The sequence below is a fragment of the Ovis aries genome, chromosome 3, assembly GCF_016772045.2.
Source record: "Ovis aries strain OAR_USU_Benz2616 breed Rambouillet chromosome 3, ARS-UI_Ramb_v3.0, whole genome shotgun sequence".
NCBI classification, from domain to species: Eukaryota; Metazoa; Chordata; class Mammalia; order Artiodactyla; family Bovidae; genus Ovis; species Ovis aries.
This window is the reverse complement of record NC_056056.1, coordinates 218,505,156-218,647,766: the sequence shown is the minus strand read 5'-3', so window position 1 is coordinate 218,647,766 and position 142,611 is coordinate 218,505,156. Positions and strand designations below refer to the sequence as shown.

Here is a 142,611-nt window from a genome sequence, read left to right as displayed (position 1 = left end):
CTCCTGTTCCAGACAATAGCAGGACAGACAGGGAGGTCAGGAACTGAAGAAGGTCCATATCCAAGACTCTGGAGCTAAGAGAGCAACCCAGTGAAAGAAGGTGAGATCCAGAGCTTAGTGTTATATAAAACAGAAAGTGAACTGAAAAGCAACTTCCCCTGACGTGACACAGCCTCCAAATACCGGAAAGCCAGCTTTCGGAATCCCTGAAGCCCCAGTCCCTAGCCCAGGGCCAGGGACAAAGAGACACATGGTGAAGACATGGGATAATGGGAGGAAGAAAGATAAATGTCAGCACAGCAAGGATGCTCAGAGAATAGGTCTGGAACCCTGCGCTGGAGCCCTGGCTGTGCCTGACTTCAGGACCTAAAGAAGGCAAACTGCTCAGCCTCTCTGAGCTTCATCTTCCTCACTGCAAAATGAGGATAAGGAGGTCATCTCCCTGTTGCAGAGACAGAGACCTGGGTGAGGCACTGTGCCTGAGGAAGGAGGGTCAACATCATTCCCCCTCAGTTCTCCCTCCCTGGCCTTCCAGGAGGCCCAGGCAGTCAAAACGTGAAACTTGTAGGCTTTCCTGCTTTTCCTGACTTACGTCATCAGAAAGGAAGAAGGGGTGCGGGGTGGGAAGGGACGCAAGGCAGTTCTGGGGTAAGACGGCTGTTACTCTCCTAGGAACCACAGGCACCACAAGCAAAACCTGTTCCTATCTAGGCAACATTCCCCAACTATTTACTGAGTGACTTTCATGTTCCGGAGCCAGAATACAGCAGGAACAACATTCCCTGCACAATGGCACTTCTATCTCTAGTAGGGTTAAGAGACAACCAACAAAGTTGTAAAACAAGCACAGAAGGATAAGAGGGAGTCAGCAAAGTGTGATATTAAAAACAGCAGTCAGAGGAAGCATCTACAACGTGGAGATAAATGCACAGAAAAATGCGGTGACTGCCCAAATCACTTATATATCACTCACAGATTTTCCAGTTAAACTAAGAGTCTTAATGAACAGGCTATCTCACAGCTGGCCACTGTTCTACCGGGACACCTGCCCCAGGGGAGAGATGCTCAGTTATTGATAGTGACCTCTCACAGAGGTCAACCGGAGAACCAACTCTATCCCGTGCAGATCAGACAACTGAAGCCCAGAGAATGTGAGGAAATAGTTCAAGCTCACCCAGAGCCCTACGTTCCACCGTCATACTCCAGACTTAAGGGAACCAAACCCTGGTTAAGGCGAAACTTGGGAGTCAGAGAATATCAGATGGCCGGTAATGACTGAAGCGGGGAAGAAGTGGGAAATCAGAGAGGTGAGCTGGTGGTGGATTCTGAGCGGGCCACTCGGGCTTGCAGACCAAGGATGCCATCCGTGCCTCTAGAGCTCCTAGAGGGGAGTCTTTCCAATGAGGTCCGCGAATCTCACACCCCACCCCCTGCAGCCAGTTTTGGGCCCTCGGTCCCTCCCCCCGCCCTCCAAAGGGGTCTGCTTGCCTACGGCCCTCGCCCTACCTACCGGGCTAGGCGGGCCGGGGGCCAGAAGTCAGGCAGCAACCGACTCGAGGGTCTACTAGCGACCAGCGGAGCCGTGGATTCTCATAGTATGCCCGCTGGTAGCAGCACAAGGACCGCCGATTACTGGCCCCGCCCACCGTGCCACTCCTGACCAACGAGCGCAGGCCGCGACGGCCGCTCCTTGACCTCACTTCCGGCCCCGCCCAGTAGGCGGAGGCACCTGCCCGGCCTGAGGTCCGTGGGATTCCGGTCCCGCCCACCTTGCCGGTTAGCTGGCGCACTTGTCGCGTGTTAAGATCGGTTTGGAGAAAACAGCCTGACTGACGCCGTGATCCCTTCCGGACGGTCTTTCTAGCGCCCTCCCTGAAACTGTTATGTCAGCTGAGTGTTTTTCAAACTGCATTTGTCAAAATCAGTTTAGTGGGTCGTGACTAACCCCTTTTTCTAAGTAATGTGCAATGCAGAGGTGGGACATCCCCTGCTCGCCGCTTCAATCCACGAAAATTCTAAACGAAGCTCGTTGGTTCTTCCCTGGTCTATGATTTTGTACAGCATCAGTACAGACCCGAGGAGAGCTCCGAAACCGTGTACAACCCGGTATCCTCGTCTTTTGAAGTAAAACGCTGACTCTAGCGTTAATGATTGGGAAAGGTGAAGATGTAGAAACAAATAGCTGTTGGGCTGCTAAGTCACTTCAGTCGTGTCCGACTCTGTGCGACCCCATAGACAGCAGCCCACCAGGCTCCCCCGTCCCTGGGATTCTCCAGGCAAGAACACGAGTGGGTTGCCATTTCCTTCTCCGATGCATGAAAGTGAAAAGTGAAAGTGAAGTCGCTCAGTCGTGACCGACTCTTAGCGACCCCATGGACTGCAGCCTACCAGGCTCTTCTGTCCATGGGATTTTCCAGGCAAAAGTACTGGAGTGGGGTGCCATTGCCTTCTGGAACTGGTAACAGTTTAGACTATAATTCTGCCACATAGCAGAATCACCGAACTCTTAGTTCCCTGGAAGATATAAAGGTCTGACACATTTCTAAATTGTTTTTATAGGAAGCAGACCACCACCCCCACCCCACCAAATGAAAACTGCTGCCCACAAGAACCACAGGCCATTGACTAGCTGAAACCAGAAAACTGATGATACCTGAAACTTCATCTTGATGCCAACCCATCTGAGAACTGTCCATGGATCATGCCCCGCCCCTTGAAGACTATAAAATTCCTCACTACCCCCCTCCAGGGTGAATCACAGTCTTGAGGGCATTAGCCCAGTGTGGCCCTTTTTGCCTGGCAAAACAACAAAAGCTACTCTTTTCTACTTCACCCAAAACACTGTCTCCGAGTTTCTATTACTATTTGGCACCAATGAACAGTGGCTGAGTTTCCATGAGAGCCCTGGTGAACAGTCAGTAATGGAGCTGTCACTCTGGGTGAGCTGAGCGCAGAACAGGAGTGGGAAGTTGTGGAGAGCAGACACTGGAAGAACTGCACACATAGGTGCACAAATACACGCTCCAAGGAGAGCCAGGAGTGAAAGGCACACAGGGGACCTGCTTCAGCCAGGAAGGAGATGAGCTGGAACAGCTTTCTTTAGTTAGGAAGGCTGAGAAAGTTCTGACCTGCTCACTTTCCTTGCCTGGAAATTATACCTCTTTCCACTTTGACTTGAGGTAAAGCAGCAGATAAACTGATCCCAGAGCACCTGGATCACAGCAGCACCAAACATGTGGCCTCTCTCTGCCTCTCCTGCCCCAGAAATAGCCTGACTGACGTCTTCAACTGAGGCGACCAGCCGGTTTAACAAGAACAAGTCCGCCCCCTCTCTCCCTGAGGAGGCCACCCATCCTGGCTGAGGAACCAGATGGAGGGAGCCCAGGTAAGTGCAAAGTGACATATTTTTGGAGAGCCCACACAGGCATCTGAGTGTTTCACTTTATTTCCTGATTCTGTTCCAGTAACGGAGTAAATGGCCCCAGATGAACGGCTGCAGTTGTCATACATTTCCCCCAAACCATTGTGCCCTGACTTTGTCTTCTCCGGGTCTCAGTTCTCTCTGCTTCTAGGCATCCGGCCGGAGGGTCAGTCTCTGATGTGCGACAGGGATACAGACACCCCTCCCAGGCAGCTGGCAACAACCATGAGAGGAGAACAGCAAAGAGGTGGGGCCAACCATGGGAGAACCATGCTTCTCGTGCCCAAAAGGGCAAAAGTAGACAAGAGCAGAGGTGCTCCTGAGAACAATGGGATGGACTCTAAATTTGGGACCTGAATACCTGAGCTCAGTAATCACTATACATCAAGGAGGGAACTGTTCCATGGAAAGGGGAAGGAGAGTCCGTGAAGAGGCACCCCCACCCCAACCCCAGCACATGCAACTCCAGACCAAGTGTCTCTGGAGCACCGGAGTAACCCCTCAGAGGGTGGGTGACCACTGCCACAACCTCTGGCTTTCTCAGCGACCTGCCAGACACCCAGCACCCTCCCCCATATTACACTCAGGGCAGCATCTGTGCCAACTGGGCTTGGGCAACTTTCTCCAAAGCTCCTGGGGAAGGGGTCACTCCTCTGAGTTTGGTGATATGACTTTGGAGATGGTAAAATCTGGAGTCAAATCCTGATGCTATCAGTGTGGATCTGGGCATGTCATTTAACATCTCTGATCCAAGTTACTACTGTATTAACACCCCTCGCTATTGTGAGGATTCGATACAGTGCATGTAACATGACTGGTCCTTGGTAGGAACTTAACAAACAGAACAAGTCATTGTCACTGCTCCCACTGTTAATTATTCTCACTGACCCCTGCTTGCCTTAAGAGGACAGGACTGTAGACAGAGCGCCTCTCTGCTCGGAAGCATGATGCCACGGCCTCCCGTGGCCTGGGTGACCATGTACAGGCCAAAGCTCCAAGATGAGAGAAAGGATACAGCATGTCCTGTAGGGCTGGTTGGGCCAGGGAGGCCCTGGGGGAGAGACTCTCCAAGGAGGCCTGCAGGGTCTGGGCCACACTGTGGTCAGTCAGGAGGCCCATGCTCTGGACCTGGAGAAAAAATAGGGTAAGAAAGACAGGCTTTCTCAGTGCCCACTCCACACAGGCCCTCTCTGCCCTCCACCCCCTGCACTCCTGACCTCCCACTGGCTGTTGTGTTTAGAGCTCCCCCTTCCCACCCTGCCCCAAGAGAAGATGGTATAGAGGGTTTGGCCTCCCAGTGGCTAAATGGCATCCCCTCCCAACTCACCTGCAGGAAGAAGCCATGCAGAGCCTGGAGTGTGGAGCCAGGGAGGGTAGAGAGGTCGGTTGAAGCTGCGCCTTGCAGAACGTGACCCACCTCCTGAGAGAGGATGCTGCTGCTCTGGAACCGCACAAACTGGGCCAGGGAGAGAAGCCAAGCATGCAGTGACTCGGCATCTCCTCCATTCACAAATATTTCCTGTGTCCCTGCCATGCCCAGCACTGGGCTGGGGACACAGATTTGAAGCACACGGAACTCTGCCTTCAAGAAGCTCAGCACTGGTACGCACAGGTAGGGTTGTGTCTTGGGACAGTGAAGTCACGAGGACTGCGAGGCGGAGAGCTGGCCCTGCTGGCCCTGCAGCCCTGCCTCTCACACTGGACTGCGTGTGGCCCATCCCCGCCCGCCACCCTGTGCTCGTACACCTGCTGCTCTCACCTCAGTGCCCGTGATACTTTCCCTTCTCCTTATCAATTAATCCTCCAAGGCTCGGCCAAAGTGTTACCTTCACTACTGAGTGGTTTCTTAACTTTATTAAAGATATATAGGCATTAACTCTCCCTCCCTATGCTAAAGCCTTTGAGTGCGTGGATCACAACTAGCTGCGGAAAATTGTTAAAGAGATGGAATACCAGATCACCTTAACCTGCCTCCTGAGAAATCTGTATGCAGGTCAAGAAGCAAGAGTTAGAACAGGACATGGAACAACAGATTGGTTCTAAATTGGGTAAGGAGTGCATCAAGGCTGTATACTGTCACCCTGTCTATTTATTTAACTTATACGCAGAGTACATCATGAGAAATGCCAGGCTGGATGAAGCACAAGCTGGAATCAAGATTGCTGGGAGAAATATCAATAACCTCAGATATGCAGATGATACCAACCTTATGGCAGAAAGCAAAGAGGAACAAAAGAGCCTCTTAATGAAAGTGAAAGAGGAGAGTGAAAAAGCTGGTTTAAAACCCAACATTCAAAAAACTAAGATCATGGCATCCGGTCCCATCACTTCATGGCAAATAGATAAGGAAACAATGGAAACAGTGACAGACTTTATTTTCTTGGTCTCCAAAATCACTGCAGATGGTGACTGCAGCCATGAAATTAAATGACACTTGCTCCTTGGAAGAAAAGCTATGACCAACCTAGATAGCATATTCAAAAGCAGAGACATTACTTTGCCAACAAAGGTCTGTCTAGTCAAAGCTCTGGTTTTTCCAGTAGTCATATATGGATGTGAGAGTTGGACCATAAATGTTAAGCGCCGAAGAATGATGATTTTGAACGGTGGTGTTGGAGAAGACTCTTGAGAGTCCCTTGGACTGCAAGGAGATCCAACCAGTCCATCCTAAAGGAGATCAATCCTGAATATTCATTGGAAAGGACTTATACTGAAGCTGAAGCTCCAGTACTTTGGGCACCTGATGCGAAGAACTGACTCATTGGAAAAGACCCTGATGCTGGGAAAGATTGAAGGCAGGAGGAAAAGGGGACAACAGAGGACAAGATGGTTGGACGGCATCACTGACTCAATGGACATGAGTTTGAGCAAGCTCTGGGAGATGGTGAAGAACAGGGAAGACTGGCATACTGCTGTCCATGGGGTAGCAAAGAATCAGGCACAACTGAGTGACTGACAACAACAGGTATTAACTGTCCCTCCCGGCTCTGGCAGAAACACTTACTCTTTTGTTGGGACTTCCCTGTTGGCTCACTGATAAGAATCTGCCTGCCAACGCAGGGGACACAGGTTCAATCACTGGTCTGGGAAGAGTCCACACGCCGCGGAGCAACTAAGCCTGTGTGCCACAGCTACTGAGCCACCACTCTAGAGCCCCCGAGACGCAACTATTGAATCCTGTGTGCCTAGAGCCTGTGCTGTCCTCTGCAACAAGAGAAGTCACCGCCATGAGAAGCCCATGCACTACAAGGAAGGGTAGCCCCGCTCGCTGCAACTAGAGTAAGCCCAGCAGCAATGAAGACCCAGCGCAACAGCAACAAAAAATTTACTTTTCTCTGGGTTCCTACACCAACCATTGAGTTACTCATTGATCTGTTTCACTATCATTCACAGGCTCACTGCCTTATTGTTTATTCAGTAGACACCTACTGTGTTCTAGGCACTTAGCATTATCTTCTACTCTTCCATTAATAACAACATATTTTAAGTCTTAGGTTCCTTGTCTATCTCCTTCTCTAGACTGAGGGACCCTTAAGAAAGAACAGTTGGCTCACTGACATCTTTGGTAGCTAGCACAGGATCTGGCATGTGGTGGGCAGGCTCTGGTAAATGTTTCATTAATGCGTGAATAAGAAAGAATGCCCAGGTCTTCTGGGCTAAGATGTGGGCAATTAGAAGAATCCTCTAAGCAGGTTTCTTATAGGGTGAAGGCCCACCCAGCCCCTCTATGCTTCTTGGAGGATGACATTCTTCAGACCACAAGACATCCATTCTATACTTACCAGGGTCATAAGTCTCAAGATTTCAGGTTTGAAGAAGGAATTCTCTCCAGCTTCCAAGAGAGTAAACATCAAAAACCGATTCCAGGGCTGGCAGGCCACATGGAGGGCTATAGGAAACACCAGTTACAGCGTTGTTAATGCTGCTTTTCCAAAGGCCATGGAACACTGATAAAGAAAACTTTCTCCTATTGGCTCAAAACCGGGTTGCTCCACTAGAGGCAGGGCACTGGCCAAGCTGACTCCAGGGGATTCTTTTTCTCCTGGGCTTCTATCCACCCATGCTGCCTGGCACAGGGAGACCATATATCCCATTATATGTGGGAGGAGCTCTGCCATGCAAGAGCTATGTGGGGCAATTGCTTGACATCCCTGAACCTCAGTGTCCTCATCTGTATGATGGACATAGCAGTGCCCTTGCAGTATTGCTAAAAAGAATTAAACAAGATGAATGTGAATCACGGAGCTCCCTGGTGGCCTGGTGGTTAGGATTTTGGGCTTTCAGTGCCATGACTCAGGTTCAATCCCTGGTTAGGGAATTGACATCCCACAAGCCAAAAAAAAAGAAGAGTGTGAATCACAGAACAGAGAATGGGAGTTTGGGGTAGGAGGGTGTCACGGCAGGTGCTGGCTCCCTCCAACCGCCCCCATGGGAACATCAGAGAAGGGTGAGGGTTTGTACCGACATGTGGGCTCCGGGCATGCACGTAGTCAAGCAAGGCCTCCAGGCAGCCGACACAGGCATGGGACAACAGAGGGTCCTTCTGCAAAAAACCAACAAAACCCAAAGACGTACACATCAGATTTTGCTATCAATGGATTTTGCTGCCAATCAAGAAAAAACATTTGGTTTTTAAAACAATTGGATTTCAGGATTTCAGATTGGGGATTGCGGCTCTGTAGAAAATCAAGACATTTGTTGGTTTCATCTCTCACTCACACACACATCACAGTGTGTATACTGATGATTTACCAGCATTTGACAGACTGTTTTGTTCCAGAGAAGAGTGGGCCCTGGGGCCCCTCAAGCGATTCCCAAATTACAGATGCTGTAAGAGCCACGCAGTTTATCTAAGTCAGCGTGGGTAGGTTTTTTCTTAAAGCAAAACCTTTTACCAAACAAAATTTTATGCTCTAATAAGCACATGAAAAGACCTTATCATCATTAGTCATTAAGGAAATGCAAATTAAAATCACCCTGAGATAACACCACATGCTCACCAATAGCCGTGACTGACAATAAATACTAAGTATTAGCAAAAATGTGAAGCAACTAGAACTCTCGTGCACTCCTGATGGGAAGGCAAAATGGTGCAGCGGCTTTGGAAAATAGTTTGATGGTTTCTTATAGACATATGCTTACCATATGTTGTAGGCAGAATTTTAAGATGGTCCCATGACCTTTGCTCCCAGATGTTACTCCTGTGATTAGGTTACATTATATGGCAAAAGGGAGATTGTTTGGGTTGGTCCAATCTGATCACACCAGTTCTCTAAAAGCAGAGTTTTCTTTGGCTAGTGGCAGAAGAAGAACCAGAGAGACTGGAAGGGTGAGAAGGACTCAACATGCATTGGCTGGTTAGAGGATGGAGGGGCCATGTAAGACAGAATAGGGGCAACCTTCAAGAGATGGAAGAGCACCCCCCACACCAAACTGAGAAAGAAGTGTTTCTTTCCTTGATCTCTCAGATAAGCACCCAGCCTGAGCAATAACTTGATTTCAGCCTTGTGAGACTCTTAAGTGAAGAACCTGGTTAAGCCCACCCAGACTTCCAACATAAAGAACTGTCAGATAACTAGTGGGTGCTGTGTTAAGCTATTACATTTATGGTGTGTAGATACGCAGCAACAGAAAACTAATATGTCATTTGACCCAGCAATCCCACTCCTAGATATTTTACCTGAGAGAAGTAAAAATGGATATTCACCCAGAGACTTGTACTTCAGTCTTTATTCATAACAACTAAAAGTCTGGAAGTCCCAAACAGCTATCAGTGTTATGTTAGTCGCTCAGTCATGTCCAACTCTTTGTGGCCCCGTGGACTGCAGCCCGCTAGGCTCCTCCATCCGTGGAATTTTCCAGGCAAGAATACTGAAGTAGGTTGCTATTTCCTTCTCCAGGGGATCTTCCCGACCCAGAGATTGAGCCCAGGTCACCCACACTGCAGCCAGACTCTACCAAGTGAGCCACCAGGGAAGCAGTAGGTAAATGGATAAACAAACTGTAGTATAGCCACATAGTAGGCCACTACTCACCAATATATAGAAATGAAGTACTGATACACACAACAGCATGAATGGATCTCAAAAGCATTAAGCTAAGTTGAAGCAGACAGACACACAAGGCAACATAATTCATTTACATGGAGTTCTAGAAATGGTGCAACTATAGTGCCGGAAAGCAGATCAGTGTTTGCCAAGGGTCGGGGATGGGGAGGGGACTGATTACAAAGCAATACACGGGGGCTTTTTGTGGTGCTGGAAACCCATACCATGATTGTGGTGGTGTTCACAAAACTGCGAACTGTAAGACTTCCCTGGTGGCTCAGACGGTAAAGTGTCTGTCTACAATGCGGGAAACCCAGGTTCGAGCCCTGGGTTGGGACGATCCCCTGGAGAGGGAAATGGCAATCCACTCCAGTACTATTGCCTGGAAAATCCCATGGACAGAGAAGCCTGGTAGGCTACAGTCTGTGGGGTCGCAAAGAGTCGGACACGACTGAGCAACTACACTTCACTTCACTTCACAAAACTGTATCTACTTGTCAAAACTCATCTAATTACACTTAAATCAGTGAATTTTACTACATGTAAGTTATATCTCAATAAGACTGATTTTTTTTTAAGGTAACAAACCCAACAAAAAAAAATCCTATGTTCACCTCATACTATCCTTTGGAACACAGCAACCTGGAGGTTAAGTTATGAGGCAGATCTGGGTTTGAATACTTGCTTGGCTACTTACCATCTGCAGGATCCTGGCCAAGGTTACTTAATTTTGCTAAGTGGAGATAAAAAGATTACTTGGGTTGCTAAGAGGATTTGATGAGATATGGGTACAGAGTATTTTAACGAGTGCTAAGCACTGAGTTAGCACAAAAAAGTGGTGAATATCTTAATGAAATGCATAACAGGGGAAACATTCTCCCTAACAACCCCTAAGTCTAGGCCTTGTGTCCTTTCTCCTTCTCCAATCAAAAATTAACTCTTAACCAGTTAAGAGTTGGGCACTTCCAACTTCTTCCCAGGTACTCAAGATTAGCGACTTTTTGCCTGTCCAGGATCCATTCCTCCTTCTTCTGAGAACAATTTTATTTTGCAGAAACACTCCTCTCTTATGTTCAGTCCGTGTGAGTTACGGATAGTTGACCATAATGCCCCATCCTTCATGAGAGGCACAAGCCAGGCCAATCAGAGCACCCCTTATTTCAAGCAGAGTGACTAGCACATTACCAAGCCAGGCTCATGAGACTCAATTCTGGGGGCTACTGAGAAATAGAAACTTTCTTTCTGCCAGAAGGATATAGGCCAAGAGTTGTTCTAGGTTATCCTGCCATCCCATGAGAAGAAAGCTGAGAGAAATGCAGAGCCAGGAGACAGAGAGACAGGAGACAGTGATGACACTGTCTGAGCCTCTGGGATCCCAGATGTGCCTAAAGCCAGTTTTGGCCCCTGGACTTCTCAGCTATGAGACAATTTGAGTTTTGTTTCTGTCACTGTAACTTTAAAACCAATCAATCTACTCTCCAGGCCTTGGTGGGAATACCAGGATCTTGACAGGCAGTTACCCCTTCCTGCCGTCATCCTGGGAGAGGCAGGCTCCACTGCCAGGGTCCCACTTGGCAAGGGCCTTACCTGCACCAGGAGGTTCTGCAGTCCGATGACCAGGGACAGCACTTGTGATGTTCCCAGCGGAGCTAGGACAGTGTCCTCAGGGGCTGGCGGTGACTGGGCCCCTGAGGGCAGCAGGGCAACCAGGGCAGAGGAGAAGTTTTGTTGCAGAGCTGTCCGCAGGAAGCGTAAGATGGCAGCTGAAAGCAGGCAACTCCTTACACCCAGTTCCTGTCTCATTCCCCACCTCCCTGTGCCCAGCTCTGTTCCAGGGGGAAGACCATGGAGATATAGTGGGGTGACCACAGGCTGGTCTCAGGGGGTGGTCCCATCTCAGGATCTAGGGGAAAGGTCTCTCTTCTCCCTGCTGGAGGCCCTTGCCCCACACCTGACAGCAGTGCAGCCTTTCTCTTCAGGACGCTGAGGGCCTTCAGTACTTGGTCCAGTTCCACGGACAACGTCTGATGAACCTGGCAGAGCATGGGGTAAAGGCATAACCCCCACTTTCTGGGAGCCTGCGGAGAAAATAACCTGCCACAGTATCTCGCGTACCTTCATACACATACCCAGAAGGACAGAGAAGGCCACACAGGGTCTTGTGAACCTCATCTGGATTCAGGAGCTTGAGGAGGAAAATCAAACCCAGACCTGGAGAACCCTGCTTCTCCCAAATTTCCCCCATCCTCAGAGAGCATCTACACCACGGAGGAACTGATCCCGGCCTTATCTGTAGGTCCGTCTCTATCTCAGCCCATCATCCACCTAACTCAGACCTGGAGTCAGATGGCCCAGATTCAAAATCCTGGCTCTGCCACTTGCCAGCTGAGTGGCTGTGGACAAGTCACTACCCTGCACCTCTCTCAGCCTGTCTTACGTCCTTCACCTGTGAAACAGGAACAGTACCACCAGCTTTCACTCCTGCCAGAGCCATTGTGAAGAACAGCTGAGGATCAGCACTGTGAATGCGCTCTTTGACGTCAAAGCAGTGACCAAACTGAGGGATTAGTTTAGGCAACAGGTTCAAAGCTGTGAGTGTGCTCTGCTCTCCTTACCCAGAACATGAGCTGCCTTAAGGCAGCTTCTCCTCCACTTGGATCTATCACAGTTTTGCACAAAGTAATTCCTCAAAAATGCTTGTTGGCTGGTGGAATTGGCAGGTTCTAGGCAGAAGAACCAACTTGTATAAAGATATTGAGATGCCATACTAATCTGTTAGTAGAGGAAGCTGTGTGCAAGTTCTGTGCTATCTGCTCAATTTTTTGGTAAATCTAAAACTGTCCAAAAAATAACAGCTACTAAAAATCAACCAGAAACAAACAAAACAAGGTATGGAGATGTGAAAGAGCACAGTGAACTGGGAGAAGAGCAAGCACGTGCTCTGAAGAGGAGGGCAGAATGACAGGAAGTAAGGCTGCAGAGGGGCCTAGTAGGAAGGGTCTCAGCAGCCATGAAGAGAAGAGAAAGGTGCTGAAGGAGAGTGGGCAGAGGGGATGTGTGGATAGATGGTGCCGTGGGGATAGAAAGGCAGTGGGAAGGAGAGGCTGGGGCCAGCAGATTGTCAACAGGCCACCTTGGTGGTGAGGATAAATGATCAGGCCTGAGTGAGGGCAGAGGGGAGGACTTGGAGGAGAGGCAATTAGGTGATTGGCTGGGTGTGAGCTGAGGGCCAGGGAAGCACTGATGACATGGTGCAGGCTTCCATCCAGGCAGGTAGCGGGGGTGGGCCCAACAGAGAAAAGCAGGAGAGGCTCCTGTCCCAAGTTGACCCCACTGGAAGCTACCTGAGGATCTGCTATACTGTAGATCTGCCGGTTTACTGAGAGTCTAGAAGCCAAGATTTTAAAACTCACTTCAATTCTATACCAGTGAGTGAGTGTCTGGCATTAGGTTGGCACAGAGCTGGGCACAGTGAGAGGATACCTCAAGGGCTAGGCAATGGTTTACGTCCACCAGGAGTAGCCAGCCTTAGGGGAAACACTCAAAGTGGAGCAGCCCACAGAGGAGCCCATGCAGGGCCCTAGGATGCCAAGGTCAAACAAGGGGGAGGGGCCGAGAGGACAGGAGGTGCGCTGTGGATAAGCCCACGCGCGTCCGTTCCCCGCATCACCTTCTCTAACAGTCACATGACAGCTCCCATGTGTATGGCACGTCACAGCTTAGCACCTACCACTCCAGGATCATGGGTTGGATTCTGCCTTCCTATTCAGCTGGACAATCCACTCCCCACACCCTGCCACTGCGATACCTCGCCACTCTTCAAATACATAAATCATGTCTTGTGCAACTTCAGGCCTGTGCTCATCTCATTCTCTTTGCCTAGCATGCTCTCCCCCTTGCCTGGCACAGAATACTTACCTTTCAAGCCTTTTCTTAAAGATTACAACACAAGTTCCCCAAGTGTGGGGTGTATACAGTATTCATTTTTTATTCCTCTGTTCCTAAAGTACCTCCTGGAATGGAGGTGATCCATGTGTGCTAAATGGATTGATGTAAATCAACCTGACAACAGCCTTGCATGTTACTCTCTTGTAGGCAAGGAAACTGAAGCTCAAAGAGGTAAATACTTCACTAAGGTTACATAGGTAATAAGCCACAGAGCTGAGACCAGAACTCGGATCTTCATCGTTCCTTTGAGCGACACCCATGCCCCAAAGCTACAGGGGTTAGAGACTAACCTGAAGACTGCCTTTGTGCTGCTGGGCAGAGAAGGAGGCAGTGAGAAGCCAGGCGGAGCAGAGGAGCCCGGTCCTGGGAGAGCCCTCCTCAGCCCAGGTCAGGGCCAGCATCTTCTCCAGAAGCTCTATCAGGGCCGTGCTACTCAGAAGCACTGCAGCGGCTGCAGAGGGTTGGGAAGAGCAGGTAGTGCTCAATTAGTACCCAGAAGGTGCCCCACATATGCTCTGTGAATGAACAAAAGGGTCACCTGGAGGCTCCCAGCTTCGTTTCGGAGCCAAAGGTTATCAGAACCAGAAAGGACGTTATGACCATCCATTCCAGCCACACACACACCCTGATTTATTTAAGATGGAAGAACAGGGCAGCAAGAGCCACAGACACTGCCCAGCACCCTCCCTTCCTCTTCACTGTGCCAGCCTGGGCCCCAGTACCTCTTCTCTGACTGCCCAGCGTGGTCTGGTGAAGGCTGCAGTACAGGAAGTTGAAGGAGGGCTGCAGGATGTCCGAGTCAGCGGGGCTGCATGTCCCACACAGCTTGCTCACTGCAAGAGATCAGAGTCCTCGGGAGCCCCAGCACTTAGCACTCACACTTCTTACAGCTAATGGCCCTCAACTGGCTAATTTCAGATGTCAGTCTTAGGGATCAGGAACAAACCTGGTGTCCCTGATGTTACTGCCAATGGAAAGAAGTAGTGACAAACCCCAAAACATGTTCACACTCTCCATAGGAACAACATCAGGCAAGCAGCCCACCGGTGCGTGTACGAACAGACTGCACAAGTTTAGGAGATCAAAAGGCAGCCTCTGACAGCCCTTGTGCCAACCAGACTCCAGGTTGCAGAGTCTGCAGAGGTTACGTAGGCCAACTTGCCACCATCAGCAGAAAGACGATCAAATCTCTGAATTCTTCCAGCAACAGGCACTCACCACCTTCCCAGAGGAGGTCTGTAGCTATCGATGTGCAGTTCCCTAAACTTGCCACATTCTCTCTCTCATACCACCTCCATCTAGCTAACACCTTTCCTCCGATTCAGCAATCAAGATTCAGCTCAAAGGTCACCTCCCTCATGAATTCTCCCTTAATCTCTCAAGGTAAGATTAAACACCTCCTCGTACTCCACCTGCCTCATCAGAGCAGTTACAACACTGTGGGGTAGACATCTACAGAGCACAACCGTTTCCTCCTGGGCATTACCAGTCCTTGCTCCCCTGCCCCTACCATCCTAGATATAAACCTACCTAAGTCTCCATTCACTTTTTTGGCAGCCATATCACACTTGACTTTACATGGCTCATGATCAATCAGACAACCAGGCCCCTCCCAACCACAGCCCCACCCATGAACCACAGTCCTCTACCCTCAATGCTCTCCAATAAAACTATTCAGGGTTATATGTAAACACATACTCATTTCACAAATATGCTTCAGTCTGCTATGTCTCCCTGTTAGAGGCCCTGTTGACAGCTATTTCTGTCACACACAAACCTCCCTCCTGGCTGAGTGCCACCTGATAAGATAGGCAGGCAATGACCAGCACCAGGCCAGGCTGGACACTGATCTTCTCATGAGGAGATCTGGGCTCCAGGCAGGGAAAAACCATACTACCCTGTGGCCAGAGGACACGACACTCCACAGGGACTGGAGACACACCTTTTTTCCTAATAATTTCAAGCTTTCCTCAACAAATCTTCCTGAGGGTGCTGCCTATGAACTGGTGGCTGCATCAGTGAGCAGTAAAAGATCCTAATAAGGTTTGGGGTATGGGGAGAGGAAAGGCCTAGAGATCTGTGAACTGGATCATCAGATCCTGAGTCAGCTGAAGGGTGAGGTGGAGAACAGCTTGTGCCAGGAAAAATAAAGGATACATAGACAGTACCCACTGAAGGCCTACTCTGTGCCAAGTACCTTGTGGCATTCTACACTTAAAGTTACTTCTTACATCAACCCTAAATCAGTACACACTGTTATCTTACTTATGAGGAACCAAAGGCTCACAAAGGCTAGAGGCTGCCCAAGGTTCCATAACTAGTGACTAAGCTGAGAACAAAATCAGGCCTTCTTGATTCTGGAGCTTGTCACAGTGACTTGTTTTGGTTTTTGTTTTCCAAACATCCCCAGAGGATGAGCAGAAGATCTGGAGGGTCCTTTATCAAGAAGCCCATAGGCGATCAGCCAGTCAGAGAACTGTGCGTGAGTTGATCACATACCCTGCTACCCTCCTCCCTCACGTTGCCTTTAAAAATGCTTTGTTGAAATCCTTCAAGGAGTCTGGGTTTGTCGGGGGCATGAGTCCCCATTCTTGCATGGCCCTGCAATAAACCTCTCTCTGCTCAAAAAAGAGAGAGAAGCCCACAGGAATAGACTGACCCACCAGCTTCTTCCAAAAGGTGAAAGGGTGGAGGAAAGGAGCAAGGCCAGTGCTATGAGGGTCGACCCACAGCCCACCCAGCCCTGAGCCCTCAGGCACTGTTCCAGAGCACCTTGGTGAAGCAGGTTCATGGCCATGCTGTCCAGTTCTTGCTCTGACTCATTCCTCAGCTGCACTAAGGAGAGAAGGTTCAACAGCAAAGGCAGGTTCCCAGAGGCTGTTAGGAACAAGGAGAGCTGGTCAGGGGCAATGACAGACAGATCACCACCACCACCCAACCAGCAGTAAATAGTTCATTGGGATTTACCCCTATTTCCTGTCTTCTTTATTTGGAAGAGGGGCAACTGACAGACTGAGTGCCAACTCTGGGTTGGGTAAGAGAATTCATTATTTCACTTAATCCTCTTTAAAATCATGGGAAGCAGGGACTGTCATTTCTATTTTACAGTTAAAAAAACTGAGGCCCAAAGAGGCTAAATGACATCTCCCAGGTCTCACGGCCACTGGCAGGGCCAGGACTTGAACCCAAATCTGAATCCAAGGTTCAAAGTCTTTCCACTATGGGTTTCCAAGAAATCTCATGATTCTTAAACGCTATTAACACTTAGCTGTGGCTTCTCCTTCCCTGAAAAGGAAGGATTCAGCTCCTCCAGATCCCCTTAACAGAAGATATTAAGAAGAGGTGGCACAGAGAAGAGAATACACAGAAGAACTATACATCAAGATCTTTACGACCCAGATAATCACGATCGTGTGATCGCTCATCTAGAGCCAGACATCTTGGAATGTGAAGTCAAGTGGGCCTTAGGAAGCATCACAATGAACAAAGCTAGTGGAGGTGATGGAATTCCAGTTGAGCTATTTCAAATCCTAAAAGATCATGCTGTGAAAGTGCTGCACTCAATATGTCAGCACATTTGGAAAACTCAGCAGTGGTCACAGGACAGGAAAAGGTCAGTTTTCATTCCAATCCCAAAGAAAGGCAATGCCAAAGAATGCTCAAACTATCGCACAATTGCATTCATCTCACACACTAATGAAGTAATGTTCAAAATTCTCCAAGCCAGGCTTTAGCAATACGTGAACTTCCAGATGTTCAAGCTGGTTTTAGAAAAGCCAGAGGAACCAGAGATCAAATAGCCAACATCTGCTGGATCACTGAAAAAGCAAGAACGTTCCAGAAAAACATCTATTTCTGCTTTACTGACTATGCCAAAGCCTTTGACTGTGTGAATCAAAATAAACTGTGGAAAATTCTTCAAGAGATGGGCATACCAGACCACCTGACCTGCCTCTTGAGAAACCTGTATGCAGGTCAGGAAGCAACAGTTCGAACTGGACATGGAACAACGGACTGGTTCCAAATAGGAAAAGGAGTGTGTCAAGGCTGTATATTGTCACCCTGCTTATTTAACTTATATGCAGAGTATATCATGAGAAACACTGGGCTGGAAGAAGCACAAGCTGGAATCAAGATTGCCGGGAGAAATATCAATAACCTCAGATATGCAGATGACACCAATCTTATGGCAGAAAGTGAAGAACTAAAGAGCCTCTTGATGAAAGTGAAAGAGGAGACTGAAAAAAATTGGCTTAAAGTTCAACATTCAGAAAACTAAGATCATGGCATCTGGTCCCATCACTTCATGGCAAATAGATGGGGAAACAGTAGCTGACTTTACTTTTTTGGGCTCCAAAATCACTGCAGATGGTGACTGCAGCCATGAAATTAAAAGACGCTTAATCCTTGGAAGGAAAGTTATGACCAACCTAGACAGCATATTAAAAAGCAGAGACATTACTTTGTCAACAAAAGTCCACCTAGTCAAGGCTATGGTTTTTCCAGTTGTCATATGGATGTGAGAGTTGGACTATAAATAAAGCTGGGTGCAGAAGAATTGATGCTTTTGAACTGTGGTGTTGGAGAAGGCTCTTGAGAGTCCCTTGGACTTCAAAGAGATCCAACCAGTCCATCCTAAAGGAGATGAGTCCTGGGTGTTCATTGGAAGGACTGATGTTGAAGCTGAAAATCCAACGCCTCATTGGGCCACCTGACGCGAAGAGCTGAGTCATTTGGAAAAGATCCTGATGCTGGGAAAGATTGAGGACAGGAGGAGAAGGGGACAACAGAGGATGAGATGGTTGGATGGCATCACCAACTCAACAGACATGAGTTTGGGTAAACTCCAGGAGTTGGTGATCGACAGGGAGGCCTGGCGTGCTGCGGTTCATGGGGTCGCAAAGAGCGGACATGACTGAGCGACTGAACTGAACTGAATTGAGATCCCCTTAAACATGCCTCCAAACCCCCGTCCTCAATAGAACTGGACCAAGTGAGCCATAGTTCTCCACCCACTTCTTCTTAATTGCTTGAAAATTTTAAAGTTCAGCTCTCTAAGAGTAGGAAAAAAACAGACTAATCCTAGCCTTTCACACTATACCAAATATCAAGCTTCTGTGACTCCAGGGAGTCCCATTCTAGATTTGGAAACCATCCTTTTAGATCTCACCAGGAGCTCCAATCCATCACAGATCCACCCCCTCCCTTGCCCCTGCTGGCTGTTGCTGCCTCCCTCACCTCCCCAACATTCACCGCTTCTTTCTTCCCAACTGGGGGCTGCCATTCTTGTGACAAATAGCTCTGAGCACATGCTGTGCAGGGTGGGGATAGGCATGCATGCATCAAACACACCCACCCATGCATACATGAAACATAAGCACACTCAAACCACAGACACACACACATACACACACACAAGTACGTTGAACACCCACTCTCCCACAAGAGAAGGAGATAAAAGTTTCTCGCTTGATGCCCCACTGGCCTGACTTTTCTTTTGCAGAGAAAACTCTGATTCTCTCTCCCAGAGCAGATCTCATCACAGTAGAGATGCCCACTCCTGAGTGACCTTCCTTCAGGTCTAAACATGCCTCCAGCAGCTACAGGCTGACCTCCTGAGGGGGAGGACCCATGCTCCATCAGCAGATGCTGTAGGATCATCAGGAAGTGGCCTCGGATGAGACCGCCCACTTGGACATCTTCATTCCTCCTCAGAAAGGTCTTCAGTACGATCAGTACCCTGCGGGCTATGTCCACGGGACTGGAACAAATGAGGTCCTGAGCAGGAGAGAAGGAAGCCAGAGCTGAGAGGGCATTATAGCTGGGTACAGTTGAGCAGTGAAGAGGGGCTGGAGAAGAGCCCCAAATGATGCTGTCACAGAACTGGGGAAGGAAGCACTCACTCAGGACCTACCATGCATCATCCTGTCAAACAAGTCCATCCTAAACGGGAAAAAACAGGCTCAGAGAGACTGTGTGATGTGCCAAAGCTCACACAAACTAGTAAGTGGCAGTTAGGATCTGAATCCCTGGTGGCTCAGATGGTAAAGAATCTGCCTACAATACAGAAGACCCTGGGTCAGGAAGATCCCCTGGAGAGGGAATGGCTACCCACTTCAGTATCATTGCCTGGAGAACCCCATGGACAGAGGAGCTTGACAGGCTACAGTCCCAAGGGTAGGACTTGGATCACAAAGAATCAGACAGGACTGAGTGACTAACACACTCCCAACTCCAAGCCCAGAGCTCTTTCTACTTTCCAGGATGCCCCTCTCTTGCACATGGAAGTACAAGGGCCAGGAAGAGGTTATTTCAGAAGCAGGGACCTGAGTGTGCCTTAAGGGAGAAGGGGGTGGGGGTGGAGATGTCACAGGGCAAGGACAGGATGGGTTAGGACAGATTCAGGACACAGGAAGAGAAGCAAGGACCAGATCAGGCCCTGTCTCCACCATGGCATCTGGCTATTTCTGCCCCAAGGAGTAAAGGCCTTGGTTTCAGAAGGCTGGAAAGAACATTGCTTTTTATTTGCTTTCAGAGTTAATAAGTATATGTTAAAGGGGAAGTCAGCAGAAGCTACACCAGAGACTATCCCATTGAGAGTTGCTGGCATCTGCCAGCTCAAACAGGCCAATTCCTTTGGACAAGGCGGGGGGGGGGGGAGGTGCTGGGTGCCACGAAACCAGTGTCACACACAGACTCCTAGCTCCTGACACACAGAACCATGATTCCAGGCAACTGGCCAGACAAGCCCAGATGTGCTGGTCACTGGGTAGCACAGGGGCGTCTGTGCTTAGTTCTCTAAAAACCCCCACAGCTGCCAGAGAAACAACTATAATACTGACGAAATAATTCATATTTTATGGCACAATGAGAAACATTTGAACATACAATTTTCTTTGCTAGCTTGGGCCTCTTCCTCCCCTTTTATAGTGTATTGTGCATCTGAATTAACCAGACCTCCTTAGGAGATAACATTCTTTCTCAATCTCATCAAGGGTCACAACTCGTAAGTCTTTAGGGGATAACTTCCTTCCTAACTCTGCAAGGGACCATGATGACCTGTGATCCACTACTACCTTTGTATGTATACATTTAAATTGTGTAAACGATCAATAATATGTCATTTAACCATTTGTCTCAAAAACTTAAATCACTGTGCCCTGACCTCTTATGGGCAGAACAGTCCTCAGAGCTTTTTATTTTACTTTCTTAATTTATTTTTTTGGCCACACCACATGGTTTGCAAGATCTTAGTTCCTGGACCCGGCATGGAACCTGTGCTCCCTATAGCAGAAGCACTGAGTCCTAACTACTGGACTGCCAGGGAATTCCCCTCAGAGATTTCTGAAAGACTGTCTACCAGGTTATAATTCTCAGGTTGGCTCAAATAAATTTGCCATTTCCTTCTGAGATAGACTGTTGATTAATTTTTATTGACAACATCAATAGCAATCACTCAATCAGGACCTAATAATGTCAAGTATTGTTCTGTGTTTAAACTGTAGTTACATGCTTGTTTATACATTATCTGTATCTTCATGATAATTTTTCCTAGTAGGTGTTACTCCAGTTATTCAAATCAGCAAACTGAGGCAGATTAACTAGTTTGCCTGTCAAGAAAGCAGGGGCATTATAAATTCTATAGCCACTATGATTTAAGGAAGGGCAGGGATGAGGTTGACTTCATCTTTGTTACCTTATAGGGACTTGGTTGGGAAGATCCCCTGGAATAGGAAACGGCAACCCACTCCAGTATTATTGCCTAGAAAATTCCATGGACAGAGGAGCTTGTTGGGCTACAGTCCATGGGGTTGCAAAGAGTTGGACGCAGCACTTACAGACACATACACACAGAGACTCAGAAAACATCTTTGGCAGGAGAGGCTCTCAGAATAAAAAGGCTAAAGGGAATCTCAGTTCATTTCCATCAACCGTTTTACTTTATAGAGTGTGAGGCTGAAGCCAGATGAGGTGTGATTTGTCTGAGGTCACAGGACCCACAGCCAAACTAGTTTCCTAGTTCTGCTCCTTCACCAGCACACGGCTGCCTGACTGCCAAAGCCGGTCTCTTAGAAACATAAGTTAGTGAATGTTCAAAGTGCCAAACGAAGGGGGCACTGTGATGAATGCCAGGGGAAGGGGTGCACCCCACCCGTAGGGTCAGTGAGGAGGCTCTGGGTGGAGCATGGCCCCCTCTGAAGCCTCTCCTGTCCAGAGTCGTCCAGAACTCTGGGACTGGGCCGACCAGAGAGACATGGCCCAAGCAGGGAACAAACAGAGCTTCTATGACATCACTGTTTTTTACATATAAACAACCCACGTGAAAGACCACCCGTTGGTAAGAGTAGCAATTAACAGCTTTGTTTTCAGCTGTTAATTACCCATATCAGAAACAGAAATTGTACCAACACTTATTTTTAGACTCTTTCCCCTCCTGCAGCTAGAAGCTGGGAAGCAATGGTAGGAATTATACACATGAACAAACAACAAAGTTGTTCCTTGCTCTTCTTTCTTAACTCTGATGTTTCTAGGATCTAATTTAGTAAAAACTCATTATTTAGGCTCCGGTCATGGCCATGACCTTTGTTAGCTATATGACCTTCAGAATTCAGTAAGTCTTCCTTTTTTAAAAAACTGTTTATTTATTTGGCTGTATCATGTCTTTGTTGTGGCTTAGTTGTCAGGTGGAATGTGGGATTTTAGTTGCTCAAGTAGGGTTCAAACCTGCATCCCTTGCATTGGAAGGCAGATTCTTAACTAATGTACTACAAGGGAAGGCCCTCAATAAGCCCTTCTGAGATTAAGATTCTTTATCTGGTTCAGAGTCAGTAAGGAATCAGTGAATGATAGTCTACCTTGTACAGCATACCATGAGTGCTCCTATGTATTCTTTCATTTATCCCCATGTTATCTCCATTTTAGACATAAGGAAACCAAAGCTCAGAGAAGACTTCTTTCAGTTGTTAGGGGTTTGTTGTATCTGAGTCCCTCACTGGCCCATGGGCCAGGAACTAGGTCTAATTCTTCCCTGTGCTCAAACAAACAGCTCTCCCATTAGGTGAAACCCTAAGTCAGGGTTGGTTTCCCTCTTGTCCTGAGATTTAGCTCAGTTTACTGGAAAAAACAATACGGAATCAAAATTTGGGTTTTAATCTTAGCTCTTGTGACCTTGGGCAAATCTCTCTAAAACTATTTCTTATTCTGTTTAAAAAGAAAAAAATAAGATACTATGATTAGTATCGTCCTCAGAAGATCTGAATTTTTTCTTTTTTGAAAGACTTAGATCTATTCAGATCCCTAACTCAACAGGTCAGCAAAGGTTTATAAATACTTATGTGTGAGGAACTGACCCTGAATACTTTATCTGGCAAAGAAAATCCAGCATCTTAGCTCTGTCCATTGCTACTCTGTGTCCCATCTTGTTTTCTTTCCTTATGCACTAATGGTTTTTAACCCGTTCCTTATTCCCTTTTCTTCCTCATCCAAGGAAGAATTTGAGCCAAAGCATGAATGTGGGCCCTATCAAATCAACTGCATACAAGCAGCTTCCTTATCTAACTGATGAACCTGACAAATTATAGGAATGTCTTACTTCACACAAAAAAATCACTGGAATATGCAATAAACTCCTGATTAAAAAAAATTCTGGGTATGCCCAAAGAAGAGTGTTGCACATGTAACATTATCTTGAGAGTTATGACAGGAAAGAGGCTGAGTCCCTTTGCCAATCAGACATCTGCCACTACATGCCCCAAGGGGTCCCCTGTGACATCAAACCCTTGCTAACAGAATATACTTAAGACAGGGAGGCGAGAGGGAATGGTGACAAAGGTCAGCATTTCAGAGGTATATCCCCTGAGGGTTAGAGGGGCACGTATCTCTCAGTGAGCAGACATCCATCAGACTTAGGAAAGGGTAAGGATTTACCAGGCACCTGCCAGCTGAAAAGACCTCCTACTAGCATGGAAACACTGATAAGTCCAGAGGTGGGTAGAAGCAGCTGTGAGTGCCTCCTGACCTCAGGAAACCAGCTCAGGAAACCAGAGAGAGAGGGCCCACCACCTCTGACTGTAAAAATGAGCAAGTGGTCACCTACTAGCAAAATGAGTAGGATGCTGGGGCTGCTCCTGAGTATGTGAAACAGGGCTGCTACGCTGGCGGGAAGGGTGGGCTGCCCAGCAGACGGGACACCGTCCAGCTCCTCACAGCTGCTCTCTTCCCAGGAGAACCAAAGTTCCAGGACACGGTGCCCAAACCTCCTCATCAGCTCTGGATGCAGCAGGAATAACCTGAGCAGGAGCGGATGGTGGGTGTAGACTCGGTGCAGGTCTGGGGTGTCCTCTAGGAATTTTCTGATGGCGCCAACCACAGCCTGGAGGCAAAGAATAAAGAGGCTAAATACACCTTGCAGAGGCCCCAAGAGACTCCAATCCCCAACAAATAGAGACAGCCAAGATGTAACTGGGAAAAAATGTACTGGCTTCTCAGGGTCCAGGTTATTTTCACTGGCACCCTCCAGCAAAAAAAGCATCCTCACTGTGCTTACCTTGTAACAGTGGCCCTCAACTCGGGGTGATTTCACTCCCCAAGGGACAGTAAAAATGTCTCGACTGTCTAGATTGTTGATTGTCTTGATTGGGGGAGTGCTAGTGGCATCTAGTGTGAGAGAGCAGGAATCCTGCTAAATATCCTGCAATGTACCAAACAGCCTCCCACAGAAAAGACTGTGCAAAATGTCACCAGTGCTGTGGCTGAGAAACCCCCACTCCATAATGACACTTAGCACAGTGTGCCACAACTGTCAGCGTGTATGTGTCTACCTACCACACTAGACTTCAGCTGTCTGAGGGCAGGGACTGCGGCAGATTAATTTGTGCCCTGGCACAAGGCCTGGCACAGAGACAGCAAAGAGGAGGTGTGTTAAACCATTTATTAAACCTCTCTCTTCCAAAATAACTCAAAATAATATACACATATAAGAAAGCTCAAATTCCTGAGCACGTTACTCTCATGATTTTACGCTTCATAGTTTTAACTCTTCACTTGGGTCTTTCATCCGTTTTGAGTTCATTTCTGTGTATGATATGAGCTAAGGGTCGAGCTCCGTTCTGTTGCATGTAGATATGCAACTGATTCCAACACTATTTATTTACTTATTTTTTTAATTTTTATTTTTACTTTATTTTACTTTACAATACTGTATTGGTTTTGCCATACATTGACATGAATCCACCATGGGTGTACATGCCTTCCCAAACATGAATCCCCCTTCCACCTCCCTCCCCATAACATCTCTCTGGGTCATCCCTGTGCACCAGCCCAAAGCATGCTGTATCCTGCATCGGACATAGATTGGCGATTCATTTCTTACCATTTATTAAAAAGGCAGTTTTTCCTTTGCTGAATTGTCTTTGTTGTTCTTATAAAAAATATACGGGTTTATTTTCGGGGTTTTTGTTTGTTTTCATTTTTGACCTGAGGGACCTTAATTCTCCCACTAGGGATGGAACCCAGGTCCCGACAGTGAATGTGCTGAGTTCTAACCACTGAACAGACAGGGAATTCCCTATGGGTTTATTTTTGGACTCTCAACTCTATTCGGTTGATCTGGATGTCTCTCCTAGACATATTTAGAACCACACTATCTTGATTACTCTATCTTTGTAGTAAGTTTGAAATGAAGAAGTGTGAGTCCTCCAAACCTGATCTTCTTTTTCAAAATTATTTTGGCTATTTTGGGTCCCTTGCATTTCCAAATAAATTTTCGGATCAGCTCATCCATTTTGAGACAAGAAAAGAAAAACAAGGCAACTAGAATTTTGATGAAGCTTATGTTGAATCTATAGAACAATTTGAGGAGTATTGCCATTTAAACACTATTAAGTCTTTTTTCCTAGTTTTCAGTTCAGTTCAGTCGCTCAGTCTTGTCTGACTCTTTGAGACTTCATGAATTGCAGCACACCAGGCCTCCCTGTCCATCACCAACTCCTGGAGTTTACCCAAACTCATGTTCATCGAGTCAGTGATGCCATCCAGCCATCTCATCCTCTGTCGTCCCCTTCTCCTCCTGCCCCCAATCCCTCCCAGCATCAGAGTCTTTTCCAATGAGTCAATTCTTCGCATGAGGTGGCCAAAGTATTGGAGTTTCAGCCCCAGCATCAGTCCTTTCAAAGAAGACCCAGGACTGATCTCCTTCAGAATGGACTGGTTGGATCTCCTTGCAGTCCAAGGAACTCTCAAGAGCCTTCTCCAACACCACAGTTCAAAAGCATCAATTCTTCAGTGCTCAGCTTTCTTCACAGTCCAACTCTCACATCCATACATGACTACTATAAAAACCATAGTCTTGACTAGACGGACCTTTGTTGGCAAAGTAATGTCTCTGCTTTTCATATGCTGGTCATAACTTTCCTTCCAAGGAGTAAGCGTCTTTTAATTTCATGGCTGCAGTCACCATCTGCAGTGATTTTGGAGCCCCCAAAAATAAAGTCTGACACTGTTTCCACTGTTTCCCCATCTACTTCCCATGAAGATGCCATGATCTTCATTTTCTGAATGTTGAGCTTTAAGCCAACTTTTTCACTCTCCTCTTTCACTTTCATCAAGAGGCTTTTAGTTCCTCTTCACTTTCTGCCATAAGGGTGGTGTCATCTGCATATCTGAGGCTATTGATATTTCTCCCGGCAATCTTGATTCCAGCTTGTGCTTCTTCCAGCCCAGCGTTTCTCATGATGTACTCTGCATATAAGTTAAATAAGCAGGGTGACAATATACAGCCTTGACGTACTCCGTTTCCTATTTGGAACCAGTCTGTTGCTCCATGTTCAGTTCTAACTGTTGCTTCCTGATCTGCATATAGGTTTCTCAAGAGGCAGGTTAGGTGGTCTGGTATTCCCATCTCTTTCAGAATTTTCCACAGCTAATTGTGATCCACACAGTCAAAAGCTTTGGCATAGTCAATAAAGCAGAAATAGATGTTTTTCTGGAACTCTCTTGCTTTTTCCATGATCCAGCGGATGTTGGCAATTTGATCTCTGGTTCTTCTGCCTTTTCTAAAATCAGCTTGGACATCAGGAAGTTCACGGTTCATGTATTGCTGAAGCCTGGCTTGGAGAATTTTGAGCATTACTTTACTAGCATGTGAGATGAGTGCAATTGTGCGGTAGTTTGAGCATTCTTTGGCATTGCCTTTCTTTGGGATTGGAATGAAAACTGACCTTTTACAGTCCTATGGCCACTGCTGAGTTTTCCAAATTTGCTGGCATATTGAGTGCAGCACTTTCACAGCATCATCTTTAAGGATTTGAAATAGTTCAACTGGAATTCCATCACCTTCACTAGCTTTGTTCGTAGTGATGCTTTCTAAGGCCCACTTGACTTCACATTCCAGGATTGAGACATAATTAACATATAACACTGCATAAGATTAAGGTTTCCCTGATAGCTCAGGTATGGGCTTCCCTTGTGGCTCAGCTGGTAAAGAATCCTGCAATGCACAAGACCTGGGTTCGATCCCTGAGTTGGAAAGATCCCCTGGAGAAGGGAACAGCTACCCACTCCAGAATTCCAGCCTGGAGAATTCCATGGACTGTACAGTCCAGTCACAAAGAGTCGGACACGACTGAGGGACTTTGAAGTTTAAGAGATACAACATAATCATCTGATAAATGTATATATTGTGAAATGATTGCTCCAGCCTTAAGAGTTTATAAAGAAGCTGGAGGGAGAAAACCTGTAACAAATAACCTCATCAAAGTAATCCAAGACCAGCCTGGCTAACAATGATGTAGGTCCCAGCAATACATCTTGTTTCATAAACTCTTATCTGTAGACATCTCATACCTTTTTCCTCCTGCACAAACCAGAAGTGGTACTAAGAAAACAGCCTTTAACCTAATTCACCTTTATAACTTAGGTTAATTAGGACCTAATTAACTTAGGTCCACAGCGTGCAGGATCCTTCCTCTCTGACTAGGGATCAAACCCATGCCCCCTGCAGTGGAAGCATGGAGTCTTGACCACTGGACTTTGAGGGAAATCCTTAAGTCTTGATTTTCTTATCAATAAAATGAAAATAGTAACCTCTGCCTCCCAGAACTGTTGAGAGAACTGGGTAGTTACACGAGCTCTGTATGTGTCAGCGCTGTCTCCCTCTAGTCCCCTAACACACCCTATCTCTCTGTCGCCCAACATCTCTATACATAAACCAAACAGTCTTCCAAGGAACCATAATAAAGAGGAGCAGGAGAAGGAGGAAAAGCCTCAGGAGTTTTGGTCCATACCTCATCTAAGGTACCATCTTTGTCCTGGCAGGTTGCAAGCAGACAGACAGAAGCTCTGAAGACCAGGAGTGGAGGGCGTTCACCCTGGTCCTGCAGAGATAGGAGGAAGCTTTGCACAGCCATGAATAACTTCGTCTTTGAGACAAACCTGTCAACCAAGGACAGTCTGAGTGAAAAAGGCAGAGATGGCTGTCCGGCCTTGCCACAGCCTCCCTCTGCCCTTCTGTCCCAGCATGTCCACAGCCTAATGACATCTTGCACAAAGAGGGTGCTGTACATACTTAACAAAGCACTGTCACACATGCACAGCACGCAGTTCTCTGCTTTGTGCAAGGATCTGTTAGAGGACAGAGGCTCCTCACTCACACCTAGAAGGTAAAGCATCAGGCAGCTGGACAGCAGTGTTAAAAAGAAGGGTGCTACTTTGGGGTTTCAGGAGGCCCTGCTTTGACAGCCAGTTCACCCTTCTCTTCTCATATTTATCACTAAACATTTGTGTGTTCAATGGGCTCGTTTCTGGGGAAGGGAGACTTCTACACTTGTACATGCAAGGAAGATGTGGATGAGGAGACCAACTTCACTACATGTCCTTTTATGCTTTTTAAATTTTCTACCATGGGTATGTCTCACCTATCAGATTAAGACTCTGATAAACATTTTAAAATAGGTAATATTAAATGCAATGTGGTATCCTGGATTGTATCCTAGAACAGAAAAGGGACAGTACAGGAAAACTGGTGAAATCTGAATCAAGTTTAGTTAATAGTATTGTACCACCATACATATGGTCAAATGATTTTTAACAAGGGTGCCAACACCATTCAGTGGGGAAAGGACAGTCTTTTCAACAAATGGCCCTGGGAAAACTGGATTTCCACATGCAAAAGAATAAAGTTGGAATCTTACCTAACATGATAGAAAAAAATTAACTCCAAATAGAAACACACTTAAATGAAAGACTTAAACCTATAAAAAAAATTTTGGAACAAAACATAAGGCAAAAGTTTCATGACATTGAATTTGGCAATGAATTATTGGTTATGACACCAAAAACACAGGGAATAAAAGAAAAAAATAAACTGGACTTTATGAAAGTTTTAAGTTTGTGCATCCAAAACCACTATCAACAGAGTAAAAAGGCAACCCACAGAATGGTAGAAATTATTTGCAAATCTAATAAAGAACTAATATCCAGAATATATAGATAACTCCTAAAACTCAACAACAAAAACATTCAAACAATCTGAATCAAAACTAGACACAAGATTTGAATAGACATTTCTCCAAAGAAGATATACAAATGGCCAACAAGCACATGAAAATATGCTCAACAACAAATGACAACAGAAAATATAGACAAATTTCATCCCCCCAAATTTAATTAGATTTAATAAAAATTTAAATTAAAAGGCACTTGCTCCTTGGAAGAAAAGCTATGACAAAACTAGACAATATATTACAAAGCAGAGACATTACTTTGCCAACAAAGGTCTGTATAATCAAAGCTATGGTTTTTCCAGTAGTCATGTACGATTTCAAGAGTTGGACCATGAAGAAGTCTGAGTGCCAGAGAACTGATGCTTTTGAACTGTGGTGTTAGAGAAGACTCTTGAGAGTCCCTTGGACTGAAAGGAGATCAAACCAGTCAATCCTAAAGGAAATCAGCCTTGATCACTGGAACGACTGATGCTGAAGTTGAAGCTCCAGTACTTTGGGTGCCTGATGTGAAGAACTGACTCATTGGAAAAGACCCTGATGCTGGGAAAGATTGAAGGCAGGAGAGGGGATGACAGAGGATAAGATGGTTGGATGGCATCACCAACTCGATGGACATGAGTTTGAGCAAGCTCCAGGATTTCGTGATGGACAGGGAAGCCTAGGGTGCTGCAGTCCATGAGGTCAAAAAGAGTCAGACATGACTGAGCAGCCGAACTGAACAGAATCAAAACCACAATGCAAACACCACTTCATAACCACTAGGATGGCTATAATCAAAAAGATGGACAAGTCTTGACAAGGATATGGAGAAACCAGAACCCTTGCTCGAACATTGCTGGCAGGGCTGTAGCTCCTCTGGAAAACAGTTCACAAGTTCCTCAAAATGTTACCCATAGTATTACCATATGACTCCTCAATTCTAAATGTGGTGTATACAGAAAAGGAATAGAAAACAAGTACTCAAACAAACACATGTACACACATATTCACAGCATTACTATTCACAATAGCCAAAAGGTGGAAACAGCCCAAATGCCCATCAATGAATGAAGGAATAAACAAACTGTGGTGTATACACATAATGGTATTCAGCCATGAAAAAGAATGAAGTACCAATGCCTGCTGCAAACATTATGCTTACTGGATGAATCTTGAAAACATTATGCTCAGTGGAGGAGCAGGTGCAAAAGATCACATACATATGACCACATCTACCAGAAATGTTCAGAATAGATAAGTCCACAGAGACAGAATGCAGAATGCTAGTTGCCAGAAGCTTAGGAGAAGGAAAGGGGAGTGACTGCTTAAAGGATAAGAGGCTTTACTTTGGAGTCATGGAAATGTTTTGGAACTAGACAGAGACGGTTTGCACAACACTGTGAATATACTCAGTGCCACTGAGTTGTCCTCTTTAAAATGGTTAACTTAGCTATATAAACTTTACCTCAATAATTTTTTAAAAGCTTAATGAAAAATAGTACTTTGATTTTAAATTTTAATAAATTGTATAGTAATTCTTAAAACCAAAGTAAACTACTATTTTTTTGGTGCATAAACAACACCCTCAGGGATATCAAGGAATTCTCATCAGCATTCAAGGCTCTGTCCTTCACTCCTGAGACTACCTATCTCTCCAAACTGTGAGCCCCTCAGGAATACACGCCATTTCTCACTTATCTCCATTTCCCCGGTGCTCAGCACCAGACCTGGAGAGGATGCCTCTGTAAATAGTTATTGAACTGAACCTGGCTACAGATGTAGCTTCCAGAACTAACTGTCAGTCGCCAGCTCTGAGCACTGACCTGTCCTCGTGAATGTAGGCCAGGTAGAAGAGGAGCAGGATGCAGTACTGTCTCTGGCGAGCAGCTTCCTCCACGTACTGGCGATCCGACAGGAGAGCAAGGCTTTCAGGGCCCCTGCTGCTTATCTGGGGCAGCCCGTGCTGCAGGAGCTCAGACACTGCAGAGAGCTCTGGGGAGGAAACAGGCCGGAGAAAATCACACAAAGGACAGAGGAGAGCAGGTAATGGTCACATGCGTGTCTGTACATACAGAGTACTGCACAGGACACAAGGACACACACAGGACAAAAGGCAATCAGCCTCTTCTCCCTCTCTTAGTCTCTCAGGAAAGACTGAAGGTAACATGTGGAAGGACTCGGATACATTCGTCTACTTGACAATGTCCGCTGAGTGGCTATTCTAGGCCAGGCTATGACACATGGGCCCTACCTCCTGTAGCTGGCAGCTGGTGGGAAAAAAATAGATAATGAGACAGATAATTGCAGGACATATGATCAGTGCCATGTTCAAGTGTGGAAGAGAGAGTGACTCATGCCACCTGTGATGGGGAGGGCAAGCTCAAAGAGGAGGGAACCGTGAAGGGTAAACAGAAATCAGGCAGAGAAAGGAGAGAAGAGGCTTGCCAAGCCAGGAAGCAAGGTGTTCAGCAGCCTGGAGGCATAAGAGGACATCATGTTTAGCGGGCAGCAAGGAGCTCACTGTGACTGGACCATCAGTGAAAAGATGTGGAGTGCCAAGGGTTTAGGAACTGGGTGATGTAATTTGTAGGTAGGCTGGGAAAGACCTTGAACGAGGAGTAGAGAATGTGGATTTTAACCTGAGAGCAGATTCCTGCATTTCTCATGAAACCTCTGTTTCTTACAAGAAAGAACATTTGAATACCAAAAGAATATGAAAGAAAAGGACCTCAGAGCTTAAGTTTCAAATAAACTCAACTTCATGGAAAATTCACTACATTACCCTTACTTTCCAAATTTCACCACAGGCAGACCAGAGGAAATTCCACCACTGTCAAACAATGCCTGATAGACTGCTGATTGGAGATGACTGCTGAAGGCCAGGGGAGTTGAGATGTTGACGTGGGGAGTTGAGACGTTGACTTGGATTTTTGGATAGACCCTCCAGCAGGTGGTGAAGACCGGTTGGAGGATGAGAAACTGAAAGCAGGGGGCCAAGATAAAGGTCACATGAAAGGGCCCACCCTGCCGATGCAATGGGCCTACAGGCAAGTAGAGAGTGAGATGGAATGTGCCACTGAGATGTGGCAGCAATCAGGTCAGGTTTCCTAATTCTAAGTTTATTGCTTTTTCCACCAAAGCACACTATGATCATTGTGATCATAACAAAATTAATATCCTTGAGCCTCGCACACCCACCTGCCCTTTCTCCTGAAATGTAAAAGAAAGATGCAGTCTGCATGTAAGTAAGGTTGGCTGCTCTTCCTGGTGCTCTGAGATACGACAAGATATCTGGGTCTCAGGGTCTGAGGAGGCAGAAGTGGGGCTCCCCCTATTCAGACAAGAGAGAGAACTGGCCAGAAGCAGGGGACTGGTGCTGGGAAGCACAAGAGGCTGCTGTGACGTGGCTGCCACCAGGGCAGAAGTCATCACGCTATTCTCTGTGCAGGCCAGACCACACCTGGACAGGCAGAGAGCTGATCTATTACCTCACCTCCCTCCCTAGGAAGCAGCTTATAGTTCCGTCGTTCCAGGATTCCATGGTTCTTCTGGGTAGCTTTAGGCAAAGATTTCTTATTACTGTACTGACTTATGACTCAGCCAATCAGCAAGACATCCAGACACTAAGACACCACCATGGACCTCGTGAGTGGTCAAACTACAGCATCTTACCTTCTTGGGAAGGTGGTCCTGTCTTCTCTGGAGCTGAGAGGAGGCTGATGCACATGTAGTACAGGAAACTGGAACACACCTGGTTCAGGGCTGAGTGACTTAGTGAGAGGAAAGGAAGACAGAACAAGAGAGAGGACATTGCTACTCTGGCTGGGACAGCATTATCTCTGCCAGGTACTGAGGCACCACTGCTTTGTACCAGAGCCCAAGGAAATTCTAACCATGGCCCTGGTAGAGAAGGTTGAAGGTCTAGAGGTGGCTGTGAAAAGTAAATATGGAACCTGCTGCCCACAGGTGTAACTTAGTCACTTGGCCCATGTAAGTATTCACGAAAAATTTCCTGAAAAAAGTAAGTGGAGCTACTAAGCTCCAAACTAATAAAACATATAAACAAAATGTGCTCCCGGGTCAGGAAGGGGCTAGCAAATACTAGAAAAAGGGGAAACTGTTGAACCCAAAATGAGTGATTCAGGAGAATTACAAACATCCAAAACTGTGAATCTAAACCCAGGTGGATCCCTGTATTCGCTCCTGAATGTCAGTTGTTCTGTCCAGAGATACGGAAGGAGGGCTAGATACTACACTGAGGTTACCCTGAGGACTGTAGGCAGTAACAAGTGGAATCTGCCAAGCAAATGCAGAAACAGGTAGCAAGTCAGAAATGGGAAGGCTGCTCCAGAAACCTAATGAGAGAGATTGAAGCAGCAACCTCTCTACTTTATATAAGAGAGCCTCTCCTCCGGAATTGCTGGGCTCTCCTCTGGAATTTATGACCTCTTGATGGACATGGCATCAGTTACCCTGTGAGGGCCTCAGCTTCCTGGTCTATAAAATGAGGGTTAGACAAATGACCTCTAAGAGCCCTTCCAGTTTTGATGCTAAAAGCTGCCCTTCTGAGTATCACATGGAATGAGAGTCTTATCAGAACCAGATAAGTAGAAGCAAAAGAAGCCCATCCAGCTTATACCATCAGGTGCTGAGCAATTCTGACACCGTGTCAATCCCTCCACGGTCCTATAACTAAACCACACCAGTCAGAAATTTCCACTTGTCCAGTCAAGAAGGACACTTGGCCCCTTGGGACAATACATACCTCAGGCCACTGCAGAACCTAGCCTTCAGTTCCAGGGCCAGTCGTATGAAGGATGAGGCAGCTTGCGAGAATTGGGAAAAAGAGAGTGGTTTAAGCCAGGCTTGTTACAGGGATTCTCAAGTCTGAGTGGTGCTATTTTTGGAGTCACACAGACCTGGGTTCAAATATGCTCCATCGCTAACTAGTAACGTGACCTTGAGACACTAACTTACCTTCTCTGAGATTCAGTTTCGATATCTATACCTCAAAGCCTGCTGTGAAACTAAGTAAGATATATGTATATAGAAGATCTAACAAATACTTAGCTCAGAGCAAGTGCTGAATAAAAGTTCACCTTCTTTTCTGATGAACATTCCGCATTAGCTGGGGACTCTGGCCCAGTCCCCTGCATTGCCTGACTCTCCTAGTCTTCCCCCTCCCACTTCACCCTGCTTAAAAGTGACCACTGTCCTGCCCATTCCGGGCCCCTGTAAGAGCAGGATTCTAGACAAGAGCTACCACTGCCCCAGCTCGTGTTGAGGATAATCTGTATTCTATCCTAGGGCTTCTGGTAGGGAATTAACTTCTCAGAGTCTCACAGCAACTTTCTGAGACAGCAGTTTAACCCATGGCTCTGATCTGGAACCTTCTTGACTCAGATAAGTATCAATTAATTTGAGAACTGCCTTTAAAGACTTCTGATTGCTGGATGATATATCCTTCCACGCAACACTAGGCAGAGTGTGGATGTTGATTCTGAACGAATGAGTAACCCTCCACCCACAGGTTGTACTCTCTCTGAGTACCCTGAGCAACTGCCTAAGGCGCCAGCCTCCCTTCCAACTTCCACACTTGCTTGCGGCCTACCGAGCTTCTTGGAGAATTTCTCCTTCATGTGAGGGACGATGACAAAAAGGCTGTGCAGAACCGAGAGGAAAACCTCCATCACGGCTGGGTGAGTGGCCTGCTCCCAGTACCTCTGCAAAGAACCAAGAGGGAGCGCATAGTCCACTAGGACTGAACCTCTGAAGAAGAAAGAGCATTAGCAAAAATTGAATCATCTAGCAGTAACAGACTAAATTCTTTCATCTGATGGACACAAAAAAGCTCAGAGACCTGAAGTCACAAGCCTACCTCCAAGGCTTACATCTGCCACTTAATAAACTGTGCAAGAGTCACTACTGCTCTGGGCATCTACCAAAGAGTAAACCAGGAATAACCACAAGTCCTACCTCCCAGAAACAAATCACATCTCACATGTAAAAAGCACTTTCTAAACTATGCATTATAGTGATATGAATGACACTCATGTTTCTAACATATAATAATATGGTTCACAAACTTCCTTCATGTTTATTTTTCATGTGATCTTTGAACGGAATCACGAGGCAGCCTGATGTGGTAGACAGAGTAGAGAAACTTGGGTTCTATTTCAAGCTTTGCACAAGGTCGCTGTGTGCCCTGGGTCAGTCACCCCCTCCCCTTTCACTGTTTCGGTTCCTCATGTATAAATAGCCAGGGCCTCAGGGATGTGGTTCTTACAGATACTTTTCATTTGGCCTTCAAACCAAGTTTTTTTTCAACTAGAAAAGTAAGACAAGTTCATCAGAGAAAATGTATAAAATACTGAAAAGTAGAAAGCAAGAATAACACAATAATTCTATGATCTAATTCTAGATCTAGCTCTAACACTTCTTAAATCTAGGAGGAAGGCAGAGAAGGGGAAGAAACCAAAGTGAATGGCCCAACTATTATTGTTAGTGTGTGCCAATCAGGGTTGTAACCCATGGCCCCTGGGAGTTACCTCCTAAAGACCCTGGCATGCTAGCTCAAAGGCTTCTGCAAGGAACAGAGGCTTTCCTGTCATAGCCAGAGGATGCTCCCCTGCTGCCATCTACTGTTTCCAGTGGGTGTTTTGGAGGTTTCCTTTCCCAACTAACAGACTGTTCATAGGATGTCCAAAACTCAAACAGGACAAGACTCACCCAGGGTCATCTGGGCAGTCAACACTATGGACCCTGCTCTTCCTACCATCTTTGTCTCAAGTCAGCTCAAAACCAGGTCTCTTGAGAGTAGCCATCTCTGATGTTACAGAACTCACATATGCGCTACTTATTAAAGCCTAAATCACACTGACTGTTGCTCTTTCCATGCCTAGTCACTTAGTCGTGTGCAACTCTTTTGTGACCACCCCCCCGCCCCGGACCACAGCCCACCAGGCTCCTCTGTCCATGGGATTTTTTAGGCAAGAACATCAGAGTGGGTTGCCATTTTTACTAGGCAGACAAAACACATGGGTTCAAACCTCAGCACTGTCATATACTTGCTTTACAGCCATAGAAAAATCATCTTTAAATTGGGGAAAATCATAGGACCTATTTCACAGGGTTAATGGGAGGGTTAAATTAAGTTCTGAATATAAGGCATTTATCACTTCATTAACACGCGCCAAAGAATTGATGCTTTTGATCTGTGGTGCTGGAGAAGACTCTTGAGAGTCCCTTGGACTGCAAGGAGATCCAACCAGTCAATCCTAAAGGAAATCAGTCATGAATATTCACAGGAAGTTCCAATACTTTGGTCACCTGATGCGAAGAACTGACTCATTGGAAAAGATCCTGATGCTGGGAAAGATTGAGGGCAGGAGGAGAAGAGTCGGACACAACTGAGCGACCGAACTGAAGCATTACCGATTTATTATTTTATTACTACTACTTTCTACTTTTTAAGAGGCATCTATTAAATCTAAAGTGTTTGCAACAAAACACTGTACTGTGATTTTAAAACCAAAGGAAAAGTAGCTGCAAGAACAACACTGCTAAGACCCTCAGAAGGTCTCGTTCAGTGTCGAGTCACTGTCCTGTGCCTCTCAGCCTGGCTTGCTTTCACATCTTTCTCCTCCTCAAGATCCTTACTGCCCAACCCACCATCACCATGGGGATACACAGGGAGTCACAGGCACTGAGGAGAAATTCTGAGAAGGCCTCCAAAGTGTCTTCTTTCTCAGCACTGGGAGCTGTGAATGGATTCTCCTGGGCTGAAGGCTCCCTCTGGAATTCCATAGCCAACCTGAGAAATAAATATGAGTATATTTACTACTGTCTAAGCAACAAGGTCAGATTCATCCTCTTAGAGGGATTTCTGAGTTCAGGGCTCAGGGAAAGCATCCCCACCAGCAGACCTGGAGAAAACTCCGGAGGCCTCAGTGAGAGAGAACCTGGTCTTGGGCCCTACCTTCAGCTTTGAGCTCCCTGCCCTCTCTCCCATAACACGTGACACTCCACCCGACTATGTGCGTTAATATTTCCCTCGACATACCATGCTGTCTGCTGCTTCACATCTCTTTGCCTATATGTGTGGTGCTCTCTCTGTTTGGAACGCCTTCCCCAGGTTCATGACAATGTAACGGATTGCACACATATACACAAAACTGTCTCTGTTTCCAAGAGACTGTGAGCTCCTTTTGGGCAAGAGCTGATCTGAGTTATCTACTTTCACTGTTAGCATCAGGGCTGGCACACAGTAGGTACAACAAATGTTTGTTGATGAGAACTGAATTAATCCAACAAGCAGTCAGTGAATACGTGGAGCGCTAGGTTACTTGGGATGAGGCACAAAGCTGAATGAGATACAACTTCATTGCACAGTAACAAAAACCTCACCAGAAGGGAACCTTTAGAGAACTCCTCCATACTCACTCCAAACTCACACACATCCCCATTCTCCACCCCAGCTAAAGTCCTCTCACTATGCAGCAAAGCATCAGAAATCAAGCGTTGCTTCTAGAACTTCACCCTTTGTCCACTCCTCTCTGTACCCACCCTCCATGCTACTACCTCATCAGACCATAAAGAGCTCCTCACCTGCAGGCATTTCTAAATCCCTCCAGAGTGTTCAAGAGGAACTTCCCTCTTCGAAGAATGGCCCTCTCCGAATTTCTATTGGAGGCGTGGCCCTGAGGTGAGAAGGAAAGAGGGAAACTACTGGTCAAGTACATACTCTGTATTCCAGTCTTTGCTTAGAGGACTACAGACTTCTTCCTCCCACGCTGGAGTCTGGCATTCCCACACACCTAACACTTCCCAGGGGGTCTTAGGGATATCCTCAAAAATTCAGACATCTAGTAGCTCCTTTAAAAACATGGTACAAAGGAGAACCTTAACCCCTTGTCTCCCTATGAAGCACAGGACTGGTTCTTGTTCTATTATACACAGAAAGCTGTCACAGGCTAGTCGACATTAGCCTAACTGGCTGTAACACCCATATTAGTTGCTCCAAAACACACAAATTCCCCCACCGTATCATGTGCAAAGAGCTTAGTTTCCAAAGTTAATCTAGAAGACATAAAGCACACGTATTAATAGTATTTCCTCTGATATTTTAAGCCTATGGACCACTAAAAGCCAACAATTATGACACACTGCACACTCGTCAGATTCTCTGATTCTAGTGAACCCAGCCTTAAATAATTTTGTGAGCATGTTTACCCTACCCACTTGGATGATATAAAAGACAAAGTATGCAGCAGGCCCTGGGATTTACTACCCAAACTCAGGTCTTTGCTAGCTTTGGACCTAAGAGAAAAACTGCTTAACCCCTGCGGCTTTGGTTTCCTAACGAGGATAACAATTATTAAGCCTCGCAGCTCTGCAGTTACAGTAAAAAAATAACATCTAGTTGTAAGTGTGTGCATGAGAAAAAGCTACAAAGTGGCATGTAAAGATAATGCAATGTACTAATTATCCTCTAAAAAACAGAGCAGCATGATCTCCAGAAACAGCAGCTGCTGTGCACTAACCAGGGGCCTCCAGTTCAGCGGCGTCTGGGACAGATCGGCACACCGGCTCAGCATGGCTTTGACCAAGGCCTGCAGCTCCTTGTACAGCACAGGTAGCGCACTCTGATGATCCTTCCTGCACACAGGAAGACAAAGGTAGGCCTATGGTGAGGTCAGGATACCCCAAGATAGCCCCAGATTCTCAGGCAATGAGGGGGCATGTGGTGGATCCGAACTTGGGTCCAGGAACTGATCTGACAAAAATCCCAGCTCCAGCACTTGTCTGCTGCGTGACTTTATGCACATTCCTCATCCTCTCCAGCCCTCAGCTTCCTCATCTAGTAAGTGAAAGGTAACAGTACTGTCCTTATAGAATTATGCTAAGGATCAAATTGGATAATGTATGCAAAGAACTCAGGAAGTGCTTACTAGATAGGAAGTCCTTATAGATGGCAGCTATGACTATGACTGGGCTTCCCAGGTGGCACTAGTGGTAAAGAGCCCACTTGCCAATACAGGAGATGTAAGAGATGTGGATTCGGTCCCTGGGTCGGGAAGATGCCCTGGAGGAGGACATGGCAACCCACTCCAGTACTCTTGTCCGGAGAGTCCCCACGGACAGAGGAGCCTGGCGGGCTACAGTCCGTAGGGTTGCACAGAGTCAGACATGACCAAAGCGACTCAGCACTCGTGCATGCACGCACATGACTATGGTTATTGTTATTAAGGATACAGAGGGTTTTCTCACTGAAAAGGATCTCCCAATTAAAGAAGTACTACCTAGAACAGAAGGTGTATCAAGAGATGCATATGGCCACTGTTCTCAAATAATTGATAAGCTTTCTTATTTTTTCAATTAATTTAATTGGAGGATAATCATTATGCAATATCGTGATGGTTTTCACCATACACCAACATGAATCAGCCACAGGTATACATGTGTCCCCTCATCCTGAACCTTCCTCCCACCCCCCTCCCCACCCTATTCCAAGCTCTCTTAGAGAAGAAAAATCAAATCTGATTTCTGCTACCTTGATGAGGAAAATCATGATCAGTAGGTAAATGTTATCAAGGACCCAGATTTTATTTAAGGAATGAATATAAGGAAGAACTTTCTAAGAGTCAAAACGCTATAGAGGCACACAACACTGTAAATTAACTATACGTCAATAAAATTTTTTTAGAGCTGAAAAAATCTCTATAGAGGTAGACAGGAGTATCTAGGAGAAAGCGAGCTCTCTTGGAGATTATAAACAGAGACTGGAAACTATGTTTGGAGAATCAATTAATATGAGAATGTGAAACAATGTGAAAAGCAACACTTACAGTCCATTTGAACTCTCATATTTCCATAGACTCAGAGGAGGCAAAAGTCATGATTAGTCTAAATGTGAGCTCCAAGAGGCCAGGGGCCAGTTCTGCCTTTTCACTTTACCTAACAGAACTAGATGCACTGTAAATTGATGCTAAATTAAAAAAAAAAAGTTAAAGAAATGAATGACTGACTACTTGACAGAGTATAGTTTGCCGTATTGATTTCCTAGAAATGCTATAAGTTACCATAAACTGTGTTACTTAAAACAACAGAAATTCATTCTCACATTCTGAGTGCTGAAGTCTGCAGTCAAGGTGTCAGCCCCTCCAAAGGCTCTAGGGAAGAACCCTGCCTTGCTTCTTAGCTTCCGGTGGTTGCTGGCAATCCTTACCATTCCCTGGCTTATAGACGCATGATCCCAATTTCTGCCTCGGTCTTCACATGGCCCTCTATGTGTGCCTGTGTCCAAACTCCCTTCTCGTTCTAAGGGAATCAGCCACTGGATTCAGGAGCCCACACTGTATGGCCTCATCTTAACTCAACTGTATCTACAAAGGCCCTATTTCCAAACAAGGGCATACATTTTAGAGGGATGCTAATTCAACCCAACGCAGTAACTAAACCTATGTTAACCCTCATCTCTGGGCTGTTTTTGAACTCTGAGAGCAATCGATTGGGCCTTCTAATTGCTCAGTTAACTGTATATAGTGAAGGCTTGATTTCCCCTTTTCCTTCTGGAAGCTCTTTCATTTTTCCCCCCTTTTTAGACTTTATCTTTTACAACAGTTTTAGATTTACAGAAACAAATACAGAAGATAGTGCAGTGTTCCCATACTCCCCCAGGCCTACTGCAGTTTCCCCTACTGTTAACACACTGCATTAGCGCGGCACATCTGTTACAATTAGTGAACAGTATTGAATGGAAGCTCTAACTTTCTATCCTACATTGACAGCCAAGCTCTGGCTCTGCCATCTTTACGTTCTTTCAACAGTTGTCACTCCTCATTCCCTCTTCTGGTTGGGCTTCCCAGAGACCTTCCGAATCACTGCACCTCAGAGGGACCACCTCACTAAACATTCAGGAAAATTAAAGTCAAAAATAAAAGCATCTAAGGATTAATAACCCCCACCCACATGTTTTGACCAATCCTAGTCCTTCCACAAATCTATTTCTCTCATCCCTTATGTATGTATATGTTAGTATACATAATAAAATTAACATTTATAATGTTAATAATATAAGGTTATTAATCCTTTGTAACCCCTTGGACTGTAGCCCACCAGGCTCCTCTGTCCATGGGGTTCTCCAGGCAAGAATACTGGAGTGGGTAGCCATTCTCCAGGGGATCTTCCCAACCCTGGGATCAAAACTGGGTCTCCTGCACTGCAGGCAGATTCTTTACCATCTGAGCCACCAGGGAAGCCCCTGTAGCACAGCTCAAACCCTGCCTCCTGCCTGAAAGGTGCTATCAGTGTCCCATAACACTGACCTCCTGGGAGACTTGCAGCTCTGCCTGGCAACTTCTGATTGACTCTTGCTCTTACTCTAGGCCTTTGTTACCCTGTTGGTTTACTCATCTCACTCTTGTTAGGATTCATGCCCCAGTTTTAGAGATTCAAATCCAGGAAAGGACAAAAGGGGAAAAGAGACAAACTGAAGCCATTATAATATAAATGCTATTCTTTTAGTTTTTAGAAGCAATTTTATGCAAGTGACAAAGACTTAATTATGGTTACAGATGAGACTATAAATGTTAACAACCTTTACAATATAAATTAAAAGTACAATACAAAATTAAAGGTACAGCTGATATTGAGAAGTAGGAGGTAAGGAGAAAGCTAAGGAAGAGCTGGGGTGCTAATATACCTAGCTAACCAAGTAGGGTGTCAAGAGATACTGCTTCAAGTTGAGGGAACAAGAAATACAAGTTTTAAGCATATTTAAAAGCTTGAAAACAAAATATTAACTAGCAAAAACGTCAAGGAAATGTAGAGAAGGCAAAACAGCTAAGTCTTGGTCTTTCCTACTGGCACGTCAATGAAATGAAATGTTCTAAATGGACAAAGAAATTGGCTCATATTGTTTAGAGTTAGGGAAATAAGTCACCGCAACTAAAACCAAAATGAGTTAAAATTAGTTTCCTTTAGTAAGTAGGGACAGAGGACTTTTTCTTTTCATTATAAACCTTGTGCATGTTTTATTTTTTATTGCTTAAATATATTACTTTGTCAGATTTTTAAAAGGGAGAATATAGAAACAAAGTAAAATTTTCTATATAAATAAATATTGGTTTCCTTCATTAGTTTTTCCAAGATCAAGCATCTTACTAAGGAATGATTCCCCATTTTGACCCTAGGATCATTTAGTCTCACCATCCATTTTAACATCATTCACATACTGACTATCTATTAGGAGTGAGGCATATAGCAGTTAAAAAAAAACGACATGATCTCTTAATTCTTGGAGATTATGTTATATTGTGGAGAAGACACAAAACAGATGAATAAACAAGAACTTTCAAGTAGGTGCTGCAATAGCCAAATGGGTCAGTTAGGAAAGGACACTCTGAATGAGACCTCAATGATGGAAAGAGGCCAGTCATGCAAAGATTTAAGGGGAACAGCATTTTAGGCAGAAGGAAAAATTAGAAGAAAGGAAGTGGAAGCAAAGTCCAGACTAAAAAAAAAGACTGAGTTTTAAAAAGTTATATCCACAAAATAAATACAGAATAAAATCCTATTTTAAAAGACATGCAAAGAATTGGAAGGAACTCTTCCAAATTAAAATACTAAAGTAGAAGTAAAATATTCAATAGTAGAGTTGAAAAATAAAGTCAAGAAAATCTCCTGGAAACTAGCACATAATGACAAAAAGATGAAAAACTGTCAGACAAAGAAAAGAAACAAAACAAAAAAATCAGATGACCAATCCAGGATGCCCAACATCCAAATGGCAGTTTCATAAAGGCAGAACAGAGTAAGCAGAATAATGGAAAGAAATAATTCAATGAAATTTCCCTGACCTAAAGGACAAGTATCCTCTGGAAGCTACTCTGGCCTTGACAGGCCTCTGGGAACACGCAGAGGTGGAAAGTTCAGTCTGTCTGAGTCTCTCACCTCAGAAAGGCAGAAATGGCCTTCAGTGCCTCAGCAGCCACCTCCAGCACAGGGCTGCTCACTGCCTCTCGGAGGGCACGGCCAGCATCTCTGCACATGGCTGAGCTTGTGAACAGCTTGATCTCTTCTGGCTGCCTGAGAAATTGTAAATGAAGAATAAGCGTGTGGACTCCCATCACTGACCCCACCAGGAATAAATACTTCCAGTTCTTTGCTTCTCCAGTCTGGCCCCTGCAGGCTTGATGCTCCGCCACTTAGCTCACCGAGTCAGGATCTCAGCAAAGAGCAGCAGGCCCTGCTTGTGCAGCTCGGTGTTGTTCATCCTTAGGCTTTCCTGTAGGCTCCTCACCACCGACTCAATCCCTACCTCAAAATAACACAGCAGAGGCCAGGGATCAGTGCCCAGGAGTCTCCTTCCTGCCTTCCCAGGAGAGAGGAGAGGCTCTGGACAGCACACAGTTGCTGGCAGCCCTCCTGGAGCAGTCCTGACAAGTTGAGCTGATGGGGCAGGGCTGTGAGATCTTTGAGGGCAGGCCCTTGTCTGATTCACCTCTGTCTTCCCAAACCCAGCACAACCCACAGCACAGGCCCTGGCATTCAAGGTATTTTGTCAATGCCTATTGGCTGGGCTACTATACCTTCTCTACTACATACACTCCTATTTCTCCTCAAAGAATCAGCTCAGACCTCCACTCTCCAGGAAGCCTTCTCTGGTCCACTCAGGCAGAGCTACGGGCCTCCCCAGGCCTCCTCCACCTCTTGTCCAGCCCCTTGAGTATAACCCTAACCACCTTGTTTATATCTCCCTCCCCTTCCAGAGGACAGGGACCACGTTATATGTATCTCTAAATCTCTAGCTCCCAGCCTGATGACTGGCATAGCATAGGAACACAGAATATGAATAACTGAATGTGCCCAGTCTAAAAATCTAGATGTGATATAAAAAGTCACAGACAAGGAAGGTATTACCATGAAAGAAAAAGGGATAGTTTCAAAAAACTTTGAAAGGTTAAATCAAAGTTGGGGGACTAATTAGATGGGGAGATTTCTGGGGCACAGGAAAAGATTGCTCCAAGGCTGATAAGGTTGTTCTTGAGGTACAACAGGAATTCATCTCGTGGCTGATAGGAGTGTCCTTTTCTCGCTAAACATATACTTCCGCCAATTAACGGAGAGCAGAACTGTTTGGATATCACTGCTGGCCTGTGGAATCTGGTGACAAGTTGGGGCTGATGGAAATGACCAGACCAGCACATTCCTCCAAAGTATAGGCCAGCCCGCCCATCACTGCTGCTGCCACCTAACTTCAAGGTGCTGTCCACCCGAGCCAGAGCTAGTGCAGGACCCATAGTACCAACCATACACCGTGTGGCACTTGGAAAAGAAGAGTGGCTCTTCTGCCAGGAGTATCAAACAGTTGTAGCAGGACCAGACGAGCACTTCACTGGAAGAGGAGAGATGCTCAAAGAGGAACTCTGGCCAGGGAGAGAGGGAGGAAGCAATGTGAAAACTGTGTGATAATGCTCCCTTAACTAATATTATGGTTTAGATTTATTAAGCATCTCATACTTGTCACTTCATCTGTTCATATACCCTCGCCCTAAGACATGATCATTAATTCACAGATAAACCTGGAAAATGCCCTCTGGCTTATTGTCTAACTTCTTCTTTTTACAGATGGGGAAACTGAGGTCGAGAGAGAGACAGCTGGTGGTAGAAAAGGGACTAGAACCTAGGTCAAAGGGACTAGAACCTAGGTCCCCTAATTCTCAGGATGGGCAGCAACATGATGCAGAGAAAAGAGGTTTTAGAACCAGAAAGCCTTGATTTTGTATCCCTTCTCTGCCAATGCTGAGCCTTGTCAATTTAAACCAGCTGTTTCCCTTCTCTGACTTCCCTGGTGGCTCAGACGGTAAAGCATCTGCCTGCAATGCAGGAGACAGACCTGGGTTTGATCCCTGGGTCGGGAAGATCCCCTGGAGAAGGAAATGGCAACCCACTCCAGTATTCTTGCCTGGAGAATCCCACGGACGGAGGAGCCTGGTAGGCTACAGTCCATGGGGTCACAAAGAGTCGGACACGACTAGGCGACTTCACTCTCACTCTTTCCCTTCTCTAGTTCAATTTCCTTATTCATAAAACAGCAAAGATGAGGACCTAAATGTGGCAACATTTACAATGCACCTCAGGGCATATTTCCTGGCTCATCACAAACTTTCAAGACACATTAATTCCTTTTTTCCTACAGGTCTTTCTACTACCCCACACTAGATGTTTATTTCTAGATGGTTTATTCCTAGACTGGTCTAAAAGTCAGTAACAAATTGTTCAAAGTCAGTTAGAAATCTGTCAAAAGAGGATTCAGATTTCCTGAGGTGTATTTTCTAGACTCTGTCATATATAATGAATATGACACCAGCCAGTCCCTTCAGTATGCATAACAAGGAATCCCAACAGAACTGCTGCTGCCGCTGCTACATAAAAATCTGCAGTCAGAATTCTGGGGTTCTCAGAGGAGAAAGTTAGAAGGGGATTCCCACCTGGGATGTCAGCGTGGATGAAGGCCAGGGCATGCTTCGCTGGTGAGTGGACTAATACTGCAGTTATACATTGGGCACTGGCCACCTGCAGAGTCTCATCTCTGGAGAGAAGAAGCTGGAGAAACAGGCAGCGAAATGTGCCAGTCACAACACAGACAGGACCAGAGGGAGGCACCTGGGCGCCTCAGAGCAAGAGCCTGATTGTCTCTGAATCCCTCCCACACTACTGGCACCAGGTGTAATCATGATACTTAAGGAGAGCAGCTGTGGATTATGGAAAAGAGTCTCTATGAAAAGCAGTAGGCCTGAAATAGAACAAAAGGACACAGTGGCAATCCAAGAACACCAAACCTGTCCCCAAGAATGCTCTGACCTTCACTGACAAAAGTATTTTCACAGCCCTCGTCCAGTTTTGATGTCTGCAACAGGCCTGGGATGTGACAAGGCAAGGTTCTACTATTAGCCTCACTTAACAGAGTGTGCAGAAAAGAGTTAATACTGCAGACCTGAGACTGTAGCCTTAGAAAGTCCTGTCTGCAAGGTTGGTCACTCACCGAGTCTGGGAAGCTGAATTTCAGGAGGGTTCCCAATTCCCCCAGAACTGATAAGAGTGGCTCATTGTGACTAAACCATTTGTTCAAGCAATACAGTTTATGCTGCACACCTGCTTTCTTTCTGGGAATCTAGGATTTTGGTATGTGCTAGGCAGAGGATACCTATATAATCAGATAGCTCCCAATTAAAACCTTGGGCACTGAGACTCTAAAAAGCTTTCCTGCTAAACATTTCATATATGCTGTCACAGTTCATTGCTGGAGGAATAGAGTGCATCTGTTGTGACCCCACTAGGAGAGGACTCTTGGAAGCTTGTGCCTGGTTTTCCCCTAGACCTCATCCCACATACCTTTCCCTTTGCTGATTTTGCTTGGTATTCTTTTGCTGTAATAGATCACAGCTGTGGATATAACTGTACACTGAATCCCGTGAGTCCTCCTAGTGAGTCACTGAAACTAGAGTGGTCTTGGGGACCCTTAACACACAAAGGAAGGAACGAAAGCTCACTAAAGTTACCTATGCCAGGCCACACAGCTCGTAAGTGGCAAAGCTCAGGCAGACACTCAGGTCAGTTCAGTTTAGTTCAGTCACTCAGTCGTGTCCGACTCTTTGCGACCCCATGAATCGCAGCACGCCAGGCCTCCCTGTCCATCACCAACTCCTAGAGTTCACTCAGACTCATGTCCATCGAGTCCGTGATGCCATCCAGCCATCCAGCCATCTCATCCTCTGTCGTCCCCTTCTCCTCCTGCCCCCAATCCCTCCCCAGCATCAGAGTCTTTTCCAATGAGTCAACTCTTCGCATGAGGTGGCCAAAGTACTGGAGTTTCAGCTTTAGCATCATTCCATCCAAAGAAATCTCAGGGTTGATCTCCTTCATAATGGACTGGTTGGATCTCCTTGCAGTCCAAGGCACTCTCAAGAGTCTTCTCCAACACCACAGTTCAAAAGCATCAAGTTTTCAGCACTCAGCCTTCTTCACAGTCCAACTCTCACATCCATACATGACCACAGGAAAAACCATAGCCTTGACTAGATGGACCTTAGCCGGCAAAGTAATGTCTCTGCTTTTGAATATGCTATCTAGGTTAGTCATAACTTTTCTTCCAAGGAGTAAGCATCTTTTAATTTCATGGCTGCAGTCACCATCTCAGGTCAGCCACATCCAAATCTAGGAGTCTTTCCACAACTGAGATGCCTCCTTCATCAAAATTTTAAATCAGGTTACTCCTCTAATTTAAATATTTCAATGAATTTCCATTGAACTCTGAATAACATCCAAACTCCTACTAGACACCATAGCTATCAGGAGTCCCTAAAACACTTTCCATGGGGTTGCAGAGAGTCGGATATGACTGAGCAACAGAACTGAACTGAACAACACTTTCAGAAATCAAGGAAAGAGTTTAATGCAACCAGAGATTTTAAGTATAAAAGAAACTGGCCTTCTGGGGGGAAATGACAAGCAAAACATAGCACAAGACAGAGGAGAGAGTGCATGATTTTAGAGCTTCAAAGGAAAAGGACCAAGCTGCACATTTCTTGAGGACTACAAACTTAAACCCATCTCAGTTATGTTAGACTTAAAAATGGATAAACAGCCTTTCCATTTGCATGTAAAGGAGTTTCTAGATATTAATCTTTATCTTGTTCTCTTTTATATAGGAAATGACATGTATTTCAGTCATGCCTAGTGATAAAAGGCAAACCATTATTTTATGTACCACTAAGAAAGAAGAGCTATAATTAAACTATGACATACCATTAATGGTAAAATGTCTCCCAGTTTGAGAGCTGTTACAGTATTTAAACATTAGAAAAATGATATTTAACCATTAAGCAAAGCAATGATTCTTGGCTTAAAATGTATATTCCTTATTGTGTTGGGATTAGACTGACCAAAAAAACAAAAAAAAGGAAGAATGGAAGTAGAATACAGACCAGTCCTTATTTAAAATTTTGATATTTTGTTCATCATTAATTTCTTGCATTAACTTTGACTTTTTTAAAATTCTGCATTAAAATACTATTTATCTTGATTGCTGAGGTCTTCTTACTCTTTTTTTTTTGATTGCTGAGTTTTTAGCACCCCCTTAAGTTTTCCACCTAAGGCAAGTGCCTGCTCACCTCACCAAGTTCCAGACTTGCTGATTCTTGTAGTAAATAAAACACTAATCATCCAAAATGGCCAAGAGAGGAACAGTCTCCATGTATGGATGGAGCTCTAAACCAAGATTCCTGTCTCCACGAAGCTCTCTCTCCCTAGGGAGGTGCTCTCCAGTCTCCGTCCCCGCCACTCTCATGCTGCCTTGGTGTGCTCCTGCTAAGTCCAGGAGCAACATTGTAACCTGACACCACCAAGGACTCCAGGACAGCAGCAATTAAGTGAACACAGAAATTAACCCACTATGAGATTTTGTGGTTCAAAGACACAAGACTTGCTCTTGAGAGTTCAAGGGCCCTGCGTGGACCATTCCAGAGGCATCCCAGGGAGGTTAGGAGGCGCAGTTTGCTCTGGTTTTTTGATTCCTACCTTACCTAATCCTAACTGTCCCTTTCCTGTTTCTAACCAAGGTACCTTCTCCTTTCTGCAGAAGGGGTCCCACAGTCTAGTCAATGAGTGACATCCCTGGTATCAGGTGAGGATAAGCAGCTCTGCCAAGCCCTGTGCTGAGCACTGTGGACAGAGACTCAGGTCAGACTCAGGTCCTGCTCTAAAGAAGCTCCCAATTGATCAACCACAACATGGTGAGGTAGGCACTGTGAAGAGGGCACATTCTACCTAAAGGAGCCAGGGGACAGGGGAGCTCTATAGGCCTTGAAAGCTGAATCAGACCAAGGAGAGGGGAAAGGCTTTAAAGGCAAAGGGGAAGAGCATCTGCACAGGCACAGAGACAGGAGGTCCTAGCATATACAGGACCAGGGAAAAGTTGCATCTGGCTGGAGTGCTGGGCTGTGGGGTAGAAGAGAGGCAAGTAAGGCTGAAGGGATAAGCTGGGCCCAGAGAAAGAGGGCTCCATGTACCAAGCTGAGAAGCTTGAATAATCCCCAAAACGACTGAGGTGGCTTTGTTTCCACAGCTGCGTGTATTCTCCATTCTCAGACAACCCAGATGTAAAGGGGAGGATACAAACATTAAGATTCATGACTGAAAGAAAACCAACGTTGAGTCTTCCAACAGCATGTTGTTTTGGCCAGTGAGAAAGTACTTAGGAAATCCTAGGTAGAAGGATAAGGAAAAAGCCCCAGGAGATTCAGGTTCCTGGGTTACTGAAGCCAGAGACCAGGAGTCACAGGACAACTACCTTTTTGAGCACCAAAGGCAGTGGGGTCTCTCCTGGTGGCCCCTCAACACTCTCAGCACTTTCCACCAGCGCAGACTTGTTCATGAGCATGGACATAAAGAGGTCATACTTCAGCAGCTGCTTTAGCAAACCTAGACAACAAAGGGGTGGGGAAGTGAGGCAAGAGCAGCATGGGTGCAAGGACACGCCCAAGGTGGCTCCTCAGACATCTGCTACAAGTTTCTTCATCTCTCCATAGATGTTCCTAAGCATTTTATTATTTTTAACGCTACTGTAGATGGGACTGTTTTCTTAATTTATTTTTGAGATAGTTTGCTGCTACCATATAGAAATTCAACTGATTTTGTATCCTACAATTTTACTAAATTCATTTATTAGTTTTAACAGTTTTTAGTGTAGTTTCTTGGACTTCCCTGGTGGTTCAGACGGTAAAGCGTCTGCCTACAATGCGGGAGACCCGCGTTCAATCCCTCGGTTGGGAAGATCTCCTGGAGGAAGAAATGGCAACCCACTCCAGTATTCTTGCCTGGAAAATCCCATGGTCAGAGGAGCCTCGTAGGCTACAGTCCATGGGGTCACAAAGAATCACACACAACTGAGCAACTTCACTTTTCTTTCAGTGTAGTTTTTAGGGGTTTCTATCTATAAGGTAGTATCATCTGAAAACAGAGACAATTTTACTACTTCCTTCTTTTATTTCTGCCTTTTATTTCTTTTTCTTGCCTAATTGTTCTGCTAGGACTTCGAGTACTACGTTGAATAGAATCCCACCTTTTTCTTTGCAATCTCCATGACAGTGCACACCACAATTAATTCTAATTGTCCACATCTGCCCTCCACAATGGACTATGAATTTCCAGATTAGAGCATGGGTTTAATCACCTGTACAAATCCAGAAGGGGTCCTGGTTCAGAATGAACACTCTCTATGTATTGCTGAGCTATTCAAAATAGAGCTCTTGGCCCAAACTGTGAAAATAAATTGTTGTTGCCCAGACTATGCTTTTCCCTGTAGCCCCTGCTTTGAAACAGGTCTGCACCCAATCACCATAGTGCCCATTTGCTCTATCCAAAATATGAAAGCTCCCTGCTCAAAAGTGTTTGATAGATTTTGTGTATTTATGTAGGAAGTTAACAGGAGAGGTTGAAAGGGTACACTGAACCTCAAATAACAAGAGAAACTTGGACTTCACCCTGGAGGCCAAAGGAAGCCATAGATGATTTTCCAAACAGGAAACTGACGGGACACGAGCTATGCAGTATGAAGATTAATTTGGCAGCAAGTGCAGGATGCACCAGGGCAGGCAGTAAAGACCAGAGGCAAAAAAACTGCTGTCCCACTTTTCCTCTTCTTCTCCTTCCAAAGGTGACATTCTTAAGATACCACACCAACATGAGGCATCTTTCACAGTCTGTGCCTCTTATCTCCCAAATCCATGACTTCTACCCCACGCAAAGCAGCAAGCCTCCCCACCACTAATGAGTCTGCATCTCAAATCCTTAAAAAAAAAAAAAAAAAAAAATCTCAAAAAGCTTTCTCTTTTCTCTCCAGTCCCACATCTTACCCAAGCAGTTGATCTGTAGCTCCTTTGTATGGGCACCATCCATGGTGGAAAGGAAGAGAGGACACAGCTTCTCCCGGAAATGGCCCAAAAGCATCTCAGCAGCAACTGGGGAGGAGTACAGCTTCCCATAAAGGTAGCAGACAGAAGCCTGCACCCCCTCATTGGGGTACACTAAACCTCTCAACAGATGCTCCATCAGGTCACCTATCCAGAAACAACCAAGGGATCAAGGGAACCTCACAATGTCAACTGCTAGATGACATTCCAAACTACTGCCCTGAATGGGGCAGTCATGGTAGTCCCCTATAATCCCCCACAATACATGATTTCTGGGAACCTAAGAGAAAACCAAGGCATAGAGAAGTTCAGTGATTTACCCTTGGATAAATCTCTATGAGGTAACTTATTTCCTTTTACTAATAGAAAGCGCTTCTATATTCCAGAATTAATTCCTCCTCCCATCTGAAAGACTCACAGTAGATACTTAATTATTTTGTGTTAAAATAATGAATAGAAATAGCCCAAGACCAGAGTTCAGCAACACCTTTTTCCCCCAATTAGCCAATATAAAGCATATTTTGCAGATGAGGAAACTGAAGCCTATAGAAGGAAAGTAATGTCTTTCCAGGTGTACACAGTGAATGGACCTCCCAGATGGAAGTGTGATCAAAGCAGCTCTTGAGAGTGTAGAAGCAGCTCTTCCCCAGAGGTCACTCACCATGTTCCATCACAAGTTTGTCTGCCAGAGCAGGGACAGCATCTACCAACTTGCCAAGAAGGGTCAGGGTGGCCAGGCTGCCTCGCATGGAGGGCATGCTACACAGCTACAGAAAGTGAACACATTCCTTTCTGTAAGTTAGGATGAAAACAGATCTCCCATCAAAGTTCACCTTGCCCTATCCACACCAAAGCCTGTACTGCCTGTGTCTCTCACAACAGTTAGTAACCAGCCTCTTTAGCTAAGTATCAACTGCCCCTATTGGACTGGGAAACCCCAGAGGAAAGGGACCAAATCAGATTTCTCTTAGAATCCTCAGTACATAGCTCAGTACGTGTTTGTTAAACTAAATTAAAATTAGCGTATTTTGCCCCCTATGGAGCCAGAAACTGGAGGGGTGAAAGTTGGACACATCATAAAAATGGAATTCTAGTTCATTGCAAAAAATTATTATTATTATCATTATTATAGCTACTATTACTGAACATTCTATTTGTCAGGTACTATGCTTGATGCTTGAGGCTTCCCTAGTGGCTCAGGGGTAAAGAAGCCGCCTGCAATGCACAGGAGACTCGAGTTTGATCCCTGGGTTGGAAAGACCCCTGGAGGAGGGCATGGCAACCCACTCCAGGATTCTTGCCTGGAGAATCCCATGGACAGAGGAGCCTGATGGGCTATAGTCCGTCCACAGGGTTGCAGAGTCAGACATGACTGAAGCAACTGAGCATGCATGCATGCTTGATGCTTTTCAGGGAGAGTCAATAGTATTTATTTCACCTTTTCTATTGATTAGCTATAGCACCTTAAGTAAGATTCTTAACTCTTCTGATGGGAATTAGTATCAACTTTACTGGGTTGCTGAGAAGACTGAATGAGATATTGCATGTGAAGCACCAACACAGTGCCTACAGTATATAAAGGGGCATCACCATAATGATGTGTTGATATTTATAAATATAAATTTATAAATGTAATCTTATACATTAATCACATGCAGAATAATTATAATGACATGATAATTTAACTTTTTAATTAAATGTTGCTCTTAATGGTGTTAAATGAACATCTGTCTTTCTCTTGCAAAAAAAAATTATTCTGATATTATTCCTATATCTTAAACATAATGCAAAAGCTGCTTGTTTAACTGATATTTTTGACTATATTGAAAAAAGCAGGTTAAATATAACTATTCAGTGCTTACTTTAGATGCTGATAAAAACAAATGCCTTTAGTACAAAATAGTGTATACAATTTAAACCAAACAAAAATACTAAGCCAAGACATAGTGAACATATTTCCTTAATAAATTTTTGAAGGAAATCTGTTCATATTTAGGAGGATATAAAGAATGGCCATGGGATGATTATGCCAGAAAATGGACTTCACCAACATGGAGGCAGCCTTTGGGAGACTAAAAGCGAAAGGGCGGAAGCTGCAAAGAGCACTGGAGCAGAAGACCCAGGCCCCGACTCTCACTCTGCCACTGACTCAGTGACCTCAGGCAAGTCCCTTTTCCTCTCCAGATTCAATCTTCCAGTCTATCCAAAGAAGGGCTGACCCAGCTCTGACATCTGAGGATTCCAAGAGGTACTCAAGAACCCATGGATACTTACTGACCTCTTTGTGACATTCATCCAGCAGGCAATGAATGGTCTGCTCCAACTTCAGCTGAGTCGTAAGCTGGATAAGGACTGAACAGACACAATAGCATTACTTACTAGAAGACAACCCCAGGCCCAGACTTCTAATCAAAGTCATCTGCTTGTGTTAATTGGCATTAGTCTTTTCTATCTCCTCCATTCTTAACCGTTTTATCATCAATGGTTCAAAACAAGGCAATATATTACAATAATCTAGGAAGCTTTATAAAAAACAGAAACTACTGCTCAATTCCATCCCAGATCAATTAAATTAGAATTTCTAGAGAAAAGAGTCTAAGCATTTGGATATTTTTTAAGTTTCCCAGTAAGTCTATTGTGAAACCAAGGTTGAAAACTACTATCATTATATTATTTCCACTTTTTTCCTTCCTTAGAATTTGCTACTTCATATACTAAAAAAGAGTTACGAGTTAATTCTTGTGCTGATAACTGGCAATAATATTATCACTCAACCCCAAACCTATCCTTCTATACAATCATTTGTGTGCTTCTGCTGATGTCTTTGATGAGGAGTGGAGAAGAGGCTTGCTCTGCAAGTGTGGGGAAGCGGCAAACTAGATTTGGCTGCTGCTGAGGGAAGACTCTACCACTCCCAGAGTAAAGAAGCATTCTAGAACAACACTGACAGAAACAGAAAGAAGGCAGGAAGTAAACAGCAAACAGTGAGGAAGGAGCAAGTCCTTCTCCCTCTAGCTTTGAAATCTCCATCTAGTGCTCACCACCTCATGAAGTTTCCAGAGGATTCCAAGCTATGCTGGCATCTACCAGAAGCAGATGGCTTTAGGATGACAGCTCCACTCTAGAGTGGCCTTGGGAAGCCTTGGGGCTTCCCTTGTGGCTCAGCTGGTAAAGAATCCGCCTGCAACGTGGGAGACCTGGGTTTGATCCCTGGGTTGGGAAGATCCCCTGGAGAAAGGAAAGGCTACCCATTCCAGCATTCTGGCCTGGAGAATTCCAGGGAGTGTATCGTCCATGGGGTCACAGAGTCAGACACAACTGAGCAACTTTCACTTTCACTGGTAAACAATCTACCTGCCAAACAAGAGACATGGGTTCAGTCCCTGGGTCAGGATGATCCCCTGGAGGAGGAAATGGCACCCCACTCCAGTATTCTTGCCTGGATAATCCCATGGACAGAGGAGCCTGGCAGGCTATAGCCCATGGGGTCACCAAGAGTCAGACATGTCTCAGCGACTAAATAATAACAACAGGGCAGCCTTGAGGAAAATGGCAAAGGGAGATCTCCCCACCCACGCCAGTGGTTGGAACTGCAAGTGAGACGTTTGTTTATCCACATTCTCTATGCTGAGAGATAGTCAGAAGTACACACAGATCATACTGACTTGTGACAACTGCTAGCAGTTACAGCTGCTAACTCTATAGCTGTATGGTCATGGACCCAGCAGCAGCCAAGCAGCATTCCTCTCCTCAGCGGTCTGAGTTTCATATATGGGGTCCTTCCTCCAAACTTGTAAGTTTTAATAATTTCAACCTTTCCCTTTGCTTCCCTAGTCCCAAGGGTGGCAGCTGTTTTCAGAAATTGCTACCTTGGTGAAAACTTGGTTCTCTTTTTGCCTTTAGTTACCTAGTTAATAATTCTTTAAAGTTCTTTTTTCTGTTCAAATAACTTGAGTGGTTTGTGTTTCCTCACTAGACTTCTGATACAGTTCTTGTTCTTTCTGCAAGAATCCTTTCATCTCAATGCTCTTGTCTTCCTTCTTCTTGAGTCTTACAGGTAAATTGAGACACTTCCACAGCTTTAAATACCATCTATGTGCAGACAACTACCAATCACCCAACACTAATGTAAAAAAGCAGAGTTAGTACATGTCTTTGTAATAGCACTTATCAGCCGTTACTATTTACCAGCCAACCTCTCCTCCAGATTGTAAACTCTAACATAGCAGGAATTATGTCAGATATATCACTAGTATCACTAGTATCGAATACAGTACTTGACACAGAGTAGGTGCCAAGAAAAAAAATGCAGAATTAATTATTAAAAATGGAGTTTTCTTTATCTGTCTGTAAAATGGAACACTTCATCCAGGTCTCAAATAGTCAGAGCGGCAATTCAGGGTAATATTTCTGGCTTCAAATGCTGAGAACACAGAGTTTTATCTTACCTTCAATACAGAGGTCTGTTATGCTCCCATCCTCTACATTACATAACAGTCCTTGGAGCAGAAGGAAGAGGGGGATGGTTAACAGTTAAAAGAGAAACAAATCCAGAAAGGCACACTATGAATACTAAGACTAATAGCAGCTTTAAGCAATGTCCCAGCTAAATTCTATCCTCAGCACCAAACCCCAGATTTTCAATAACAGCACTCTGGCTTTAAAAGGATAAAAATAGTCAGTGTGTCACAGTATAAAAACTGTGTGTTCTGGAGTCTGTAACAGACCTGGGGTAAAATCCCAGTTCTACCAGCTGTTAGCTAAGGCCTGCCTGAGCCTTGGGGATCATTCTCTCTCCCTTAAAAGAATATTTTGGCAGTTGAAAGCCTGAAAAGCCTCTAGCAGAGAAAAGCATTCAATTTGAGTTGGCTCCCTTCCTCCTTGAAAGGGCTCATTCCCTAGGACACTATAACTGTATTAAGAGGAGGGACTTCTTAATTCATCTTATTTTATACATGAAGAAACTAAAGGTACAGAAAAGAAGTCACTCAATCAAGGTCACAGTCATATCAGCAGACTCCAGATCTGACTATTAATCCTGTTCAAAGACCAGACAGTCTAGACTTTTTAAAAGAACACATCCACCTTCACAATTTTATTAACACCTGAGCTATAGTAAAGCCAGTTACCATACAATGCATCGTGTATCTCAGGAAGGGGACCATTTCTTCACCATTATAACAAAATAATTTGTAAGTTAAACTTTTACATTCCGAACAGTGGAAACTATCATTCCAAGACCATTTCTCCAAGACCCCAAAAACAAATGTACAAGGTATACAGGCAAAATTCATTCCAGGTTTTCTTTTCAGTCTCACCGAAAAGCATGCTTATGAAGTGGATACAGACTTTCTGATCCTGAGCCACCAGCTGCACAACCAGGGAGGCATGCTTCATGAGAGCATCTCGGAAGCCCGACAGCACGTGCTTCTTGCGCACCAACTTGGGGCAGATGAAGAAAATATTCAGTAGCAACCAAATCTCAGTTGTTCTGAACCCAAACAAGTATCATTTCCAAATATAATTACAAGATTACACCAGTGGGATCATCTGAACTATGGAGTATGAAGAGGCATCATTTACACACAGGAATCCACATGTTCAAACAAAGGATGATACAAGAACTAAGGTTTCTAATACACTATATTTACAGAGTACTTTACTGTTCACAAATCACTCTTTTGTCCACTAGCTCATTTAAGCCTAATTGAATTGGTAAAGTAAGCAGGAAAAGGTACTACTATTGCTGTTTGGGAGATGAGAAAACTGAGGGTCAGAGACTTTGCCAAGGACTCAGATCTAAGTATCCAACCAGGTCTTGTCCAAGGCTCTTTCCACAGTCTATGAGAATGATACTGGGGACCCTTCATAAGTCTCACTGAAGTAGGCAGAGAAAAATGCATCCTTCCATTCATTGCAGGCATAAATCTTCACACTCAATTTGCCTCCCTATACAGGAAACTGGGTAGCAGCTGTGCAAAGTGTTCAAGACAGTAACAGAAGATAGATTAAAAAAAGGGTGTACTGAGGATAGAACATGAACATAGGTACAACTGACATTACCCCTTCAGTTGGTGAAAACTGAAGCTAAGACAAGTACGTTCAATAAAAGGTGAATTGCGTCTTTTATTGCCTCTAACCTGTACAAGTCTCTCGTTCTTGAACTTCACCAGTTCCTCCCACATGATTCATTAAGCTAGTGACCTCAATGAGTTATTCAAAAAATTTCAATGACATTCCTTCACCCGCTAGATCCAAGCCTTAGCCTGGATTCAAACTCTTCCAGGAACTGATCTCAACTGTGGCTCTCCAATATTACCTCCCTCAGCTCCCTTCAGACACATTCTAATGACCTCCCCAAACTCATCCTTGCTAATCCCACCTCCTGGAAAAAGCTCCCCCATTTCCTCTGGCCCAAATATCACCCATCTTTTCAAGTGTAATTCAAATGCTTCCTCCTCTTAAAAAAAAACTTCCTTAATTTCACTCCTTATCCCACCAAACAGCACTTACCATAAACATGTCCAGCTTCTAAATTCCCAGAAATGTGTTCTTATTTTCTCCCATACCTCACTATCTTATTCATCTCTGTATCTCTCACTCTCCAAGAATGGCAGTCTCAGAACTTTAGCCTCAGTGATATTACAGATGTTATCAGCTAGTCCAGCGGTTCTCAGAGTATAGTCTTTGGACCCAGAGTATGCCCAAAATCCTTTCATAGGATCCACAAGAAGAAAATTATTTCCATATAATACTAAGATGCTATTTGACTTTTTCAGTTATTCTACTGAGTTTACAGCAGAGTTTTTCCAAGGAGATATGTCACAACAGATAAAACGCAGAAATCCAGCCGTCCTCTATTAAATCAGATGTTAACAAAATTTGCAAAAATGTGAAACAGACATTCCTTCCATTATCTGCTGTTTTGAAAGTATTTTCATTTTGAAAATCATGTATGCCACAGAACTGTACATTTAAAAGAGTCAAAATGGTAAATGGGATGTTACCTATTTTTTGGGCAAAATAAAAAGAATTGCATTAATATGTAATGGATTTACTATTATTTTTAAATGAGTATCTTAAACTTTGTTACTTTCAACACAGTAAATAAACAAAAGCTCTGTGGGGTCCTCAACACTTTTAAAAAGTGGAACGGTATCCCCAGAGCAAAACCTTGAGGACCGCTGATCTAGCTGATTCCCCACCCACCCCATGGTAAGAATTCCCCTCCTGAGAATCTGAAAAACAAGTTATCTCCCGAACTCTACTTGGAGGCGTCCATGGACAAAAAACTCACAGGACAAGTGGGCAGACATTGAGGGAGCGGGAATGTCACGCTCCAGCCGGCTCTGCCTCTCAGAAGGTCTTCCCCTCACCCCACTCCCGCCTGCCCATAACATCCATTCCTGCTGCCACAGAGCCCAAGGCGCCCCCGCCTCACATTTCCCTCAGAGCGGAAGGGAATAAGGCCCTGCGGTGTGTGCGCCCGGCCCACAGGCTGCGCTGGAGGGAGCCTGAGCGAAGGCTGGACCCTGGAGAAGGGGAGGGTCAGCAAAGGGCGGACGGCTGAGAGGAAGGCAGAAGGAACGCTGGGAACGCGTGCCAATGAGTCTTGGAGGGCCCCGAGAGCCCTGGATTTAGTGCGGAGAGCGTAGGCCCACACGAGGCGCAGAGCCAAGGTCAGGGCCTCGTTATGAAAGAGGCTGCGGGGCGGCCTGCGGGGTAGGGTGAGGGGCGGGCCTGGGTAGGAGCCAAATTTAACCAGGCCGGGGCCCGGCTTAGTTTCCCCGGAGGTGAGTCAGGTTCAAGCGACCTGCTCCGTTGAGGGGAGGGCCTAGTTGGTGAGGGAAATGCTGGGACCCAGTTCGCACCGACACGCCGGGCTCCGGCAGCAGCTCCAGCGCGCAGGCCAGGCAGCAGCGTGGGGACACGGGCAGCAGCCAGCGCGACTCGTGCCGGTAATGGGCGCTCTCGAAGAGCAGCGCCGCCTCTTCGTCCCTGCCGGGCCCGGGGAGGCCTGCCGCCGCCTCCCTCACAGCCATCCCTCGACCGGCGTTCCACCGCGACAGCACTGTTCCCGCCTAGTTTATGCGCAAGCGCACTGGGCAGAGCTCGGCGCAGGCGCAAGAGGAGGGTAACGCGCCTGCGTAAACCGAGTACCTGGCAATTCGGGCGAGCAGCGGCACCTAAAGGCGGGTGAAGGGACTCAGGACTCGTCTTGTACGTCTAGGCTCAAAGCTGTTTGCTCTTATCAGTTCTGTTCAGTTCAGTCACTCAGTCGTGTCCGACTCTCTGCGACCCTATGGACTTCAGCACGCCAAGCCTCCCTGTCTATCACCAACTCCTGGACTTAAACTCATGTCCATCAATTCGGTGATGATGCCATCCAACCATCTCATCCTCTGTCGTCCCCTTCTCCTCCTGCCTTCAATCTTTCCCAGCATCAGGGTCTTTTCAAATGACTCAGTTCTTCACATCAGGTGGCCAAAGTATTGGAGTTTCAGCTTCAGCATCAGTCCTTCCAATGAATATTCAGGACTGATTTCCTTTAGGATGAACTGGTTGGATCTCCTTGCAGTCCAAGGCACTCTCAAGAGTCTTCTCCAACACCACAGTTCAAAAGCATCAATTCTTTGGCACTCAGATTTCTTTATACTCCAACTCTCACATCCATACATGACGACTGGAAAAACCATAGCTTTGACTAGACAGACCTTTGTTGGCAAAGTAACAGAGGAAAACAATAGAATGAGAAAGTCTAGAGATATCTTCAAGAAAATAAGAGATACCAAGGGGACATTTCATGCAAAGATGGGCTCGATAAAGGACAGAAATGGTATGGACCTAACAGAAGCAGAAGATATTAAGAAGAGGTGGCAAGAATACACAGAACTATACAAAAAAGATCTTCATGACCTAGATAATCACAATGGTGTGATCACCAACCTAGAGCCAGACATCCTGGAATGCGAAGTCAAGTGGGCCTTAGGAAGCATCACTACGAACAAAACTGGTGGATGTGATGGAATTCCAGTTGAGCTATTTCAAATCCTAAAAGATGATGTTTGCTCCTGTAACTTGCAGGAATTCGGCTTCACCACGCCGAAGGTTGAAAAGCATTTATAAAGGCGCTGTTATTAGCCTTGAAAAACAAAGGAAAGGAAACAATCTATTTGTGCTATTAAAAAATTAAATGATCTCGGTGATTTTTATCAAAAACTGTCAGCACTATCATTTTAAATTTACGTGACACTTTTCTCTCAGACAATCTAAGGTGATGCCTTTCTCTCAGAGATTCTAAGGTGATCCCCTTAAAATATCCTCTCACAGAGAGCTACACAGTACTTGCAATTTTGTGAGCCCAGAAGGAATCCTGAAGAAGAAAAATTGGTTTATTAAATATATTAAGCAAATCGGTCAATCTACAAGAATTTAATTAGCACCAAAATGCCCAGCAAGCTGTTAGCATTGGAGGGGATAAGTCAAGGTCATCTTGCTAAACTGTGCCTGGATTCCTGACTCACAGAAGCTATGAGTTAACAAATGCTTCTGTGGACTTCCCTGGTGGTCCAGTGGTTAAGACTCTCGGCTTCCAATGAAGGGGCATGGGTTCGATCCCTGCTTGGAGAACTAAGATCCTGTGTGCTGCATGGTGTGGCAAAAAAAAAAAAAAAATGTTTAATGTTGCTTTAAGCTGCTAAGTATTGGGGTATATTAGTTTTTTATGGCTACTCTAACAAATTACCACAAACTTGGTGGTTTGAAGCAACAGAAATTTATTCTCTCAGTTCTGGAGGCCATAAGTCAGGAGGACTACACAGTGCATGCTCAGTTATGTCCAACTTTTTGTGACCCTGTGGCCGTAGGCCACCAGGCTCCTCTGTCCATAGGATTCTCCAGACAAGAATACTGGAGTGGAGTGCCATTTCCTCCTCCAGGGAATCTTCCTGATCCAGGGATCGAATGCACATCTCTTATATCTCCTGCATTGCAGGTGGGGTCTTTACCACAGGCATCACCTGGGAAGCCCTAGGCACTAGCAGGCAAACAGTTCCTTGTTGTTTCCAGCTTCTAATGACTTGAGAACCAGTATTTGAGTGCCGGCGACGGAATGAAACACCAACACTGCAGATTGAGCAATAACTCCAGTAGGAGAATAGGGAGTATGGAACACTATAAAATATATAGGTTGATCCTGTTGTAGATAAGTAAGAAACCCTTTATTCAACCGTTGCTCTACAAAGTGTAATTCCTCTTTTGCTTGAGAAGTAAGAGATCGAGGACTGTTAAGAGCAGTATCACCCTCTAAAGTAGAAAATAAATGACGCAATTGATGTGTAGGAATCCCTAACATGGGACGTAACCAGTTAATATCACCCAAAAGCTTCTGAAAATCATTAAGAGTTTTCAAATTATCTTGTCTAATTTGGACTTTTTGAGGTTTTATTCTTTGTCGTTTTAAAATAGCACCTAAATATGAAATAGGAAATTTAGTTTGAATTTTTTCAGGAGCAATTTGAAGGTTAAAATCACTTAAAGCTTTCTTTACATGAATAAAAAATGTATCTCGTTCCTCTTTACTATGAGCTGCCAATAGAAGATCATCCATATAATGACAGAGAAGACAATTAGAAAATTGTTGTCTCACAGTAATAAGAGCACGATTAACAAACCCCTGACAAAGTGTAGGGCTATTAATCATTCCTTGAGGCAACACTGTCCATTGATAACGTTTTACGGGCTGCCCATGATTATACACTGGAATAGTAAAAGCAAATTTATTTCTATCTTTTATTTGCCAAGGAATATTAAAAAAAAATCCTTTAAATCTAAAACCATGAAAGACCAATCCTGTGGAATCAAAGCAGGAGAAGGGAGACCTAGTTGCAAAGCTCCCATAGGTTCTATACATTTGTTAACTGCCCTTAAATCAGTCAACATTCTCTATTTACCAGATTTTTTCTTAATGACAATAACAGGAGAATTCCAAGGAGACGTAGAAAGTTCATTATGGCCAGATTGAAGCTGTTCTTTTACTAATTGTTTTAAAGCCTCGAGCTTCACTTTTGGAAGCGGCCACTGCTCAACCCATTTAGGGACATCAGTTAACCATTTCAATGGGAGAGCTCGAGGAATCTGAGCAGTGGCTACAAGTTTTCCGACGAGATGGTGAGTGTTGTTCCTAAAGAAAATAAAAGATCTCTTCCCCAGATATTAATAGGTATATTAACAATGTAAAAAGAAATAGATACTTTCTTTCCATTAGACAATTGGCATGACAAAGGTTGAGTGCTTCTCCACACATCTGCTATTGATCCTAAGCCTGTTAAAACAAGAGGAATTTTTTTTTTCCCAGTCATTAGGCCACTGCTGGAGAGAAATAACCGAAACATCTGCTCTTGTATCCACTAATCCTTTAAACTGTTTACCTTTAATAATCAGTGACATTAAAGGACAAGAGTCGTTAATAAGCATTTCCCAAAATATACTTTTTTCCATACTTCCAAAACCACCGACTCTCTCATTAGAATATGAAGAAAACAGGTGATAAGGTAACAAGAGAAGTTGTGCAATCCGTTCCCCTGCCAGTAAAGAAAGAGTTTGTGATGTAGAAACCATAATTAAAATTTCCCCAACATAATCAGAATCAATTACTCCTGGGTATACAATCAATCCTCTTAATGTTGCACTACTTTGTCCCAAAATTAACCCAAAAGTTCTTCTTGGTAATGGGCCAAAAACATTAGTCCGTAATTTATAAATACCTCCTCCTGGGGATAAAATAACATTTTCAGCCAATGGAAGATCTGCAGCTGCACTACCTAATGTAGCAGCCTTCAAATCTGAAATCATCATTTGAGCACCATTCGAGGAAATTGGCTGTCGAGATTGGCATTGACCTGTGCAGGAAACTGGCAAGGAGCTCCCGGTACTGTTCCTGGGCCCCCGGAGCTCAGGCCCACTGGGAAGTTTCCCGACAAAGGGGCTCTTAAGGGATTCCCTTCCCGATCAGTTTTAGATTTACACTCCTGAGTCCAATGCTTTCCCTTGCCACATCTCCTACAAAGACCTGAGGGCTGTCGCTTTTCTGGCAGTCGCCCATTTTTTGGCTCATTTTTTTGTCTCTTACAATCTTTTTGAAAATGTCCTGGCTTCCCGCAATTAAAACAGTTTCCTCCCCTCTGAGGTTTTACAACCTTTGCCAAAGCTGCTGCAAAAACAGAAGCTTGATGTTCAATTCCTCCAACTCCAGAGCATGCTCTTATGAACTCAGCCACAGAAGCCCCTTGTCCTTTTAAAGGTCCCAAAATCCTTTTACATTCTGGATTAGCATTTTTATATGCCAATGTATCAAGCAAAATTTTTGAGATCTCATCTCGACCGACTGTCCGTTCAATAGCCACCCGAAGGCGGGCCAAAAAATCTGTATAAGGCTCATTAGGACCTTGTATAGTTTTTACAAAAGACGGTTGAGCCTGTCCAGTAGGTACCACTCTACGCCACGCCCTTAAGAAAACCTGACGCACCTGTTGCAATTCCTGATTTGTGTACTGAGCTTGTTTCCTCAAGGCTCGATATTGCCCTTCTCCCATCAACTTATCTTTTAAAGGACCTTGTGGGTTTTGTCCCTCATTAATCCTAGCTTGTTTTCGGGCTTCTTCTTCCCACCAACTACGAAGCTGTAACCATTGAGATCCTTCTAAAACAGCTTGAGCTATAGATTCCCAATCAAGAGGAAGAATAAATTTAGAAGTTCCCACATTTTCTAACATTGATAATACAAAAGGAGATTGGGGACCATATTGAGAAACAGCGGCCTTAAGATCTTTAAAAAACGTATACTCCAAAGGCATATATTGAACATTAATCATTCCTGCCGGTGCATCATGCTGACGTATAATGGGAAAGAGGCGAGGTGGATCCACAAAACCTCCAGGAGGTGCTGAAAGATCATCATCATCATAGAACTTAGTAGCAGGAAATGTAAATCGCTGATTCTCTCTCCCTACCTCAGCCTTGTCGGCAGCTACTGGAAATAAGGATGCGTAGAGTGGTGCAGAGGATTTAACAGCCTTGGAAGTTCGCTTTTTATTTGATAAAACCTTCCGAAAGGCAGTAGTCATTGCCTCTACAGAATCTGAATCCTCCCCAGAACTTACATCTCTATCTGACTCAGTGGATGAATCTTTACTATCATCTGGGGGTTTGAGCGGAGGCCGAGATGAAGCCCCCCTTTCACCTTTATCTTCCTTCTCCTCACTCATAGGCACATCTTCATACAGGGGATCTTCCTTTTTAAGAGAACATGAGATGGCCTCACTATTAACAGCCATTAATTTTAAAGCCTGTGTTATAGCGCTACATAGAGTCCACAGTCTTAAAGGAATCACATTTCCTTTTGGATGCTGCCTTCTTAACTCTTTCTGCACCACTTTCCATTCCTTCAAATTTAGCTGTACTTCTGTTTGATATTGAAACCAATAGCAATGCTGCTCTATAAGGCAGAATAACTCACTCAAGCGGCGAGTAGACGTTTTAATTCCTATAGAATGCAGGAGCCCCTTAACTAGCTCCATATATTGTGACTTTAAAGATGGGGAATTCCCCATAGTTTTTTCTTTTTCTTTTCTCTTTTCTCTGTTCTTTTTCTCTCTTTTTTTTTTTTCTCGAAAGTCCCCCTTTTAGCGTTTCGCTCCAGGGTGCTCTCCCTTTCGGATTTTTATTCTTTTCTCTTTTTCTCGAAAGTCCCCCTTTCAGCCTTTTGCTCCGGGGTGTTTACCCTTTCGGATTTTTATTCTTTTCTCTTTTTCTCAAAAGTCCCCCTTTCAGCCTTTTGCTCCGGGGTGTTTACCCTTTCGGATTTTTATTCTTTTCTCTTTTTCTCAAAAGTCCCCCTTTCAGCCTTTTGCTCCGGGGTGTTTACCCTTTCGGTTCCGTGGAGCCCCACGTTGGGCGCCAGATGCCGGCGACGGAATGAAACACCAACACTACAGAGTGGTTTGAATCTTTATATTTTTAACACTTGCTTCTTACAGCTGCTTTATTTTATATCTCTTGCACAACAACCTACAGGGCAAGCTGCCAAGCACTATGATTTAGAGACTATACAGTGCGCAGGCGCAGGGCGAGATAACCTTTACCTTGGCTTATTTACTGCAGCTAAGACTTTGTTTTGGGGAACTTCCTTATCAACTTAGAATCCATTTTGTCCCAAGGTCTGTTCCTTTTGAGGAATCAAAGAAACATCCTTGTGTGCAAGCAATGTTCTTTTCCCATGGGAACAAACAGGATTCTTAGCTGAACATCTCGTTTGCAAGAATGTTCAGCCCTGGTTGAGAGTCTCGTTTGCAAGCACTTCTCAACCTTCTTTAAACCTAGTTCCCTACATTGAGAACTGAAGAGGTAGAAATGTTTTCTCCATGGGCTCCATACATGGACAGCAGAATCCCAGAAGGGCAGCTACTCAGTGGTCAAGCTCTCTTCCCTCTGAATAATAGTGTCCAGTGCAAAGTACTACCCCTTCCTCAAGCAGCAAAGGCTGTTTGAGCATCCTATCTCAATCAGAATTAACTTGGAATAGGAGAGGACATGACTGTACCAAAGCCTTTGACTGTGTGGATCACCACAAACTGTGGGAAATTCTTAATGAGATGGTAATACCAAATCACCTGACCTGCCTCTTGAGAAATCTGTACGCAGGTCAGGAAGCAACAGTTAGAACTGGACATAGAACAACAGACTGGTTCCAAATAGGGAAAGGAATACGTCAAGGCTGTATATTGTCACTCTGCTTATTTAACTTCCATGCAGAGTACATAATGAGAAACACTGGGCTGGAAGAAGCACAAGCTGGAATCAAGATTGCCAGGAGCAATATCAATAACCTCAGATATGCAGATGACATCACCGTTGTTGCAGAAAGCAAAGAACTAATGAGCCTCTTGATGAAAGTGAAAGAAGAGAGTGAAAAAGTTGGCTTAAAGCTCAACATTCAGAAAACAAAGATCATGGCATCTGGTCCCATCACTTCATGGCAAATAGATGGGGAAACAGTGAGAGGCTTTATTTTTGGGGGCTCCAAAATCACTGCAGATGGTGACTGCAGCCATGAAAGTAAAAGATGTTTACTCCTTGGAAGAAAAGCTATGACCAACCTAGATGGCATATTAAAAAGCAGAGACATTACTTTGTCAACAAAGATCTGTCTAGTCAAAGCTATGTTTTTTTCAGTAGTCATGTATGGATGTGATATTTGGACTATAAAGAAAGCTGAGTGCCAAAGAATTGATGCTTTTGAACTGTGGTGTTGGAGAAGATTCTTGAGAATCCCTTGGACTCCAAGGAGATCCAACCAGTCCATCCTAAAGGAAATCAGTCCTGTATATTCATTGGAAGGACTGATGTTGAAGCTGAAGCTCCAATACTTGGGCCACCTGATGTGAAGAACTGAGTCATTTGAAAAAGATCCTGATGCTGGGAAAGGTTGAAGGCAGGAGGAGAAGGGGACGACAGAGGATGAGATGGTTGGATGGCATCACTGACTCAATGGACAGGAGTTTGAGTAAAGTCCAGGAGTTGGTGATGGACAGGGAGGCCTGGCGTGCTGCAGTCCATGGGGTCACAAAGAGTCAGACATGAATGAGCAACTGAACTGAACTAAACTGATGACAGGACAGGGCTTCCCAGGTGGTGCTAGTGGTAAGAACCCTCCTGCCAATGCAGGAGACATAAGAGATGTGGGTTTGATATCTGGGTTGGAAAGATCCCCTGGAGAAGGAAATGGCAACCAACTCCAGCATTCTTGACTGAAGAATCCCATGGACAGAGGAGCCTGGTGGGCTACATTCCCCAGGGTCGTGAAGAGTTGGACATGACTGAAGCAATTTAGCAGCAGTAGAACAGGCAGAACCATAATAGAAATTTCAGTACACCCTCCTCTGAGGACCGGGAGAGGGCAGGTGTTTAGGAGGCGGCATTGGGCTGACATTTTCATACTGTTCATGAACAGTATGAAAAGGCAAAATGATAGGATACCAAAAGAGGAACTCCCCAGGTCATTAGGTGCCCAATATGCTACTGGAGATCAGTGGAGAAATAACTCCAGAAAGAATGAAGGGATGAAGCCAAAGCAAAAACAATACCCAGTTGTGGATGTGACTGGTGATATAAGCAAGGTCCGATGCTGTAAAGAGCAATATTGCATAGGAACCTGGAATGTCAGGTCCATGAATCAAGGCAAATTGGAAGTGGTCAAACAAGAGATGGGAAGGGTGAACGTTGACATTCTAGGAATCAGCGAACTAAAATGGACTGGAATGGGTGAATTTAACTCAGATGACCATTATATCTACTACTGCGGGCAGGAATCCCTCAGAAGAAATGGAGTAGCCATCATGGTCAACAAAAGAGTCCAAAATGCAGTACTTGGATGCAATCTCAAAAATGACAGAATGATCTCTGTTCATCTCCAAGGCAAACCATTCACTATCACAGTTATCCAAGTCTATGCCCCAACCAGTAATGCTGAAGAAGCTGAAGTTGAATGGTTTTATGAAGACCTACAAGACCTTTTAGAACTAACACCCTAAAAAGATGTCCTTTTCATTATAGGGAACTGGAATGCAAAAGTAGGAAGTCAAGAAACACCTGGAGTAACAGGCAAATTTGGCCTTGGAATGCAGAATGAAGCAGGGCAAAGACTAATAGAGTTTTGCCAAGAAAATGCACTGATCATAGCAAACACCCTCTTCCAACAACACAACAGAAGACTCTACACATGGACATCACCAGATGGGCAACACTGAAATCAGATTGATTATATTCTTTGCAGCCAAAGATGGAGAAGCTCTATACAGTCAACAAAAACAAGACCAGGAACTGACTATGGCTCAGATCATGAACTCCTTATTACCAAATTCAGACTCAAATTGAAGAAAGTAGGGAAAACCGCTAGACCATTCAGGTGTGATCTAAATCAAATCCCTTATGATTATACAGTGGAAGTGAGAAATAGATTTAAGGGCCTATATCTGATAGAGTGCCTGATGAACTATGAAATGAGGTTTATGACATTGTACAGGAGACAGGGATCAAGACCATCCCCATGGAAAAGAAATGCAAAAAAGCAAAATGGCTGTCTGGGGAGGCCTTACAAATAGCTGTGAAAAGAAGAGAAGTGAAAAGCAAAGGAGAAAAGGAAAGATATAAGCATCTGAATGCAGAGTTCCAAAGAATAGCAAGAAGAGATAAGAAAGCCTTCTTCAGCGATCAATGCAAAGAAATAGAGGAAAACAACAGAATGGGAAAGACTAGAGATCTCCACAAGAAAATTAGAGATACCAAGGGAACATTTCATGCAAAGATGGGCTCAATAAAGGACAGAAATGGTATGGACCTAACAGAAGCAGAAGATATTAAGAAGAGGTGGCAAGAATACACGGAAGAACTGTACAAAAAAGATCTTCGAGACCCAGATAATCATGATGATGTGATCACTCATCTAGAGCCAGACATCTTGGAATGTGAGGTCAAGTGGGCCTTAGAAAGCATCACTACGAACAAAGCTAGATGGAATTCCAGCTGAGCTGTTTCAAATACTGAAAGATGATACTGTGAAAGTGCTGCACTCAATATGCCAGCAAATTTGGAAAACTCAGCAGTGGCCACAGGACTGGAAAAGGTCAGTGTTCATTCCAATCCCAAAGAAAGGCAATGCCAAAGAATGCTCAAACTACCACACAACTGCACTCATCTCACACGCTAGTAAAGTAATGCTCAAAATTCTCCAAGCCAGGCTTCAGCAATACGTGAACCGTGAACTTCCTGATGTTCAATCTGGTTTTAGAAAAGGCAGAGGAACCAGAGATCAAAGTGCCAACATCCGCTGGATCATGGAAAAAGCAAGAGAGTTCCAGAAAAACATCTATTTCTGCTTTATTGACTATGCCAAAGCCTTTGACTGTGTGGATCACAATAAGCTGTGGAAAATTCTGAAAGAGATGGGAATACCAGACCACCTGACCTGCCTCTTGAGAAATCTGTATGCAGGTCAGGAAGCAACAGTTAGAACTGGACATGGAGCAACAGACTGGTTCCAAATAGGAAAAGGAGTACATCAAGTACATCAAGGCTGTATATTGTCACCCTGCTTATATGCAGAGTACATCATGAGAAACGCTGGACTGGAAGAAACACAAGCTGGAATCAAGATTGCCGGGAGAATTATCAATAACCTCAGACATGCAGATGGCACCACCCTTATGGCAGAAAGTGAAGAGGAACTAAAAGCCTCTTGATGAAAGGAAAAGAGGGGAGCGAAAAAGTTGGCTTAAAGCTCAACATTCAAAAAACGAAGATCATGGCATCCGGTCCCATCACTTCATGGGAAATAGATGGGAAACAGTGTCAGACTTTATTGTTTTGGGCTCCAAAATCACTGCAGATGGTGACTGCAGCCATGAAATTAAAAGATGTTTACTCCTTGGAAGAAAAGTTATGACCAACCTAGATAGCATATTCAAAAGCAGAGCCATTACTTTGCCGACTAAGGTCCGTCTAGTCAAGGCTATGGTTTTTCCTGTGGTCATGTATGGATGTGAGAGTTGGACCGTGAAGAAGGCTGAGTGCCGAAGAATTGATGCTTTTGAACTGTGGTGTTGGAGAAGACTCTTGAGGGTCCCTTGGACTGCAAGGAGATCCAACCAGTGCATTCTGAAGGAGATCAACCCTGGGATTTCTTTGGAAGGAATGATGCTAAAGCTGAAGCTCCAGTACTTTGGCCACCTCATGTGAAGAGTTGACTCATTGGAAAAGACTCTGATGCTGGGAGGGATTGGGGGCAGGAGGAGAAGGGGACGACAGAGGATGAGATGGCTGGATGGCATCACAGACTCAATGGACGTGAGTCTGAGTGAACTCCAAGAGATGGCAATGGACAGGGAGGCCTAGCGTGCTGCGATTCATGGGATCGCAAGGAGTCGGACACGACTGAGCGATTGAACTGAACTGAACTGATTGGGCTGACCCACATTCCCAAACCTTCAAAACCATAGAGCAACTATCCCACCCATATGGTATCCCATCCCCAAAAGAGGCACTTATAAAACATGCATCGAAGAAATCAGAACCCTCACAGGGCTTAAATAACCAATTTTATTAGAGGTTATTTTATCATCCCCTTTAGCGGTTAGCAGGCCACTCTCATGCCTTCTCTGGATGTGTTTTGAAGACTCTGTGCCCTCAGCCTACTTCCCAAAGCCATGCTGGAGCAGAAAACCCCTCAAAGATTTCATCAAACCAGACTTTCTGGGGGCTGGTGGATTCCATAGGGCCCCATGTGGGTTCTCAATTTCCTCCAGTTCTTCTCTCTTGAGAAGAGGAGCCCCAGCACCGCAGTGACCTGGTGGCTGAAGGTCCCTCTTCAGAGAAGTGTGGACTCTGATGCTGCCCTCCCTGGCATGTGAGGCACTCACTCTGGGAAGCGGCATAGGACCAGGATCTCTCACACTCAGATTGGGGGCTGAGTGCTGGGCCTTGGCCAAGTGTGGCGACCGGGAGCTCTTGTTCAGAAAGGTCATGCTCAGCCTTGCCGCAGCAGAGTGGAGACTCCTTTTGAAGCTGAAGGTGTCTGTGGAACAGGAGGAAGGCTGCTGCCCAGCCCCTCTGCGTTCCTCAGGTTCCAGGCTTCCTCTTCTGTGTGAGGGCTGCTGACACTGGAATCTGAGAAGCTTCTGAGATGTGTGTTCCCTCCTCCAGTGGTCGTAGCCTGCCCTGGGGTATGAGATCCTCATTCTGCGGGAAGCCTTCTCTGCCATCCGGGAGATCCCCGGCCTGACCATCTTTCTCCCCCTGCTGTTCTCACTGGAAGGTTCTTGGACCCTTTCTTGGCCCCATCCGCTGCTAGATTCTGCAGCGGGCCTGGGGTTCCTGGAAGCCATGAGCTCCGCCCTGGGAGCAGCCTCTTTCTCGACATCCTGTGGTTCTCTGGCGCCCCCTGGTGGTCTGACTCTCTTAGGCTTTACAGGAGGGATAGAACTGCCCATTGGCTCCGACCCGGACCGGGTAGGCTTCTCTAGAGCTCTGGCCTGTGTAGGTTTTGAGCTTTTCCCCCCGTGAGGCCGAAACTTCTGGGACTTAAGGCCTGGCCTGGAGCCCTGGGCCTTACTTTCCTGCTGCCCCTGCAACTCACAGGCCAGTGGTAAGGAACCCTCTGTGCAACCAGGGAGCCGCTGCCCAGCAAGAGGCAGTGGGCGTGGTCCTAAGACATTAAAGTGCGTGTAGGACTCTAGGATCCGCCGGGGGAGGCCCCACTTCAGGTGGGCGATCTTCCGCCGCATAAGGGACTCCAGGAGCTGTCGCTGACTCTTCTTGAGGACTGGCCACTTGGGCAGGACAGTGAGGGCAGTGGGACCACCCAATGGAGCTGTGGCGGCTTGGGGGGCGTGGCCACATGAGACAGAGGAGCAGGCAGAAGGCAAGCCCAGGGGAGCAGCCAAAGACTGTGGGTTCCGGAGCTGTCCAGTCCGGTCAGCGGCCTTCCCTGGATCCACTCTTCTGTCCCTTTGTCGGCTTCTCTGGGGTTTAGGTCTGGCTTGGCGGGAAGCTGGAATGACATCGACTCTTGGTTTCCCAGCAGTGGCCGTGCTCTGGCTGGCCAAATGCTCCCCCTCTGCACTGACGAGCAGGAAGAGTTCGTTCTGGTCGGGGAGAGCCTTCAGCTCAGGACGGGGAGCAGCGGCCACAGCCTGTTCCTGATCTACGGCCATGGCCCCATAGTCAGAGCCAGTGAGGGCTGGGGGCCCGTCACCGCCATAACAGTCAACTTGGAGAGGGCCTTCAGCAGCATCCTTTCCTCTGACCTGCCCTTTGTTTCCTTGCCTTGGCACTCGAAGCTTTCCAGCATCCTCAGCTCTGCACTTTCTCTGGCTCCCTACATCCCGGATTTCCGCAGCACCCTCCTCTCCACCCGTGTTCTGGTTTCCTTGCCCTTGAATCTGGATCTCTCCATCGGTTTCACTTCTTAACTCTCCCTGATAATCTCCACCATGAGCCTGGGTCTCTTTACCATCATCACCTGTGATCCCTCTCAGGTTACTCTTCCCTTGTGTTTGAATTTCTGCACCATTCTCACCTCCAATCTGCTCCTGGTTCTTCCACTCTGGTGAACAGATGTTTTCATTAACCTTACTTTTTAACAGTCTCTGCTGCCCTCCCCCACGTCTCTGAATATTTCTACCATCCTTGCTTCCAACCTCTCTCTGGCTCTTCTCCGATGTTGGATTTTCTGGCTTGTCCATTCCTCTAGTCTGCTCCCAGTTTCTTCCCCCTGGTGAGTGGCTCAATCCAGTTTCACCATCGAATTGTCCTTCATTCTCTCTCTCAAGTCTCTGGGTTTCTACACCATCGTCAGCTCCGGGTTCTCTCTCGTCTGTCTTCTCTGGTGTCTGAATTTCTGTTTCATTCTCACCTCCCATCTGCTCGTGGTTCTTCCTGTCTGACAAATGAGTCTTTTCATCCGTGTCATCTCTCAGCTGACTCTGGCTTTCTTCTCCAGGTGTCCAGGTCTCTCTACCATCCTCACCTCCAGCTTCTCTCTGGTTTCTCTTTTCTGGAGCTTGAATTTCTGCACCATTCTCACCTCCAGCCTTCTCCTCTTTCTTCCATTCTGCTGAATTAGTTTCTACATCAGTTTTACTTGCTAATTCTCCCCAGTTCTCTGCCTCAGAGAACTGCCTCTGGGTATTTTTACCATCCTTGCTTCTAATGTGTTCCTGATTCTTCCACTTTGGTATGTGAATATTTCCATTAATTTCACTGTTTAACTGGTACTGGTTTTCTTCCCTAAGTTCCTGAGTCTCCTTACTATCTTCACCTTTAACCTCTCTCAGGTTTTTCGTCCCCGTTGCCTGGATATCTGTACTAGTCTCATCTCCAAACTGCTCTTGGTTCCCCATCCCTGATGGATGAGTCTCTACCTGAGTTACACCTCTTAATTGTCTCTGGTTCTCTGCCTCTGATGCCAGGGTGTTTGTATCATCTTCATCTCTGTCCTTTCTCTGGCCTCTCTTCTCCAGTGCCTGAATTTCTGCTCTATATTCACCTCCAATCTGGTCCTCACTCCCCCAACATGGTGTCTTGAATTCTCTGTCAATTTCACGTGCTACTGGTTTCTGGTCTCCCCAACATTGTGCCCGGATCACTACCCAATCCTCCTCTCTTATCTCCCTAAGGCTGTTCCTTCTAGATATCTGGCTTTCCCCAGCATCACCCCCTCTTTTTACACCTTGATTACTCCACCCCACTTGAAGTTCATGTCTTAGTTGTTTCTGGATCTCTGCCCTACATACTTGGACCTTCCCAGCTTTCTCACTTCCATCTTGATCCGGCTTCTCCCACCCTGGTGTCTGGATCTCTGTAACGTTCTCATTTTGAACGCATTCCTGCTTTCCCCACCCCAGGGCCTGGGTTTCTATGCCATCCTCATTTTTCACTTCTCCCAAGTTCTCCTTCCCAGATATCTGGATTTGCATAGCATTCTCACCTCCACCCTGATCTTCTTTTCTCCTCTCTTCCGCCTGAATTTCTATACTAGTATCACCTGTAATCTGCTCTTGTTTTCCCCACCCTGTGAGCTGGGTATCCTCACCATTCTCACTTCCAGTTTGGCCTTGCTTCCTCAACACTTGGGCCTCACTGTTCCCTTCATCCTCTCCTCTGGCCTCCTTCTTGTTCTCAAAAGACTGGGTCTCTATAGCATCCTTATCCCTTTTCCTATCCTGAGTTTCCCACATTTGTGTTTGGGTCTCTGCATCAATTTTACATCTTAACTGTTCTACTTTCTCTCCTCTACATGCCTGGGTTTCAGGAAGATTCTCACCTCCAGCCTCCCCCGGACTTTTCTTCCACAGTTCTAGAATTTCAGCTCTACTTTCAACTTGCACCTGGTCCTGCTTCTCCCACCATGGTGTCAAGATCTCACCAACAGCCTTACTTATTACTAGTCTCTGGCTACCCCAGTCCAGGACCTTACCCTCTGCCATGTCCTCCATCCCAAAGTTTATTGGCAGTTGCCTTCCAGATGCCTGAATTTCCCAAGCATCATCCCCTCTGCTCTCTCTCTGGTTCGCCCACCCTGGAGCCTGGGTCTGTCTACTGGCCTCTCTACTTAATGTCCGGTTTTCTGTTCCTGGTGTGCAGGCCTCTTGTGGGCAGCCCCAGGATTTCCACGTGGGCATTCCCACTCGTTGGTTGGAAGGAACCGGTAGGAACTCTCTGGAACAAAACGGCAAGCTCTGGGCTGAAGGGAGGTTTGGGAGAGGGGTCATGGAGGTGGGGTGGCATCTCATGCTGACAATATGCTCCAGTGGTGCCAGTTCTTCCTGGGGATGGACCAACAGCTGCTCCATCCTTTGGCACCTGTCCAGGGCAGGGGGCCGTGGCTTGCAAATCAGGTGAGTCTGATCATCACTATAACACCAGGGTACCTGCCATGCTTCCCAAGAACTGTCCCAAGGTAGCATACTGGTGCTTGGAAAGGAGGTGGTACAAAAGATGTGATCAGAAGAGGTGTAGGCATCCCACAGTAAAGCGTGACTTGGGTGCTGACAAGAGAGCAGATACTGGGTCCATGATTCCTCGAGGCTCCTCCAGTATTCCCTGCTCTTTCTTTGGGCCCGTTGTTGGGCACGAGCATCCAGGCCCCTGAACTTGCCAGGACTGAGAAAGAATTCAGGGGTCAGTCTGAAACAAGTGTCATGTCTCATGGAGGGCACTGCCCACTTCTGCGGTGGCACCTGTAGGTAAGAACAGAGAAGTAAAAATCTTTGTATTTACTTTATCTCATCTAATCCTCACAGATCAGGGCTGTAATCCTCATTATCCAGATGAGGATGCTGGGGTTCAGGAAATGGGGAGTCACTTCTCTTAAGGAAAATAGTCATTCAAGAAAGTATTCATTTACACTTCCCTGGTGGTACAGTGGATAGGGATCTGCCTGCCAGTGCGGAGGATGTGGCTTCGATCCCTGGTCTGGGAAGATCCCACATGCCACAGGAACAGCGAAGCTGTTACGCTACAACTGCTGAGCCTGTGCTGTAGAGCCCACGGGCTGAAACTGAGCCTGGGCACCACATCTTCTGAAGCCCGTGTGCCTAGAGCCTGTGCTCTGAAACAAAACAAGCCACCACAATGAGAAGCCCACACAACGCAACGAGAGAGTAATCCCCACTCCTAAGTCCTCATGCAGCAACCAAGACCCAGCACAGCAAAGTTAATTAACTAATTAAACTTATAGAAAAGAGAATACTCAAGAAAGAAAGATAGAGAGTTTATTCCAGGCCACGCACTGTTCTAGGTACTGGATGTACCAGCATGCACAAGACAGAAAGTCTTTGTTGGGAGCTGTCTTCCAGACTTGGAAACACAATAACCAAAGTATACAACATGATGTTAGGTATCAAAAAGTGTTCTAAAGGAGATAAAAGCTAGAGTGGGGATGGGGTTAGCGCCTTTTGTCAGAGAATCCTCTCAGAGGCGGTGATGTTTGACTGGAGACCTGAATGAAGCAAGGGACAAACCAAGTGATATCTGAAGAAAGAACCTTGTAGGTGAGGAGACATTCATGCAAAGGCCCTGCGGATGGAACAGGGTCGTTTGTATAAGAACAGCTAGGAGGCCGTGTGGTCAGAATGGAACGAGTGCGTGAGGAAGACAGCGCAAGGAGATGAGGTCAGAGAGAAATGCGGAACAGATTATTCCAAGCTTTGGAGTTGTGGTTAGGAGTTAGATTTTGTTCTGAGTTTGACTGGAAATATATCCATGAGTTGTTGCAAAGTCTTGAGTGGCAAAGTGTTATGATCTGTTTTTAAAAGTTTGTTCTTTCTCATGAACATAATGTTAGGCCTAAACCAGGTGCAAAGGAATATTTACTGCATGATGCCATATGGGCAACACCAGTCTAATGCTTTTAGAAATCAGCGGAGTGGTGTCTGCAAGCTTCTGAGCTGCTGGTAGTGGTCTGTTTTCTTAATCTAATGCTGCACCTGGATGTGTTCAGTTTGCAAAAATTCACTTATAATCTGGGACTTCCTTAGTGGTCCAGTGGTTAAGAATCCACCTTCCAATGCAGGGGACTCAGGTTTGATCCCTGGTTGGGGAAACTAAGATTCCCACATGCCGCAGGGCAACTAAGCCTGCTTGTCACAACTACTGAGCCTGGGGGGCTCTTGAGCCCGGGGAATCGCAACTAGAGAGAAAACCAAGCACCACAATGAAGAGGCTGCACACCACAGTGAAAGATTCCGCATGCCACAACTAAGACACAATGCAGCCCCAAATAAATAAATATACAACATATGTACATATAAGTATACAAAATATACATATGTATATTAAATAGTTGAGATGATAAATTTTTTAAATAAATAAAATTTAAAAAAATTAAAATACACACTTATAATCTGTATGTATGTATTATCCTTGGATGAAAAATTTTTAAAAGAGACAGAAGTTGATTCTCTTGGCTGCATGGAGCACTGAGCTCCATGGTTGGGTGAGAGAGGAGGCAGGAACCAGGCAGAAGGTGGTACCTATAGTGCAAAAGGATGTGGTGAGGGTTTGAGAAATGATCAGATTTGAGCTATGGTTTGCAAGTAAAGCCCATAGGACTTGCAGGTGGATTGAAAACGTGGCATAAGGGAGAGAGAAGTCCAGGGTGACTGCTGGCTTTGAGGCGAGAAAATGCTCTTTCTGAGTTCATCAGAGTTCAGTCTGAATCCACCTCTGGTACACAGGGCATAGAACAGGGTCCCTATAACAAATGACTGACACAATCATGGTGTGGAGGGAAAGAGGTGGGTGGGACCCCCTCACCTTGATAAACTTCCTCATGCTGCGGTGGGTCCTGGTGACCTGATGCCAGTAGTGCCGGACCTGCCAGATCAGAAAGAGGCAGAGGACAAGCAGGTTGCCACAGCACCGAGGGTCCCTGCAGCTGCGATCCTCAGAGACCAGGCCCCGCACCGGCTCCCACTCAGGACCCCGGAACGGCCCCACGACAGCACAGGCGCCCAGGAGGGGCAGCAACATGACACGGTTTAGGTCAGGCAGGTGGTGTTCTGGAGGTGGAGGGCAGGGCTGATACGGCTGACCTAGCCACTGCGGGGTGGGGTACCCCCTGCCTCACAGAACCGCTGTCACTAAGGCCACCTCACAAAGGCTTCTGATGCTGCGGCCTTAGCTCCAGCTGCTGCACGTGACATCAGAGCTGGCTTATATGTCCACAGTATAGATGAGGACAACACCGGGAAACGGCCCAAAAGGAATTAAGAGGAAGAAGAACTTAAACACCTTGCCCTCTGGAGTGAAGAGATTATGTTCCCCCCATGTTGATGGAGGGATGGAAACTGCAGTCTGTTGGATTTCTTTCTTCCTATAGGATACTTTCATCCATTTGTCCTTCAGGTATCTAATACCAAACACTTAATGAACACCCTAACGAACATATGTGTTCCTGTTTAACAACCCAGCATATCCTGATTTTTTTGTTGGGGGATTACTTTCCCAACTCAGGATCAGTGTTGATAGGAATATAAATGCTATCCTGAAGACTTTCACCCAAAGGTTATGTTCAAAATATTGAATAACAGAGCAGGCAGGGTCATCAGCCAATCAGAATGGGCCAGGCCTTAACTCCTTAATTTCTAGGTTGTAAGTCGTCCCTGGGGCTTCCCAGATGGTGCAGTGGTAAAGAATCTGCCTATCAACGCAGGAGACCCAAGAGATAAGAGTTTGATCCCTGGGTCGGGAAGATCCCCTGGAGGAGGAAATGGCAACCCACTCCAGAATCCTTGCCTGGAAAATCACATGGACAGAGGAACCTCATGGACTACAGTCCAGGGAGTCACAAAGAATCAGACATAAGTGAGCATGTACACACAAAAGTGGTCCCTGGGGTTACAGCAGAAGGGTGTCACCTATTTACCAGCCATTTGGAAAGTATCTCTCTATTCTAAGGCCCCAGGACTTCCCTCATAGTCCAGTGGTTAGGAATCTGCCTGCCAAGGCAGGAGACACTGATTCCACAATCCATGGTCTGGGAGGATTTCACATGTCATGGGGCAACTAAGCTCTTGCCCTGCAACTACTGAAGCCCACATGCCCCAGAGGCCATGCTCTGCAACGAGAGGTCACCGCAATGAGAAGCCTGCACACTGCAACTAGAGAGTAGCTTCCTGCTTGCCACGACTAGAGAAAGCCCAAGTGCAGTAATGAAGATCCAGCACAGCCATAAATAAATAAATGAAGTTTAAAAAAACACAAGAAAATCCCAATATACCATACAATGCATCTTGGCTAAACACTCAGTTCAGTCACTCAGTCGTGTCCAACTCTGTGACCCCATGAATCGCAGCACACCAGGCCTCCCTGTCCATCACCAGCTCCTGGAGTTCACCCAAACTCATGTGCATTCAGGCGGTGATGCCATCCAGCCATCTCATCCTCTGTCGTCCCCTTCTCCTCCTGTCCCCAATCCCTCCCAGCATCAGGGTCTTTTCCAATGAGTCAACTCTTGGCATGAGGTGGCCAAAGTATTGGAGTTTCAGCCTCAGCATCAGTCCTTCCAATGAACACCCGGGACTGGTCTCCTTTAGGATGGACTGGTTGGATCTCCTTGCAGTCCAAGGGACTCTCAAGAGTCTTCTCCAGCACCATAGTTCAAAAGCATCAATTCTTTGGTGCTCAGCTTTCTTTATAATCCAACTCTCACATCCATACATGACCTCTGGAAAAGGCTAAACGTTACCCTAGGTTATAGCTGATTCTTTTTCACAGGCTCAGGATAGCTAAGGAGTGGAGGTGTGACCTAAGTTTGACCATTACAGAGACTTTTTCTAAATTCCTTTCAGCCTGTTTGTCACCAAAGATCCCTAAGTGAAAGAAGAACGCCCTTTGGATCAGACACAGTGCCAAAAGATAGGTATCCAAAGTGTCCAAGGCAGCTTCAAGCCCTGCTCTCATAAAGCACTCTGTGTGTTTGGAAAGGCAAACACTGAATAAACACAGAGTCAATGAGGGCTACAGAGGGAACTGCGGGGGGCTTCTGGGTCCATCCAGCAGGGGCAATTACCTGGTCTGGGTGATCAAGGAGTCTTCACTGAAGAGGCGATGAACACAAGTCAGCTGAGCAGAAGAGCACAGCACATCACTCCTGATAGAGGGTGAAGGATGGGCTTGGGGAGACTGGGGTGTGCTTAGGGTAGAGAAAGAAGGTGGAGGGTGAAGAAGGTAGAGAAAGAAGGTGAAGCTGCAACATGAGGATGAGAAGGGGAGAACCAGTGAAGAGAGGCCTCATAAGCCATGGCAAGCATTTAGGATTTTAAGCACAGAACCGTGGTAAAAGACAAATTTCTCAGACAAACTGATTCTGAGTATATGTTAACATTTACTAACTTACTAGTAAGGGAAAGAGCAAACTACGAAAGGCTGGGCTAGTCCTATGAGAACATGGAAAATGAGTTGATTTTATACAGTTGGGAAACAATTAATTAGGTAGAGTTTCCTGTCTCACTACTCGTAGTCATAAAAACACCAAGCTCCTATCAGTCATTACTAGGAGATCTGGGATATAATGGTCCAAGATGCCAGGTGGGCCAAATAACCACTTGAAATTGCGATAAAGCAAGACATCAAAAAAACAAATGATAATGACACCTATGACTGTAAATAGGAATAATACATCCCCCAACAGTGGTAGCTGATTGTTGTTGTTTAGTCGCTCAGTCGTGTCTGACTCTTTGACCCATGGACTGCAGCACGGGAGGCTTCCCTGTCGTTTGCTATCTCCCAGAGTTTGCTCAAACTCATGTCCATGGAATGGATGATGCCATCCAACCATCTCATCCTCTGTCGTCCCCTTCTCCTCCTGCCTTTAATCTTTCCCAGCATTAGGGTCTTTTTCAATGAGTCAGGTGGCCAAAGTATTGGAGCTTCAGCTTCATCATCAGGCCTTCCAATGAATATTCAGGACTGATTTCTTTTAGGATTGAGACTAAGGACTCTCAAGACTCTTCTCCAGCGGTAGTTGATAGGTTCAATTAATATGCAAATATGGGGACTTCCCAGGTAGTCCAGTGGCTAAGACTCTGTGTTCCCCAACATAGGGGGAGAGGGGTACTGCCGGGCTGATCCCTGGTCAGCAAACTAGATCTCGAATGTTACAACTGAAGATCCCACATACCAGAACTAAGACCTGAAGTGAAGTGAAAGTCGCTAGTCATGTCCGACTCTTTGCAACCCCATGGACTATACAGTCCATGGAATTCTCCAGGCCAGAATACTGGAGTGGGTAGCCTTTCCCTTCTCCAGGGGATCGTCCCAACCCAGGGATCAAATCCAAGTCTCCCGCATTTCAGGCCGATTTTTTACCAGCTGAGCCACAAGGAAAGCCCTGACCAAGACCTGGTGCAGCCAAATAAATATTAAAAACAAACAAACATGGAAATATAAAACTGCATCCAAGGAAGATGAGGAGCAGGGTCCAAATCACAGGTTCTCCTCTTTAACAGGAGTCATCAGTGGGAATTTCTTAATTTGGAGACAAATTTTATTATTTGACAAGTCATAGATTTGTGGATGTCATAGACTTCATGGATGAAGTCTGATGGGATTTTTCATGTAATAAAAGTTCAACCCTGGAGCCACTTCAAATCTATCCAGCTGGCTTTTCAAGCATAGTAACCAGATGTGGTGGAAGTAACCCAAGCTGAAAGCCAAAAATCCCAGGGTCGGGTTCTGGCTTCTGCCATTGTGTCGTTAGGTGACTTTGGACAAGCACGTACCCACTCTGGGCCTCAGTATCTGTGAAGTTAAAGAGCTGCACTTCATCAGTCCCAAGTGCCCTGATGGATCTCTACTTCTAGGTTTCCAAACGAAATACCTGGAACTGACCCCTTACGGTCTACTTTTGGCTAGATCCAAATGGTCCCAAGACATGCCTGGTGTCTTGGGAAGAGACAGGAGTAAGGGCTATTAAAGATCCAGGAGAACTTTTTGGAGGTGGTGAGGGATCCAGGAGGACCTCTTACAGGTGATGAGGCATGAGTCTAGCTTTAAATAGTGGAACTTCGGAGCAGCACAGGGAAAAAGCAGCATGCGGGGCAGGAAGAAAGTGGGTTGTCCTAGACATCTCCAAACCCAACCTGCCAGAAACTCAACCTCCATTCCCAAACCGGAAGAATTCCCTACTCCACTGAATTCCCTACTCGGTGGATTCCACTTCTGGTGGACTCCACACTTCACCAGAAAATTTAACAAAGATATCTGAATATGAAGGAAAACATTTAGGATTATCAACTACTATCTCCATACCATTCCTTTACTACCACGTAGAGTTAAAAAAATGATATTAAAATCACATAAATGTGCTACAAAATAAACTAGCAATGGAATGACACCATTAAAATTCTTTGTTTTGGTGTGTTATATTTTGGATATTGAACTCCCTGTTCCTGCCAATAACCGGTAACAGAACGACACTAAAACTACGGCAAAGGCGGTCCCTCCCCCAGAACTGAAGTCGTTCCGCGCTGGTGTCCTTTAAGGGGAGAGCCGCCCTCTTTCTAACGTCATTTCCGCTTCCGGCCGCGAGCGGCCATTTCCACTTCTTCCCTGCGACTTTTCTCGGCGGAAAGTTCTTTTCTGACGTCGCCTGTGCTTCTTGAGGAGGGACGGTACCACTGAACCGCAGCCATGGTGAGTGCGTGCGCCTGGTTGAAGAGCCAGGAAGTGGGAGACTCGGGGTTCTGTTCTCTCACTAGCTTGTCGGCTTAGAACATGCGCGGTCTCGCCGGCTCGGTGAGGGGTTCGAGCTCGGACGGCCGAGTAACCCCAAGCACTGTCTTTTCTCCCGATCCGAGGTTAGAACGCTAGAGATGAGTCCCGGATTCTGTGATGGAGCGTCTGTCAGCAGTTAGTGCTCCTGGCCGAAGGCCTCTGGTGAGCGGAGAGAGGGCATAGCCTGGCCTGGGAGAAACGGACCAACCCACGTGGGACAGAGTAGAAAGTCGAATGAGAAATTTTGATTTTATTGGTTTTATATTTCTTTTGGAGGGGTCGCTAGAGGATGATGTGGAACCCTGGGTTTGGATCAACCTCCCCAGCTCCACTTTCCCAATGCTGAGGTTCAGGAGAAGGATATCTCCTTGGGTCTGCGCCTAGTGCCTGTCGCAAGTTACGTGTGCCAGGGATTAAAGGGGCCTTTGGCGTTTGGAGCCTGCGTTTGGAGGGAACCCCAGCCTGGAATGCAGGAAAGATTCCTCCTGCGAGGCGGTAACCTCAGAAATCAAAAGTCCTGGTAGCACCACGTGCGGGGCTCCTCTAAAACTCTTGATGGTCTCAACTTTTTAATCAGATCGTGTGCCTTGGTACCTAGTTTTGGTCGGCACTTAGTAAGGAGGGAAGAGTTTGCAAAAACAATTCGACTTTCATAATGAGGTTTAATCCTTTTAACGGTTCTTGGATCCCAATGGATATCTTCCCTGCTGCCCCACCCCCATTTTGAGGTTGGTATTCGCTGAGTCTAGAACTTGAACCTTCTAAACTAGTGCTCATTTTTCGGAGTTCCTTGAATAGTTTTGGAATCAGGTGGTCTCAGTTTAATAATACATTTAATTGCCTTTGCGCCTGGTATGGAGAGAGTGAGCATGCAGTATTTGTTGTCAAATCAAAACTTGCAGGTTTTGGCTGTCTGGTGTATGAGGAGAACAAAGACATCAAGCTACGGGTTAAAGTTGTCTAGCAGTAAGATTTCATTCATTCACTCATTTAATTAACCCTTGGAAAAATTAAAAGGTGAATAAATACACCCTAAGCAAGTTTCAGTTGCTATTTATAAGGTCGGTGGTTTGGCTTTAAAATTGAGTGGAACTTTTGTTGTCGTTGTTGTTGACTTTTATTAAACCAAGAAAGTGACTCCTCTTTCAGTTCAGTTCAGGTGCTCAGCCGTATCCAGCTCTTTGCTACCCCATGGACTTGCAATAGGCCAGGCTTCCCTGTCCATCACCAACTTCCAGAGCTTGCTCAAACTCTTATCCATCCAGTTGGTGATGCCATCCAACCATCTCATCCTCTGTTGTCCCCTTCTCCTCCTGCCTTCAATCGTTCCCAGCACCAGGGTCTTTTCCAGTGAGTCCTTTGCATCTGGTGGCCAAAGTATTGGACTTCAGCATCGGTCCTTCCAATGAATATTCAGGACTGATTCCTTTAGGATTGACTGGTTTGATCTCCTTGCAGTCCAAGGAACTCTCAAGAGCCTTCTCCAACGCCACAATTCAAAAGCATTGATTCCTTGGGGCTCAGCTTTCTTTATGGGCCAACTCTCACATCCATACATGACTACTGGAGAAACCATAGCTTTGACTAGACAGACGTTTGTTGACAAAGTAATGTCTCTGCTTTTTAATATGCTGTCTAGGTTGGTCATAGCTTTTCAGAATCTGCCTACAATGCAGGAGACCTGGGTTGGGAAGATTCCCTGGAGAAGGGAAAGACTACCCACTCCAGTATTCTGGCCTAGAGAAATCCATGGACTGTACGGGATCACAAAGAGTTGAACACAACTGAGTGACTCACTTCAGTTTCTTCCAAGGAGCAAGCGTCTTTTAATTTGGTGGCTGCAGTCACCATCTGCAGTGATTTTGGAGCCCAAGAAAATAGTCTGTCACTGTTGCCGTTGTTTCCCCATTTGTTTGCTATGAAGTGTTGGGACCGATGATCATAGTGGATCTCCTGAAGTCTTCCCCTTTTATGCCTTTGATGTTTATTAAGAGATGAGAATCCTAGTTCCCAGAGATGGGTGATTGGAAGCTACAGTAAAAATATCTTGGCATTTTAAAAAGTATATTTATGAGGAGTGATAGGAATTAAAGTGTTTCTGGGAACTTATCTGTTTAAGAGGCGGTTCTTAATTGTGACGTTATTGGTGAGCGTTAGATTTTGATGAGTTAAAAACATAAGTTGTGATTTCTCAGTAGCCATCAAAAAAATAAAGATAACTCCAAATCACTAGAGTGGAAAATGGCGGGGGTGGGTGGGTACACGACACTGGAAAGAAAGAAAGTACAAGTAAAATGAGGATGACATAATTACAAGAAGAAATAGATATGCAGTTATGTAGCATTTAATTGATTGTGAAGCCAAAACATCAGTATGGAAATAGAAGATGTGAATAACACTATGAATAAACGTGGATCTAGTGGTGGTAGTGAAACCAGTGAATACTGCACCCATCAATTATAGAAGATAAAGATTGATAACAATATAGACCATATTCTCTCAACTAAAATGCAGATGACATAGAAACAAAGTGTAAAGAAGATGTAAAGAACTCATGGGTCAAATTGAAAGTAATAAGGGAAATTTGAAAACAGAACTGAACAATAATGGAAATACCAAATATCAGAGTATGTAGCATACAACTAAAGTATTGGAACCTAAGATGGGGGGGCCACTAAAAAGCTAGGAAAATATCAAAAGGACAAAATAACATGAAAGAAAAGCAGAAATTACTGAAACAGAAAATGTATCTTGTTGTAAGGTGGACAGAATCAGAAGAGTATTTGAAAAGTCCCCTCTGATGAGATTAATCAAGAAAATACAAGCAATGTGATATCTATAAATATAGAAACTTAGAGGAACAAATACCTGAAAAAAATAGAATCAAAACGAATTAACGTAGAAGTAGGGGGGCTGAATAATAGTAAAGAAACAAAGTTAATATTGTATGTTAATTATAATTCAGTAAGAAAAACTAAAGTTTTGTTTTTCTAACTAAAACTTTTTTAACATGGAAAAATTTTAAGTGTTAGGTGCTGAGTCCTGTCTGACTCTTGAAACTCCATGGACTATGGTCCACCAGCCTTCTCTGTCCATGGAATTCTCCAGGCAAGAATACTAGAGTGGGTAGCCATCCCATTCTCCAAGCGATCTTGCTGACCCAGGGATTGAACCCTGGCCTCCTGCATTGTGGCATCTGAGCCACTACACCTACTTTAAACAATAGCTTTATTGAGACAATTTCATACCATAAAGTTCTGCTCTTTAGTGTGTAAGTCAGTGGTGATCAGTTTGTATAGAAATATCAAATAACAGTGTTGTGCGCCTGGAACTAACATAATATCATAGGTCAGTTATGCATCAATTTTAAAAACAAGTGTGTAGTAGAAAAAAAATAAGTGTATAACTCAGTGGTGGTTCTTACATTTACAACCTTGTGCAACCAACACTAGAAAAACTTTAAGGATAAAGGAGAAAAGTCTTAACTGATCCATCTCATACAAAAAATATGATAGAATTCAGTGCCAATTCATTTATAAAAGTTCTTAAAATATTAAGGAATAGGGTGAATTTTCTTAAGCTGAAATATCTGAGTAAATCTAAAAGATACTAAGACTTTTGGAGAAATTATAAAGCTTTATTTAAAAGCACTAAAGAGTTAAGTAAATATATATGCTTAACTGGTTTGACAGATTCTGTATCTTAAAGGTGTTTTATCCTAACTGGGATTACTTTAAATCTACAAATCAATGCTGTCCCAGCAGGCTTTTTCTTTTTCTTTCTTTCTTTCTTTTTTTTTTTTGGTAGAATTTGAAAAAGCTGATTATAGAATGTATGTGCCTGCTCAGTCACTGTTAGTCGCTTGGCCATGTCGGACTCTAACAAAGAAGCATATAGCCCACCAGGCTCCTCTGTCCATGGGATTTTCCAAGCAAGACTACTAGAGTGGCTTGCCATTTCCTCTTCTAAGGGATCTTCCTGACCCAGGGATTGAACCCGCATCTCTTGAGTCTCCTGCATTGCAGGCAGATTCTTCACCACTGAGCCACCTGGCTGTATGAAGAAGAGCAAATAATTAGAGATCTTTCCCACTTCATGAAACATCTCGAAAGTGAAGTCGCTCAGTCATGTCCGACTCTTTCCAACCCCATGGACTGTAGCCTACCAGGCTCCTCTGTCCATGGAATTTTCCAGGCAATAGTACTGGAGTGGATTGCTATTTCCTTCTCAGGGGATATTCCCGACCCAGGGATCAAACCCGGGTCTCCCTCATTGTAGACAGACGCTTAACCGTCTGACCCACCGGGGAAGTCTCGAACTTCCTCTAATTTCTCATCACCCTGGTACCATGACAGATTGACCCAGTGTGTTGTGTTGGTGTGTGGGACCAGGCTTCCGGGTCCGAGCAGGTTCTCGACGTCACTTCCGCTGACTTCACTTCTAGTTCCTCTGCGGCGGTGGGTTGGGGGGTCGCTTCCAAGCTCTTGGGGGATCAGGCAGGAGACGATCAAGGCGGATTCAACATGGTGAGTATATCCACTGGGCCATTGCCCATGGGTCACCGCGTGCCACAAGCTGCGTGCCGCAGTCCAGCTTCCAAACCCAGGGTTAGACCGCATCACTGCTGGCAAACTGCTCGATGCTCGGGAATGGTAATGTGGGCTGCACCCAGGTTGTGTATATAATAAAATACATATTTGTAAAAAGAATCACAAGGAAAGCAAATGAGAAATTAATAAAAAAAAAGTCGAGAGGTGAAAATAGGGTAGGAGAAATGGAATAGGCGAGGCACCACCGAGTCTGTTTTATATGCGTGTTATTTTGCAATGGATCCAATGGGGTTGCATTTTATCTATAGGTATTACAGCATGCGTCTGTAAAATGAGAAATTTCAACAACTTCGATGCCACTACAATACCCCCAAATTTAATAATTCATTAATATCAAATATATAGTATTCTCCCTTCGTTGCCGCTGCTGCTAAGTCGCTTGAGTCGTGTCCGACTCTGTGCGACCCCATGGACTGCAGCCTACAGGGCTCCTGGGTCTGTGGGATTTTCCAGGCAAGAGTACTGGAGTGGGTTGCCATTGCCTTCTCCTCCTGGTTGCCACAGTTCAGTTTAGTCGTTCGGTCGTGTCCTACTCTTTGCGACCCCATGAATCGCAGCACACCAGGCCTCCCTGTCCATCACCAACTCCCAGAGTTCACTCAGACTCACATCCATCGAGTCAGTGATGCCATCCAGCCATCTCATCCTCTATGGTCCCCTTCTCCTCCTGCCTGGACTTTCAGCTTTAGCATCATTCCTTCCAAGGAAATCCCAGGGCTGATCTCCTTCAGAATGGACTGGTTGGACCTCCTTACAGTCCAAGGGACTCTCAAGAGTCTTCTCCAACACCACAGTTCAAAAGCATCAGTTCTTCTGCGCTCAGCCTTCTTCACAGTCCAACTCTCACATCCATACATGACTACTGGAAAAACCATAGCCTTGACTAGATGGGCCTTAGCAAAGTAATGTCTCTGCTTTTGAATATGCTATCTAGGTTGGTCATAACTTTTCTTCCAAGGAGTAAGCATCTTTTAATTTCATGGCTGCAGTCACCATCTGCAGTGATTTTGGAGCCCAAAACAATAAAGTCTGACACTGTTTCCACTGTTTCCCCATCTATTTCCTATGAAGTGATGGGACTGGATGCCATGATCTTCATTTTCTGAATGTTGAGCTTTAAGCCAACTTTTTCTGTCTGCTCTTTCACTTTCATCAAGAGGCTTTTTAGTTCCTCTTCACTTTCTGCCATGAGAGTGGTGCCATCTGCATGTCTGAGGTTATTGATAATTCTCCCGGCAATCTTGATTCCAGCTTGTGTTTCTCCCAGTCCAGCATTTCTCATGATGTACTCTGCATATAAGTTAAATAAGCAGGGTGACAATATACAGCCTTGATGTACTCCTTTTCCTATTTGGAACCAGTCTGTTGTTCCATGTCCAGTTCTAACTGTTGCTTCCTGACCTGCATGCAGATTTCTCAAGAGGCAGGTCAGGTGATCTGGTATGCCCATCTCTCTCAGAATTTTCCACAGTTTATTGTGATCCACACAGTCAAAGGCTTTGGCATAGTCAATAAAGCAGAAATAGATGTTTTCTGGAACTCTCTTGCTTTTTCCATGATCCAGCGGATGTTGGCACTTTGATCTCTGGTTCCTCTGCCTTTTCTAAAACCAGCTTGAACATCAGGAAGTTCACGGTTCACGTATTGCTGAAGCCTGGCTTGGAGGATTTTGAGCATTACTTTACTAGCATGTGAGATGAGTGCAGTTGTGTGGTAGTTTGAGCATTCTTTGGCATTGCCTTTCTTTGGGATTGGAATGAAAACTGCCCTTTTCCAGTCCTGTGGCCACTGCTGAGTTTTCCAAATTTGCTGGCATATTGAGTGCAGCACTTTCACAGCATCATCTTTCAGGATTTGAAATAGCTCAACTGGAATTCCATCACCGCCACTAGCTTTGTTCGTAGTGATGCTTTCTAAGGCCCACTTGACCTCACATTCCAAGATGTCTGGCTCTAGATGAGTGATCACACCATCGTGATTATCTGGGTCGTGAAGATCTTTTTCTTCCGTGTATTCTTGCCACCTCTTCTTAATATCTTCTGCTTCTGTTAGGTCCATACCATTTCTGTCCTTTATCAAGCCCATCTTTGCATGAAATATTCCCTTGGTATCTAATTTTCTTGAGGAGATCTTTAGTCTTTCCCATTCTGTTGTTTTCCTCTATTTCTTTGCATTGATCGCTGAAGAAGGCTTTCTTATCTCTTCTTGCTATTCTTTGGAACTCTGCATTCAGATGCTTATATCTTTCCTTTTCTCCTTTGCTTTTCGCTTCTCTTCTTTTCACAGCTATTTGTAAGACCTCCCCAGACAGCCATTTTGCTTTTTTGCATTTCTTTTCCATGGGGATGGTCTTGATCCCTGTCTCCTGTACAATGTCACGAACTTCCGTCCATAGTTCATCAGGCACTCTTATCTATCAGATCTAGGCCCTTAAATCTATTTCTCACTTTCACTGAATAATCATAAGGGATTTGATTTAGGTCATACCTGAATGGTCTAGCAGTTTTCCCTACTTTCTTCAATTTAAGTCTGAATTTGGTAATAAGGAGTTCATGATCTGAGCCACAGTCAGCTCCTGGTCTTGTTTTTGCTGACTGTATAGAGCTTCTGCATCTTTGGCTGCAAAGAATATAATCAATCTGATTTCGGTGTTGCCCATCTGGTGATGTCCATGTATAGAGACTTCTGTTGTGTTGTTGGAAGAGGGTGTTTGCTATGACCAGTGCGTTTTCTTGGCAAAACTCTATTAGTCTTTGCCCTGCTTCATTCTTCATTCCAAGGCCAAATTTGCCTTTTACTCCAAAGGAACCTTCATTGTATATCAGATTGATAGCCATAAGGTAAAATATAGTTTGAATAACTTTTGAATATAGTACTCTGACTGGATGGTTTTAGTTGGATATATTGTAAGATTAAAAGGAAATTTTGACCTCGGTGGGTTTATAGTTGATGGAGGTAGTATTGGTATAGCAACTCTGAAACTATCTTATGTGAATTGCAGGGTAGAATAAATGAGAAAATACTTTGATGTTTTGGAAACCAGGATTCTTACTGAAAACTGAAGATTCAAATATAAAGGAAATAGAACTTTGTGCTGGGTTTCTATAAATTATACTTGTTTAGGTTCAGTAAATAAATTAAATGTGTGTGTTTGAGCGCAGGGAAGTAGGGAAGCTCCGTATTGTCCCTCTCAGCTTTTGGTTGAAGTTCTTTGTGACTTGTCTGGAACAACTTCTGGTTCAGTTTGACTCGTGCTTTGATTTCCCTGCAACAGACCGAGGCTGACGTCAATCCAAAGGCCTACCCTCTTGCAGATGCCCACCTCACCAAGAAACTACTGGACCTTGTTCAGCAGTCATGTAACTACAAGCAGCTTCGAAAAGGAGCCAATGAGGGTAAGGCAACCAGAGGATGGTCAACAGCAGAGGAGTGTTAACAGCACCATCCCTGTCTGGGGTCTGGCCTAGATTTCCAAGGTGGAAAGAGGGCTGGGTGCTTTTGATTAGGCCCACCATGGGGAGCAGCAGCGTGTGTGGCCTGCGGGCTAGCACTGGGTCATAGAGATAAGCAGTCACGGATAAGCATTTGAGGGGGTTTCACTGGTAGCTCAGTGGTAAAGAATCCACTCACCAATGCAGGAGACACAGTTAGAACCCTGGTCTGGGAAGATCCCACACGCAGCTGAGCATCTAAGCCTTGTGCCACGACTGTTGAGCCTGTGCTGCTCAGCAAGAGAAGGCACTGCAGTGAGAAGCCCGCACACCACCACTAAGAGAGTAGCCCCTGCTTCCCACAACTAGAGAAAAGCCCAAGCAGCAAGGAAGACTGGAACAGCCAGAAATAAAAGTGTAAGTTAAATAAGATGATAAGGATTTGAACAGTGCTTAGGGGTGTTGAGTTTGCTTGGTGAGTTGCACATGGTGTGAGCTTTCCAAAGTATTGATCCTGGCAGATCAAGATGGGGACTCCTGATCCTTGGTCACGGGGCTGGAGAAGTGCCGCACTGCACTGCTTCCTGCTGGTGAAGCTCGGGGAGTGTGGTGGCAGAGGACAGGAACAGAAGGGCTCTTTTTAGGATTTAGAGTGCGTTTTGACAGAACTGACGGGTTTGATGTAGAGTTTGAGGAAGGCATTGGAGATTTGATGCTTGGCTCCCTGTCTCCTCCCAGGGCCACTGTGGGACAGAGAATTGCCTAGTCCTGGACATTTCTGCCCATTTTTCTTGCCCCTGTTTTCTTTTCCTTGGAAATTGCTTTGTTGTGCCTTCCCTGCCCCAGCCCGCATCACCTGTTGACTTCATGTCTTTCTCTCCGCAGCCACCAAAACCCTCAACAGAGGCATCTCTGAGTTCATCGTGATGGCTGCAGATGCGGAGCCCTTGGAGATCATCCTGCACCTCCCGCTGCTGTGTGAGGACAAGAACGTGCCCTATGTGTTCGTGCGCTCCAAGCAGGCTCTGGGGCGAGCCTGCGGGGTCTCCAGGCCTGTCATCGCCTGCTCCGTCACCATCAAAGAGGGCTCACAACTGAAGCAGCAGATCCAGTCCATCCAGCAGTCCATCGAAAGGCTCTTGGTCTAAGCCGGTGGCCTCAGCCGCACTCCCAGCTGACTCCTCTGCACCCCCACCCCGAGTTATGTGTCATATTGTCTGTTAGCACGTAGTGTTTCCAGATACCTTCTGTTGTTATAAAGTATTTTAATGCTCAGTTTGGTTTTTGCATTTTTGTATTGTTGTCTTGTTTTACAGGTTGTCAGCCCCTCCCCTAATCTCCCCTTCCTCTCTGCCATCTTATTCTCCCTTTTAGAAAATGAACTAATGCCCAGAACAGGTGGAACAGGCTGGATAACACCACTTAAAGGCAGGGAAGAGCCAAGATAGAGAATTGGTTCCAGCTTTTAGGTGCCTGCTTCCTACTGTGCAGGGCATGATGGCATAACTGTCTGCTTGTACCCCTCGTTCCTGGCGTACAGGATCGTTGTACACGTATCTGAATCATCGAGGGGTTTCCTTTGCTCTGCAGGGTGTAATATGTCATTTGGGGAGGAAGCATGTGTTCTGTGAGGTGGTTGGGTGTATGCCCAAAGTGTCGGTTGCTGATGTACCCTGCTGTTTGCTTTTGGTAATGTATTCCCCCCAGCTCCCACCTTTGCCCCCTGAGGGTGACGGGGCAGCAGCATACCAAAGAGACATGCTGCCAAATTCCAGAGGCACCCGGGTGAGTGAGACCACTCACTCACTCATGGGCCACTTGACCTAGGTCTTGGAGGCACGGCAGGAGGTTCTGGAATGGAGGATTCTGGGCCCATCACAGAGGACTGACTGGAAGCTGCAGCAGAGATGGTGGAATCCAGGAAGCATCCTCGCTTTGCTGAATGGCAGTTTCTTCAGTGGACCCTTGTACCAGCTCTGAGAGCCGTTCCCTGGGCCTGTCTCCTGCTATGATGTGGGTCAGATGTGTATTCTCTGTCCCACCAGAAGGACAGTGCTAATGTGTCATTCTTGTGAGCATCCTAATAAAGAATACATACATTCATATCCCAGTTTAAAGAAAGTGTGATTCTTGGTAGGTGTCCAGCTGATACTTGATTGAAGCATTAGAGTGCTTAATAGTTTCTCGTAGTTTCTCAGTTTTCACCAGGAAGCTGTGCAAAAGCCGTCACTTCCAGATGATTTCTGGCGGTTCAGAATATTCAGACTTAATCATTGAGGTGTCGCTGTCACTCTGGAAGAGGATTTCTCAACTTCAGCACTGTTGATATTTTTGGTTGGATAATCTATTCCTATAGGAGCCTGCCCTGTATGCTTAGAATGTAGAATGTTTAGCAGCAAACCTGGCCTTTACCCACTAGAATGTAACCACTCCAGCAGTGGGTTCCTAGGGAAGCTAAAACTGCCCTGTTGTGCTAAAACCTGTTCTGTTCCTACTGGGCTAGTAATCTTCTTGGGCTCAGTCCAGCATATGTATCTTTATGTGTCATACCGTAAAAGACTGAAATAATTTAGGGGTGAAGGGGGATGAAGTAATCCAACCTCTGGAATTTCCTGGCGATCCAGTGGTTAAGACTCCACCTGCTAATGCAGGGGTGCAAGTTCGAGCTCTGATCCGCTAGGGATCCCACATTGCACGAGGCAGGTGGCGGTGGTGGTGGTATAGTCGCTAAGTCATGTCTGACTCTGCAACCCTGTGGACTGTAGCCTGCCAGGCTCCTCTGTCCATGAGATTCTCCAGGCAAGAATACTGGAGTGGGTTGCCATTTTCTTCACCATGAGGCAGGGGGTAGTAAACCCTTGCACAACTACTGAGCCTGCGTGTTCTAAAGCCCATGCTTGGCCAACAAGAGAAGCCACCACGAGAAGCCTGTGCACCACAATTAGAGAGTAGCCCCCCAGCACGGCCACTAGAGAAAGCCCTTAAGCAGCAACGAAGACCCAGTGCAGCCAAAAAATAAAAAGTAGCAATATGACCATGTCAGAATTGCTCTAGTGATGAAGAATGCGGAAGTGCTGGCAGGGCCTACAGGTGAGAAGGTCCCAGCTGCATGAGTGTCCAGAGTAAACCTCAGGCAAGACTGGCTTTCATGTGTGATACAGTCAGTTACAATGAAGATTATACACTCAGGGATGGTTTGGGATCAAACCAGAAAGGCTGGATAGTTGTCATAGCTCCTGGTCCATTATAATAGGTGTGTGTTTCCCTCTCAAACGGACTTGAGGCTGGAATTTTGTTTGAAGGCAACGGAGAAGTAGATGACCAGGCTCTCCCAGATTTCATGGTCCTGCTTTGCTTCTACCCTTTTAATAAGACATTAAAAGAGATGTCCCCTCTGCATTGGGCCTGGAGGCATATACACACGAGCACAGACGCAGCAGTTCTCTCCAGCAGCCCCGCCCCCACCTGCCTCTGCGGACTGCCACTCAGGCAGGTGCACCTCCCCGTTCCTCCCATCACCGCGCGCTCTCGGCGCCAGGTTTGCGGCGTGCACGCGCAGGCCATTTTTGCTCAGTGGCCGTGCGTCACCACCACCTGCTGGACTGAAGCATGTTTGCAGTCTTAAGAAATTCGGTAAGTTTGTGCCTTTTGAGCACTTTGTCCATTTACGTGTTTTCTTATTTTCATTATTCCGCCTTATTATTCTTATCAGTAAACTGAGACTTGAAAACGAGAAGTAAATTGCCTACTGTCATTTGTATGTGTGTGATGGAGCCAAGATGTAAATCTACTAAATGACTTGTGGGCTTACAAGAGCCCAACCAAATTATGTTTGGACATGATGGTTTTTCTCCTAGGAGCTCAACAGCAGAGAAGGCAAGCATCATTAATCTACAGAGAAACAGAGATCACACAATTGGTCTTTATCACAGACCTCAGTGGTTATTTTTCTAACATCATTCACGTTACCCATGTTTTGTTTGACCCTTGAACTCTTCTCTCCATTTTGTAAACAGGACAGAGTTTCGAAAAGGACCCTACGGGCCTGCAGGCGTGCACAGAAAAGCCTGGGACTCTCCAGGTTGCCTTCTCACCAGCTTGAAAGCAAAGGCCCAGTGAGCGGTGGCACTCATTCTTACCCTCCTACTTGAGATGGCCAGCCTGATTTCCATCTACCTCTGTGGCATTGTAACCCTCTCTAGAACCCAGAGTTTTCCAAAAATGTGTCATTTAGCAGGGGTGGTCTTATTTCCCAGCAACAAGAATGAACACTTCCTGTATTAAATGATTTTGCATTATCTTGCTGTCTCCTCAAAGGAATCTAATTGGATAATTATTTTCCCTCTCCTCAAAATAAGGAAAGAAATCCAAACAAGAATATAACATCTTTCCAAACATACACAGGCAAAAAGAAGTTAAAAAAAATCCATAAAACTCAGAGCAAAGAATCCAAAACTGAAAACCTCTTCCAAGAGTAACCTGATCCTTCCTACACTCACCTCATGAGATGCTCATTCTAGTCTCAAAGACACAGGACCTACAAGCCATCCTCAGAGGATAAAAACCCTTCCAGGTGCTTTCCTTCCTTCTCTCAGGCTAATTCTTCAAAAGCAGTAACTGCAGAAGGAACAAGGAAAGGGGCAGGGAGGAGAAAGGAGGGAAGGTATGGGGAGACACGGAGAGATCCCTCCCCTCCTCTTCCCCTTTTCCCGATTCAAGGACCCCTCCTTTTTCCGTTCTCCCATCAAACCTCTCCTTCTTGAACTTCCTACAGCTCCCCTGAAAAATTACAGGAATAACTCATTTCACTTACAGTGCAACCCAAATTCTCAGGGCAACAGAAAATGTGTATCTCTTCATATACTTGAATGTGATCTTAAGAAAATACAACAAGAGTAGGGGAGTTGCTATGTACTCATGAAGCGAGTGGTACAAGAATTAGACAAGTTACCTTATTATTATTGCTGAAATCTGATCTTTAGATCTTAACGTGACACGTGTAAAGAAACAGGATCAGAATATAACCTGACCAGGATTATCATCCCTAAAGCATGTTCATGTGCCTTTAACTGTCCCACTCTTCCCTACCCTCACTGATGTTTCCGTTGGGAGGAAACGCATTCCCAGTGGGAGAGAAAGTAAAGCTCACAACCAACGGCCTCTTTGGATGCACAGGAGACATCTTTTCTCTTTTACACTATGGAACAGTATATAGTACAAAGTTAGGCTCTTTATTCAGACAGTAGAGTAAGGCACAGCAAAATGAGAGGGCGGGCTATCTCCATGGCAACAGAAAGTCTCATAAACCAAGTTCTTGAGTTCTGTCACGCAGACTCGTCCTGGATCAGGAGAAGAAAGGCTTCGACTTGATACAAACAAAACCGGGCAGCCTGGCTACACTGTGGAAGGGTGGCTGGCTGTATGCTCTCTGGTCAGGCCTTCTGGAAGTGCTCGGTGAGGACATCGAGCAGCTCCTGCTTCTTCAGCCCGCCCTTCAGCCCATACATCCTGCAGGCTTCCTTCAGTGCGGGCACGGTGAGCTTACCCAGTGTGCCCTTGCTGACGTGGGCCTTCAGCTCCTCTTCGGACAACTCCACCTTGGGCCTTTTGCTTCCAGAACTTTCATCATCTGAGGACAGAGGTCAGGTGGGAGTGACTGGAAAGGCTACCACTGGGATCCCAGCTATATGGCACAGGGCCCCTCATGTGATCAGGGCTGCAGCTAACCATCTTCCATAAAGCTGTGATGCCCACCTAGCACACCTTGAGGAAGACAGGTGTCTTGATAAGGCAGCTTCAGTTATATACAAAATTTAAAAAGTATCACATCTAGGAGGGAGTTAAAGGTCATAAGTCTTACCAGCTTACCCCAAACTCCTGATCATTCTGGGTGAGCAAGTCATTCATTCCTTCCTTCTTTTATTCAAAAAGCATTTATACTTTCAAACTATACTACAAAGCTACAGTAATCAAATATAGTACTGGCCCTGAAACAGACACACAAATCCGTGAAGCAGATAGAGTCCAGAAATGAACCTGCATTACACGGGCAATAAATATGACAAAGGAAACAAGAATAGGGGGAAAAGACAGCCTCTTCAATACGTGGTGCTGGGGAAACTGGGCAACTATGTACAAAACAATCAATTACTTTCTCACGCCATACTATAAAAAAAACTCAAAATGGATTAAAGGCTTAAATGTAAGACCTGAAACCATAAAACTTCTAGGTGAAAACACAGGCAGTATGCTCTGTAAGCTGTGCGGTGCAGCAAAAAAAAAAAAAAAGAAACCCACTGAACATCCATGCCCAGCTGCTTACTTTGTTTTCGCTTGGTTACTTTTCCCTCAGGATTATAATCTGGTGGGTAGACAAGTTCCTTAAACTCATCCACAAGGGAGCCCAGTCTTTTATCCATTACTTCAGTCTTGGGCACTAGAAAATTAAAAACAAGAAGAGTGGCCTGGTGAGTCACAAGCCCAGCCTCTGCCCAATCCAAATCTACAGGAACAAGAGAAGAAAATATAGAATTGCTGAGACGGGGAGGTGTAAGGCAGCTCCAGGAGGCAGCTCACCTGGCCACAAAAATGCTCAGTAAAAGCCTAACATTTACCAAGTAGCTTCTAACAATTGCCCTTAATGAGCACAACAGCCAGGTACTCTCTTAAATGCTTTAAACTTACTATTATTTTTATTTACTCCTCCTAACAATCTCTGGAGTAGGGAAACCTCTCCTCATTTTACAGAGGTGGAAATTCGAGAGGTTAAATTACTTCGCTGAGGTCAAACAGCAGAGAAGGGGCAGAGCTGAGAACAGGGCTAGAGCCAGGGGATTCAACAAGAGTCCCTGCCTTCAGGGCTTACAGGCCAGGCGAGAGGAGGTAAAATCACCAACGCAGCAGAGGCCGGCAGTGCCGTGAAGGAAGAGGCCACACAGGCATGCGGGATCACGGTGGGGCAGTGGCCAGGAAGGACTCTGTGCAGACAGTCTGGCAAGCTGAGTCCAGTCTCAGCAGAAGGCACGGGAATGAGAGACAGCAGGTGGCACAGCTTGCAGGTGGGGTATGAGGAGGGCAGGACCAGCAAGGAGGCTAGAAAGGCAGCATGGCGAGGCCACGGAAGCCTCAGATGCCTGCCCAGGAACTAGGCCTCAGGCTAAGAGTGTTGGGGAGACTTTGAAGGGCTATGAATGGGGGAGCGACGTGATCAGACTGACATTTTGGATCTCCCTGCAGGCCAGCTGTGCAGCATATGAACTGAAGGAGGGTGAGAGAGAAGACTGAAGTGGTGCGGGGTCAGGGGCATGCCAGGCCCAGCTGATAGTCACCACCATGACCCAGGTCCAATAACTCTTATGTTTTTAAGGCTGGCTCCTTTTGTCTAGTATGAAAGAGAACATTAATAACTGGGAAGCCAAGAAGGCCAAACTAACGGTTCTGATCTTTTCAACCTCTGTCTAGAGTCTCTTAAATCCAACCTGTTTTCCACTGGGTATTTACTGACATTGCTAAATGTCATGCATCCTTTTCTGAAATACATCAGAGAGTCACAATCCAGACAGGGAACAGCAGGGAGCTCAGAGGCCAGGCAGATCTCCTCCATGCCGGGTAACGAGGTACATTTTCTGAAGGCAGAGCATGCCATCTGATGGAGCAGCAGTGGGCACAGCGGTTCAGAGCAAGGGCTCTGGGCCAGCTCACAGGATTCTAAACCTAGGTCCATCCACCACTACTACTTAATGCCTGGGGCAAGTCACTCCCTTCTCTGCAACCTAGGATAGTAACGGCACCCACCTCATGGTCATCAGGAATAAATGAGTCAACACATAGGACAACAGTGCCCGGCACACAGCAAGCACTCAATAAATGGTACAGATTGTTGTTTTTAACTTTTACCAACACGGAGTCATAGGTGGCCTACTTCAGAGATGGGTCTCAGAAACCTGGCACTTTCTCCTCCTTTTACTGCGGAACTGGCCAGATCTGTTCCCAGGCAATCTAAGCTGGTCTAGAAAATCTCTCGAGCAGAGATGACCTGGACAACAAGGTCAAGTACTTAGAGGCTGCCAGCAAATGCATGCATAGTACTGGAGCAGGAAAAATGAACATGAAAGCCTCCCAAGAAAAGAACTTCTCAGCTCGGTTATGGCCTCCTTACATGTCAGGTCCACAGTTTGCTCAGGCTCCATCAAATCCAGCGCCAAGGCTTCCATGTTCCTGAAGTGCTGCTGCAAGACTGGGTTCTCAAAGCTGTCACTTCTGATAAAACAGTAATATGAATAAATTTTAAAAGATGTAAATATTTAAAAAACAAAAATAAAAACTCAGCTGAGACAGTGCAGGCCCAAGGTCAGCTGAGAAATACACCCAGGGTAAAATAGCTGGGAGTCTTCTCTCTTGAATCAACCTCTTTCTTACCAGTTTTCAATTTACTGTCTGATGCTAAAGATCCAAAAGTGAACTTAAAAGCAAAACAATACCCACCTATCTGTCTGACACTGGCAGCTGTGGGCAGAGACACAAATAGAGGAGGCAGGGCCAGGGGAGGCACGTACAGAGAAAAGATGAAGGACGGATGATGGGCGGTGAGGAGATAATGAACTTGATAGTCTCTCTTACCATATTCAAAAGCAACATGAGAGTAAAAAAGAGAAAGAACCTAGAGGCATACAGTCCTAGACTTGAACCCTGGCCCCCGTTCCTTTTAGCTGGGTGAATCTGGACAACTTGCCTCACTCCTCTAAGCCTCAGTTGCTTCATCTGTAAAATGGGCAGGTTCTTATGAAAATGCCATTGAATTATCTAAATGAGATACTGTTGGAACTGTATCTAGAACAGTGCCTGACACATGATAGAATCTGAACACTGCTTCCATTTGTCCAATAAAGGACTATACCAGGAAGTTTCCTTTGAAGGAGGAAGGTCAGTTTGCTCAGAAATAGCCCAGAGACAAAAGATGGAATGTGAAAAAATGGTGTCACTTTACAAAGGTTCTGGGAGATGGTCTACATGCATGTGAGGGGGAGTAACTGGAATTATATAATTATCCTTTTAAGCTTGCAACAGTTGACACTGGATTTACTTACTTTTACTTGCTGTGTGACAACAATCAAGAAGAAGGCCATCCAAGAACCTCCTCCTTACTGCTTCTTTGTTGAGCAAACTCAACTAACTAACCTGGCTTTCTCAGCACAACAGGTCAACCAGCTATAAACACTTCGCACAATTCCAGACCTTTTGCTCTCTGCATAGCTTCTAAAGAGTTATAAACCATCAGTTAATGGAAAATAATAAAATCATATTCTCTTGGTCTGTGTTTAAGTCGAAACTCCAGTTAGAGCTTCAACTCAAGAGGCAGATCCAAAAAAAAGCCTGTGAATAATGCATCACTCGCCTGTACTTGAAGCGGAGCTTCTGAACAATAGCCTTCATCTTGTCTACCTGCTCTGGGTTGGCCATGACTTTTTCGGTAAAGGGCACCTTCCGTTTGTCATCAGCATAGGGCAAGAAGACGAGCTGGAAGCCTGAGGAAGAAAGGTATGTCTTCAGAGACTTGACCTAATAAAAGGCTTCAGTCACCGAGTTGTCGTTTTTCTCTTAGCCCCAATTCACCCTTTTGTGTCCTGTGCTGCTGGGGCTGACTTCCCTGGTGGCTCAGACAGTAAAGCGTCTGCCTACAGTGTGGGAGACCCGGGTTCAATCCCTGGGTCTGGAAGATCTCCTGGAGAAGGAAATGGCAACCCACTTAGTACTCTTGCCTGGAAAATCCCATGGACAGAGGAGCCTGTCAGGCTACAGTCCATAAGGTTGCAAAAGAATCGGACACGACTTCGCGACACAACAACATCAACCTTGTAAATACACAATTCCCAGGCTCCATTCCTAGAGACTCTGCTTTGGCTGGTCTGAGCTGGTATCCCATGAGTGATTCCAAAGCTTAAGCCAGGTTCAAAAGCCCTGAAATCACCTCTTCCACCTACCTGGGGGAGCCAGCTGAATTTTCTGGTCATCCAGCTCCTCTTCCTGTGGCACCAAGGCCACAAAACAAGGCGGGGTGTTCTGGCGCGGTGTGTATCTGCACACAGCCAAGACCTCCTTCTCCAGGCACTTGGTGAGCAGAGCACTGAACAGAGTTGAGCTCCCTGGAAAACAAACGTCCCAGGGGTCTACATCCTAAAGGTGTCTCCTCCTTTCTTCCCTCTTGGCCCAAGTTATAAGCCTACAGTTTCTCTTCCATTTTCTTAAAAGGACTTTTGACACTTAGATAGGTCAGGGGTGACGGACCCAGAGCAGAGGGAAAAGTTGGGGGAGCAGAGGCACAAAAAGGAAAGGAGTAAGAGATTGGGAGCGTCGAACACTCCATTTAGGAATGTGAATTACTGATGTCAGTTCACTTTCACTGTCATTAGGCTAATGATCGGAGAAGGCAATGGCACCCCACTCCAGGACTCTTGCCTGGAAAAGCCCACGGACGGAGGAGTCTGGAAGGCTGCAGTCCATGGCGTCACTGAGGGTCGGACACAACTGAGCGACTTCACTTTCACTTTTCACTTTCATGCATTGGAGAAGGAAATGGCAACCCACTCCAGGGTTCTTGCCTGGAGAATCCCAGGGACAGGGGAGCCTGGTGGGCTGCTGTCTATGGGATCACACAGAGTCAGACATGACTGAAGTGACTTAGCAGCAACAACAGGCTAATGATATAAGCCTGAATTGCTAATGAAAACCAGTCAGGTCCAGATTCCAGGGGGTTCATTAGTTATAGCACAAAGGAATATAGGTCTGGACAGATAAACCCAGTGGTCAAGTTCAGTTCAGTTCAATTCAGTTGCTCAGTCGTGTCCGACTCTGCAACCCCATGGACTGCAACACGCCAGGCCTCCCTGTCCATCACCAACTCCCGGAGCCTACTCAAACTCATGTCCATCGGGTCAGTGATGCCATCCAACCATCTCATCCTCTGTCCTCCCCTTCTCCTCCCACCTTCAATCTTTCCCAGCATCAGGGTCTTCTCCAATGAGTCGGTTCTTCACATCAAGTAGTCAAAGTATTGGAGTTTCAGCTTCAGCATCAGTCCAGTGGCCAAGTTCATGCATCTCTAATTGCAACCCTAAGGAAGATGCCACGTTTGTGTTTTGTTTTTCCCAAACTCCCTATCTGATGCTCCAAGAAAGAATTTTAAAGCAAGTAAGTTTTAAATATGCTAATTTCATATCCCCTCCTGGATATTCACAATATGTATCAGTGTATTGGGTCCTAAACCAGATCACCTGACCTGCCTCTTGAAAAATCTGTATGCAGATCAGGAAGCAACAGTTAGAACTGGACATGGAACACCACACTGGTTCCAAATAGGAAAAGGAGTACGTCAAAGCTGTATATTGTCACCCTGCTTATTTAACTTATATGCAGAGTACATCATGAGAAATGCTGGACTGGAAGAAACACAAGCTGGAATCAAGATTGCCGGGAGAATTATCAATAGCCTCAGATATGCAGATGACACCACCCTTACGGCAGAAAGTGAAGAGGAACTAAAAGCCTCTTGATGAAAGAGGAGACTGAAAAAGTTGGCTTAAAGCTCAACATTCAGAAAATGAAGATCATGGCATCCGGTCCCATCACTTCATGGGAAATAGATGGGGAAACAGTAGAAACAGTGTCAGACTTTATTGTTTTGGGCTCCAAAATCACTGCAGATGATGACTGCAGCCATGAAATTAAAAGATGCTTACTCCTTGGAAGGAAAGTCATGACCAACCTAGACAGCATATTCAAAAGCAGAGACATTACTTTGCCGACTAAGGTCCATCTAGTCAAGGCTATGGTTTTTCCTGCGGTCATGTATGGATGTGAGAGTTGGACTGTGAAGAAGGCTGAGCACCAAAGAATTGATGCTTTTGAACTGTGGTGCTGGAGAAGACTCTTGAGAGTCCCTTGGACTGCAAGGAGATCCAACCAGTCCATTCTGAAGGAGATCAGCCCTGGGATTTCTTTGGAAGGAATGATGCTAAAGCTGAAACTCCAGTACTTTGGCCACCTCATGCGAAGAGTTGACTCACTGGAAAAGACTCTGATGCTGGGAGGGATTGGGGGCAGGAGGAGAAGGGGACGACCGAGGATGAGATGGCTGGATGGTATCACTGACTCGATGGACGTGAGTCTGAGTGAACTCCGGGAGTTGGTGATGGACAGGGAGGCCTGGCGTGCTACTATTCAAGGGGTTGCAAAGAATCGGACACGACTGAGAGACTGAAATGAACTGAACTGAAAGAAATCTTTGTTTAGTCCCATGTTTCTAAAATAAGAAATGCTTTCAAAACACCCAGTAACGCCTCCTATACAGTTTCCAGCAGCAGGCATTTGGGAAATGCTGCTCGGTAAACTGCCTTCTACATCACTTCTTCGTTTACCCATGGCCTGTGCCCCTTACCATTTATCAGGGACTCCTCGGGGTACACGAACAGGGAGGGCCTCAGGTAATGGTGCTTCTTCAGCATCATCAAGGGCTTGAAACCGATGAGAATCAAACCTGGTTCATCAAACCGCTTAAGCTCTTCTGTTTCCTCTTTCTCTAATACAATCTGGCGATGCCCATAGATCTATAGAAAGGGAAAGACGAGAGCCATGTAAAGAGGCTACGCAGAGACAAAATGGCTGCTACATGACAACAGCGAGTTAAAACCGGCGTTCTTCTAAGGGGCAGGAAGCACCTTCCTCCTACCAATAAGAATGGACATTCATTGAGGGCTGACCAGGCACTGCACTTTTGCCACCCAGTTTATCATCTGTAACAACTTCTTAGGCGATAAATGTTAAAAACTCTGCTTTACAGATGAGTGTGGCACCCCACTCCAGTACTCTTGTCTGGAAAATCCCATGGACGGAGAAGCCTGGTAGGCTGCAGTCCATGGGGTCGCTAAGAGTCGGACACGACTGAGTGACTTCATTTTCATGCATTGGAGAAGGAAATGGCAACCCACTCCAGTGTTCTTGCCTGGAGAATCCCAGGGACGGGGGAGCCTGGTGGGCTGCCATCTATGGGGTCGCACAGAGTCGGACACGACTGAAGCGACTTAGCAGCAGCAGCAGCAGTACTGATGCTCAATAGTTACTAACTTGCTCCAGGTTATACAAGTGAACTGGGCCTTGAACCAAACCACATCTGTCTGGTGCTAAAGACCTGGCTCTTTAAGCAGTTATGCTTTCTCTCATGTAACAACATGTACTAAACTCTCAGTCCATGAGGTTGCAAAGAGTTGGACACGACTTTAGTGAACAACAACAACAAACTCTCGGCACCACCCCGACACATAAAGGATGCTCAAACCTTACCTATTCATTGAGAGGACCTATGTCAGGTACTGTGAAAGGTCTCAGTACGGGAGGCAGACATACACACATCTCTTTAAAACGTCTGTTACTATCTGTTACACTTTCAAATGTCAACATTTGCATCTGGAGCCTAAATATGTGATTTGTAACAGAAATTAGTAACAATCAAATTTGAGTTTTATTAAAAAAAAAAAAAAAAAGAGCTCTTAAGATTTTTCTTGTAGGCACAATGAATCGATAAACTCAGTAACCAGAAGAGGTACTGCCTATCAATAAACCAACATGGAAAGCTGCTGCTGCTGCTGCCGCTGCTAAGTCGCTTCAGTCGTGTCCGACTCTGTGCGACCCCACAGACGGCAGCCCATGAGGCTCCCCCGTCCCTGGGATTCTCCAGGCAAGAACACTGCAGTAGGTTGCCATTTCCTTCTCCAATGCATGAAAGTGAAAAGTGAAAGTGAGGTTGCTCAGTCGTGTCCAACTTAGTGACCCCATGGACTGCAGCCCACCAGGCTCCTCCGTCCATGGGATTTTCCAGGCAAGAGTGCTAGCTACCTCCAAAATGGAAGGGGAAATTTCTTGTCATCTTCTCCTTCTGGAAAGTAGGGCAAGACACTCTGGCCTGAAATTTGTGCTCCAAAAAACATCTCAAGGGTTGAATCAAAATAATATCTAATTTTAGTCACTTAGTTGATCCTCCTAGGTCTTGAACTTATGCAAAATTGCTCTCCCACATTTTGCATAATTAAAAAGAAAGGATGACTCATTCAACTTTAATTTTAGATATCAAACCTTTCTACAGGGAAGAATTATATTCAACATGCTGAGCTGAGATAAAGCATAATGGAAAAGAATATATATATATATACACACACACATATATATATATGTAAGTGAGAGTTGCTCAGTTGTGTCTGACTCTTTGGAACCCCACGGACTATAGCCTGCCAGGCGCCTCTGTCCGTGAAATTCTCCAGGCCAGAATACTGATGTGGGTAGCCTTTCCCTTCTTTGAGCAAGCCAGGGACTGAACTGAGATCTCCCACACTGCAGGCGAATTCTCTACTGACTGAGCCACCAGGGAATCCCAAGAATACTGGAGTGGGAACTTCGTGACCCAGGAATCAAACCCGGGTCTCCTGCATTACAAGTGGATTCTTTACCAGCTGAGCTACCAGGGAAGCCCTAGATATAACTGAATCACTTTGCCATACAGCAGAAATTAACAGAATATTGGGACTTCCCTGGTGGTCCAGTGGCTAGTGGTGGTCTAGTGACTCCACGCTCCCAATGCAGGGGGCCTGGGTTCCATCCTTGGTCAGCAAACTAGATCCCACGTGCCACAACTAATAATAGTTCGAATGCTGCAACTAAATAATAAAGATCCTCCGTGCCACAACCAGAAGATCCTTCATGCCACAAGGAAGATCACAGATCCTGCGACTAAGACCCAGCACAGCCGAATAAATTAAAATCCTTCTACAGATTAAACAAAGGTGAGAGGATGAGACATAAGGTTCTACATTCTTAGTCAGTCTTTCAGATTAAGGAAGGCATGCATGTATCGTTTCAAAACACAGGAAGAACTGTGATTAGTTTGGCAAAACAACAACAATAACAACCACCGTCTCCCTTATAAAAAGAGTACACTTCACATCTAACACACTTCACACTTTCCCTAACTCATCTTCCTTGTTGCTGCTTAGTCACTAAGCTGTGTTCAACTCTCGTGACCCCATGGACTACAGCCCGCCCGGCTCCTCTATTCATGGGATTTCCCAGGCAAGAATACTGGAATGGGTTGCCATTTCCTTCTCCAGGGGATCTTCCCAACCCAGGGATCAAACCTGGTCTTCTGCACTGGCAGCCGGGTTCTTTACCACTTGAGCCACTAAGGAAGCCCTTCGGCACAGTGGTAAAGAATCTGCCTGCCAATGCAGGAGATGCAAGAGACTTGGGTTTGATCCCTGGGCCGGGACGATTCCCTGGAGCAGGAAATGGCAACCCACTCCAGTAATCCTGCCGGGGAAATCCCGTAGACAGAGGAGCCATGGTGGGCTACAGTTTATGGGTTGCAAAGAGGTGGACAGGACTGAGTACGCACAACTCGCCTACCTAGTCAACTATAAAACCCTTTCTGCCGTGGTACTGGGCAAAGAATTAGACTGTTGAGACTCAGAGTAGCATGTGCTGAGTGACTGAGGGCTGACATCTCTTTCACTGACATCTCTTTCAAATGACTGGGTCTAACTTTCTAGCCCCTAAGGTATTACTGATCCAGATGCCATATTCCAAAGGGTAATGACAACAACTTGGCTGGAAGGATGCACACATGAAAGGTTACTCAACTGGTTAGACTGATCCTGTCTCCCTCAACAGTTCAACAGGACAAAATTCAGTTAAGAAGGAAGACCTACCTGGGACCTCTTGGTGTCACTAGGCAAAAGCAAACTGCCTGTATTTACATTAAATGTCCGGGTCTTGGTTTTCACTGGTTCATTGGTTTCACGATAAAGCCTCACTGGAGAAGGTCTGTAAGCCTTCTGGACCATATTATAAATGCCAACAGTGAGAGCTACATCTTTGTTGAGTTTAAGCTTCAACCTGAAGGAGAGAAAAAACTTTAAATTTGGACTGAAAGATTATACTTTCCTATCTAAAATTCCTTCGTGGCTCCCAAGCCATGATTTGTTTTATCCCGTCCAATAATTCAAGCTCTTTGAATGCAAACATAAAGCATTTTAATAATACAATGGAGTTTGCTATAATACATCTTAGGGTCTGCACCACAAAAAATTAGTTTCAGAACGTATTGTTAAAAGAATGATAAAGAATGTACTGTAGAGATTTTTTTAATTGAGTCTAGCCATTTACTAAATCAATTTACAGCTATTCTCTCATTTAATCATCATCATAACCCTGTAAGTACTATGTTATCTGTGCTTTCTGCTTGTCTGGTATACCTTCCCTCTTCTTTTAACCATGAAACCCCCATTTTTCTTTGAGAATCTCCCTTTCCCTACTGCTCTGGGAAAATGTCCTGCAAAGTACCGTGCCCTACCTTGACCAAAAGATGGGCATATCTGGTCCAGGCTCAAGCCATCAGACTTGTTGCTGAGAGTCTGGAGACAAAGAGCTTAGGAGGGTGCCTGGCACATAATAATCATGCAATAAATAATTATGTTATTTTATTATAACAACGATAAGTATAATAATTTTCTAAGCCTTAGGCAATTTGTTTTCAAATAGCTCCAATTTATTATTATTCTACCCAGTACCCTATAATGACTCTTTCACAAAATAGAAAGACTAGCTACCGTTTATAATTACGTTATTCCTTTTAATCATCACAGCAGTCCTTTAAGGAGGAACCATTTTTGCTCCCATTTTACTGAGGCTCAGAGAAGCTACATGATTTACCCCAGGCCACACAGCAAAGGGGCCAGGACTATAATTCAAATCAATCGGACTCCATACCCTACTTTCAACCACTGTTTCATTCTCCCTGCCACTTCCACCAACATGCTAGATTTCCAAACTGGAGTAACAATATTCCACTGTTTCAGGAAGAGGGGGAAGGTGATAGGGTGCTTATTTGAGGGAAAAGAGAAATTTCCCCCCTCTTTTCTTGGGGGAAAGAGAGACCAACGACAAAACCATAACTACAGCAAAGAGATGCATCTTGGTTTCCTTAAAAAACTTCATGGGTTTTCTAGTGGAATTGTAGTTTTTGAAAACAGCTCAAAAACTACCAATGGTCTCTTTCTTCTCTACTGAGGAAAGCTGTCTAAAATCAAAGTCTGATGCTCTTCAGTAAGAAACACTGAAGAGGCTTTAGGATTCTAATCCTAACTTCTCTAAAAGAAGATAATCCAACCCTCTGGTTCCCATGGCTCAGATGGTAAAGAATCCACCTGCACTGCAGGAGACTCAGGTTCAATCCCTGGGTCTGGAAGATCCCCTGAAGAAAGGAATGGCAATCCACTCCAGTATTCTTGCCTGGAGAATTCCATGGACAGAGGAGCCTGGTGGGCTCCAGTCCACAGGATCCCAAAGAGTCAGACATGAGGGAGCAACCAACACTTCCTCTTTTTCATTTTTAATAAGAAACTAGAATAACACAACAACAATGATAATAATTAACATGCATTGAGTTTTTGTTCTATATGAGGTACTATTGTTATCCCCAATCTACAGAGGAGAAAAAACTGACAATGTCCTCGAGAGTGAACCTGGGGATACCGTTAGGCCACAGTTATTTACCCCAAAGGAGTGGAGAAGTGTGTTACTTCGGACAAACAGCATACCTGCTCTATCTAGAGAAAGAAAAGCAAATAACTTGGGTCATCCTGAAATAAAGCACATTTTTTTAAGAGGAACACAGTGAGGCAGTGGTATAACCCAGAGCTGGTACAACCCAGAGCTAAGCTGCAAGAAGGTCAAAGCCATGCATGGCTTATGATTAGTTAGGGGCCTTGAAGGTGCTGACCCAGGCTTAATACCCACCTGTAGAGCACACGCTTCCTGGTCTCCTTGGCGCGAACCTTCCTCAACAGGTCTTCGAGCTTGCTAGACTCCTCAAAGTGAATCCCTACGTCCTCATCCTCTGCTACGATAATATCTCTATAGAACAAGGATATGTCAAAGCCTCCACGTTTCTTTAGGTGCATCAAGTCAAGGAAGATACCTGGGGCGAGGACAGACAACAATGAGGGGAAACAATTTCCAGCAAGGGACAATTTTTTTCAGTTAAGTTCAAATATGCTAAACAAATGCTTCTAAGACTAGATTGATAATAAAACATTTTCAGGACTTAGAGAAAGTGGTTAAGGGGATTAGCTGCTCTAATGACTTCAGAAAAGTTATTCAAAGAACCACCATTGGTGGTGGCACTGAAGTCAAGAAAAGCTCACTCCAGTAGAGTCCTTCGGACAGCTAATGGCCTGGCCATTTTCACTGGGAATGTTACATAAGGGTTTCCCCTAGCTTCAGTTTATTTTTTCATTTTCCTCTGAAGGGTGAAAAGCAAATATTTGACGTCAGCTATAAAGAAGCAATAAAACATGACTTCATAACTAAACAATGACCAAAATAAAAAGCAACGGAAGGGACCTCCCCGATGGTCCAATGGTTAAGACTTCACACTTCCATCACAGGGGGCATGAGTTCAATCTCTGGTTGGGAAACTAAGATTCCCACAAGCCACACAATGTGATCAAATAAATTAAAGACTGGGGGCCTCTCCTTTGGGGAGAGGGTGTACTATCCTTTGTTTACTGAATAAAACTGAGCTGTAATGGAGCTGTTAAAAAAAAAAAAAACAGAATGAGAATACCAACCAGTGTCCCGGAGATCCCCAGCTTTGGTCCTGGCCCGGCTGGCTTTGGCACTGTCATCACCGTGGGGGTCATCTTCATTGGTGAAAAGCATGATCCTCTTATGGCTCATCTTGAACTGGACGTCGCTGAAGAGGTTGGCACAGACCCACAGCACTTCACTTAAGGAGTAATCAGAGCCGTGGCCAATTTGGTCTTGGAAATATTTCTTCCCCTCCTGCCCCTTAAACTTGTCAAGCTCCTGCACTCGTTTAGCACCTGATCGGAGAAAGGGGGTTAAATGAGCAGCAAAGTCAGAACGGTGTCAGCGGCCACACGTACAAAACCAACAGAAGGGCCTAGGGTCTCTTTCTCACCCAGCGCTGATTAACCCATGCCACAGAGGTCCACATCCCAGGAAGAACCCCCTTGTGCAGGAAAGCGTACTCCCAGTCAAGATGTCATTGCTTCCTCCTCCACAGCCCTCCTTGTGCCTGGCAGTTACCTTCTCATGTGAAAGGGAAAGGTTGATCACAGAATACTATTGACCTGGATTATCCAATTCCTGTAAGACGTAAATATTTTTGAAATTCACTGAATTTTTGTCCTTCTTGGTACCATAGAACACCACTGCCAAGAGATCTCGATTACTGCTTATGATCTTATTGGTGTATACGCTCCGGATGCACTGAAAAAACAAAAACAAAACTTCAGTTAATATTATTTACCACTAAACTTAAGCTCCACAAGTGCCTGACACATAGTAGGGCCCTCAATATATGTTTGCTGAATTTACATGGCCTCAGAGTAAGGCGAGACTCCTACCTTCAGGAAACTCACAAACCAGTGAGAATGCTGGCCATTTACATTATGATAACAAAAAAGCAGACTGTGATAAAACACAGAACAGAAGTATAAGCAGTTCCTACTATAATAAATCAGAGAATTGAAACTAGGTATACACCCAGGAAGGAAACTCTACTATAGGGAAATAAATAAATAAAAGCCCAGCAGTAGAATCAGAAACGGAGAAGACGATGGCACCCCACTCCAGGACTCTTGCCTGGAAAATCCCATGGATGGAGGAGCCTGGTGGGCTGCAGTCCATGGGGTCACAAAGAGTCAGACATGACTGAGTGACTTCTCTTTCACTTTTCATTTTCATGCATTGGAGAAGGAAATGGCAACCCACTCCAGTGTTCTTGCCTAGAGAATCCCAGGGACAGGGGAGCCTGGTGGGCTGCTGTCTATGGGGTCACACAGAGTGGGATACGACTGAAGCAACTTAGCAGCAGCAGCAGCAGAATCAGAAAACCAGAATTTGAGTCCCAGTGGTGTCATTTACTTAATTCGCTGAGTCTAGACAGGCCACTTTATCATTTCTCTAGTAGCCTGATACCAAGAAACAAATTATACATGTATAAAATTTAAGCAAATGTTAAATATATGTGACCTGGGGGCTTCCCTGGTGATCCAGTGGTTAATGACGTAGCAATTAAACCACCACCACCACCAGTGGTTAAGAATCCACCTACCAAAGCATAGGACCCAGGTACTATCCCTGGTCCGGGAAGATCCCACAGGCTGTGGGGCAACTAGGCCTGTGCCCCACAACTACTGAAGCCCACGCACCTAGACCCCACGCTCTGTAACAGAAGAATGAAAAGCCCAAGAACCCCAACTAGAGAGTAGCCCCCAATCCCTACAACTAGAGAAAAGCCTGCAGGTAATGAAGACACAGAGCAGCCAAAAATAAATAAATAAATAAATAAATAAATAAAATTTTTTTTTTAAAGTATATGTGACCTGAAATAAATCTGTAACTACCAACAGCATTTTTTGAAATAAAATTTGCTTAACTACACATTTAAAGATGTCAGTATTCCAGGAAAGTTCTAGCCATCCATTTAAACCAAAGCCAGCATGTGATAAATCAGTGTCTCATAAGTGGGTTAGGCCTTGTGGCCTATAATTCTAGAGACACTGGCAAAATTAAGTTTCTGATTCTGCAAAGCTGAGGAATAAACCAACCCTGGCAACCCCTCTCCATATCCTGCTTGAGACTCTACCTGGTCTTCCTCCTTAGCAACTCTCTCCCGGAATGCAGAACTTATATATCTTCACGGCAAGGTGTCATTTTTTAAATTAAAATTTTTTATTTATTAAGTCTAAAGACAATTAAAATCTTTAAGGCAATCATTTCTATAAATATTTTAATCTATTCTTTGAGCACTCTACAAACTTCTATAAAAACCTGGTGAGGGTTTCTTCATGTTCTAAAATAAACCACACACAGAGACAGCACGTACAAACTAAAACAGAATATAAGTAAATGTTTTTTCCTTGCTCCTTATCAAATACATTATGTTCATCTGTGAATGTTTCACTTATTCACTGCATAATACGGCAGTTCTTTCTGGGTTCTCTAGGTATTCCCATTTCACTGAGCCCTGTAAAATTACACACAGCAATCTTTCTACATATACTGTAAGTGTATCATTTTGGGGCAGAGGGTATATAGCCTTCATCACATCTCCTAACAGGCCCGTGATCCAAAAAATGTTAAAGCAGTGTTCCTCAAAGAGTGATCTCCAAGCACTGGCATCACCTTGGAACTTCGCTGGACAAGCATTTTCTTTTCTTTTTGGCCTCTGTATGTGGGATCTAGTTCCCCAACCAGGGATAAAACACGAGCCCCCTGCAGTGGAAACATGACCACTGCCTCACCAGGGAAGTCCCTAGAAATGCAAATTCTTGCACTCTGCTCTAGACCTATAGGATCAGAAATTCTGACTGTGGGGTGAGGTCCTACAATCTGTGTCAACAAGCCCTGCATGATGTAGGTTAAAGACTGAAAACCACTGCTTTAAGGTTCAAAATGGTTTTTATTCTTTTTTTTTAGATGCAAGATATTCTGACTTGTCAACTGAAAGAACTATTTGTATAGAAATTAGAACATGAGAAACCTCTCTTTGATTCCCAACTGCAAAAATATGAGAAACAAGATATACAATAAATCCTTAGAAATTCTTCTCTGTGGAGAAATAGTAACATGTTTAATTGAGGTGAAATTCACATAACAAAACTAACCATTTCAAAGTGAACAATTCAGTGTTCAATTAATACACTCACAATGTTGTACAGCCACCACCTCTATCTGTAACAGTTAACAAACATTTTCATCATCCCAAAAGCAAACCCCATACCCATTAAGAAGTTGCTCCGCATTCTTCCCTCCCCCTCCAGCCTGGGGTAACTACCCACCTGCATTCTCTGTGGATTATCTATTCTGTATTTCATATAAATGCAAACATACAGAATGTGACCTTTTGCCTGGCTTCTTTCACTTAATGTTTTCAAGGTTCAATCACCTTGTAGCTTGTATCAGTACTTCATTCTTTTTTATGGCTTCAGTCCATTTGGCTTCCCTGGTGGCTCAGTGGTAAAGAATCCGATTGCCAATGAAAGAGACTCAGATTTGATCCTTGGGTCAGGAAGACCCCCTGGAGAAGGAAATGGCAACGCACTCCAGTATTCTCGCCTACAAAATTCCATGGACAGAGGAACCTGATGGGCTGCAATCCATGGGGTCACAAAAGAGCCAGAATGGCTTGGTGACTAAATAACAACAATAATATTCCACCTAAATATAAATTCCAATACTTTGGCCATCTGATGCGAGAACTGACTCAATGGAAAAGACCCTGATGCTGGGAAAGATTGAAGGTGGGAGGAGAAGGGGATGACAGAGGATGAGATGGCTGGACGGCATCACTGACTCGACGGCATCATTGACTCGACGGACATGAGTTTGAGTAAACTCTGGGAGTTGGTGATAGATAGGGAAGCCTGGCGTGCTACAGTCCATGGGGTCCCAAAGAGTAGGACAAAACTGAGCAACTGAACTGACTGACTATATATAAACATTTTGTTTATCCATTCAAAAAGTTTTAGAATGAGATAGGGAGTGGTGACATGAATGACTAAATACCTTTAAACTGTATACTTCAAAATGGTTATGAAATTACTTCCTAATTTTGTTTTGTGAATTACATCTCAATCTAAAAAATGAAAATATTTAATTCTGACAATTTGACACAGCAGGTACTATTATTATTTCCATTTTACAGATGAGAAAATGTATAAAAGCTTTAGCAACTCTCTTAATAACATACAGTTTGTAAGTGGCAGAATTAGGATTTGAGAAGCTGTTTTTTATTTAATTGCGTAAATACCCAGGAGTTCCCCTCCTGGGTCAAATAATAAGTCTATGTTTAAGCTTCTGAGGAGCTGCCAAACTGTTTTCCACAGCAGCTGATCCATTTCATATTCCCACCTGCAACATATGAGGGTTCCACTTTCTCCACATCCTTGCCAACTCTACCTATTGTTCTTCTTTTTTTTTTTTAATTATACCAGCTCTAGTGGGTATGATCAGAGAAGGCAATGGCACCCCACTCCAGTACTCTTGCCTGGAAAATGCCATGGACAGAGGAGCCTGGAAGGCTGCAGTCTATGGGGGTCGCTGAGGGTCAGACACAACTGAGTGACTTCACTTTCACTTTTCACTTTCATGCATTGGAGAAGGAAATGGCAACCTACTCCAGTGTTCTTGCCTGGAGAATCCCATGGACAGGGGAGCCTGGTAGGCTGCAATCTATGGGGTTGCACAGAGTCGAACACGACTGCAACTTAGCAGTCGCAGCAGTGGGTATGAACTTCATTTCAGTTTTGGTTTGCACTTCTCTAATGCCTAAAGATCTGATAGATAGAGTGCCTGATGAACTATGGAATGAGGTTCCTGACATGGTACAGGAGACAGAGATCAAGACCATCCCCATGGAAAAGAAATACAAAAAAGCAAAATGGCTATCTGAGGAGGCCTTACAAATAGCTGTGAAAAGAAGAGAAGCAAAAAGCAAAGGAGAAAAGGAAAGATATAAGCATCTGAATGCAGAGTTCCAAAGAATAGCAAGAAGAGATAAGAAAGCCTTCTTCAGTGATCAATGCAAAGAAATAGAGGAAAACAACAGAATGGGAAAGACTAGAGATCTCTTCAAGAAAATTAGAGATACCAAGGGAACATTTCATGCAAAGATGGGCTCGATAAAGGACAGAAATGGTATGGACCTAACAGAAGCAGAAGATATTAAGAAGAGGTGGCAAGAATACACAGAAGAACTATTCAAAAAAGACCTTCATGACCCAGATAATCACAATGTGATCACTCATCTAGAGCCAGACATCCTGGAATGTGAAAGTCAAGTGGGCCTTAGAAAGTGCCAGGAGCCAACACGGGAGATCCCACCCATGACAAGGTCATGCGGAAGAGACCTAACGGGCAAGGTGGATCAGGACTCGAGGGACCCCATGGACCTGAATCATGGACCCCAAAACCAGAATCTGTCTGTCTTACTATTTTATGTCTTCACTAAAGCTTTCTGACATTTAACAGGGGGCTATCCCCAACTGCCATTCTCTGGAGAAAATCAACTTAGGGCTCTATTTAATAAGTCTCCTGGGCATGATAAGTGAAAGTGAAAGTGAAGTCGCTCAGTTGTGTCCGACTCTTTGCGACCCCGTGGACTGTAGCCTACCAGGCTTCTCCATCCATGGGATTCTCCAGGCAAGAATACTAGAGTGGGTTATCATTTCCTTCTCCAGGGGAATCTTCCCGACCCAGGGATCGAACCCAGGTCTCCCACATTGGAGGCAGACGCTTTAGCCTCTGAGCCACCAGGGAAGATCTGGGCATGATAGGAGTGTTTCAATTCAAACCTTTCTGATGGCTTTCTAACTTGCCTGACATGTTTATCTGGACTTTTACAACCATGCCTGCGATTGTTCACAGCCTCCCAACCACGAGAGGCACGGGAAGCTTAAAACATTCTAAAAATATAGAGCCTTTTGAGGAGTTAAAAATTATTATAGTAGTACTGGTGGAGGGTTTCATTATTGAACCAATGCTTGCTGCTAAGTTTTCATATCTTTCGTTGTGTGCCTGGGAGTGCATTAATTAATATAGTTGATATATAGAAATATAAGTAGTAGCCTTGGTATTAACAACATTAAACCTTGAGTTAATAAATTCTTTGTTATAGCCCACTGCACCTTTGCCCTATAGGAATGCAACTTTATCTAGTGCTTTTGGAGAATGGTGCTAGACTTTAGAAAAATCACCTTTAGAGAAAATAAGTATTTCTTTGCAAGGAATGATGCTAAAGCTGAAGCTCCAGTACTTTGGCCACCTCATGCAAAGAGCTGACTCATTGGAAAAGACTCTGATGCTGGGAGGAATTGAGGGCAGGAGAAGAAGGGGATGACCAAGGATGAGATGGCTGGATGGCATCACGGACTCGATGGACGTGAGTCTGAGTGAACTCCGGGACATGGTGATGGACAGGGAGGCCTGGCGTGCTGCGATTCATGGGGTCGCAAAGAGTCGGACACGACTGAGAGACTGAACTGAACTGAACTGAAACTTTATCAGAACAAAGAGTCATAAAATGTTATCAGGCCTCCTGGCCAGAAGATGATGTAAATCACCTAAGACCTTTGTAAATGGAAAGGTATGCAGAAAGAAAGCCTGGTCTCGATAAGGGTCAGGACTGCTGACCCTGAATGACTCTACATCTTCCATTATTCTCTATGTACAACTTAAGGTATAAAAGCTCCTTTTGAAAATAAAGTTGTGGGCCTTGCTCACTGAGGCTTGGTCTCCCCGTGTCATTCTTTCTCTTTCTCTTTCTTTTTCAGGTGATTCCCCTGGAGCACAGAGGCTCTCTGAGTTCACTTTCCTGCCAGGGCTTCTAAGACCCTCTCGAGAAGGTGCTCTGCGCCTTCGCCTGAGGGCGAGAGGGCGCCTGAGGCCTTCGTGAACAGAGCAAGTCCCATGTAGGTGCTTTATCGGCTTTCTGTGTAAACCAAGGAATATCAACCTCTTCCTCTCCTCTACTTTCTTAACTGCAACATTCATTCTTTCTCTCTCTCTCTCTCTCTCTGTCTCTCTCTCTCTCTCTCTCTCTCTCCGACACCGTCTCTCCTGAGGGTACCCCTGGATCCTGCTGGGGCTGGACCCCGGTAAGAAAGCATCACTACGAACAAAGCTAGTGGAGGTGATGGAATTCCAGTTGAGCTATTTCAAATCCTAAAAGATGATGCTGTGAAAGTGCTGCACTCAATATGCCAGCAAATTTGGAAAACTCAGCAGTGGCCACAGGACTGGAAAAGGTCAGTTTTCATTCCAATCCTAAAGAAAGGTAATGCCAAAGAATGCTCAAACTACCACACAACTGCACTCATCTGACACGCTAGTAAAGTAATGCTCAAAATTCTCCAAGCCAGGCTTCAGCAATACATGAACTTCCAGATGTTCAAGCTGGTTTTAGAAAAGGTAGAGGAACCAGGGACTTCCCTGGTGGTCCAGTAGTTAGGAATTTGCCTTGCAATGCAAAGGACATGGGTTCTGTCCCTGGTAGGGGAACTAAGACCCCACATGCCATGGAGCAACTAAGTCCATGTGCACAACTAGAGAGCTCGAGTGTCGCATCTAAGACCAATGCAGCCTAATAAATAAATGAGTATTAAACAAACAAACGAATCCTCCTATCAATACAGGTGACATGAGTCCAATTCCTGGTGGAGGAAGATCCCACATCCCAATGATCGCCTAAGCCAGTGTACCATGACTACTGAGCCCGGGCTCTAGAGCCCAGGAGCCAAAATTACTGAGCCTGCATGACCTAGAGCCCACGTGCTGCAAGGAGAAGGCCCCGCAATGAGAAGCCCTTACAGTGTAAATAGAGAGCAGCCCCGCCTCGCTGCAACTACAGAAAGCTCGCATGCAGCAATGAAGATCCAGCACAACCAAAATAAAATTAATAAATAAAAATTAGGTTGTTTGTCCTCTTGTTGTAATAATCTTCCACAATCACAAGTAATACTCAGCTTCCACATAATTACTTACAAAAGGACTTACCTCACAGCATAACTGTTGGAACTTCTTTCCTTCCTTTACACAAACATCTCTAGAGAAAGAGGAGCCGACTTCTATGACCAGAGCTAACACAGAAGGTGGGAGCAATGTATTCCCAGGGTCAGAAGCTCAAACCCAAAATAAAATGGGCCTGCTCTCCAACTCCTGCTACTCTTTTTCAGCTGCAAATATAGGTAGCCATCCTAGGAGGCTAACCACCCTTTATCAATCCAAACAAACTTTTCTAAGAGTCCACATTTTTTAAAGGGGTGTTAATACTTTTTTGTTTGTTTAATTAAATGAAAAGGTAGTCTCACCTGGATGCTCATGTCAAAAGGAGTCAACTCATCTTCATCCTGAGATTCAAACATGGCCCTGGAAGCGTCAACCAAGAAAATCAAACTATCTCTTCCTGAATATGAATAATCTCCTATGGGGGGAAAAAAAATTTGAAGGAAGTATTTGCAGTTGTTTCACATTTATCATGTTTATTATTCATATAAAACAAATAGAAAAAGCCCATTAAGCAAAACTATAACCTGATGAATTATTATAAGATGAACGCCCCTAGGGAACTCGTTTGTGGCCCAGTGGTTAGGACTCCATGCTTTCACTGCTGAGGACACAGGTTCAATCCCTGGCCAGAGAACTAAGATTTGGCAAGCCATGCTCACGCAATGCAACCCAAAAGAAAAAAAAGCAAGCATTCTTAAAATCAACAGCACATTAAGAAATTGAATCTTGCCAGTCACCCCTGAAGCCCTCTCCAGGTCCCCTTCCAATTTTAACACCCACCTTCCTCCCAAGTGTAACCACCATCCTGACTTTGGTAATCATTTTTCATTATTTTTCTTTATAGTTTAATCATCCAAGCCAACATTCCTACACACTGGTTTTGACTTAAAAAACAAAACAAAACAATTTTTAAAGCCTCTTAATCCATGGATAGCCCCTCTGTCTTTTGTCTCTTATAATTTATTTGCCAAAGGACCTAGCTACTATGTCATATAGTTTTCCACCTTCTGGATTTTGCTTGACTACATTCTTCTGATGTAGATTAACATAGTTCGGTCTTTTCCACAAAGGACCTATAGAGACTTCATCAGATTTGGTGTTCTTTTTTTTTTTTTTTTTTTTTCTGGCATAATTACATTATAGGTGATGTTGAGTTTTTCATAAAAAGACATATAATATCTGGTTGTCTCCCTTTTGACTATGCTTCTTCCTAATGCAATAAATTTATTTACCCATCTTTTCTAAAGCAATACATGTCAAGAACCTCAAAGAAAAATTCTACCTTGAGCCAATAAATTTTACTTCTTAGGAATCTATATTAAGAAAATAAGATATGGAAAAACCCTATGCAAAAATTTCCACAATGTTGTTTATTAAAGTAAGAAACTGAAAACTAAAATGTCCAAAGGAAGGTAGACTGAAAAAATTCACAGCACATTTAAAGTGAGTCAGAGGCTATATTTGCAGTTACATGGAAAGATATATCTATAGTACAGTAAAGAAAAAAGGTACACAAAGTTATGTTTAAAATTCTTTTTGAAAAACATAAAATTTGAAAGTATAAATTAAAAAGGAGGAAATATAAGCACTATGATTACAATTATATAAAAATCAGATACAAACAAAAACAGACTATATATACTTAGGAAACACATAGTCTGAAAGACATAGGAAGGAAATATGCTAACTGCCAAAATGCTAGTAATGGCTGTGTAAGAGTGGTAGATTATGTAGATTACAGATCTTTCATTTTTATATTTCTTATATTTCTCACTTTTAATAAAAATACTTTAAAATTTTCTACCCAGGACTTAAATTAACCAGTATGTAGAATACATGATTTCCTAAAAGAAATCAACCCTGAATATTCATTGGAAGGACTGATGCTGAAGCTCCAATACTTTGGCCACCTGATGCAAAAAGCCAACTCACTGGAAAAGACCCTGATGCTGGGAAAGACTGAAGGCAAAAGGAGAAGGGGGCAGCAGAGGATGAGATGGTTAGATAGCATACTGCCCCAGTGGACATGAATCTCAGCAAACTCTGAGAGACAATGAAAGACAGGGGAGGCGTACTGTAGTCCATGGGATCCCAAAGAGTTGGATGCAACTTATTAACTGAATAAGACATGCAACCCTTGTTTGTTTTCCTTTGGCCTATGTGTTACTGTGTTGCCTGAACACATACTCCCAAAACACCAGGCTAAGGTGAAGGAATGACTCTTGTATCTGTGTTGCTAACATTTACTCTTTGGTTGCTGCAGTTATTGTAGGGTGAAAGCATTTTTGCACTGAGGTCCAAGAATGAGAAAAACTACTTTCCTGGGTGAGGAAGGTTCTTACCTGACCCTTAATACCAATGTTTCAGTGTAATTTATTGGAGCTCAATCTATCAGTGCCCAGCAAAAGTTTGAGACTAGGAATGTACCATAGACTAGAGTAGGACCCAAATAAAAGTGCCTAGGGCTTCCCTGGGGGCTCAGCTGGTAAAGAATCTGCCTGCAATTTGGGAGACCTCGGTTCGATCCCTGGGTTGGGAAGATACCCTGAAGAAGGGAATGGCTACCCGCTCCAGTATTCTGGCCTGGAGAATTCCATGGACTGTATAGTCCACGGGGGTCGCAAAGAGTCAGACATGACTGAGCAACTTTCATTTTCACTTTCAGAGCAGCTCTGCAAAGTTCAAAGGGAGGAAAGTACTGGAGATTCTCTGGGGAGAGAAGGGTGGGCCAGGAGACAACAAGGGTCATCCAGCAGAGATAGGCAGGGAAAGTCTTTCACACACACACACAATGGTACATGTTAATGAAAGTCACTTACCACCTACTTCAAGGCCCTCTTCTTGTTCTTCTTCCTCATCACCCTGATTTTTGTAGTAAGACTCCCACCCTGACATGTTGTTACTGCTCACTAGGTGAAAGAAAGCGAAGATCAGTAACAAAGTAAATTTAAACCTAAAAGTTATCCACTCCTAGGATCCTCTGAGATCTGTCCTAAAGGCTAAAGGTTAGTTGTGAGAAATGTGGATGCTGGATCCTGCTGCCTGGAGTGCTTGGTAATTGAGATGCAAAGGCAAACGGGCATGGGGACCATTTCCGAAGCAGTCTCTCCTGAGCTATATCCCTTACGGCCGGTGGCCCGTGATAACCCCTCTAATGGGTGTGCTTGGGTAGCCTGACCTAGTGGTCCAGTCTCGTCTCCGGCATCATCTGGACTGAAGATTCCCAGTCCAGGGTACTCCGTCTCTTAGCAGACCCACTTATCCTCATCCCGACCCCAAATCCTCCCCAACTCCTCAGCCAGCTATGCCCACTGAGGTCTCAAACGAAGCCGCCCTCCAAGGCCAGGTGCCGCCTTCTCCCCGAAGGAAGAAACGGAGATGAGAGGCTGTCTCCTCCACCCTCTCGGGTCTGCACACTTCTCGCTGACACCGCCCCACCGCGAGGCTACGGGGGACTCGCAAGTCTGAATAGGCAAAGCAGAATGAAGCCAGCAGCCCTGGCCAGCAAACAACAAACAGAGAACAGCCCCTTCGCGCCTACCTTGAACTCAAGGAAGAGATCAATTTGGGCAGAAGGCGGGGCGCAGCACACGCGCAAGCTCCTGTTCTTGCACCCAATCAACCCCGCTTACGTCATCACGCACAGCGCGCCCTGTTTCTGTCTAGCAAACACGCCCACTCCCACAAGGTGCTTTCTGCACCGGCTCCGAACTACCACCACGCAGTCTGCGAAGCCCCGCCCCCGCCCGCCAAACCCCGCCCCTCGCCGTCCGTCAGGACACTACGCACATGCGCGAAAGTACGTCCCCGCCCCCGCGCTGTCTTTCGCACGGACCGTGCCCGTCCCCGCTCTGTCACCTCACAGTAGTCGTTGCCGGTGGCGGGTGCGGGGGCGCGAGCAGCCCAGGGCGGCCTCTCCCCGCCCCTCAGGCCGGGCCGGGGCTCGGTCTCCCGTTCCCTCCACTTCCCTCCCCCGTCGGGTACGGGAAGGTCCAAGCCGCTGCCGGGTGCCTGAGGGACTTCGTGGCCGCCGCCGCCACGGGTCCCGATGGAGCCGCCGAATCTCTATCCGGTGAAGCTCTACGTGTACGACCTGTCCAAGGGCCTGGCCCGGCGGCTCAGCCCCATCATGTTGGGTGAGGGGGGCTGTGGGGAGCGGGCGGGAACCGGGCAAGAGGGCTCCCGGACGGCCGGCCGAGGGGGCCAGGCCTGGGTCATGACTCAAGGGAAGGCCCAGAGGATGCAGAAACACCCGAGGAAAGAAGGTGTGCGTCTGAGGTGGGGGCCCCCTAAGCCCCCCTTTGCAGTCATCACGTTTGAATCCCGGGAGAGGGGAGGGAGGAGTCACGCCCTCCCCAAGCCCTTCAGAGCCCCTCCAGCTGGGAGGAGGGATAAGCCGGCTCTGTGTCCCAGTGGGTGCCCTGACACTCTCGTAGAGCCCCCTTACACTCCTTCCTCGGAGGGGAGGCGAGATGCCTTTCCGCGCAGTGCACCGCGTGGTGAAAGGGACACTGCGGAGGAGAGCCTTCGCTCCGCGCCAAAGCGAAACTCTTCCTGCAGTCCTTGGGGTAGGTGGGGAGAGAAGGCTAGAGCGTGTTGCATGGGGCCCGCGCCAATCGCCCCGAGAGAGAAGAAAGTCGGGATCTCCCGGCTTCCGAACTCGAGAATTCACCGAGTTCGGCCTGACTTTATGCGGTCTTCTGGACAGTTTCTAAGTTAATTGCTTTTGCCCACATGGTGAGAAAGCAGTTGGAGGTATTGGATGCTATTGGGTCAGTAGTGATTAGTGAAGGAAGTATTTTCGGTTGTGCTCCATTAAACTACTTAACTACCAGGAGAGAAAACCAGTCCCAGTTCAGAGGAGACCAATCCTCTTTTATAACCCAAATACCAAAATGTCTTGTGTAACCTAGGAATAGTCCGGTTTGTGATTTCAGGTGCTGTTGGGCAGGAAAGGATTATGGGAATTGAAAACTGAACATTTGGGGAGCATCCATGTGAATGGCTAGTTTTTCTTGACTTAGGTGGAGATATTAGAGAATGTTTTAATTCGTATCCATGAGACAAGAGGGGAGAGGTCATGTAAGCAAGGCTACCTTTGAGTTTGTGTGTCTTTGAGTTTCTAACATGTTTTAGTGGAGTGAAATGAAGTGAAGTCGCTCAGTCGTGTCTGACTCTTTGCGAGGAGCCTATCAGGCTCTTCAGTCCATGGGAGTTTCCAGGCAAGAATGCTGGAGTGGATTGCCATTTCCTTCTCCGGTGGACTTTCCGGACCCAGGAATCGAACCCGGGTCTCCCGCATTGTGGGCAGTGGGAGCCATACGGGAAGCCCATTAGCGGGGTGAACTTAAACCTAACTCTGGGCCACTGAGTGATTCCTGTTTGGCTTTCCATCAGAAATCACCTAGGATGCTTGTTAAAAATACAGATACCTTCCTTTCCAGCATATATTGTTAAGTGGGAATAGAAAAAGTGAAACTGAAATAGTTCTTTCTATATGCAGGTGGGCGTTTGAAACAAAGGATACATGTTGTCTAGGCAAATATGATCTGGAGAAATACATAAGAAAATTGCTAACAGTGTTAGCTTATGAAAAGGGCAACTTGAGACTGGGAGACAGGAATGAAAGGGAGATTTTGCTGTAAATTTTTTGTATCTTTTGAATTGTGTACTATACATATATTGCAAAATAAGCATTGTTTTTGGTCACGCTGATTTGCGGGATCTTAGTTTGGCAACCAGGGATTGAACCCCTCTTCCTTCGCAGTAAAAGCACAGAGCCCTAATCACTGGAATGCCAGGGAATTCCCACAAAGTTTTAAACATATGGATTCTAGAGCCTTATTACACAAGTACTAAACAAGAATCTTTTGGAGTTTTGGTCCAGAAACCTGTCTTTTTAATAAGCTCCTCAGATAATTCTTACGTAGCCAATCCATGTTTAGAAGTTTGGGCCTAGTTCTCCAGTTGTTAAAATGAGTAAGGCAAATCTGAAAGCAAAACTTACCGAGTCACTGTTTGAGGAAGGTGATAGTCACTAGTATATTACATCAGTCAAGTTCTGACTAAACCTCTTGGAATGGAGCCATTTAGTTAGCTTGATCATAGTGAGGTGTCACTTCGATACTTCCTAGGCCCATCCATAAAAGCCTCCACCTTTACACTGGATATTTTCTGTTCTATTATCTAATAGTTATTGATTTTAGCTGAAAGGGGCCTTAGGGCCATTGGTTCATAATTCATTCAACATATTGAGTGCCTGCTATATGCTAGTCAATGTTAAGATTAAGTGAAGATGATGTGATGAATAAAGATGTTCTCTGCCATCATGGAGCTATTTAGTGGGGAAGACGGTAAAAATAAATAAGCATATGAAACAGTTACAAATTGTGAAAAGTATTAGGCTGTGCAAGAAGCCAACTAGGTGCTGAGACAAAAAATATGAATAGAGACCTATTTTAAATAAGAGAATCAGGAGTAATGGCTTTTAAGTTGGAAATTTAAGGATAAGGAAGAAGTAGTCGTAAGGTGGGTGGTGAGGTAGTTACAGGGTTCCAGGCAGAAGAATTAACCTGCCAAGGCCCTGAGGCAAAAAGAGCCTGACCTGGCACTGGAAGAAGACCTTTGTGGAGTTCAATGGGTGAAGAAGAAAGTGCCTTAACTGAAGGTGGAATACTGGGACTCCTTCCCATCCCATCTGAAAGCTTTTTTAATAGATGTGAAATCCTAGAAGACCTCAGCCAAATTGGAACTTCATCAATTGGGCACCTTTGATTGCAAGTGGTATTTCTGAGAACACCACCTTGCCTGCAAATCTAATTCTCTCTTCTCTATCCCCTTTTCTCATATTGCTTCTCTGCCTTTTGTAAAAGTAATGAAAAAAGGGTTATCAGAGCTGATAATCATTACTTTCTAGAGTTAAAAACATGGAAAATGGGCTTTGCCTTACTGGTTCATCCCATCCAAACATCACTAACCTTAAAGTTGAGTGTGTCCCAATTCTGTGAGTAGCCATCCATTGATTTCCCATTCCTAAATATTAATATATTTGAATGTTTAAAAAAAATTAGTTTTTTTCCTGATTTTTTTAATGAATTCTATAAGTATATTAATAGCTAGAACTTACTGACCGCTTGCCATTTGCCAGACCCTTCTTTTTCCTGAGTATTTTCATGTGTTACATTCTTCACCACAATTTTGTGAGATACGTCCTGTTATTACCTCCATTTTTTAGTTGAGATTCGTGAGATAAAGGGCATTAAGAAATTTGCCCCCGGGTCACATCTGGTAAGTAGCAGAGCTGGGCTGTGAACACAGGCAGTCTTGACTTCCAGAGCTCATGTTCTCAGTTATTTTGCTATACCACCTCTCCTGTGTGATCTGTTCCTTTATAATTGATGTAAAGTAGGTACCTCGTTGAAGTTTATAAAGGCATTTTTGGCCAGGATGTTTCAAATCTGGATGAGGAAAATAGCTGAGTTCAATGTGTGTGCCAATCATAATCACAGATTTATGACCATCCCTCCTGGCCTTCATTGTCCCGAACTAGTGTGACCTCATCAGCAGTGCCCTCTTAATCTTGTTTTTTTAAGGTGGGGTGGCCTGGCTCTTTAATTTAGTTGTTGTGCTCTTGTGACACTTCCTCACTATGAGACCCCATCTAATCTGTTACAGTCATGACTAGACCAGATAGAGCCCAGTGTAATTCCGCTGTCCCCTGAAACAGTGTGGACGCCACAGTTTTACCCTGTCCCCTTTTCAGTCTTCTAGAATTGCTTCTCATGAAGCTGTTGCTATTCCACAGTCTCTCACTCACCATGAACATGATCCCAGAAATATCCTTACTTTCTAATCGAGCAGATGGCCTGATTGTACTTTTTTTTTCATGGTCACTATTTGCCTAAGATAATTAGCTATTATGATTGTCCTTCAGTTTGTCCTTTTAATAATTTTGGCTGCTCTTTAAATTCCTTGACCTCTTTTTGTGCTAAAGTACGTAAAAATAAATGTGGAGGTTTGTGTATTTATTTAATTGTGCTAAGGGATTCTTGTATTTGTTGATTGTTTTCCGATCTGAAGTTTTGCCTGCATATACATGTTCCAAGATCACATTTATTTTCTCTTTACAAGCCTGTCTCAAAATTGTTCTCAGATTTAAAGACTTAGACATATAGAATATATATAAATGTATATTCTCGGCAGAATGCAGTCTAATGAATATTTGGGATTTTACACTGCTCAGTTTCTTGCTTAATTCTGTAGTACAAATAGTAACAAAATAAAACACATAGACTCTGTCCTTGAGGAATTTATTTAGTTAAAAATAATGTACATATGCCACATTAGATAACAGCCCAAAAGAGATTATGATTAGATGCCAAAAAGAAGTGAGTGGTGAAACAATTATTTTAGGCCTTGAAAGATGGGACAAGCCATTGTGGGCTGAATGTGCCAGAAAGACTTCAGCAAGAACCTCGAGCTCCTGAAAGGCAGGGGCGCTGTCTCCCCTGTGTGTTCCCTAGTGGTCATTCAGAGGTGGTGGTCAGTAAATATTGACTATAGGAATGATTGAGACAAGCTCAGGCTTAGAGATTAGACAGAATGTGTTTAAATCTGAAGGGCTTTATTTAATGTTTTAATGCCATCTATTGTGCTTTGTTTTAGGTTTTTATTCTTCATTGTGTGTGTTTTATATCCATCCAATGAATTAATTTAGTAATAACTGCCATTTCTTAATGACAAAATGAAAAAACGAATGTGACTTACTAGGCCCTTCATGATCCTCCTCCTGCTTTTCTCTCCACCCTCACCTGTCCCCACATCCTGAACAGTCTCTACTTAAGACTTTCTCAACTGGGTTCTACTGGAAAACTAAGCCCTGGGGAAAATGATCTGAGTAACTGTTTCTCCCAGTATATCCTCAAGGCATTATGGCTTAATTGTCTTAACAAAACCCCAGGGTCTGAGAAGATGGTTGTACATCCTAACAGGACTGAACTGTTCATTTCTTTTTCACCTCCAGGCTTTTCAAAGGCTGTGCTCTCTGCCAGGGATACTTTCTCTCCCCATCTCTTAGCCTGGATAACTTCTGCTTATCTTTGAGGTCTCAACTGAAAGTGTCACTTCCTCCAGGAAGCCTTCCCTATCCCCCTGCCCCTCAAATCTTGGTCATGTGTCTCTATAAAGTACTGATAACATCCTGTGATCTCCTCTAATAGCGTTTATTCTATCTTATAATTGCATGTTTTCTCATCTCTGTCCACTCCCCCAGCCCCACCTGGACTAGAAGCTCCACTGGGGACAAGAATCCCTGATTGTGCGTGCGTGCTAAGTCGCTTTAGTTGTATCCAACTCTTTGTGACCCTGTGGACTGTAGCCCGCCAGGCTCTTCTGTCCATGGGATTTCCCAGGCAAGAATACTGAAGTGGGTTGCCATTTCCTTCTCCAGGGGATCTTCCCCACCTAGGGATCGAACCCTCTTGTCTCCTGCATTGGCAGGCAGATTCTTTATCACTAGCACCACCTGGGAGGCCCTGGAATTCAGTAAATATACAAACGGCGTAAGTGACAGGATGTTGCAGATCTTTCCAAGCATTGCTACAAGGCCTGACTCATAACACCAAGCAATAATTAAGAGGCGACCCACTCGGTACTGAAAGAAAAGAACTCACAAATTAGCTATTTTTATCCTGAGAAAGAATCCTGTACTGGCTCCTAGAGCTAAAGTATTAAGTAGTTTTAAATCTATCCTTTTCTGAGGATTAAAATACCTCTCAGTTTTTAACAGTGTTTTGCATTTTGATTTTGTGATGACCTTTCCCTGCCTTAAGGAGGGGCAAGCCCCCTGCTAATAAGCATTTTTTTTTTTTTTTTTTTTTTTACAAAATAGGTCCAGAGGTCCACTTATGATACACCAATGTTTCTTTTTACCTTTTCCCACATAGATTCAACATTTACCTAGTGGTTCTAGAGAATAGTGAAAGTTGCTCAATCATGTCCGACTCTTTGCAACCCCATGGACTGTATAGTCCATGGAATTCTCCTGGCCAGAATACTGGAGTAGGTTGCCATTTCCTTTTTCAGGGGAATCTTTCCAACCCAGGAATTGAACCCAGGTCTCCTGCATTGTAGGCACCTCATTCTTTACCAGCTGAGGCACCAGGGAAGCCCTCATAGCTCAGTCAGTATAGAATATACCTGCAATGCAGGAGACCAGGGTTCAATTCCTGGGTCAGGAAGATCCCCTGGAGAATCCTATGAACAGAGGCGCCTGGCAGGCTACAGTCCATGGAGTCAGACACAGTGACTAAACCACCATCTAGAGAATAAGCTGATTTTTTTTTTTTTAAGTTAACCCCTTCACGTTGCTGGTAATCTGGAAAATCAGATTAACATATTGCCAGTTAAGAGCTCTTTGTCCCTGTGGAGAGACACTTAGGAGGTGAGCTAGTGTGCTCAATTGTTCAGTCATGTCCAACTCTTGCGACCGCATCGACTGTAGCCCGCCAGGCTCCTCTGTCCCAGGGATTCTCCAGGCAAGAATGCTGGAGTGGGTTGCCATTTCCTTCTCCAGGGGATCTTCCCAACCCAGGGGTTGAACCCAGGTCTCCTGCATTGCAGGCAGACTCTTTACCGACTGAGCTACTAGAGAAGCCCAAAGTGAGCCTGGGCTACTTTCAGTTTGCACCCATGAGCTAATGCCGCCTGCCCCTGGAGTCCCATCCCTGCCACCCACTTCTTGCTTATTAGCAGACATTTACTTAGCACCAGCAGTATACAAGGTGAGCGTGTCCCATTGCCAGCTTGCATGTCTATACACACAAGCTCCACCACCTTAATCGTTGAGGGAGGCAGATGGCACATGTTCTCTTTGGCTTTATATACTGACTTCACTCTTATGATCAGGACCTCAGTCTACATTCTTTGTTGTTTATGATGAAAAACAGGGCTAATATCCACAGCTTCCATTTGTTTCTATGCACATACCTCACAGGCTTCCAAATCAATGCAATGGGTGTGCCAGCAAGCTTAGAGACATGCAGCCATCTGACCCACGCACTCTGCAGCTTGCTGAGGAAGTCCTAGTGGGAAAACAGTCTGCTTTTCTGTAGTGTGCTTATAGCCACTGAATCTAATTCACATCCCCCAGTGGCCTTGTGCCCTGATTCAGTCTCAAACCCTCACCACCTACTCACCTACTGTGTCTCAGTCTGAACGAAAAAATTTAAAAATCACTCCAGTCCCACTTTCCAATGCTGGTCACCCCCAGAGGAGGCCATGACCCTGGTTCTTGTCTTCATGAGAGCGCCATGAGGACAAGCTAATGTTACATTTATGGGGCAGCTAACATTACATTTCTACCTGAGCTGCTCTAACAAGTACATGGTCATATCCCTTTTTTTCCCCTCTTTACACTGGACAAATCATGCATTTTTATTTACCTGTTTGAAATGATGTTAATAAATATTTGTCCCACTCCACTATGTAAAGAGGTGGGAATAAGGATAACTATGAAGCACTTTAAGAAAGGATGTGAATCCACTCAATCCATTTTAAGTTGTTGGTTCTAGGTGTTTGATAGATGGATTGATAAATGACAGAAGGATAAATAAGAGGATCTTTTTTTGTATAGTTTCTATCACCATCCTATGGGTGGATGGGATCTTAAGCGTACCTTGATGTGGTTGAATAAAGAGGAAGTATGTCCAGGTTGGGGCTTCTCCAGTGCCTCAGCGCACAGAGTCTGCCTGCAATGCAGGAGCCGCAGGAGATGTGAGTTCGATCCCTGGGTTGGAAAGATCCCCTGGAAGAGGGCATGGCAGTCCCACCCCAGTATTCTAGCCTGGAGAAGCCCATGGACAGAGGAGCCTGGCACGCTGTAGTCCGCTGGATCGCAAAGAGTCAGACAGGACTGAAGCAACTTGGCATACACACATGCATAATGTCCAGCTTACAGTTGAGTTCAATGAACAGTACAGAGAATATCAAGGAGAATGAAGTAGGACTTGTATCCCACAACTTTGCATAATTTTTCAGGTGTAAAAATAAGTGGCAGGAAGGTCTCTGAGGCCTCACACCAAAAACCCAGTATTTTAGTAGGATTGGGTTTGAACCAGTGCACCTGGACCTGCCACCTGTCCTCCTGGGTCATTGAGCACGGGCATCTGAGAAGGCAGAAGCAGGGTGCAACATGCCAGGGTTGCAGAGTCATCTGAATAACAAGCCAGGGCAGCCAAGATTGAGGTTAAGAACTCTGGCCTCATTAGCACCTTGTGTCAGCCACCGCAGCTGTGCATGTAATATCGCTGATCCAGGTTCTTTGCTCAGCCCTGGAATCACAAAGGTGCATAAGCATGGCCCTTGTCCTTGAGACCATTATAGTCTAACGAGGGGGAAAGACCTATAAGTAGGTAGTTTTTTTACCAAGGTGCTGTGAAAGCAGCCATAAGTGAAGTAAGTAAGTGAAGTTGCTCAGTCGTGTCCGACTCTTTGCGACCTCATGGACTGTAACTTATCAGGCTCATCTGTCCATGGGATTTTCCAGGCAATAGTACTGGAGTGGATTGCCGTTTCCTTCTCCAGTGGATCTTCCCGACCCAGGGATCGAACCCAGGTCTCCCGCATTGTAGACAGACGCTTTACTGTCTGAGCCACCATAAAACTTCCAAATTGTAAAGCCTAAAAGAAACAAGAGGTATTCTTTTTGCGGGGCACATATTATGTGGCAGGCACTTTGCTGGGCCTCTTTCATGGGTCATCTCTTGACCTTGGAAATGTTATGAGCTGGACACTAGTACTATGCCTTTTGTTCCCTAACAGAATCGAAAACCAAGGTTCCCACAGTGCCAACCCATAGAACTTCCTGCAGTGATGGAAACGTTCTAGATCTGCACTGTCCCATGGCTAACTGCTAGCCACACGTGGCTGTTGAGAGTGCTTGAAATGCAGTACTGAATTTGTTCTTTTGATTTTAAAAGCCACTTGTGGTCAGTGACTACCATGCTGGACAGCTCAGGCTTAGAAAAGTTCTCAACTTCACCAAGTTGATCTACATGACCTGCTTCTCCATTATTTCTGTTCATCCCCTGCTTTGCTCCTCTCACCCACTTTAGCCACACTGGCCTCCTGAAGGCCCCTCGGGTACACCTAGCGTGTCCTGCCTCTGCATGGCTCCCTCCCTTGCCTCCTTCAGGCCTTTGCTCAAATGTCACCTTCTCAAATAGGCCCACCCTGGCCGTCCCTGAAATGCCCAGTCTCCCTTATCCTGCTCTTATTTTTATCACTCATTATTGTTAGCCTACTGTGGTTTATTATGCTTATTAGTATTATTTATTGACTGTCCTATCTCACCACCCTGTGAATGCACTGAAGGAGTTTGTTTTTCTTTTGTCTCCTTTGCATTGTGACGTATCCTTAATGCCAAGAACATAACCTGAAGTATAATAGTCACTTAATAAACATTGATTCACTGAGTGAACTGATAAGATTCAGACCTGCCCTGTCCACACTAAAATCTGTGTTCTCTTTTTTTATTCTTTTTAAAAAATGTTAGCCATACCATTCAGCTTGCAGGATCCTAGTTCCCCAACGAGGGACCAAACCCAGGCCCTGGGCAGTGAAAGTGCAGAGTCCTAACCATCAGACCAGCAGGGAATTCTCAGAACCTGTGTTCTTCTTTACTACACTGTACTTCCTTTCTTGTAAGTATAGTGTTCTTCCCAGAGTAGATGAGAGCAGGATCACCCAGGAGAAAGCAGGATCCCTTATCTGTCCAGTTTCATGCGTCATTGCATGTCTCCAAGGAAATAAACATCAGATTGCTGCCATTTAGACAATAAGCTGTTTTCTTATGTGTCAGTCCAGAAGAGTAGACCAGCTCGATTTAAAAGGCAACTTAGTCTCTCCACTTTACACATTGTGAAAGGAAGAGTGTGGTCTTTTAGTCTCCTAGAGTCGGCTGGAAGAGATGAAGAATCCAACTCAGTGCCTGTCCTAAATGGGTTATCACTTCCTTTTGGCATCCATTTCTGTTTCTGATCCATCTCTGGAATTTCAGCTCAGTTTGGATCAAGGCAGAGCCTGCCCCACAGTCCCCAAAACCCTGGGCCAGAATCCCTCCGTCCCATTTGTGACCTTGTGGTCAAAGCAGCCCGTCTCCTAGTGAAAAGCAGACTGGTCTCTAGAGGCAAAAGAACTCTGCTACATTTTGTTTTCCTTTGTTATTTCATTTAGCCTCACAGCACTAACAGCAAAGGGTAAAATGATTACATGTAATACAAGATTTCGGACTAATCTGATGGATACTGAAATCTGTTCTTAGATCTTGCCTATCAACCCTGACGTGGAATTTCTTTGATCTTTTTAAAAAATTATATCCAGTATCTCCATTTATCAGAATTCTGTGTCCCACACGCTATTATGCTTTACACCAACAATCATTACTGATTACAGCAACTTTGTATTGATGAAACTTCAGCTCAGGTTGAGTAAACTTGCCCAGGATCCACCTCTAGCAAAGGGAAAAGCTCAGATCTGAACTTACGCCATTTTTTTTTTTTTTATGAACTATTTTTAAAGTCTTTAATTTGTTACAGTATTATTCACATTTTTAATGTTTTTTTGGCCACGAAGCGTGTGGGATTTTAGCTCCCTGACCAGGGATTGAACTTGTACCTCCTGCATTGGAAGGCAGAGTCTTAACCACTGGACTGCAGGGAAGTCCTATGCCATATTCTTTAATGACACGATGCTGAGTCATCAGTAGTTGTCATGGAGGAGCCATGGTTTCTTTCGTCTCTTCCAAAAAAAAGAAAATTAGGCTAAGGTTATCTGTTTTAAGTTTGCTTGAAGGGCAAGATATTGCAGGTTAGGCAAAGGGAAAAGTGTAATCATATCAGCTCCCCTTCTGTACAAGGCCTAGTTTCATCCTTTAGAAAGTCACAGGGCAAACACCGAAGCACTGAAAGCAAAAGTAAGCACTCTTTGCTTAGCACTCAGTAAACAGTTACCCTGAAATGATAACCAGAGGTGGGTGAGTGATGTTCGATCACGCTCTCGTGTCCTTCACCATGCTTCCTCTTTATCCTTGGCACTCCTACATCTCCCGTGGCTTACTGCACAGACCTCCTCAGTCTATTCTCTCAGCTCTCTTCCCTCCAATACATCTTCTGTTCCTATAGTTCTCTCTTGGAAGATAACAGTTATCATTTGAAAACCGGGTCTGGTAGAGGCCCTGTGCTGCCTCGCACCCGCCATGCCCTGCAGTGTGGGGCGGCCTCCCGTGCAGCTTTGCTCTCTTCTCCCCGCACCCCCGCCACTTGTCCTCTTCCCGCCATCACTGCCCCCTCTGCTGTCCCCTGCCTTAGTCGTTTTCATAGCTCCGTGTCTGCATGTGCTGTTCCCTCTGGCAGAAATGTCCACTCCCTGCCTGTTTGTTCGCTGGTTAAATTGCAGCTCTGAAGGTTACCTTTATTACGTTTACTTCTATTAAGGAGCCTATCAGCATTATGTGTTAGTTACGTGTGGCTCTCTTTCCTTTTGACTTTGGGCTCCTTAAAGGCAGAACTTGCATTTCGTACTTGCATTTCCGTATCTCTCATCACTTCTGGCACATAGAGGTCTAGAGGCACAGAATACATGGCTGGTCAAATGGATGGCGTCCTCAGAGTTCATTCTTATTTTCTAGGGGATTTCACCTCACATATGCTCAGTGAAGAAGTGGACAGTAGCTCTTCTATACTCTTGTTGTACTTTGTCTCTGTAGATGAGACAGAAATTAAAAAGATAGAGTTGAATTGACCCTAAAGGAGAAAGAAAAGCAGACGTAAAATTGGGTACATTGGACTTCCCTGGTGGTCCAGTGGCTAAGACTCTACACTCCCAATGCAGCGGCCCCGAATTCTATCCCTGGTCAGGGAACTAGATCCCTCATGCTGCAGCTAAGACTTGGCACAAATTAAAAAAAACAAAAAAGGGTACATCAATACCAGTGTTTCTGCTTGAATTCTGCTTAAGGATTCTGATTACTTTTCAACTTATTTAACACGACATATTATGTCACAACCTAAGGACCTTATCAGAGATCCCCCAAGAGGTTTATAATGGGTTCCTCTGATGATCTGAATTTGCTCTGGCTGGGGGGCAAAAGTCCCAAGTTAGTCTAGTCCCAAGTGGCTAAATCTCTCTCTCTTTTTTTTTCTCCTCAGGGAAACAACTGGAAGGCATCTGGTAAGTTGCGTGGGGCTCCTTACATTGGCTGGTTTATGAAACCAAACAGCATCATGCATTTCAGGTTTCAGTCTGTGGCTTCCAGTTTGAAACTTAGCTCTCTAAGCCACAAATCTTCACGTTCTAACGCAGTGGTTCCCAGCCAGAAGTTACCAGTGTCTTGAGTGAGACGTTTAGGGTGGATGGGTGGAGGCCAGGGTTGCTGCCGTAAACATCCTGCAATGCACAGGACACCCCTCCACAATGAAGAATTATCCAGCTAAAAATATCAGTGGTGCAGATATTTCACCTGTCCTAAGGAAAGGCAGAATGATGTATGCCCACCCCTGGCCAAGTTTTCTAACTGTAGAAGTCATGAGGACCCCACATGGGTCTTAAAACGCAACTTCATTGGTCTGTCAGACACAGGATGATGGCTGGGCTCTGTTCCATTTCTGAGGAAAGCGTAGGTCAGAGTTCTGACTGGATCCTAGAGCCTACTGACATTTTGGTTGACCAGATGACCATCACTTTGTTTGACCAGGACCAAGAAGTAATATGAGCACCTTTACTTGAAATAGGTCCACACTGAACACCATCTGGTCTTTCCCTCAACGTGGTCCAGGTTAACTACTCCTGTTAGTTTGAAAAGTCTGGGAATAATCTATAGCCATACCACCCTGAACACACCTGATCTCATATGAAAAGTCTGAAAACACATCTTGGTCTGCAGAGCTTTATTTCAGTATTGATTTGTTAATGGTGGGGTGACTCTCAGGACTCCCCTTCGCTCACATGATCCACAGCAATGGTTCTCAAAAAGGGACGTTTCTGCCACGAGGAGAACGTGGGTGGCGTCTGCAGACATGTTATAACCACAAAGGGCATGAGGAATGCTAGTGCCATCTAGTGGGAACAGACCACGATCTGCTAAACCTTCTAGAATGCACAGGCCAGCCCCCACAACAAAGGATTAGCCAGCGCCAAATGTCACTAGTGCCAACGCTGGGAAACTGATCTATGATGTTTATCTTACCTTTGTTTGGTTAGGATTATAAAGCCGTTGACCTTGTAAGTCATATCCTGAGGCAGAAATTACTCTTACAGCAGGGTGGTGTTTGCTTTTCCTCAGACCAATTTTAAGCCATCTGGCTCATTCTGCCTCTTCTCTGCGTTGCAGGCACACCTCCATAGTCGTGCACAAGGATGAGTTCTTCTTCGGCAGTGGCGGCATCTCCAGCTGTCCGCCAGTGAGTGCCCCCACCCCGTCCACCATCCCAGGTTCCTGGGAGTTCCCCTGGTCCAGGAACCTTGCTGTCCTCCGTAGTTCTGGCATCTAGCCAGTGTAGGTAGCCCTGTGGCGTGCTTCTTTATGATGACCTCAAGTCTCAGTTCAAGAATACCCTTCCCAGATGTGCCAGCCAGCTGCCCCCTCTGCTCCCCTGGCATTCGTGGTTCCTCTGTCACGTTGGGCGTGTGATGGTGAAACGGGCCGTTGCTGAGTCTCCACAGGGAGCCCCGTGCGCGCCTTGTAAGCTGAGACCGTCTCGCTCTTCTGTCACCATTACCAGCTCAGTGCCTCTGTCCTGGCATGAACTCAGTCACTGTGAAGCTGGTGAGGGCGCTGAGAGAGAAAGCGAGGTGCCCAAAGACGCAGCCGGTTGCAGCACTGGTGCTTAACTCGGGTTTCTCTGACTCCAAATCCCATGTCCTTTCCCCAGAAAATTCCTGTCTGGGCTATCTAAGGGTTGTCCCAGGAGGTACTCAAGCAAAGACCAAAAAAACATTCATTTTGATACTCATAAATGGGATGTCATGTCTTATTTCTCCCTTCTACTGGCTCCCCACCTCCTATAACAAGTCCTTCATTAAGCCCAATTCAGTTCCACCTTGTAAGTGTATCTCAAAGCAGTCTGTCCCTCTTCATCTCTTCTCATTTCTCCGGAATTTTCACCTTAATCCAGTCACCCTCATTTCTAGCCTGGACCACAGCAGCACATCTGCTCTTCCTTCTCAGTCAGTTCTCTGTACAGATGGCAAAGCAATCTTTTCAAAATCCAACTCTGATCATGGCATTCCCCTGCTTAAATCAGAACTCTCCCCACTGCTCTCAGAATAAAACCCAGAAAGCTCAGCATAGCCTCCAAGGCCCCATCCGATCTGGGCTCGCTCCCTCTCTCTAGTTAGCCCCTTTGCAGGTTGTGCCCTTCACCACCCTTACCCTCCCCCCCCTTCTCATTCCTTGAACACCTTGGACATTTAAACCTGTCCTCTGACATCAGCCCACCGCCCTGATCCTTCACTGGGTTAACTCTCTCCATCCTCCAGGTGAGCTCACTGTCACTTTCTTAGACAAGTCTTCTCTGACCTTTTGGACCGGGAAGTTCCCCTGTTTTATGTACTAATGGCATTCTGTACTTTTTCCAACAAGACCCTTATCACAGCTCATAATTATACATTGGAGGGAAGTCGCTCAGTCGTGTCCGACTCTTTGCAGTCCCATAGACTGCAGCCTGCCAGGCTCCTCTGTCCATGGGATTTTCTAGGCAATAGTACTGGAGTGGATTGCCATTTCCTTCTCCAGGGAATCTTCCCAACCCAGGGCTCGAACCCGGGTCTCCCGCATTGTAGACAGAGGCTTTACCACCTGAGCCACAGGGAAGTCCAATTATACATTGGTTTGCCTTTACTACTAGACGTAAGCGCCACGTGGACAAGAATCTCATCTGTTTTGTCCACATACCTCCTGTGCCTTGCATAAGGCCTGGCGTGTAGTAGGTTCTCAATAACATATTTGTTATACTAGTGAAGAGTAGTGGGTCAAATAGTGACCTTTTGGTCTCTTGCACCTCTGACTATAGTAATCTGCTCACCACGCTTTCCCCTCAAATCTTGTCAGGCACACAGTGGGTGCTCAAGAGCTATTGCATGAATTTGTGATCTTTTCGAGGAGCGCTGCTCTGAAGTGCGCTCCCTTACTCCCCAGCCCATTCCCAGCCCTCTCCTCCCCACTGATCCTGTTGCTTTCCCCTCGGCTGGTTCCCCCAGGGCCTCAGTCTCTCCTTGTATCTGCTACTGCTACTGCTAAGTCACTTCAGTCGTGTCCGACCCTGTGTGACCCCATAGATGGCACAGCAGTCTGTTAACCCATGGCTGAGGGGTTTTGGTAGGCCTTTCAGGGGCCAGTAACTCCCTTGCCAGGGGAAAACCCTATCACCTGGTTAAATTAGCCTCACAGATAAAGGAACTGAATCGTGGAAATATCTGCCAGCTTTCTCACAGTTCTTCACGTTTTCCCAGTGTTACGGGGGAAGCAAGTGTGTCATATGAAAAGCTGGCTGCGTCCATGATGAATATGGGCATGGAACGATGGCCGCCAGGTGTGAGCCATTTCTGGCTGTCCTGCTCAGCCCTCGTGACTAGGCCTGCTGGGAACAAAGGGAGACTGCAGGCTCTGGGTTTCTGTGTCTATCCACTGAAGGAGTGGACAGTATCAGGAGTCTGACCTGCAGAAGACTTAGCTTCCCAGGGCCCCACCAGAAACCGGACACCCGACTTCTCAGCCACGTTGTCAGCCCACAGCCACAGACAGTCTCCAGGAGCCTCTAGGCTGTTGTAGCCTTGACACAAAGAGGAAATAAGTCTTCCTCTGCCCCAGGTGCTCTGAAAGATAGAAGTTGTTGGAGCAGAGCATTTGTGGTCTTCATGGCAAGGAAAAAAATTCAGCAGAGGGAGTGACTTACTGGCTTTCTTTGGGTTGGCTCTTGTAGGGAAGGACTTTGCTTGGGCCCCCAGATTCTGTGGTTGATGTTGGGAGCACAGAAGTCACAGAAGAAATCTTTCTGGAGTACCTGTCCTCCCTTGGGGAATCTCTGTTCCGGTGAGTGGAGAACAGGGGAGACGGTAGTTGTGTCCATCTCCCCTACTAGATAATTGGCCCCCAGATGGCAGCCACCAGGTAATTTCCCCCAGAGCACTCAGCCCAAGGTCTGGCCCAGTATTTGCTGAACAGGTAGGATGGGAAAGGAGCTACTGTGCCACAAAAAGAGCTCAGCACTGCCTCCAAGGCTGCTGTTCCATCCAGCACACCTACTGCTGAAACTTGGAGGGAAGAAAGAGCTATTTATTCCTTCTGATTAAAAGCAGCTGCTGCTATTTCAGCACATGCTGCTCTCAACCAAGTATTTTGTCCTGAAAATCAGAAACAGGGTTTGTAGAGAGGTTGGGATGAAATACACTGGAGCAGGTTTTCTCTTACCGAAGCTTGAGTCAGTTTCAAGTGTTAAAATTCTAACCCCGGAGCTCGGCTTTTGTGAATGCAAAGATTCTCCTGAAATGGAGGAGCCATATGTTTTTATTTCATTCTTCCCTTTAAATACCCAGAGTGGCAAACCAGGCTCTGCTTTGGGAGTGCAGGAAAGGAATTCCCTGTCCTCAGATTCACCTATGGTCGCCCTCCCATTGCCTGATTTCAGTTTCATGTACACGCTTACTGACTCATATCTGTGTCCCAAACCTTTCTCATAATGTGCAGAAGTGAGGCCTACAACATCTTTGAGAACAACTGTAACACCTTCAGCAACGAAGTGGCACAGTTCCTAACCGGGCGGAAGATCCCTTCTTACATCACTGACCTTCCCTCTGAAATTCTCTCCACGTAAGTGGCCTCTGTCTCTGCCTCTGCCTTCGAAGTCCCCACTCACACAAGGTCTCTCCTCTGGCCCACATCCACCTCCTTCCCCATCACCGCCCCGACCCCGAATCCTGCCAGGCTGGGTGGGATGTCGTGATGGCAGCTCCTGCCTTGGAAGGCCACCATCCTTTCTGCTCTCGGAGGTTCACCTGTGTTACCTTCACCCTCCTCCTGAGGGTGGCCTGAGTGCAACTGCAGAGCTTAGAAACCCACTTGACGCCGGCCCCAGTGTTTGTACAGAATCCTGGCATCTGTCTTTCCCATTGTACATGAAGCTTGCCACTCCCCAGAAGTGCCCAGTTAAAAGGCAGTTTAGATGGACGAGCAGAGTAAGTCGGAGAATTAGTTCGGGGACTTGTTTTGAAACTGTCAGTCTTTCTTCCCTTGCACCTTGAGGTCTTTGACGTCCTCAAAGACAACCTCCCAGTCAACCTCGTACCTCGTAGCACATAGACAGCCCTCAGTAGATGTTTTCTTCAAAAACACTCTGTAGCCCCTCCCACCCTGATGTGGTCCAAGCTCTGTGACCACCATCCAGGCAGTGTCCTTTCAGGGGACATGCATACTCAGTGCCATCGTACCCCTCCGTCCCCTTGCGTTCAGGCAGCCTCTGCCCACTGCACGACCAGGCCCATTTCCTGACTCTGACTCAGTTACTCTGAACTGAGGACCTGTCCAGCAGAGATCCTGACAAGTTTAGCAGGCTCAGCAAGGTGAGCTATCCTTCACACCTGAGTCAGAACCCCTCAGGAAACAAGGCTGTTGTCAGTGTCCAGCCAGCGAGGAGAGCCCCATGTCCCTGGCCCTGCCTTCCTACTCCTTAGTGGGCGTGTTAAACCCCACAGCAGGATCTAGGTTATGGGCCCTGAGTAGCTGGAGTGTTCTCGCTGTTATTATTTGATGCATGGAGTTCCTGGACTTGTCTGAATTAGGCTTACTATTTCTTGGTTTCCTCTGTTTATGCTTTAGAATTTTTCACTTCCTTTGAATTCAGGGATGGTTTTCAAAAATGGCAGGAGCCACTGAAGAAAAAAGAAAGCCAATAACTGAGATATTTTGCAGGCAACCCAATTTAAAGTTGTAGTAATCTTGGAAAGTCTCTTTTTTTTATTTTTGGCTGTGCCACACAGCATGTGGGATCTTAGTTCCCCAACCAGGGATCAAACCCACATCCCCTGCATTGGAAACAGGGGGTCTTAACCATTGGACCACCTGGGAAGTCCTGGAAAGTGTCTTAAAACTACAGTGTCTGCAGTCTTTTTTCCAGCTAAGCTACTCTGAGAGCAAACTGGGCAGTGGCATCAACACCTTCTGACAGCCTGCACCTGTCACTTTTCCTGAGTACTGCCGATACCCCCAGAAGACCCCAGTCCCCCCGAAGTCCAACTGTGTGCCTTCCTCATTTCTGACTTTCTCATTTCACAAGCCCACCCGAGCACCCGTGTCTCTTCTCTCCGCAGGCCCTTCGGACAGGCCCTGAGGCCCTTCCTGGACTCCATTGCGATCCAGCCTCCCGGAGGGAGCCCGGTGGGCCGACCCAATGGCCAGAGCTAACCGGACTGCATGGGACCGCCCTGCCTCACCAGGGCTTTTCCTTTTTAAACAAAACAAACCCTACCAGATTTCTATTTTATAATTTTACATCAGAGCTAACAACCAGGGGACGGCTTTTTAAATTTCCCAGGGAAGGAAGTCACCAGGCTGCATGTAGGACACAGCTGCTAAGACACAGAACAAAATGCCATCCCTTCTAATAGTATTATACTAATTTATTAAGGCTCTCTTGTCTGTGAGTTCACTTTTGACGCTGCTTCCTAAGCGTCCTCCCCACTGGAGAAAGGGAGGGGCTTTGTTTAAGCAAGAGGCACCGTTTGGGGGAGACCCAGCCCAGAACCTCCTTGTAGAGAATGCCCATGCTCCACCCAGGTTGCCACCTGCTGTGGGACCCAGGTGAGTTTCACATTATCCGTGACCTGGAAGTGGTTACTCGCCACCATGAAATGAACCAAAGGATTGGTGCACATGGGGCCAGTTTCAGGGAAATTCACCCAACCTAAGTGAACTCTAGCCACGATCTCTCTCGCCTTCCCTCCCCTCCCCCAGCAAGGCCAGGGGGCCTGGACTGGAGCAACCAAAAGCCTCAGGATGCGGCGAGAGTAACAGCAAGTGCCAGTCCAGAGGAAACAGGATAAAGCCATGCCCCCTTCCGCCTAGACTGATGGCCAGTCCTCTGACATCGCTCTAGGAGAGCTTGCCTTGCTGTCTACAGTCTGCTCTCCCTCCGTGTAGCTGACCTGTCACAGTTAATGAAGGTCTGGAGCAGCAGAGACCCAGGCCTTTTGTCTGCAAGTAATAATGTAGGTTATTGACAGTCATTGTACCCACCCCACCCAGACCAATATGCAGTATTCAGCTAGGGACCAAGAGGAAATGATTCCCTGCTCTTGGAAGATGTCCCTGATGTAGAAAGCATAATAATGCAGAATCAAGGTGGCAAGAAAATGTAGAGTTATTTCTGATAGGGACTTTTATAGTATCCTAAATGTGTTTTGAAGGCACGTGTTATGTCTGGCGTCCTGACTTGAAGGAAGCAAGATGGAGGGTGTGAGTGGCCATTTTCATAAAGGGCTGTTGGCCAGGAGCTTCAAGGCAGGGAACAATCTGGAAGTTTCTAACCTGGAGAGGCTTTCAGATTCTCTTGCTTCCTGTGAGCCCTTAAGTTGGGAGAGTGGATGTGGAGAACTCAGAGCTCCTTGGTGCCTGAGCCCCAGCCCTGGCCTCCATGGGCCCCTCCTGCCGCGGCTCCCACCAGTTCTTAGACTTGAATTACCCTCTCTCTCCTGGGGTCTGGCCTGCAGCAGCTGCCTTTCCTCTCCAAAGAGCTGCTGCTCACGTCTGGCCTCATCTCCCATCTCTGCCGTTATCATGGCAGCTGGGGTCATCAGGTCTCAGCTGGAGGAAAAGATGTTCCTCTGCCTTAGTGTTTGCCTGTGACCTGAGCAGGGCACGTCCAGGATGATGAGCTGTGCTATCAAGTGACATTTTGGAACTTTTAAGATTGGGAGCTAAACCAGTGAGCACTTTAATCCTCAAGACCCACTGATTTGCCAGTGTGCGTGGTAATGATACGTCAGAGCAGAAACTAGTAGGGCTGCTATTCAATGTGGACCGACTGGCAGAACTGGCCTGTGGAGAACGCGTGTCAGGCCGGGTTCCTTCTGGGAGGGCAGCATGCTGGTGGAGGCCACGGCTCTGCTGCGCAGCCAGGTGCTCTCCTTTTTTCAGCTCGCCTTGCCCAGCCCTCTCTCTTCCAGGCGCCTGCTCCAGACCCCTCTGCCCAGGGCGCTGTGCTCTGGCCAGAGCATGATGGGCCTCACAAGCTCCTCCTCTTCTCTGTCCTCCCCCACATCCGGGCTCAGTTGATTTCTCTCCTCCTAGTAGTCACCTCCAGACTCAGGGCCGTACCACGAAGTCAGCCTGAGCTGCTCCCCTGAGAGACTTTGAGCCCTTCGGTTCACGGAAAGTCGCCCTTCATGCGCAACAGCCATTTGTGCCAAAGCCTGTGCCTTAGGGCTTGCTGGGGACATGGAGGGAGCAGTAAGCCTTCCCCTCAGCTCTGCAGGAAGGCAAACCTTCCCTCCCCCACCCTAGTCCCACTGTCACTAACTGGAAGCCCAGGCTCAGGCTAGGACCCCCAACCCCATCCTCACATTTCTTTGTATCCCAGAACCTCAGGAGCCTGCTGCTTGTGACCAGCTGCTCCACCTGGGCACACACAGGCAAGCGGAATGAGAGAGGAGGCGTGTGTGATTGTATCACAGTGGGACGCCCCCATCGACACCCATGGGTCTAAAGGGGCAGGGGGGGAGGAGAGGGGATGAAACTGTCACCCCCCCTCCCAGAAATAAAGTTTGTACCTTGGGAATTCCTTTCCACCCTTGAAGTCAAGCTAATAATTGTGTCTAGTATGGAGGTATTTGCTGGTTTTCTTTGGTATTTTTTCTAATGCAATAAACTCACTTCTGCCTGCTGCATTTGTGTGCTGCTTGAGGGTCTGAGTCTGAAGCCAACGTGAAGCAACTTCAGGCTGCTGCTGCTTCTGTCTCCCTCTGAGCTTAGCTTTGCTGAGTCTAGACATGCTGCCCTTGCTCGGCTCTACGCCTCCTGGTAAAAAGTGATGAGAGCAGGGAAGAATCTATGACTCACCACTGGACTATAAAGGTGGAGAAAGCCCAGAGAGAGCTTGACTAGCCTAAGGTCACCTCGTGGTTGGGGGTGGAGAAAGGCTCAGAAGCCTGGTGTGCTGGGGCCTCAGAGGACATCCACCTCACAAGAAGGGTCCACTTCTGGTTTCAGTTTGGCTGTAGGCTGGGTCTGTGGCCCCGGGGATCTCTCCCCACCTTGTTACCATCACCTCACTGAGCAAGTGTTGGGGTGGATGGACAGCTCTCTGAATGACCCCTGATAAGACCAGACATATCAGCTTGGTGGTGAGTGTCTGCGGGTTCAGTCAGGTCAATTGGAGTGAGCACCTTCCCCTCACAATGGATGTGAGATGTGAGCACTGGTCCCATTTTACAGATGGGCAAGTGGGTGCAGAGGTGGCGAGTGGCTGAGCTCTTGAATCCAGGCCATGTTCTCACCACCACCCAGCTGAGACATCATCATTGAGGCACTGCCCCTTTCCAATGTGCTAGCTTAAAAAAAGCAAGAAGGGGTAAGAGGCAGGAAGGGAGGTTCAAGAGGGAGGGGACATATGTATACCCATGGCTGATTCATGTTGATGTTGGCAGAAATCACAATATTGTAAAGCAATTATCCTTCAATTAAAAACATTTAAAAAGAGCAAGAGTTTCTGTCTTTCCAGAAGACACAGGGCAGGTGGCTTTAGCTGACATATTTGCTTCCCAAGAGCTGGCATTTTTAGGGTCAGAAGTCCTTAGGGGGAACCTAGTCCAGGGAATTACCTGATTGGTCTAGTTCTTAGGATTTGGTGCTTTCACTGCCCTGGGCTGGGTTCTATCCCTGGTCAGGGAACTAGATCCTACACACCACAAAGAAGATCCTATGTGTGGCAACTAAGACGCTTAATTAATTTCAAAATACAGTAAACAAATCTGAGAACTAAATGACAAAATGCAGATCTGAGAGAAGAGCATTTCAGGCAGAGAGAGCAGCAGCAAGTGAGAAAATGTCAGAGGGACTGAATGGAACTTGAGCAGAGGGGGTGGTGGGAGACGTTGAAGCTGGAGAGTGAGTTGGCCCAGTAGGTCAAAGAACGATGTGACTGGTTTGCACTGTTGAGAACAGACTTGGGGCGGGGGAGTTGGGGTG

General features: G+C 45.5%; 5 protein-coding genes across 19 annotated transcripts in view; 2 read left to right on the top strand and 3 right to left on the bottom strand.

Annotated features, from left to right (window-relative positions):
• CCDC134 (coiled-coil domain containing 134) overlaps positions 1-1,617 on the bottom strand; it is a 36,075-nt gene extending 34,458 nt beyond the window's left edge. For all 3 annotated transcript variants that reach the window (XR_006059491.2, XM_004007021.6, XM_012175707.5), the window contains exons 1-2: positions 1,511-1,617; positions 1-74 (exon numbers count right to left, since the gene is read on the bottom strand). The exon at positions 1-74 is cut by the window's left edge and continues 45 nt beyond it. Coding sequence is in view for 2 of the 3 variants with exons in the window: in XM_004007021.6 (XP_004007070.1) it covers positions 1-58 (58 nt within the window). In the remaining variant the exon portion in view is untranslated. The remainder of the gene's footprint in view (positions 75-1,510) is intronic.
• Positions 1,618-3,427: 1,810 nt separating this feature from the next.
• MEI1 (meiotic double-stranded break formation protein 1) lies at positions 3,428-58,972 on the bottom strand. Of its 11 annotated transcripts, none has more exons than XM_027968154.3 (31): positions 58,741-58,972; positions 56,188-56,311; positions 55,318-55,368; positions 53,148-53,221; positions 51,531-51,636; positions 50,813-51,016; positions 49,249-49,379; positions 45,389-45,503; positions 44,207-44,323; positions 43,112-43,211; positions 42,849-42,983; positions 38,438-38,552; positions 37,503-37,594; positions 36,567-36,708; positions 34,507-34,618; positions 33,661-33,721; positions 32,568-32,665; positions 30,719-30,887; positions 27,699-27,846; positions 23,513-23,788; positions 19,029-19,194; positions 16,189-16,293; positions 14,139-14,249; positions 13,707-13,867; positions 11,420-11,546; positions 11,056-11,231; positions 7,883-7,964; positions 7,204-7,310; positions 4,749-4,877; positions 4,437-4,549; positions 3,428-3,634 (listed from the first exon to the last, which is right to left on the bottom strand). In XM_027968154.3, the coding sequence occupies exons 1-31, from the start codon at positions 58,909-58,911 to the stop codon at positions 3,589-3,591; spliced, it is 3,864 nt and encodes a 1,287-aa protein (XP_027823955.2). In that variant the 5' UTR covers positions 58,912-58,972; the 3' UTR covers positions 3,428-3,588. The 11 variants fall into 11 exon arrangements, 9 of the variants coding, with proteins under 9 accessions (XP_027823955.2, XP_042103733.1, XP_042103734.1 ...); XM_042247799.2 differs by having other exon boundaries at positions 11,056-11,204; XM_042247800.2 differs by having other exon boundaries at positions 11,420-11,501.
• Positions 58,973-81,488: 22,516 nt separating this feature from the next.
• On the top strand, positions 81,489-91,846 carry SNU13 (small nuclear ribonucleoprotein 13). The gene is made up of 3 exons (XM_004007019.5): positions 81,489-81,619; positions 89,585-89,705; positions 90,627-91,846. The coding sequence occupies exons 1-3, from the start codon at positions 81,617-81,619 to the stop codon at positions 90,887-90,889; spliced, it is 387 nt and encodes a 128-aa protein (XP_004007068.2). The 5' UTR covers positions 81,489-81,616; the 3' UTR covers positions 90,890-91,846.
• A 3,105-nt stretch (positions 91,847-94,951) lies between these two features.
• Positions 94,952-119,945, bottom strand: XRCC6 (X-ray repair cross complementing 6). Of its 3 annotated transcripts, none has more exons than XM_060413594.1 (13): positions 119,561-119,945; positions 119,198-119,291; positions 116,681-116,793; positions 108,938-109,076; positions 108,413-108,667; positions 107,580-107,760; positions 105,491-105,677; positions 102,175-102,343; positions 99,722-99,883; positions 99,136-99,265; positions 97,900-98,000; positions 96,064-96,177; positions 94,952-95,370 (listed from the first exon to the last, which is right to left on the bottom strand). In XM_060413594.1, exons 2-13 carry the CDS (start codon positions 119,271-119,273, stop codon positions 95,174-95,176), a joined length of 1,824 nt encoding a protein of 607 aa, XP_060269577.1. In that variant the 5' UTR covers positions 119,274-119,291; positions 119,561-119,945; the 3' UTR covers positions 94,952-95,173. The 3 variants fall into 3 exon arrangements, with proteins under 3 accessions (XP_060269577.1, XP_012031092.2, XP_042103731.1); XM_012175702.3 differs by having other exon boundaries at positions 119,198-119,287; positions 119,920-119,945; XM_042247797.1 differs by lacking the exon at positions 96,064-96,177 and having other exon boundaries at positions 119,198-119,287; positions 119,920-119,945.
• Positions 119,946-120,231: 286 nt separating this feature from the next.
• On the top strand, positions 120,232-141,311 carry DESI1 (desumoylating isopeptidase 1). Its single transcript, XM_004007017.5, has 6 exons — positions 120,232-120,514; positions 132,584-132,605; positions 133,765-133,834; positions 136,355-136,464; positions 137,119-137,241; positions 138,738-141,311. Exons 1-6 carry the CDS (start codon positions 120,427-120,429, stop codon positions 138,829-138,831), a joined length of 507 nt encoding a protein of 168 aa, XP_004007066.1. The 5' UTR covers positions 120,232-120,426; the 3' UTR covers positions 138,832-141,311.
• The last annotated feature ends 1,300 nt before the right edge of the window (positions 141,312-142,611 follow it).

Excerpts from the sequence above, each read along its gene's own strand:
- SNU13 (XM_004007019.5), top strand. Across the intron at positions 89,706-90,626 it reads TCGAAAAGGAGCCAATGAGG|CCACCAAAACCCTCAACAGA; the intron begins GTAAGGCAACCA and ends TTCTCTCCGCAG.
- DESI1 (XM_004007017.5), top strand. The coding sequence starts at position 120,427 with ATGGAGCCGCCGAATCTCTATCCGGTGAAGCTCTACGTGTACGACCTG. Across the intron at positions 132,606-133,764 it reads AAACAACTGGAAGGCATCTG|GCACACCTCCATAGTCGTGC; the intron begins GTAAGTTGCGTG and ends TCTGCGTTGCAG. Across the intron at positions 137,242-138,737 it reads CCCTCTGAAATTCTCTCCAC|GCCCTTCGGACAGGCCCTGA; the intron begins GTAAGTGGCCTC and ends TTCTCTCCGCAG.
- MEI1 (XM_060413595.1), bottom strand. The coding sequence starts at position 58,911 with ATGGCTGTGAGGGAGGCGGCGGCAGGCCTCCCCGGGCCCGGCAGGGAC. Across the intron at positions 51,637-53,147 it reads TGGATGAATGTCACAAAGAG|CTGTGTAGCATGCCCTCCAT; the intron begins GTCAGTAAGTAT and ends CACTTTCTGTAG. Across the intron at positions 42,984-43,111 it reads TTTGCTGAGATCCTGACTCG|GCAGCCAGAAGAGATCAAGC; the intron begins GTGAGCTAAGTG and ends ACAATTTCTCAG.
- XRCC6 (XM_060413594.1), bottom strand. The coding sequence starts at position 119,273 with ATGTCAGGGTGGGAGTCTTACTACAAAAATCAGGGTGATGAGGAAGAA. Across the intron at positions 105,678-107,579 it reads AGGAAGCGTGTGCTCTACAG|GTTGAAGCTTAAACTCAACA; the intron begins GTGGGTATTAAG and ends TCTCTCCTTCAG. Across the intron at positions 98,001-99,135 it reads AAGCTCCGCTTCAAGTACAG|AAGTGACAGCTTTGAGAACC; the intron begins GCGAGTGATGCA and ends CTGTTTTATCAG.